The sequence below is a fragment of the Larus michahellis genome, chromosome 15, assembly GCF_964199755.1.
Source record: "Larus michahellis chromosome 15, bLarMic1.1, whole genome shotgun sequence".
Taxonomy (NCBI): domain Eukaryota; kingdom Metazoa; phylum Chordata; class Aves; order Charadriiformes; family Laridae; genus Larus; species Larus michahellis.
The window spans coordinates 1480454-1613880 of record NC_133910.1 but is presented as its reverse complement, the minus strand read 5'-3'; the positions used below and the strand labels follow the sequence as shown (position 1 = coordinate 1613880).

At 64.2% G+C, this 133427-nt stretch overlaps 8 protein-coding genes across 10 annotated transcripts; 6 read left to right on the top strand and 2 right to left on the bottom strand.

Moving 5' to 3' along the window:
- Window positions 1-7290: 7290 nt before the first annotated feature.
- On the top strand, window positions 7291-31854 carry NPDC1 (neural proliferation, differentiation and control 1). The gene is given in 9 exon segments (XM_074608819.1): window positions 7291-7463; window positions 21595-21738; window positions 27581-27688; window positions 27831-28010; window positions 28137-28203; window positions 28715-28853; window positions 28855-29018; window positions 29136-29232; window positions 30135-31854. Coding segments are annotated over 9 exon segments (1065 nt in total). The 5' UTR covers window positions 7291-7375; the 3' UTR covers window positions 30213-31854.
- A 4658-nt stretch (window positions 31855-36512) lies between these two features.
- Window positions 36513-41084, top strand: LOC141751598 (POU domain, class 5, transcription factor 3-like). Its single transcript, XM_074608686.1, has 5 exons — window positions 36513-37007; window positions 38748-38859; window positions 39254-39384; window positions 39831-39995; window positions 40247-41084. The coding sequence occupies exons 1-5, from the start codon at window positions 36513-36515 to the stop codon at window positions 40496-40498; spliced, it is 1155 nt and encodes a 384-aa protein (XP_074464787.1). The 3' UTR covers window positions 40499-41084.
- Window positions 41085-44118: 3034 nt separating this feature from the next.
- FUT7 (fucosyltransferase 7) lies at window positions 44119-46699 on the bottom strand. Its single transcript, XM_074608864.1, has 2 exons — window positions 46645-46699; window positions 44119-45202 (listed from the first exon to the last, which is right to left on the bottom strand). Exon 2 carries the CDS (start codon window positions 45160-45162, stop codon window positions 44119-44121), a length of 1044 nt encoding a protein of 347 aa, XP_074464965.1. The 5' UTR covers window positions 45163-45202; window positions 46645-46699.
- Window positions 46700-51686: 4987 nt separating this feature from the next.
- ABCA2 (ATP binding cassette subfamily A member 2) lies at window positions 51687-90866 on the top strand. 2 transcript variants are annotated; one of them, XM_074608391.1, is made up of 49 exons: window positions 51687-51945; window positions 59993-60086; window positions 62501-62612; window positions 62998-63164; window positions 63386-63513; window positions 63905-64006; window positions 64553-64738; window positions 64852-65070; window positions 65652-65983; window positions 66283-66442; window positions 66704-66832; window positions 67113-67280; window positions 67597-67693; window positions 68102-68275; window positions 68365-68467; window positions 69118-69232; window positions 69581-69771; window positions 70004-70154; window positions 70445-70649; window positions 71232-71396; window positions 71711-71891; window positions 72178-72390; window positions 72709-72905; window positions 72991-73173; window positions 73629-73813; window positions 73914-74034; window positions 74303-74512; window positions 75706-75924; window positions 76097-76199; window positions 76564-76892; window positions 77435-77648; window positions 77826-77931; window positions 78310-78421; window positions 78864-78924; window positions 79187-79361; window positions 79447-79562; window positions 79844-79991; window positions 80231-80354; window positions 81186-81318; window positions 81512-81629; window positions 81773-81951; window positions 82280-82421; window positions 82770-82904; window positions 83133-83236; window positions 83509-83601; window positions 83870-83972; window positions 84124-84261; window positions 87743-87949; window positions 88193-90866. In XM_074608391.1, the coding sequence occupies exons 1-49, from the start codon at window positions 51880-51882 to the stop codon at window positions 88226-88228; spliced, it is 7449 nt and encodes a 2482-aa protein (XP_074464492.1). In that variant the 5' UTR covers window positions 51687-51879; the 3' UTR covers window positions 88229-90866. The 2 variants fall into 2 exon arrangements, with proteins under 2 accessions (XP_074464492.1, XP_074464491.1); XM_074608390.1 differs by having other exon boundaries at window positions 74303-74593.
- On the top strand, window positions 60103-62538 carry LOC141751493 (uncharacterized). The gene is given in 2 exon segments (XM_074608392.1): window positions 60103-60957; window positions 60959-62538. Coding segments are annotated over 2 exon segments (1218 nt in total). The 5' UTR covers window positions 60103-60567; the 3' UTR covers window positions 61787-62538.
- A 156-nt stretch (window positions 90867-91022) lies between the features above and the next one.
- Window positions 91023-95260, top strand: CLIC3 (chloride intracellular channel 3). The gene is made up of 6 exons (XM_074608517.1): window positions 91023-91358; window positions 92182-92291; window positions 92676-92801; window positions 92939-93045; window positions 93398-93573; window positions 93949-95260. Exons 1-6 carry the CDS (start codon window positions 91323-91325, stop codon window positions 94108-94110), a joined length of 717 nt encoding a protein of 238 aa, XP_074464618.1. The 5' UTR covers window positions 91023-91322; the 3' UTR covers window positions 94111-95260.
- Window positions 95261-97079: 1819 nt separating this feature from the next.
- Window positions 97080-99573, top strand: TMEM141 (transmembrane protein 141). Of its 2 annotated transcripts, none has more exons than XR_012590017.1 (5): window positions 97080-97439; window positions 97960-98026; window positions 98146-98229; window positions 98501-98632; window positions 99269-99573. XR_012590017.1 is itself a non-coding variant. In XM_074608519.1 (5 exons), exons 1-5 carry the CDS (start codon window positions 97758-97760, stop codon window positions 99346-99348), a joined length of 417 nt encoding a protein of 138 aa, XP_074464620.1. In that variant the 5' UTR covers window positions 97715-97757; the 3' UTR covers window positions 99349-99573. The 2 variants fall into 2 exon arrangements, 1 of the variants encoding a protein (XP_074464620.1); XM_074608519.1 differs by lacking the exon at window positions 97080-97439 and adding an exon at window positions 97715-97811.
- A 1486-nt stretch (window positions 99574-101059) lies between these two features.
- ENTPD2 (ectonucleoside triphosphate diphosphohydrolase 2) lies at window positions 101060-112856 on the bottom strand. Its single transcript, XM_074608516.1, has 9 exons — window positions 112656-112856; window positions 106040-106157; window positions 105363-105513; window positions 104597-104756; window positions 104269-104496; window positions 103583-103849; window positions 103258-103377; window positions 102789-102923; window positions 101060-102214 (listed from the first exon to the last, which is right to left on the bottom strand). Exons 1-9 carry the CDS (start codon window positions 112764-112766, stop codon window positions 102014-102016), a joined length of 1491 nt encoding a protein of 496 aa, XP_074464617.1. The 5' UTR covers window positions 112767-112856; the 3' UTR covers window positions 101060-102013.
- Between the last annotated feature and the right edge of the window lie 20571 nt (window positions 112857-133427).

Genomic DNA, 133427 nt, shown 5'->3' with positions numbered 1-133427 from the left:
CTCTGTCTCAGACCGCGGCAGGAGCGCGCCGTTCGGCTGCAGGGAGAACCCAGGTAACCACGCCACCTCGGCACCAGCCGTCCCGCAGGCAGGGAAAGAGGAGGGTTTGCTCTGCTGCCCCCGAGGATCCAGGCGCGGGGACAAACGCTGGGAGGTGACTGCGAAGCTCGTCTTTCTTAGGTGTGCTGGAGGTGAAGGTCATTTTCTTGCTCCTGAAGTTGGCGCTTCCATTGGTGCCTCAGGCCCGGGCAAAAATCCTTCTGCGAGAACGTTTTGATGGAGAGCTGGTAATGCTGCTGGAGGGCGTTCCCGTGGTGGAGGATGGGGAAGATGCCTTGCTTGGACACGGTCTCCCTGAGGGACCAGAGGTCAGACGAAACCCACCTGCCTGTTTTTGCAAGGAGCTCAGTTCCTGCTGAAGTCAGAGTCCCTGAGGCCTCCCGGCATTGGATGGCACGACATTTGGGTGCGTGAACACTTTAGTGGCAGAGAAAGCAGGTCAGTGAGGGTCACAGACCTGGGTTTGGCCAAGTGGATCCTGCATCTGGTTAGCTCTGTCTTGCAGACGGCTGCTCCGCCTGGCAGAAGAGATGCTTGTCCACCCGTCAGCAGCATGGGCAGAGGAGCGAGCGGGGGTTCCTGCTCCTTGCTCTCCGCATTAACCAGTGCGGAGCCATTCTCTCTAGCTCACTGGGAAGTGGTGTACCATCACCACAGCTCCCCGCTCCAGCTGGATCAAAGACCTCAAGAAAAATGGGAAGATGTCTCCGAGAACTATATTTCACTGTGATGGTGAAATAATCATCAGAACTTTAATTCCTGGGTAAGTGTCAGTGCAAATCTAATTTGGTTCGGCTTCTACTGAGGGTTCCTCTCCTTCTCGCTCTTCGCCTCGGTTAGTTCTTGAGTTCTTCATAAAACAGAGAAAGGAAGAACTACGCAGGTCCTTGGGGGTGGCTGCTTCCCGACCTGGTAACACCCATGTGCTGATTGTGCGCACGGAGCAGAGCTGTCAAGAGCTGGTCTCTCACTTCCAACCTGGAATGGTGATCAACCCGCTGTAGAAACATACGGTGGACATGGGAACACCTTCCATGTGGCTGGAGACTTCAGGAGGGGAGACCAGAGGGGCCTCTGGGCCAGAGCTCTGCGCCCAGGCAGGAGGTGTCCAACGGCTGCTCCTGCTGCCGACGGGGACTTGAGGTACAGCCCAGTTTGGCAAAAATGGAGCAAAGGACTGTGCCAGGAACCCCCTGGCCCGTGGGGGAGGTTTGCTCCTTCGGGTTCCAGGTGGAGTCAGAGAATTAATTCATCCCTGGGTGTTTGTACGGCACCTTCAAGTGGGCAGCATCAGGGATTGGAGAAGCATCACCAAATCCCAGAATTAGACTCCTTTGTATTTAATCTACATTTACCTGTGCAGGACTCTCCTCAATCCCCATTCTAAGCACGTCTGAGAAGAGAGGCCAAAATCAACCGCGCTTCTTCTTAGTGGAGATGGCTGACGTGGTTTCACATCCTTTGAAGACCTGATGAGAAAATGAGCTGCTTTTGCCTAGCACTGGCCAGAGGATCCTCCCCCATCACCTATGCATTCTGCCCAATTAATTGGGTCATGACCCTGTTCCTCCAAGAAAGGGGTCCAGTCTTGGTTAGATGATGATGAGGGATGGAAATCTTAGCATTCCCTTGACACTTTGCTCCCAGCCACCCCTGCCATTGCTAATTATACCTTGTTTCTAATTGGAATTGCCTGAGCTCAAGCCCCAGATCCAGCTTCATGCCTCCCCCAGAAGCTGCTTGGGCAGGAGCAACCAAATGACCTCCTGAGCTGCTTTTTGAGGGGGCTCGCTGGGAAAGCTGAGAGCTTTGCATGCCATCAACTGGAGTCCAGTGGTCTTCATTTGCTCTCCGGACCTGCAGGATGTGAGCAGAGGATGATGGTCTTAAAAAAACCTGATCAACCCGGTCAATACACAAACTCCCATAAGTATCAGGGGAGGGCGAGGACACAGATGGGACCTGAGCCAGCAGCAGGGCTTCTCCCCCGCCCCCAGAACCACGGCACGAACATTGATGAAAGCTATTCCCCACTGTGTAGGTGGCAGTTTCAGGTGCTACCACAAACAGAATCATGGGAAGCTAGTGATTTCCATGCCGTGTTCCAACATGATCTCAACGTGAGCCGGCAATGCGCCCTTGCAGCCCAGAAAGCCAACCGTATCCTGGGCTGCATCAAAAGAAGCATGGGCAGGAGGGTGAGGGCGGGGATTCTGCCCCTCTGCTCCGCTTGGGGGAGACCCCACCTGGAGTGCTGTGTCCAGCTCTGGAGCCCTCAGCACAAGAAGGACATGGACCTGTTGGAGCGGGGCCAGAGGAGGCCACGAAGATGCTCAGAGGGCTGGAGCCCCTCTGCTGTGAGGACAGGCTGAGAGAGCTGGGGGGGTTCAGCCTGGAGAAGAGAAGGCTCCGGGGAGACCTCAGAGCCCCTTCCAGTCCCTAAAGGGGGCCTACAGGAAGGATGGGGAGGGACTCTGGATCAGGGAGGGGAGCCATGGGACGAGGGGGAAGAGATTTAAACTGAAAAAGGGGAGATTGAGATGAGATATCAGGCAGAAATTCTTGGCTGTGAGGGCGGTGAGCTCCTGGCCCAGGTTGCCCAGAGAAGCTGTGGCTGCCCCATCCCTGGAGGGGTTCAAGGCCAGGTTGGACGGGGCTTGGAGCAACCTGGGCTGGTGGGAGGTGTCCCTGCCCAGGGCAGGGGGTGGAACTAGATGACTTTTAAGGTCCCTTCCAACCCGAACCATTCTGTGATTCTATGATTCCCTGGGCTCCCCAGACCAGACCCTTCAGATAACTACTGCCCTGTGAACGTCTCCACCCAGGCCCAGGGAGCCCTGCCCAGGTCCCAGCCCAGCCCCACGCACCCTCCTGGCTCTCCGGCTCTCTCTGTGGAGCATGCTGGAGTCAGGATTTGTGGGTGATTCCATCTGGGGCAGAAAGGCGCCTTTGCTTGGAGGCGCGACGGGGACACGTCACAGTGTGTCCCAGGAGAGGCAGCGCGGGGGCTGTGAGCACCCTGGGCTACCTGTGTGCCCCGTCATCGGTGAGGGCCCGTGCTGGGTTATTTGAAGGAGAAGTTGTCCAGGAGCATCCTCAGAGAGCCCCAACCTCCAGCATGTGAGACGCGCTGCTGGGGGATCCCGGCCTCTCTCTTGGTGCAGTTTAGTCCCAGCAAGTCCCCCATGGAGGGAGGGACGTAAAACTTGCAGATTTGGGCTGTTAAAAACATACTTTGTTCCCAGGACTAAATAAATGACTTCCTTCAGGCTCTTCAGGGCTTAGGAGCCCTGATATGGTCTGGAGGAAAAAAGTGATGCTTCTCAGAAGCATGGTAAGAACCCATGGCTTTTAGGGGGCCGCAGCCCCGGGTGGTCCCAGGTCCACAGGATCCCCCTGAGAGGGAGGCATCCAGGCTGGGGGGGCTGGAAGTGACAGTGTCCCACGGCCAGGGGAGAAGCAGGGGCAGTCCCGGGGACAAGGCTGGCATGTGAGGAGGTCCCACGTTACACGAAGGTGGAGGCGGTGGGGACAGGTAGGGAGCAGGGGGGCAGAGAGAGGGACTTCAGGGACTCGGTCAGGGGTGCAGAGAGGCACTCGGGGGGTGTAGGGTGTACGGGGGGTGATGGAGGGGGGTAAGAGATGTGCAAGAGGCGCAGTGGAGGGGTGCTGGGTATGTGGGGTGCAGAGGAGGGGTGCGGGGGATGCTGGGTGTGAGGGGTGTTAAGGAGGGGGGCAGGGTGGGGAGGGTGGAGGGGTTGGATGTCGGGGGGCAGAGGAGGGGGGCAGGGGGTGTAGGGTGGAGGGGTTGGATGTCGGGGGACAGAGGAGGGGGGCAGGGGGTGTAGGGTGGAGGGGTTGGATGTCGGGGGGCAGAGGAGGGGGGCGGGGTGTGGAGGGTGGAGGGGTTGGATGTCGGGGGGCAGAGGAGGGGGGCGGGGTGTGGAGGGTGGAGGGGTTGGGTGTCGGGGGGCAGACGAGGGGGGCGGGGTGTGTAGGGTGGAGGGGTTGGATGTCGGGGGGCAGAGGAGGGGGGCAGGGGGTGTAGGGTGGAGGGGTTGGATGTCGGGGGGCAGAGGAGGGGGGCAGGGGGTGTAGGGTGGAGGGGTTGGGTGTTGGGGGGCAGAGGAGGGGGGCAGGGCGAGGAGGGTGGAGGGGTTGGGTGTCAGGGGGCAGAGGAGGGGCGCGGGGTGTGTAGGGTGGAGGGGTTGGATGTCGGGGGGCAGAGGAGGGGGGCAGGGTGGGGAGGGTGGAGGGGTTGGGTGTCGGGGGGCAGAGGAGGGGGGCAGGGTGAATCCCCCCAGGCGGGCAAGATGTGAGAAAGTACGTGACAGCCCAGTGGTGCCTGAGGCTCCGGGAGCTTCCGGAGCACCAGGAACCCCAAGCACGAGGAGGCTCAGCCTGCATCCCAGAGGGAGGTGATGCCCTGAGCTCATCCCCTCACCAAACCCCATCTAAAACATCCCACCGCTTTCTCCTGCAGGGAGAGGTTCCACCAGCTGTGGCCTGGTCGATACAGACGACTCCGGTCACACCATCGTCCGGCAGTGCCCGGGGCTGAGCATCTCAGTGCTGTTCCTCTGCAGGAAATGTCAGAGGAAGCACAAAAAGGCACAGAGATGTCTGGGGAGGTGAGGGATGCTGGGGGCAGGCTCTCCAAGGAGCCCAGCGGGACAGGAGCCGCTGTTTGTCCCACCGCTCCGGGGGCGTTGGGGGGCTGGGTGCTCTGGCAGGACCCCCAAAGTGCTCCCGGTGCCACCCCCATGGGAGGAGGAGGTTTGGGGACATTTGGCCAGGCTGCAGCCACAGCTCCGTCCCTGCAGGCAGAGACACTGAAGTGAAACCCAGCGCGAGAGAGAAATTCAGAGACAGCACGAGCCAGATGGGGCTTCCCAAGGAGCAGACGATTGTGCTGCCCAAAGCCAGCGCGAGCAACCAGCAGCCCCTGTCCCCGCGCCCTCCTTGCTCCGGGGTGCCTGCCCTCGGCTCTCACACGGAGCACAGATGTGGCCAGAGGCAAAGGGCGATTTTTGGCACCTTCCCGTGGTGCTGCACTGAGGACCACGGGGAGCACGGCCCAACAGCCAGGGTGGAGGTGCCCTGCGACACCCTGAGCAGGCTCAGCCCTTGCAGGCAGTGCCCGGGGTGTGAGGCAGAAAAGCTGCTGCCAGCTGGGCTCCACGGGGGGTTTTAGCCTGTGCATCCCTCCGGGTGGGTGCCATGAAGCTTTCCTCAGTGCCGCGATACTCCTCGGGCTCCTCTCTGGAGCAGGAGACGAGCCCCATCCCTCCTTGTCTTTGCAGAGGAGTGCACCTCGTCATTGGAACGGGTGAGCCAGAATTCCGCCTCTCCCATCCTGGGGCTGGGACAAGCCCCCAGCGTCTTCCCACCCTTCCAGCTGGAGCCACGGGCACAGGGACTCCCGGCACAACTGCCAAAAACAGCCAAAAAGTGACACCCCGCCTGAAACACCATTCTGGGCAGGGGCTGAGCCCAGAAAAGCCACTTTTTTTCAGTTGCTGGTCCCAGAGGTGCATCTTAAAATTGAGAAGCAATTAATGAGTGCAGAGCTCCAGCAAACTAGAGAGCAAAGGAAATGCAGGGCCTTTCCGTTTGAAGTAAAATCCCAGGCTTGCCCCGACAGCTGGCAGGAGGGAAAGGCCAAGGAAATTAAGGAAGAAAGAAAATTTCAAGAGACATCTATTCTGCTGGAGGCAGATGACAAGGCTGCAAAGAGCGTTGTCCCCACGGCTGGCCCCATGCCGTGCTGTCACCCATCCCTGCCTGCACCTTCCTACACGGCCTCGGTGGCAGCGAGAGCCACGGGCAGGCGGCAGCCCCTGCCAAAGCCCAGCCCGCCGTCCCCAGCATGCCGCACCCCCGGCCACCCGCGCTCGGCAAACCTTGGAAAGCCACGGAGCAAGCTGACAGCCTGCCAGGGCACCGCTGACGCTCTAATGGGGCTCCCGCCGCGAGCCCTGCCGGTTGGGGCTGAGCCCAGCCACGTGGCGGGGCGCCGGCCGTGGGAATCCCTCCACCCGGAATTGGGGACTGAAATGGCAGCACATGGCGGCCAGCGGGAGCCCAGACAGCGGGTCCCGTCGAGCATCGTGTCGTCTCTTGCTTGTTTGCCAAGGGCTCGGGTCTATGCCCGGAGCACGGGGCTGGACGTCGGATGCCTGGAGTCTGCAAAGCTGCCTGTCTCAGCATCCCCTGCCCCTGCGGGGGAAACCCTCGGACAGCCCCGAGCAGCTCTGCAGCGCACAGGGACACCGGGGATGCTAACCTGGCATCCCTGCCAGACACGGCGGTTGGCATGACTGGAGTGTCCGTGGGGCGTTCCCAGGGTGGGCGGCTGTGGAGGCACGTCTTCACCAAGACTCAACCTGCTGTCCTGCAGCCGGCTGGGAGTTTCGCGCTTCGAGGAGGGTTGGAAAACAAACCCTACAGATGTGAGACTGATCCAGCGTACGTGAAGAGGGTTCGGAAGGGAGCTCATGCCGTGGGGACACGGGTATGTGGCTGTGACTGGGAAAGGAGGGGGTGTTTCGGCCATGCACGGCTCTATCCAAGGCCGGTGGCTGCAGCTGAGGTCTGACAAACTCAGCGCTTGCAGTCAGGTGCCGCAGCTGCCCGGCAGGCAGGGACATGACATCTCCTGCCATCATCCCAGGCATTGCACCAGCATGACCGGACCCGCGTGGGGGATTCCACAGAATCACAGAATTGTCTAGGTTGGAAGGGACCTTTCGGATCATCGAGTCCAACCGTCAAACCCGGGTCACAAGATTGGGAATCTTGCGTGACACCGCTACACCAGCGGCGCATTTCCCAGCCCCGCGTCCCCGGTTCATGCCACTCCTGAGGGACCGGAGCACCCACCGCCTCCCCCCGGACCTCCGTTCCCGCAGTTGAGCGGAAACACCATCTCCGCTGCCGTGCCGGTTGCGTTTCTGCCGACGGCATTTCCCGGGAGCTGGGGGGGGGGGGGGGGAGCGGGATCCCCCTTGGTACAAAAAAAAAAAAAAAAAAAAAACAAAAAAAAACCCACCAAAAAAAGCTTAAAGAGCCTTAAAGTCATTTTTAAACAGGTCCATTTTATACCCGAGCCAACAAGGCGCGGGTTCCGCGATTTCCTTTCGGCGGCTCCTGCAGAAGGGGCGGGGCTCGGCGGGGCGGGGCCCCGGCGGTGGGGGCGTGGCCCACCCGCGGGGCTCCGCCCCGCGGGTGGGCCACGCCCCCATCGCCGGGCCCCCGCCCCGCCGCCACCGCCCGCAGCCGCCGCGGTCCCCACGCCCGCCCGTGTCCGTGGAGGATGGTGGCGGCCCGGGCCCCGCCGCTGCTGCTGCTGCTGCTGCTTCTCGCCGCCCTCGGGGCCTCCCGCCTGCGCCTCGCCCGCGCCGGTGAGTGCGTCTGCCATTGCACCCGCGACACCCCCCCCCGCGTCCCCCCCGTCCCCGTGGATGCTCGTCCCGAGGGACACGCCTGGCCCCAGCCGGGGCGGCTGTTGTCCCATCGCCACCCCCACCGGGTTCCTCCCTCCGCCTCCCTCCCCCCCCGCCAAACCCCCTCCACGGGGGTTTTTTCCCCCCCGCCCGCCCCCCCTCCCCGGCTCCCGGCCAGGCCCCGCAGCGCCGCGCCACGGCAGGGGCCCTGGCGGAGGGTGGCAGCGGCGCGGGGTTGGTCCCCGGCAGCGGTTTGGGGTGGCAGGAGGGATGCAGGGATGCGGGGGCCTGATCCTGGACTGGGGAGAGACCGCGGACTTGCGGGAGCGGCCCTGTGCTGTCGCCCTGGCGAAGCACTTTTATTGCGGGGGGGGAATTAGAGAAAGAAAAAAAAAAAAACCAACACCGAAACAAACAAACAAAAAACCTCAAACGATGCCGCTGTGGTGACCGAGGCATCTGAGGGAGCCGCCGGGGGGCTGTGCCAGGCCGGGAGCACCCCGGTTGCTCACCGGGCTGGAGCCGCTCCCTCGGGGGCAGCAGCAGCAGCATCGCGCCGGGGGCAGGATGGGTGACGGAGGCATTTCTTCTCTCTCCCGGGGCAGAAAAAACGCGTGGCTATCGGTTCCCTCCCAGCAGCACCCCCTTCGGCCTTCTCGCTGTTTTCTTTAGGGTTGTTTTAGGGATGGTAGGGTTTCATTTGGGGTTCTTTTACTTTGGGGGTCTAGGTTAGTGCCTTTGCCCTCCCGGCGGGTCTGGCACTGGACGTGTGCCGTGTCCCCTTGCTCTGTGCCCACTGCCAGGGTGCCACGGTGGGTGTAAACGCCACCCCTCCGAAAACCCCCACAGGCCCCGAGCGTTGCTGCCTGCCGGGAAACCTGGGGCTGCCCACCGCTTCCCGCGCCGTGGGGGCACGGGCAGGGAGGTGTGGGGGCCCTGCCAGCGGGACAGCCTGGCTCCGGGCAGGTGCTTTCCGCCTCGCTGGCCGCAGGCGCCAGGGAGTTCCTCCTCGCTCCCAGCATTGTTTGCGGATCCGATATTGTTCTCCCTGCTCCGGCTCGCCGGTGGGGCAGACGCCAGGCAGTCCTCCTGCTGTCAGCCAGGGACGGTGCGGCCTTGCCGTGCTCCTGCCTGCTCTATGGCAGGCCAAGCAGGTGCAATATTTTTTTTAAACCTCCCAGCGGTTCAAAACATCCGGGTCTTTCCATGCTGGGGGGCCGCAGGCGGAGGTGGGGATGCTCCTGCGCTCTCCCTCTTCCCGCGTGCCGAGGCCAGGGTGGCCTGGCCAGGGGTACCGGTGACGCAGGCTGCCATGGGAGGAAGGAGATCCTTGCGGCTCTGATGCGGCCACCGGCGATCCAGCATAATCTCCGCTGCCTCCAAATTTAAGGGGCTGGGCGGGGGGATAAGCTGGCCTGGCAGTGCTGCTGTGAGGGACCCCTGGAGGGGCTGCTGCGCCCGTGGGCTGTGGTGGGGGGCAGGTAGGAGAGTTTCCCCTTCCCCTCCCTTCCCAGTCCCAGGGGGCTGCCGGGGACAAGGCAAGCGTAGAGGGGCCTCGCTCCGCCGGCAGCAGCCTGTTCCGGCGCTGGATTATCACACGCTCTCAGCACAAGCCGGGTTGGGATGGACGGCTCAGCCTCTTTGCAAAGGCTGGGAAAGGTTTCTTTACGCTGTTTCCAATCACGTTGTCGTACCGCCTGGAAATGCCGATGGCAGCATCCCACTGCCGGGAGGTCGGGTTTGTGTGGCACGCGGCACCGGGGAGCTCTGGGCTGGGTTCTCCTGGCCACGGCTGGAGGAGCATCCCGGGCATGGCTGGGGTGCCTGGAGGAGCATCCCTGGGTTGGCTGGGCAGGGAAAGGAGTCACTGCCCTGTCCCCGCAGCCTTCCGAGTGTGGCAGGGCAGGGGAAACGTTGGTTGTTTCTTCCCGTTTTATAATTTTCCTTCCTGGGTGGATGGGGCAGAGCTCGGCTTTCTCTGGGGACGGCTGCGAGTTGGAGGTGGCAGAGCCAGGGGCGTCTCCCGCTGCGGGGCGTGCCGGTGAAGCTGGCTCCTGGTGAGGAGAGAGCTAGGGGAGAAGGTCCCGGACCACCATACCCGCGTCCTCCTGCCTCTGCGGCTTCAGCAAAGCTTCAAACAGGGGCTGCCATCGCCTCCTCCCCACCTTCATCTGCCAGCGCTGCAACCCGGGCGGCCCCTGCAATAGATGCCATCTCCCAGGACACAACAGCACATGGCACGGGGACATCCTCGTCTTGCCCAGGGCCTGATCTGAGCTGAAGAAGGGCAGCAGCCAGCTTTGGAGGCGATGCGGCCGGTGGTTTAGTTTTGCTTGGTTCTCCTTAGTTGTGTTTTTTCCCCATGTGTCTCTACCCAGTGCACCTGGCTTCGGGCAGAAACGCTTCCTCGCCTGTTTCCTGGCTGCGTTTCCTGGAGCATTAGCGAGAGTCAGACTTCTCACCCCTTCTCGAGTAATTCGTTTGCCAAATTTAATCTATTATTGTTATTATAAACAAAAAAAAAAAAAAAGATTTTCCAAATGGGATGATGGGCGAGAACCTCTGTTTTTAATAACCCTGAAAACCCCGGCCCTGCGGCGGCAGCCAGCGCGTTGCGTCAGGAACACCCAGAGAAGCCGTTCAGCAGAAAACGAGCGGTTCTTTCTGGTCCAAGTGACCCATTTGGCCACATGTGAACTGCCGGCTCCTCGCTGCTTTTCCTCCTCGTGCCGCTCCTCAGGGATGCGGGTGGGAGCACGGACGCTGGTGCTGTCGCTGGTTGCCCCAGCTCTGCAGCGTCCGTCACTGGGGACCATCGTCGGGAACGCTGAAGCTGGGGCAGCTCCCAGTCCCTCCTGGGAGCATGGCAGTGGTGGCCGGTGCTGCGTCGGTGGCACTTGCCAGGGCCTGGCTGCCCTGCGGCGCTCCCAGGGCTCTGCCCGGGGGCGAGCAGCGGGTGGTCTCCGAGCCCCCCCGAGGTTGCGTGGGTTGGTCTGCAGAAAGCAGATATTTCCAGCCCCAGCTTTTTCTTGAGGCACAGAGAAGGTCGTCTGAGTCCCCCTGGCAGCGCTGGGCGATGGCGGGCAATGGTCGCGCTCAGCGGCGTGCAGCCACCCCCTCCCTTCGAGCCCCCCGGGGGTGTCCTCTGCCATGCCGGCACAGACCGTGTTTCCCGCCCGGCAGCTGGGGTGCCGCCCCCCTGGGAGCCGCGCGTTGCTCCTGAGTTTAATATTCTGTGCGATTTTATTCTTGGGAGATGGCGTTCTCCCCGCGTTCTCTGGAGTGGCGTTTGCTCGGCTGGCTCCCGCCGGGAGAAAGGAGCCCTTGCGGGCAGGCGAGGGGTGGGGAGCTGGTGCGTGGGTGTCCCACGGGGCTCCACCGGTCGGTACCTGCGCCAGGGACCTGAACATCTGGGGAGGGGGAAAGGATGGGAAGAGGCCTCCGATCTCCGTCATCCCAGTTCCTGACGTGGTCAGCATCAAGGAAGAGTTTATGGTTTATGGGAGGGATGCGGTGAAACTCCCTCCTCTCCTTTCGCTGCAGCTTGCTGGGGACCCGCAAACCCGCGTGCGCTCAGCCGTGCCCTGTGGGTGCTGGTGTGGGGACAGCTGGGGCTCGGGGAGGGGACACCACAGTCCCGCAGCCTGGGAGACGCCGGGGTTGCGCTGTGCAGGATCAGGCCTTTCAGATCCGCAATTTCCCTGGCAGCCCCGGGCGCAGGTTTGGGATCCGCGGGTGGTCTCGAGGGTTGGGAGCGGGACACCCTGGGGGCTGCGCTGCCCACAGGGGACTCCCCGGGGCTGCCATGGCCCCGCAGAGCCCACCCCTCCCCGGGGGCGCCTGGGCCCTTCCCGCAGCGCCGAGGGGGAGATGAGTCCGGGACGTCTGCCTGAAATGGCTCTTCTGGGCCATGGGGGTATTAAGGGAGGTAATCGGCTTAGCTCTGCCGCGCGCTTACGGGGGGGTGCTGGGGACAGGAGGGGTGACAGTGTGATAGGGGCACTGGGGACAGAGAGGCTGATGGCGCTGGGGACTAGAGGGGTGATGGGGATGTTGGGGATAAGAGGGGTGCCAGGGACAGGAGGGGTGACAGTGTGGCAGGGACGATGGGGACAGGAGGGGTCATGGGGTGGCTGGTGTGGTGGGGACAGGAGGGATATGGGGACACTGGGGACAGGAGGGGTGATAGCATGCTGGGGGCACTGGGAACAGGAAGGTTGATGGGGTTGCTGGGGACAAGAGGGGTGATGGGGATGTTGTGGATAGGAGGGGTAACGGGGTGCGGGGGACGGGAAGGGTGATGGGGGTGCCGGGGACAGGAGGGGCGACAGGGTGGCCTCTCCCCAGGCGCAACACGCTGGGTCCCTGGGCACTGGGGACAGGAGCTGCCATCGGTCCCATCCCTGCATTAATCCCATAAACACAGTGCCCTGGTGCGTTGTCCCCAAGGGGGCTCTGGCTCTGGCCCCCGATGGGTGCCGGGGCTCCCCTCCCCCGGGCCGGCTGCCCCCCGGGCCATGGCCCCCGCGACGGGCATCTCCCGCCCGTGTCTGGGCTCTACTGAGCGCCGCTGCCGCGGGGGTGACCAAAGCACCGAATGGCGGCAGCAGGCCTGTAATTAGCCGCTTCATGAGCTAATGATAATTGCAATGGCAAGAAACTGGCCGTTAAGTGCCTGGAGTGCACTTTGAATTGAAGGAAGGAAGCGCAGCCGGAGCGGATCCCGGTCCATGCCTCTTCCCGTCCCGGAGCCCCGTGCTCTGGCAGCTGCCCGCCCTAACCCGGGCAGCCCGTGGCGTGTTGCTGGCGTCTCTCCCGCCCAGATGGAGGGGGCCAAAGTTTTTTGCGGGAGGGAGGTTTGCTCTTTGGTGGCGGGGGGACCCGTTGCTTCAGGCGGGTGACAGGAGAGGTGACATGTCAGCTGGCGTGCTGGCGGGGATGCTGGCGCATCGCAGCACAGGGGTTCCCCGGGCTCCTGGCGCTGGTCCCTGCCTGTAGGAAGGAGACGGCGGTAGAGGTGGAAGGCAAGAGGTGGGGAAGGCGCCGCTCTGGCTGTGCACCCATAGCACCCACAGGTGCTGCCCGGGCTCAGCGGAGGAGCGCTCCTGGGCACCCCGTGGCTCTGGCGTGCGGGAGGCGCAGCTCTGCCTCGGGGAGCTCGTCATCTCGCATCTGTCGGGGATTATTTCCCAGCCGCCCACTAAGCCGGGAGAGGGGGCGGCCCTGGTGAGCTGCCCATGGTGTGACCCATCCTGCAGCTGTAATTCTTGGCTCCCTGGCTGGAAAAGGAGAGGGTTTCCCTGAGCCAGCCACCTCCTGCGGGGGATAAAATCCAAAAGAGGTCTCCAGGTCCAGCTATTTCAGCACCATCGGCAGCCCTTTTCCAGGAGCCCCGGGATGCTGCATTCATGAGCATCCTTGGGATGCGGCTGCGCATCCCATGAGCTCCCCATTTTCTGGGCTCACACCCCTCCTCCCCCCCCCACCCCCAGGTTTCTGGGCTCTCTGCCCCTGTGGGACGCGATGTCCCGCAGGTCTCTGTCGCTGGTGGTGGCTGAGTCAGCGCGGGCGCAGCCGCGGGCGGGGTGGGGTGATGCAGCCCCTGCTCTTCCTCCTACCTCTCGCCTTGCGTGTCTGCCGGGACGTGGGCTGCCTGCCCAGGGCTCCGCATTCGCGAGCCGTTGGGAAGCCGTAAGGGTCGGCCCCTGTAGCCCCCAGGACCTGTCGATAAGTGGCCGTGTCCCCAGACCCCATCTCTAGGTGGGAGCGCTGAGCCCGGTGCCAGGCGTGGGGTGGAGGGTGGGGGCAGGACGGACGGACTCCCCACCCAGAGCGAAGCAGCCGGTGCCGCCGCCACCACCTCCCAGCTGCCCGAGGGTGTTTAATCAGTGAAATCGTGCTGGTGCCTCGTTACCCGAGGCTGCAAAATGTCTCCTGGTGGCGTGGGACGCAGCGAGGTGTGGGAGGACTCCGGCTTTGCCAAAGAGCATCATCTGGCCCCGCTGGGCACAACGGTGCTTCGCCGGGGAGCTGCTCCAGGCTTTTATTCCCAGCCCGGCAGTGGGAGCGTGCGGGAGCGTGCAGCTGCCTGCGGACGGCCGAGCTGTGCCCTTGGCCTGGCAGCTCCTCAGCTGGGGGAGGTGGGCTCGCGTCTCCCACCGCCCCACCGGCAGCGATGGCTCCGCAGGGGGAGCTGGCTGGCGGCCGTGGCTCTGCTGTGCCGTGGTCACCGGGCAGGAGGGCGCCCTGGCAGGCTGTGGGTGCCGCCCTGCTGATGGGTCAGTGCCAGGAGGAGGGAGCTGGACCCAAGCCTGTCCCTCGAGGCTGCTCAGGGCCTCGGGTGGGTCCGTGCTCGGAGCAGAGCAGTAAAACCCGCTGCACCGCAGGGCACAGCATGCTCCGGGGCGGCGGGCACAGCGGTGGTGCCAGGACTGCCCATCCGCTGCAATGCCGGCACAGCCAGGGTCCGGCACCGTGCCACGCTGCCCGTCGGGGTGTCTCAGAGCACCGTGGGGAGGCGAGGAGGGGTCCCCCCTTGCTGGTGGAGCCGCCGTGCCGCGCACCCGGCATTCGCACACCGTGCCTGCGCGGGGCCGGCCCCAGGAACCCGCTGGCGGTGGCACCCTGCACCTTGGCCCTGGCCGCCGCCTGTTTGGCCCGTCGGGCTGTGCCAAACCTCCGAGCGCAGCCAGTAAAAAAAGAATTTAATAAAAACCCAGCCCCTGCCCAGCCCCGGCGGGCTCTGGGCAGGTCTGAAGCCCGTCGGTATTTATGTGAGCAAAACCTGATAAACAAGACTGAAAGCGGGTGGTTTGAGCGGCGCAGAACAGCAAGGTGGCCTTTTGGCCGGGGGTGGCACTGGGGACAGCCTAGGGTCCCCAGCGCGGGTGAGCACACACACAGCGCCGGGGCCGGCGATGCAGAGCCAGTGCAGGTTTGGGTGGGCAGCACCAGGGAAATGGCGTTATGGCACCTGTTTCTCTTTTTTTCTTTTTTTTTTTCTTTTTTTTTTAAATTATTTCTTCTCTTCCTGACCGTCTGAGGCAAAGCCCTTGTGGCTGGAGACAGCCCTGGCACCGCCGGGGTGCGGCACAGCGGGGATGCAGCGTGTCACCCCCCCGGAGGCGGCACAGCCCTCAGCAGCTGGAAGGTGGCAGCGAGCCGGGGCCGGAGCTGGCAGTGCTCAGGGATGGCCGGGCTGGGGGACTGCGGGGGGGGTCTCGCTCGGTTTCGGTGCCCCCTCACCCGCCGCAGGGGAGGGGGTCATGTCCTCTGCCACCTCCCGGCGGGGGTGCCGTTTTCCGGAGCTGTTTCCATCCGTCCGGGTGCCATCTCCCCTTCCCACAGTGCCCATCAGTCCGGCTCTTCCCCTGCGGCGCCAGGCAAGCTGCCAGGGCGGAGAACGGGGGGGTTTGGGTAGCAATGACACAAAATCCCGCTCCCTCGGCCTGGCGCGGGGGGGCTGCCTGCTCTCCCCCTTCCACCAGCCCGGATCACAGCAGCAGCCTGAGATTTTGGGGTGCTTGTAGACAAGGTCTGCTCTGGAGCGGGGACGGGCTCTGGGGTGACGCTGGCAGTTGGGGGGGTGATGGGTTTGGTGTTGCCAAGGGTTTGGCGTCCCCCAGCCCTGGCTCAGCCCCTCCTGGCCCCCCTTGGCATTGGAGCTGGAGGGGGCTGTGGGAGCCCATTGTGGTGGCCTCAGGGCTGCAGCCGGCAGCTTTCCCAGGCACGGCTCCCATCTCCTCTGCCACGCAGCCCCTCTGTCCCTGTCTCCGCAGCCCCTTGCCCACCCCCGCGCTCGGTCAGTCTCTTCCAGCCCCAGGCACGCACCGCGCTGCCTGCGCTGCCGACATGCCGGGGCTCCAGCGGGCAGCGCCTGCCGGGGCTGGGGGCTCGGAAGCAGCCGGCAGTGGCATTTTACCCGGGTGACTGCCCATGTTAGCATTTTCCGGCATTCCTGGGTGGGGACGCTGCCAGCGAGACGGGTGGGAGCTGGGTGCAGCCGAGGGGTGTGCCGGGGGGCAGGGGGGATGCTGTGGGGGGGTCGCTGCGGGGACAGCCCTGTCCCTCAGCCTGCGGCACGGGGATGCTGGCACTGTCCCTTGGCCGTGACGTAAGCCCTGCTGGGGACCGTCTCTGCCGGCGTGCTTTATCGGCTAGGCCAGACCTCAGCGCCCGCCCGGCTGAACCAGAAAAGCTGGAAGCTGGGACACGAGCCCCGGTGGCCTTAGGGACGGGAAGCCCGGCGGCACGTGGCCTTTGCCTGGACAAACCTGCCGAAGCAAAAAGCAAACAAGCACTTTGGGCTGCGGAGCACTCTCGGGTGGGCCGGCACGCGCCGGTGGTGCCGCAGCAGGGGGTGGCATGGGGCGGGGGGGCTGTGCCGCGTCCTCCATCCCCATCAGCGGCCTTGACGTGGCCAGCATCCCCCCGCTCCCGCTGTGCCGGGGTCCGCGTTTGCGGAGAGCCCCCGCTCAGCCGCCTCCGTGTGCAGGAGGGGTGTCCGTCTGCTGCATTTTCGGGGGCAGGAGCACGCGGTGACGTGAGCGGCTGCAGGCAGCGACGGGACTCCCGCAGGGGCTGCCAGAGCGGTGGTAGGGCCGTGCTGGCCGGGGCCGTAGTGCCGGCAGCTGTGCCCGGAGAGGGGGATCACTCCCAGGGATACGGCCCTGCCCAGAGCCCCGCTCCCCTCCGTGCTTTCGGGTGCAAGAAGCAGCAGGGCAGGGGGGATGCAGCCGGGTTGGGGACTCCAGCGGGGCTCAGGGCCACCGGCATGGTGTCCCTCCTGTGGTCGGTGCGTGTCCCCCGTGGTCGGTGTCTGTCCCGTGGTCAGTGCGTGTCACCCGTGGTCGGTGCCAGGGCTGGAGCAACCCCAACCATCCAGCCCGGCTTGTCCCTGGGCACGGGGGGAGTGGGGTTGGGGCTTTCAGTGGGTCTCAGCCCCCCCAGCTCCTGCCTGCTGCTGGCCAGGGAGGCTGTGGGGCGGAGGGAAGCGACACCTGGGGGGCTGGGGTGTGATGTGGGGCGGCTGCCCACCCGCCCGGGGCTGGCTGCAAGCCCTTCGGGAGCCTGGGGGAGAGCCCCAGGGGGTGCCAGCTCCCAGGGGAAGCTGGGGGGGGCCGGCAGGCTGCAGGCAGGTCCCACACCACCTGGCAGGAGGAGAAGAGGAATGAATGACCTTGGAGTGGGGCCGGCGGACACCGCGCACGCCGCTGCAGGGCCAGGGCTGCCAGCGCTCCGCCGTGCCCTCCGCTGCGGCCACGCGCCAGCGCGCAGAGGCTCGACACGGGAGCGCAGACCTGCACCCCTGTTCCCCGGGCACCCCCACACCCCCCATGCCTGGCGGGGCCCTGTGCCCGAGCTCAGTGACCGTCCCCCTCCAGGAGACACGTCTTGCTGCCGTGCCGTGCCGTGCCGGACCCCGTGGCCCAGGGCAGGCTGCTCCGGCGGCAGCGTGAGCCCCGTGCCCGCGGCTCTGCTGCGGGTGATGCCCAGTGGGCTCTGCCAGCTCATGCCGCTGGCACCGCCGCCCCGTCAGCCGGCAGGCTGGGCGTTGGCAGTGCCAGCGCACGGAGCGTAAGCACTCGGACCAGTGCTCAGCGCTAATTAATTATCCTCTTACGTTAACTTTTATCCCTCCATCTGCAGCAGTGACGCAGTGGGGGCAGTTCTTGCCTTCCCAGCCACCCCGGGCCGTCCTCCTCGGTTTTATTTTTGTTTCTTTTTCACCTGTATGTTTTGGCACGAGCATTGAAAAACAGCTTCACCCAGGGCCGTGAGCGCCAGCAGCTCCGTGCCTTGCCCGGCCGTGGCGAGACGCTACTGGACCCTGCAGCGTTCGGAGGGGAGCAGCGGGCACCCCCTGCCACCGGCACCCCCTGCCACCGGCACCCCGCTCCCGTTGGGGCGCACCCCGCGTGCCCAGCACGGCTCTCCCCGGGTGGGTCCCCAGGGCTGGGGGTGCTGTGCTGAGCTGTCCCCCCCCGGGATAACCTGTCCGGGGGGGGGGTGGGGTATCTGTGTGTGTGCACACCTCAGAGCTTGCACACCAGCGTGTCCTCCTGTGCGCAGGGCCGTTCCTGTTCCTGCTCCCACGCGCCCCCAGCTTGGGCTCGCCCACTGTTTGTCTTTCCATGCCGGCCGCACACAGCGTCCCGCTTGCCCACTGGCCTTGGGCTCCTGCCTGCCTGGAGCCACCCTGCCTTCTCCAGCACCAGCAGCTTGTCCCAGCCCGAAGCCCGGTTCCCAGGGTGGTGGCGGTCAGGGTGAGACATGTCCCGTGGCTCCCGGGTGCCAGCACCCGCAGTGCTCAGGCCCTGGCACGGCACAGAGGTGCCCGCTCCCACCAGCCCAGCTGGCGAGACTCAAAAGACTCAGAGAGTGGCAAAACCCCCACAAGCACCCTCACTCTGCAGGGTGCCCACGCGCTGATATCTGCTCGCTAAACAACGATTGATTACACATGGGGAGCTTAATTAGATCAGTGCCCGCCTGTCTCGCTCCTAATCCCAGCCCGTGACAGCTGGGCAAGCACAGCCCGTTCCTCAAACAGAGATAACGACCTTTTATATATTCCAGGCTGGGGTTTATTTAAGTGGTTGCTGGGCACTGGCTCGGGGCTGCCTCCCCCTCACCCTCCCGCTGCCCGAGGTGGCTCCAAGGTGGCTCCGAGGGTTCCGCTGGGATCTCATGGTGCTGGGTGGCCACAAGTGCCGGGTGACCTGTACCGGGGTGGCCTCCTCCCGCCAGCGACCAGCTTTTGGCGGTGCCTGGTTTGGGGAGAAGTGTTTCCACGGGTGCGTTGCACAGGCAGGGGTCTCTGGTGTGTCCCCCTCCAGTGTCCCACAGGGATGTGGCACGTCCCCGCTCCTGGGGCTGTGCGGTGCCGACACCTCCTCCTGCCCCTGAGCGGCCGCGTGTTTTGGCTGGTTTGTGATTTTTAAACAAAGTGGCCTTGAGAGCGAGCCCGAGGCGGGCGGAGCGAGCAGCCGAGTCCGATTTCTGGACTAAAATGCCTGATTATTTTCCCGTTAAGCGTTAATTCTCCCCCAGCCGCCTGGCCAAGCCCCATGCTGTCCTCAGGGAGCAAACCCAGCTCCTACAGGCATGGGGGGCTCTGCCCCCCGCCCCGAGTGAATCCCCTCCAGGCTGCTGTAGCCCGGTGCAGGGTTTGGCCAACCCTAATTGCTGCCCTAATTGTAGCTGGAGAGAAAACCCTGCCCGCAAGAGAAACCACCGCAGCAAGGGCAGCTCTGCCCTTCTTTGGCACTGTCAAATGAATGGGGTGCCCTGTGGGGTGCAGTGGGGAGGGCTCCGGGCGCAGTCTGGGGGCTGTCAGTAGCGGTCGGACCCCCTGATGAGCAGTTTAGTGGTGAAATAGGACCATGCAAAGGGGGATTTGCCGTGGGTGGCATCCCGCGTGTGCTCCTTTGGGGTGGCATCCCGCTTTGCGCCCGTGCCCTGGCTGGGGGAGCAGAGCTGCCGCGGTGGCCCTGGAACGTCGCGTCCTGGCGGCTCCATCCTGTGCCGGGTCTCTCCGCCGTGTCACGCCTGGGCACGGCAGTGGCTGCCCCCCTCGCCTCCGGTGTGCTGCAGGGATGGGGATGCTTGGGAAAGCCCCCAGAGTTGGGGGTGCCCCTTCTCGTGGGGTGCTCAGTGCTATGCTGCGCCCGGGCTGTCCCTGCTGCTGCCATCCCCCAGGGAGTGGGGACGGGAGACGGCGGGCGTTTTGCCCACGGTGTCGGTGTGGGCGGGCGAGGGCTGGCGGGGATGGCTCAGGGACGGCTCAGGGACGTGGGACGGCGCCGGCAGCCGGCTCCTGCAGTGACTCACCGCTGGCCGGGGGCGGCCAGGGCTGGCCCTGCGCCCGCTGAGGGTCCGCATGGGCTCTCCTGCCCGCTGCTGCCTGTGGGAAAGGTGCAGGAGTGGCCAAAGGCAGCGGGGTGAAGAGCAGGGCTAGGGCAGCTGTGTACTGCACCCCATCCAGCTGTGTGCTGCATCCAGCTGTGTGCTCCATCCAACTGTGCACCCCATCCAGCTGTGTGCTGCATCCAGCTGTGCGCTGCATCCAGCTGTGCACCCCTATCCAGCTGTGCGCTCCATCCAGCTGTGCACCCCTATCCAGCTGTGTGCTGCATCCAGCTGTGCACCCCTATCCAGCTGTGCGCTCCATCCATCTGTGCACCCCTATCCAGCTGTGTGCTGCATCCAGCTGTGCATCCCCATCCAGCTGTGCACTCCATCCAACTGTGCACCCCCATCCAGCTGTGCACCCCTATCCAGCTGTGTGCTGCATCCAGCTGTGCATCACCATCCAGCTGTGCACTCCATCCAACTGTGCACCCCCATCCAGCTGTGTGCTCCATCCAGCTGTGCGCTGCATCCAGCTGTGCATCCCCACCCAGCTGTGCACTCCCACCCAGCTGTGCGCCCCATCCAGCTGTGCACCCCATCCAGCTGTGCACCCCATCCAGCTGTGCGCCCCACCCAGCTGTACACCCCATCCAGCTGTGCACTCCACCCAGCTGTACACCCCATCCAGCTGTGCACTCCATCCAGCTGTGCACCCCATCCAGCTGTGTGCTCCATCCAGCTGTGCACTCCCACCCAGCTGTGCATCCCCACCCAGCTGTGCACCCCATCCAGCTGTGCACCCCATCCAGCTGTGTGCTCCACCCAGCTGTACACCCCATCCAGCTGTGCACTCCATCCAGCTGTGCACCCCATCCAGCTGTGTGCTCCACCCAGCTGTGCACCCCGATCCAGCTGTGTGCTCCATCCGGTTGTGCACCCCTACCCAGCTGTGCACCCCATCCAGCTGTGCACCCCCACCCAGCTGTGACCCCCACCCAGCTGTGACCCCCATCCAGCTGTGACCCCCACCCAGCTGTGACCCCCATCCAGCTGTGACCCCCATCCAGCTGTGCACCCCATCCATCTGTGCACCCCCACCCAGCTGTGCATCTCCATCCATCCATCCATCCCCAGCAGTGGCTCCTGCTGCTGTCGCTGAAAGCCGGGACCCCAGCGTGTCCCCGTAGCCCCGCGTCGCAGGTGAGACCCGTGCGCTGGCCCTGCATGTCACCGTCCCAGCTGGTCACCGTTCCTCTCTCCATCTCCGCACATGGTTTGCCACCATCACCTGGTCTCGGGACTTGGCTTTGCGTAGGGCCCGAGGACTTTGTGTCCCCCAAGAAGGTCCCGCTGGCTTGAGCCAGGCTGGAGGAGGACCGGGGCTGCTCCTGGCCCTGGCAGGCTGCCACAGCGTCACCAGCATGTTGGATCCGGATGAGGTCGGAGCAGGGGGGGCTCATGCCTGTCCCCAGGTACGGGAGAGGTCCCTGGGTCTGACATGGAAATGAGATGCCCTGTAAAGCCACGAAGGAGGTTTGGGCCGTGGTGTGTTGCCGGTGGAGCACTGGGTCCCTCCGTTTTCCACTGTCGCTATGTCAAAAGGATGGAAACTGAAGCTGCCGCTGCCTGTGGTGACCTGTCACAGCCATGATGAGGCTTTGGGGGGGGTCATTTGGTGTTTTTTTTTTTTATTTGACAGCTACCACACGAGCATCAGTTTGTGTTGGTTGGATTTCAGCCGCCAGCCGCACGGTGCAGGCAGGGGCTGGAGACCCTCGTCACCGCCAGCTCTGCGGGACTCGGGGTGTCCTGCAGCATCCTGGGGCTTGGGGCATCCCACGGGACGGTGACACCCGGGGGCTCATGGTGTCCTGTGGGATGGCGGCTCCCTGGGACTTGGGGCATCCCAGGGGATGGATGGTGGCAGCCCGGGGCTTGGGTTGTCCCATGGGACAGTGGCATCCTGGGGTTTGGGGTCCCGTGCTGGGGACCCATAAAGATCACGGAGGCCAACTGTCAGGTCATTAAAGCCCACGCTTAATTGTAGTCAGTAATGGCTTTGCTTAGGCAGAGGGGGGCCGAGGGGCAGCTCTGGTGAAGCGCATCCGCACCCGTTAGCCGCAGGGGGACCTGCCCTCCGCGGGTGGGGCCGGGGCGGCTGCGTCCCACGCCGAGAGGCCACGGGGAGCGTTTGACCCCTCTCCTCATCCTGACCTGTTTTCTCCCGTCCCCGCAGCAGTGTCGTGTCCCCGGAGCCTGGACTGTGCCCTGCAGCGCCGGGAGTTCTGCCCGCCGGGGTCGGGCGCCTGCGGCCCCTGCCTGGCCCCCTTCCAGGAGGACGACCACGGGCGATGCGTCCAGAAGCAGCACTCACCCAGCGGTAGGTGCACCTCCCCTGCAGCACCCCCCCGCCCCCTTCTGTGACCCCCCGCCTGCCTGCAAACCTGCCCGCAACCTGCCTGCAAACCTGCCCCGCACCTGCGCAGCCGCAGTGGGTTCCTGTGCCTCAGGGCAGCCCCCTGCCCCCGCAGCCCCCTGCCTTCCCCCCATGTCTCCTTGGGGACGGCAGCCCTGCTGCCTCTCCCCCCGAGCCTCGGCTCGCCGCAGTTGGGGGGCGGTTTTGGGGCTGGCGGGGAGCGCGCAGGCCCACCCCACTCCCTGTGCATCCTGCAGCCGCGCCGGTGACCGCGTGTGCCATGGGCCCTGCCGGCACCCAAGGGTGCCCAGGAGCCCAGGGACAGGCGGGGACCCTGGTGGCTGCCAGGGTGCTGTGGGGTGGGGGCTTTTCGGAGTAGGGGACGTAGCCGCGCAGAGCCCCAGGCTTTGCAGGAGCAGGGTAGCGGCTTTTGGTGCACGGAGCTGTGGCTCGTGCAGACCCTATGGCCGAGGCAAATGTGCCGGTGGCCTCACCTGTCCCAGGGCTGAGCCGTGCCCATGGCGGGATCTCAACAGCTGGTTCGCGTTGGTTTGAGATGTTGGGCTGTGGTTTGGGTCTGCCGTCTCCTCCTCCAGTGGTGCCCAGCGCCCGTGCAGGAGGGCCGGAGTCAGCGGCGCGGGGTAGGAGCCCTGCCCTGCGGACGAGGGCACGGGGTGTTATTGCCCCGCTCCTTCCCCGAGGGAACCGGGGGGCTGCGCTGTGCCAGCGGGCAGAGGGGCGGCCAGGCCGTCCCCAGGGAGCAGCCGCCCGTGTCACCCCGCGCAGAGGTGTGTGAGGGTGCTCCCGGTGCCGCCGCGCCACCCGCCTCCTGGCTCGGCCGCACGGGTGGTGCTGGGGGCCGGGGGGCACGGGCATTTTTTAGGGTGACCCTCAATTCTTCACAGGGCTTGGAACGCTGTGGGCAGAGAGCCGTTTCTGTGCCCCCCACCTCAGGGGTTTTCTTGCAGATTTAACAAGCAGGTGAATTAAGACTGTAATTATGGATCCACCCAATTCTTTTTGCTCTAACTCACGTGGCGCAGCCTCTGTGCGTGGGGAAGGAGCCAGGACCTGGCCGTGCCCTTGCAGACCACTCCTGGGGGGGGGGGGGTTCTGTTGTGGAGCACCTGAGTGCGGGGTGGGGGCTCTCAAGCACCTCCGAACAACCCCTGTGCCTGCTGCAAAGTGCATCGGCATCTTTCCTTCAGCCCACACTTCTCCGCCTGCTTTTCGTTCCTGCTGCCCCCAAAACCTCCCTCTAAGGGGGGGTTGGTTTCTCCGTAGCAGGCAGAGCCCATGGTCCCTCCTGGAGCCCGGCTCCTGCCCGCGGTGGGCAGCCCCGCAGCGTTGCCCGGCCCTGGCATGGGGCTGAGCTGGTGCTCGCCAGGCAGCGTCCCCACCAGCACAGCCCCCCACCGCAGCCCCTCACCCCCGCTTCAGGCCCTGGGGGCTGAAAGCACAGAGGGGCTCATCCCCCTGCACCCGAGCTGCGTGGAGGGGTCCTCTGGGTTTCGGGTGGTGGGGGGGGTTTGCTTTGTGTTCCGGTTCCTGTGTCTGTAGCAGGTTTGGGGTCCCTCTGGGGTGCCGCCGGCACTGCCCTTTGCCCGTGGCTCAGCTCCAGCTTTGCAGCGGGTGGGCGCGTGGCAGGGGGGGGCGGCAGAGCCCACCGTGCCCTTCGTGCCGTCAGCCTCCCGGCAGGAGGATCGCCGCTTGAATCAGAGGGGAGATGCCCAGAGCGGGGCCCCGGCTCTGCGCGGCCCTTTGGCTCTCGGGCGGAGGGGCCGGGCTGCGCTGAAATGGGGGCGATGGCTGCAGGGGACGGGGTCCGGGAGAGGGGATGGGGGGCACAGGGATGGGATCCAGGAGAGGGGATGGGACACGGGGATGGGGTCCAGGCTTGGCGTTCAGCCATGAGCAGGGGTCCGACGGGCAGATGCCCCCGGCTACGGGCTCCACATCCGCGGGCACTGGATGGCTTTAACAGCTCTTTGCGGTTTATTTTTTAACGTGCAAGTCTTGGGAGCGAATTCCCCTCTCGGAAAGGCTGCACATGCGCCGGCATCTCCATAGCAACCCAGCTCCATCCCGGCTTCGGCAGGGAGATGCGGCCGCCGTAGCGTCTTTGCTCGGTTTGGCAGAGGGATGTGGGAGCATCCTCTCCCAGTTCCTCTGGGACCGCGGTAGCATCCTCTCCTGGCTTGGTCAGGGCGATGCGGGACCGCGGTAGCATCCTCTGAGAGGATGCTGGGAGGACGGACTGCGGTAGCATCCTCTGAGAGGATGCTGGGAGGACGGAAACCATCCCAGGGGGCTCTCCCAGCCCCGGCCCGTTGTCTCAAGCAATGCCACCACCTTCTGGTAGCGAAAGCGTGGGGCTTCCCTCCTGAATGCTCCGATTTTAGCGCGCGTCCTGAGGACGCCCGGCGCCTTTTGGCGCCCGATTATGTTTTTTTTTGGCCGCCGGTGCTTTTTCGCATCCTGCCTGTCCCTCGCTCCGGCAGCGGCATCCAGGTGCAACCGGGGAAGCCTGCGAGGATGCAGAAGGGCTGCGGTAGCCGCACTTTTTTTGGGGGATGCAACGCAAACGGGGGCGTGGGGAGAGCTGTTGCGGCTCAAGGATGCCTAACCCTTTAAAGGGGCTGCCCACGCAGCGGAGCTGCGTGGGCAGCCCCTTTAAAGGGTTAGGCATCCTTGAGCCGCTTGCGACTGCCGGTGACGCCGATCCCGGGATCCCAGCTGCCGCCGTGCTCGTCCCCGCAATTGGGAGAAGCGTGGGCAGCACTCAGGGCTCCTCTTCCCCGGCGTAGCCCCGCAGGCAGGCGCCGAGAGCAGCTTTTTCGGGGCGAAAAGCCGTCATCTCGGCTTGGTCTCGGGAAGGCCATGCACGTGCGCGGCGTGTTCCTGCCTTTGGTGACGGCGTGCGTGGGCGTCACGGCATACCCGGCGCGGCACGGGCGCGGAGGTGAGATGGGAAGCGCAGGAGACGGTGTTGCTGAGCCCCCCCCGAAACGCTGCCAGGAAACGCTTCGGGAAGAGGGTAGGGGTGGGGGAAAAGGAAGTCCCGGCTTGTGGGTCAGGGGGTTCCCCCCTCCCCGCTTGCTGTGCTACCAGCAGCCCCGGGGGGCCATCGGCCATCCTGGGGTAGGACTAGAGAAATAAGTGGGTTTGTAGGAATTTTGTGCCCTCCTGTGGAGAATGTCAGCATCGGGTTTCCTCCGCCCAGGACAGAAGCCGCACGCGTCCCTTCTTGTCCCCGCTGTCCCCAAACCGGTCATGGTGACGGGTGAGACCCCTGGGTGACGGGTGAGACCCCTGGGAGCGTCCGAGGGCCGAGCCCTGGAGCCCTTGGGGAGGGGTCGGGGAGAGCGGCCGGGCCGGGGTGCTGGGTGCCAGCCTGGCCGTGCCCTCCCTGCCGCGGGCGGGTGGGGGGGACCTGCCATGAGAGGGCACCCGTGCCCTGTGCCAGCCCAGTGCAAGCTCTGCGTGCCCTCTGCGCCAGCCCAGCATGCCCACCTTGCTGCAGCCGGGAGGGGGGCGCCTCCGGGAGCCCCCCCATCTCTGCTCCTCTGGCAGCAAGAGACAGGGCGCGGGACAGCCGGGCCGGAATGGGGGGCAGCCCCAGCCCCCTGTTCCCTGGGGAGCAGCCCCGGCCAGCGTGCCACCTGCCCGCCGTGCCCGGCAGGAGCCGGCCGTCGGTGCCAGGCTGCTTCTGCCCCGCACACGTTGCGGGGTGGCAGATGTCGTGTCGCTGGGGGCACGTCTCAGCTGCCAAACAAAACAGGGGCGCGGGAGCTTTCAGCCGCTGAGAGGGAACTCGGCGATACAGCCGACGAGCGCAGGCGAGCGGCACAGCCCAGGCACTGCCGGCAACACCAAACCCCACCAGACGGCACGGCTGCCTTGGTTTTCTTTGTGCCGCTTCGCACGGGGGGAGGTTCGGGGTGACCTGGGAGCTGCTCCTGGATAGTTTCCTGGCTTTTTTTTTTCTTTTTCCAGCCGCATCACGTTCATCCTCCTGAAGCGTTGGCTGTTGCAGCCACGTCTGCCCGAGGCCAAGGGGTGTTGGGGCAGGGCTGGGCTGTGCACCGTGGTGGCACCAACACAGTCCCGTTCCCCCAGGCCCAATAGTGACACACGTGGGCACGGGCAGGGCTGTCCCCGGGGTCCCATGGGAATGGGGGCAGGCCTTTCCCTGAGCGTAGTGGGGAACTAGAACCAGGCTGTCCCCATCCTGGGCACCACGATGTCCCCATACCGGGCTGTCCCCATGGGGCGAAGGGCTGTCATGCTCAGTCCCATGCCAGCTCCCCTGCCCATCAGAAGAGCCTGGCCCCGTACCGGCGCCTTGGCACCATTGCGCTCACCCATTGGGCGTCATGCCGCTGGCACGGCCCCAAACCTGGCACCGCGTGGCCGTGTCACTGCTGTGCAAATAACGGGGTGCAAAGAGCCGGGGAGACGGGAGGACAGGAGTCTGGGGGGGTCTGGGGAGACAGGGGACACGGGGGGCCAGGGACGGTGGCTCTTCATACACTTGTTTAAAGCAAGGGTGTGGAGTTAAATCGGTTTTTGGCTTGTGTGGCTCTGAGTCACAGAGTGCCCGAGTGGCCTTTGTGCCTGGCTCTGGGGGGAACCGGGGGTTTATTTCCAAACATTTGGAGCAAGGGCAGATTCAAGAGGAGCTGTGATTGTTTGTAACCTTGAATTATCTGGGAAGCAAGCTGCTGTACCACCCCGCCTTTGTGTGTCTTGATTTACCCTCCAGGGCTTCCCGCTGGGGACAGCCTGAATACAGCAGCGCCGGGGGCAGAGGGAGCCGGGATGGGGACAGGGACGTCTCCTGCCTTTGAAGTTGAGTTTAATCCTGTTAAAAGCGGAGGGGTGAGCAGCAGAGCCTGACTCTGCCCTACGAGCCTGGGGATGCTGGGTCCCCTCCTGCTCTGCACCGTCACCTCCCGGGTGGGCACCCCCGGCCTGTGGTGGTGGGGGGATCCTGCCTGTGCCCCCACGCCACAGGGCCCCCTGGCCCTTTGTGGGTCCCCGGCGTGCACTGTGCTGGGGCACGGGCTGGGGCAGCCACCTCTGAAACACCCAGCCAGCCCCTGGGGACACCTGGTCGTCCTCGCTGCATGGGGCACCCCGACCCCCAGAGGGGCAGCGTCCTGCCGGGTGTGGGGCAGAAACCGGCCTCCCAGCTGGAAGGAGGGCTCCCACCAGGCCCTGAACAGCCCCCAATGAGCCCTGCTCTAGGGCGGCTCCAGCCCCCCTGGGCCGTACAGGACAATTTGGGGTGACAGCCAGCATCCAGGTGTCCCCTGCCTGCTCTTGAAATGGCCGCGCTGCCCGCAGCAGGTCTGCGATTCGCCCTGCCAGCGCTGCCCCCTGCACCCTGCAGCAGCGCTGCGGGGTGTCCCTCCTGGGCCAGCTCACGTCCCCTCTCGCTCGGGGCCGTCGTATGGGGCAGCTCCTGGGCAGCGGGTGCTGGCAGCCTGCCTGCTCCCCGGGGGCTCTGCAGGACCCGCGGGCTCTGGCACAGGGGCAGCCGCGGCCGCTGTTGCTCCTTGCAGCCTCCAACGTTTGTGGGGCGAAAAGCAGCGAGGACACGTGCGGATCCCGGATCTGGGCTTTGGGACCGCTGCTGTGCTGGGGGGGCTGTGTCAGAGTGGGGCTGGACTCCCAACCACCTGCAGTTGCCCGTGCTGGGACGTAAGCCCCTTCTTGAGGGGGACACCGGGTCCGTCCCCGGGGCTGGGCACGCAGCCGCATCCCGGGGTGCCCGTCTGACACCCGCTCTCTCCCGGCGCAGGGCGGACGTCTGTTCCCAGCTTGGAGGCAGAAATCGATTTTCTGGCGGACGTGCTGGCCAGGCAGGAGGCTCCTCACCCCCAGCCACTGCGGGATGGCAAGCCCAGGAGTAAGTGCCTGCTCCCCTGCTCCCGCCGCTCTCTGCAGCGGTGCCGGGCACCCTGCGGCAGCCAGACCCTGCGCCCCAGGCTGGTTTGCCCTCCAGAGCTGCCCGGGTGCTGCTTTGCTCATGGCTCTACCTTCTCCTGCAGCCACCCCGGTCCCCACCGGTGGCAGACAGCGCGTGGCCAGCGGGCTGAGAGAGGGACTTCTGCAGCGGGATGCCGCCGGCAGAAAGGCAGCAGCCGCCCTCCCCACCTCCACCAGCGCCGCGGTCCCGAAGTACCCGGTGGAGGCGTCTCCCATCCCTTCAAATGACAACGTGGTGCTTGGTGAGACCCTGGGGACAGGCGGCTCGTGGGAGGCGGTTTCACGTCCTCCCCAGAGAAGCGTGGGCTGGTGGCACCGTGCCACCGGGCTCACCCGCTGTCCCTCTGTGTCCCCCTCCCCCTCTGCAGGGCTGATCGTGGTGTGCACGGTGGCTGGGATCTCAGCGCTGATCGTGGCCGCGGTCTGCTGGTGCAGGTGAGCCGGGTACTGCTGGTGCCAGCCAGTCCCTCAGCGTCCGTGTGCCCCCGGGACCTTGTTCCTGTGCTTCCCAGGCGTATGGCGGGGTTTGGAGGAGAGGCACTAGCTGCCCTTGCCAGTCCCCCGCAGACATGCCGTGGCCACCGGGGTACGGCCTTGGCCAGTCGGGGCTGGAGGACAGCGGTGGGACACCCCTGTGCCAGGCATAAGCCATGACTCCTGGGAGGGGGTGGCACCTGGGTCGGGCATCGCCGCAGCGCCAGCTGCTGACACCCCCGGTGTGTTGGTGCCTCGTGCCCAGGCCCAGTGGGATGGAGGTGGCCGTGGTGAGGTCCCTGCGCATGTGCAGGGCCACCTGGCCTGGGGATGCCACCCATCATGGGTGCCATCCATCGCAGGGAAGCGGGGTGTGGGTGGGAGGACTGAGCGCCCCCAGGGGCTCACTGGCTCCTGTATGGAGTCGTCTGCTCCGGTGGCTCCTGCCGACCGCTCTCCTCTCCCCTGGCAGGCTGCAGAAGGAGGTCAGGCTGGCACAGAAAGCAGACTACTCGGCACAGCGAGCGGCCAGCCCCCTGCCCTACGACAAGATCTCGGTAAGGTGCTCACATCCCTCCTTGCGGGGTGTTCGGCACTGGGGTCAGGCGTGGGCTCAGCTTGAGGGGCTTCCAACACAGCGGGGGGACACCCGCCTCCAGAGACCGGCCTCCATGCCTGTCCTTGCTCTCTCCGCAGCCTGGGGACAAGACGCTGGCTCAGAGCGCCCAGATGTACCACTACCAGCACCAAAAGCAGCAGATGCTCTCCATGGAGAAGTAAGCGGCCCCCGGGCGCAGGCAGCAGACCCGGTTGCTGGTCCATGCCCCTGCCACTAAGTGGGGTGCCATTAATCATCCCCTTGTACTTCACCTCTCTGCATCCTCTCCCCTCAGGCATAAAGAGGAGCCCAAGCTGCCGGACTCGGCGTCCTCCGATGAGGAGAATGAGGATGGAGACTTCACTGTGTACGAGTGCCCCGGGCTGGCTCCGGTACGGCGGGTGTGGGGTAGCCATGGGGACCCTGTGCATGCAGGGTGGGATCCAGCACTGCCTGGGATGTGCGGTTCCACGCGAGGAGCCTTTTAAACCCATCCTTCATCAAACCCCGAGGTGTCCCTGCCCTGGCCAGGTCTCACTGGAACTCTCCAGTCGGCAGGAGCGGGTGCCCTGCCATGGGTGCCCCGGCACGGGGCCATTCCCCAGGGAGCGCTGCCCCACGGCCCTGGGAGTGGAGAGCTGGAGCCCTTGGCAGACCCGACCCGCCGTCCCTGCGGTGCCAGGGACGTGGTCACCTCGGGCTCTTGGGCACTGGGACAGGGGAGCTCGTCCTGGTGCCTCCCCAGCGGCTGGACTGGTGACCTGCGACCCCTCAAAGCCAGGGGTCCCCTTTCCTGGCTGGCGGGGGACGCCGGGGAAGGGCAGCTCCTAACAGCCCTGGGTACAAAGAGCACAAAGAGACCCGAAAGGAGCCTTTCACATGGTAATGGCTGCGGAGCCCGGCCATCAGGGCCCAGATTAAGGGTCATCATTAGGTCTTTACAGGCCCATTAAAGGGCACTTGATGGCAAGCGGGCAGTCTGGGCAGGGAACCCCATTCCTGCCAGCCAGGCTGGGGGTCCTGTCCTGGGGTCCCCCGCCAGCCTGGGGGGGTCCCATCCCAGCCGGGGCCATGGGTTTTGCATGCCAGCATCCCATCCCAGCATCCCCAGCCGCTCCTGGCGAGGAGGCAGCACCTTTCCAGGGGTGATGGCAGGGTCCCGGTGTGTGTCACCCCATCCCAGCCCAAGAGGTCCCCCCCATCCTCCCTGCTGGGGCCGGGGTTCGGACGTGGGACCTGTTTTTGACCTCCTGCCTTTTCCTTCCCCCCCATCCCGCTCCCTCCGCCACCACAGACCGGAGAAATGGAAGTGAGGAACCCGCTGTTTGACGACTCCTCCTTACACCCCTCCAACCCCAAGTCGCACCAGTAACACCCCTCCTCTCCTCTGCCCGAGCTCGCTATGGACTGTACGCCCAACGCCGGAGCCCAGCGCGGCCGCCACGCCGGAGGGGCACCCGCAGCCGGGCGAAGGGGCGCGGGCCCCGCTCTGCCAGACTGTTCGACACCTGCCCAATAAACACCCACTAACAGCTATGGCAGGGGGGGATCGCCCCCGTTTCCAGCGTCCTTGTCCTCTTTGCTGCTGTGATCGCGTCCCTGCCTTGCCCTTCGCCCGCTGCTCTCAGCGACACGCCAGCCCCGGGGTGGGGGGGGGAGTGGCACAGAAACTGGGGGGTCCGCAGCGTTGTCTCTTTGCATTTGGCTTTGAGGAGGGGGCTGCCGCCCTGGCTCTGCGGCTGGGCTGATGCAACAGCAGCTGGGAAGAGGCCGGAGCGGGGTTTGGAGAGCAGGAGAAGGGCCAGAGGACTCCGGGCACGCTCGTGTCTGCAGGGGAAGTCGTCGGGGCTGCCGGCCTGCCCAGAGCCCCTCTGCCAGGGAGGGAGACTTTCCCTGGAGCGGGTGGCATCGCTAAAGGCTCTGGTGCCCGGTCTGCCCCTTCCTCCCCGGCTCGTGCAGCTCCTGGCAGCAGGGCCCTGCTCCGGGACCACAGGCAGGCGCTGGCATCGCTCCCCGGGATGCACCTTCAGTGCCGCCCTGTGCCGTGCGCGGCCGGGAGCGGCGGCTCTGCCCTGGCCCCTGCACCGGCTCCGTCCCCTTCTAGGGGTGCCGGTCCCCAGAGGACCCGGCGCACAGACAGTCCCGGTGCCGCTGTGGCCGGAGACCCCATGCCAGGCTGTGCCAGCGGAGGATTTCCTTGTGGCAGCCCTGGGCACCCGCTGGGCTCTCACCCCAGCCCTTCATGGGATGAATGCTCAGAAAAGGCTCGCGGTTTTGTTTTGAAGCCTGTGTGTCCATGGGGGAGGAAGGAGTGAGACCGGTGGGGGCTCAGGAGGGGTAGCCAAGGCACAGCGGCTTTGCTGCGCTGCTTCTCTGCCCCACGGAGCCCACGCCTTCTGCAGCATCCCTGCAGAGCCCAGCCGGCGCTCTCTTCGGGCATCCTTCTGTGGCAGGACACGGTCTCTGCTGCTCCATCCCGGCCACCTCCCGGGCTCCAGAGACCCCTGCACCCCTCCGCTGCCCATGTCTGTGTCCAGGCTCACCAGCCCCCACCGACACGTCTTTGCTCAGCGCCCAGTGCCGTTCCCCAAAGCCTCCCCGGTGCCATGGCTGTGACCCCTCCAGCGTAAGGCCCAGGATGAGCTTTGGGTTGCTTTTCACAGATGTGACTTCATGTCCAGTCCCTGGCGTGGACTGTCACGACCACAGGTGACCTGTTGCATGCTTGCACGGGGGTGGCCTCTTGCGCACAGGGGGGGGCCATTGCACGCTCAGAAGCCGTTGCATGTGCAGGCAGGGCAGGCAGAGCAGGCAGGGCCCTGTGCCATGAGCGGTGGTGGTGTGGGACCGTCCCCGGCGGAGCCGCTGGCAAAGGCCGTCACTGCACAGACCCTCTCCCCGCACTCCGCTCCCCCACCCGTGGGCTGCTGCCCTCCTCCCTGCACCCCTCGTTGTTGTATGGATTGTAGTTCTTTTAAAAGGAGATTTTATTAAACGATCATGTTTGAGACCCATGCGAGTGTGTGGTGTGGGGCCGGGCTCGCCTCGCGGGGCCCTGGGCTCAGAGTGCTCCTCTCAGGAGCCGGGGAAAGGGGGGGACAGGGTGGGGGACAGGGAGAGAGGGTGCCGTGGTGGGGGGGGTCTAGCTGCCAGACCTTTCCCAAGAGTTTTCCCAGTCCCGCAAAGAACCAGAGTTCATTTTCCGGCTTCTCCGGGTTTGCCAGGAGAGGTTCCCCACCCCCCCACCACACACACACCCCCCGCGAAGGGTTCGGTGGGAGCCCCCCCACCCCCCCCACCCCCCACCAACCCCGGGCTGCGCCCGCCCGCACCCGGCCCTGCAGCACCCAGCGCCCACCCGCCCCCCCTCGCCCCCGGGGCCGGGGGCCCTTCGCACCTCGGCGGGGCCGGCAGATAAGGGCTATCGTGTCCCCCCATTGTGTGGAGCCGGAGCTCCTCTCCCGGCCCTTTGATCCCGCCAGCCCCCCATCAGGCTGATACCATCTCGTCTCCTCCTGGTTTCGGCGCGGGAAGGTGGGTGGGTGGGTGGGTGGGTGCTGACTCACCGCCCAAGCGCCCGCCCGGGCACCCTCGGGGATGCTCCGCTCAGCCCCCGCTCCTGGACGGCCCCCGGGGTCTGCAGCATCGCACCCCGAATCCCCTGGGACCGCCCAAAGGCTCACCCCTGGGGGAACCCAGCCTTGCACACACACACACACACACCCCCCCCGAGGTCCCCACGTTCGTCCTTCCTTTGCTCTCAGAGCCCAGAGGCCTCTTGGAGCGCGCCCAGGATTTTTGGGAAGCTCTAGAGTTGGGTAAGACCCAGCAGCTCCTCCCGGGAAGACCCTCTCACACAGGGCCCCCAGGAAGCCGTGTGTCCCCACTGCGTGTCCGGGCACGGAAGCGTCATTTGTCCTGAGACACCATGTCTGTGCCGCAGACATCCCAGGACAGCCTGGGGCTTGGGGCAGGGTCTGTGCTCAGCCACAGCCTCTCCGTGCCTCAGTTTCTCCAGCTGTAAAACAGCAGGGAGGACCGGCCGGTGTGGCCAGGCATCGCGGTGATGTGGGCAATACCCAAATTCCCCCCCGGGCTCTGTAATGCAGAGGCCTTTTTTAATGAGATCTGGACCAAATCGTCCTCCAGGACTTTGGACATCTCAGCCGGGTTTGGAAGCACCATCCCTCCATCCCACCCACCCAGCAGCTGAGCAAACCCACGGTGCCATGGAGGAGCTTTGGTGTTCCTCTCCAGGGATGGGGCTCCTGAAGCTGAACCCGCTGCCCAGCCCTGGGGTGCAGACTGTGGCCGGCTCCTGACCCGGGGGGGCCCTGACCCTCTGTGTGCGGGGGCTGCAGCCCACCAGGCTGCGATTGCCTCAGGCACGAACCTCCGCGTGATCCGGCACAGCCCGATGGCGGCTCCTCCATCACCTGCCCCAGGACAGAGGGTGAGCTGAGGTGAACAAAACATCATCTGTGGTCATACGCTCTCTCAAACTCTTGTCTCCAAGCCAAACCCCTGCCAAAACAGCAGATTTCCATCTCTGCCCCCCGCCCCCAGCCTGCAGCCGTCTCAGCCAACTGGGGAGGACAAACGCATTTCTCTCTGCTCCCCTTTTCCTAGCAGGATCCCACCCATCCCCGGCAGGTTACAGACGGCGGAGCTGGGCCTGAGCCTGGAGCACGAGCAGGCTCCAGACACGGGGCTGATGGAGGAACGCACCCTTCCTCCTTCTGGAGCAGGCGAAGGCTCTGCCCCGAGGGACATGGATGGCCAAGCCCTGGCCATCGGCGCACAATGACCCCGCACAACGACTGGGCACCTCACGCAGCCCCCCCAAACTCGCCTCATTGAAATGTACGGGGGGGCACACACCGAGCAACCCCACTGACTCCCTCCACATCCCCCAAGTAAAACCATCACTGCCACAATGGGCCCCGCTCCTACAAAGGGGCCGGTTCAAAGTCAACGTCTCCCTTCCCCTCCGCCTGTATATGAAAGGGAGCAGGAATGCGTTTGAGGCCTTGGCGGGCTGGGGGGCTTCCTGGGGGGATGGAGAGAAAGAGCAGGTTGGCAGGAGGAGGGGGTCCTGCTGGGGAACAATAAATCAAAGGGAAAGGGAGTTACTGCCCGGCCAAGGATCTTCTGAAACCCTGGGCCGCAGCGGGAGCCCGGGAGGAGCAGGGCTGATGGCTGCGATTGGAGTCCCGCAGCGAGACTTCCTCTGCCCGCCGGCAGCGGGCAGGCAGCAGAGCAGGCAGCGGGGCAGGCAGTGGGACAGGCAGTGAGCAGGCAGCAGGGCAGACAGGGGGGCAGACAGCAGGGCAGGCAGCATGGTAGGCAGTGGGGCAGGCAGTGGGGCAGGCAGTGAGCAGGCAGTGGGTAGGCAGTGGGGCAGGCAGTGGGGCAGGCAGTGGGTAGGCAGCATGACGGGCAGTGGGGCAGGCAGTGGGGCAGGCAGTGGGTAGGCAGCAGGACGGGCAGTGGGGCAGGCAGTGGGGCAGGCAGTGGGGCAGGCAGTGGGTAGGCAGCAGGACAGGCAGTGGGTAGGCAGTGGGGCAGGCAGCGGGCAGGTAGTGGGGCAGGCAGTGGGCAGGCAGTGGGTAGGCAGTGGGGCAGGCAGCGGGCAGGTAGTGGGGCAGGCAGTGGGGCAGGCAGTGGGTAGGCAGCAGGACAGGCAGTGGGCAGGCAGTGGTGCAGGCAGCGGGCAGGCAGTGGGTAGGCAGTGGGTAGGCAGTGGGGCAGGCAGCGGGGCAGGCAGCGGGTAGGCAGTGGGGCAGCCCTGCCTGCATGCCACCGGGGTGCCAGCATCCCTGGCAGCACGGCCTGGGGCCTGGCTCTCCCCTCGGCATGGCAGAACCCAGCGCCGCAGCACAAGGTGCCTCCCCAAGCCCGGGCAGCGGTTCCCCCCAGGCAGGTCCCAGGGCTGGGGGCTCATTCGGGGTTGCCCCAGTCGCCACTGACGAGCTTTTTGCCTCCTCAGGTCATTTTCCTGGGGCTGCTCTCCCTCCCCAGAGCAGCCTGGCACAGCCGGCACAGGCAGCCCGGCACATGCCCAGCCAGGCGCCAGGAAGGGGCTTTAATTCCAGCTCATCCTCTTGGTCATTTTTTTTTTTTTTAATTTAAAGAAATTTCACTACTAGGGAGGAAATGTTCCACTGCCCTCAACGCGCGGCAGTGCCATGTGCTGGGCTGGGGGCTGCTGCTGGCACTGGGTGCCAGTCCCTGCACAGGAGTCCTTGGGTGCCAGCCCCTGGGTACGAGTCCCGGGGTGCCAGCTGCTGGGTGCCAGTCCCTGCATAGGAGTCCCGGGGTGCCAGTCCCTGGGTGCCAGCCCTCTCGGGAGCCAAAGCAAGTGCTTCGTAACCAGCATCAGGCGCTTCCCCGCGGTCCCACCAGCAGCCCCGTCCCCATCCCACCCCGTGGGGGAGGCTCCTCCATCCTATCTCTTCGGCATATCTCCAGTGCGAGACGGCCGCAGGCTCCCAGTAATCCGGGTTAATAAACAGGGAGCAGCGCTGGCAGCGGGATCGCCCCTCGCCCTGCTCCAGCCGGAGCCAGGGGTGCCCGCGATGCCGCTGCCGGGCCCGTACCCGGGAGCCGGCATCGGGCAGGCAGATCCCGGCAGAGCCCAAGCTCGGGGAAGCTCCCGGTGCCGGGGCAGGAGGGAGGGAAGGGGGCAAATACCTGGAGCCGGCCCCGATAGCGCCATTGTGCAGGGCGGTGGGAGAGGAAAGCCCTGCAGATAGAGAAAATATCAAGCGCGCTCCATTGTGGAGCAGATGGGGCTGATAGCCAGGGCTGCAATCAGCCCTCCCGCGGCACACCCAGAGCTCCGGGGGCCTCCACCGGCTCCGGGAAGGACACGATCCCCCCGAGGCACGGCCTTCCTCTCCGGGGCGAGGAAGAGGAGAGGGGCAGTGGGAGCGTGAGGGAGCCGGGGAGCCCCAGCTTTGTCCACGGGGCGCTCTGCGGGGCTCCCCGCGGAGCCGTGAGGCTCTGCCGCCGGGACCAGGCGGAGCGGAGGGGCGAGAGGCGATGGCCGAGCCCTTGTCCAGCCCTCCCGCTGCACCGTGGCACTCGCGTCCCCGGGCCTTGTCCAAGCGGCGGCTCCGGGCAGGCTGCCATTCCCGCCTGCACCCCCCCGGCCTTGGCTGCCCCCATTTCCCCGAGCAATCCCAGTTCCCTGCCCTTGCCCAGACCCTGCGGCACTGGGGAAGTTCCCAGGTGGGGGAGACCCTGGGGCTGATGCTGCCCCGACATGTGGAGACGTGGGCCCCACCGAGCACCCCCGAGCTGTGCGGGGGGGGGGGTGCGACACCCCGCAGCCGGGTCCCTCGCCCGGCCCCGGGCCTCTCCTCCCGCCGCCCGAAGGGACGGGTGGGGGGGGGGGGGACGCACCCCCACCCCCCCCCTCGTCGCACTTTCCCCCTCGGGCGTCCCCCCCACACCACCTCCCTCCCCCCCTCGGGGATCAAGTTCACGCCCGACCCACCGGTGCGGGGCCAATGGGGGCCGGGGTCCATTTCCATACGGCCCGGCCCGGCCCGGCCCGGCCCCGCCGCCCTCAGAGACCCCAGCGGCGCCGCAGCAGGGAGGCAGCGGCCGGCGGGCGGCCGGGCCGAGCCCCGCAGCCCCCGCATGGAGCCCTAGGGCGGCGGGCAGCATGTTCAGCCCGGACGGGGGGCTGCCGGCCGCCCCCTTCGGCCTCCTGCCCGACGCCGGGCCGCCTTTTCCCCGCGGCGGCTTCGACGGGGCGGCCGCCCAGCCGCTCTTCTTCCCCTTCGCCGCCGAGCCCGAGGCCGCCCGCGACCCGCCGCCGCCCCGCGCCTGGCTGCCCCCCCCCGCCGGGCCGCCCGCCAAGGCGGAGGCGCGCCCGGGCCGGCCCTGCCGCCAGCCCTCGCCCGAGCCCCGCGCCGCCGGCTGCTGCGGGCCCGCTTGGCCCGCACCGCCCTGGGCCGGGCCCGCCGCCCCCAGCGCCGCCAACGCCGCCCTGCCCGGCCCGCCCTTCCCCGGCCCCGCCGCCGCCGCCTTCCCCGGCCCCCAGCTCTGCCCCGCCGCCCTGCAGCCGGGCTCCGGCGGCCTCTCCGGGCTGGGCAGCAGCGGCAGCTCCAGCGGCGCCGCCAGCGAGGGGGGACACTCCAGCGACAGCGGCGACGAGGTGAGACTCGACGGGACGGGGACGGGCTGCCCTGCCCCCGCCGCCCTCCGCTCCCGGAGGCACCGCGCTGCCCTCCCTGCCCCGGCGCCCTGCGGAGGCGGGGAGCGCAGCCGGGGCTCGCTGCCGGCCGCCCCGTCGGGGCGGGGAGCTGCCTGGCCACCCCCGGGCATCGTCGGGCAGGCAGGGACCCCGCCGGTGCCGTTCTGCCTGTGTCCGGCGCCGGACTCGGCCCAGCTGGGTCGGGGGAGCGCTTCGGGGAGGCTGCTTTAGGGTGAAAGAGGTGGTTTGGGGGACTGGGAGAGCAGCTTTCGGTCGTGCTGGCCGTCGTCCCTCTTACACGACGCCGCAGCCCGGCTCGGGGGGATGCCCGGGGCAGGCAGCGCGGCCCCCCCGGCTCCTGGCAGCCCCCTCGGCCGGGCGGGGACGGCCGCCGCGGGCACCGAGGGTTGTCGGGGCGCGGGCAGAGCCAGCCCGGAGGCGAAAGGGGTGGCAAGGGTAGTTACCAGCATTTGTGGCAGCTGTATTTTGGGTTTGGTTTGAGTATTTTTAAGTCGTGCTATAGCATAAGCCCGTCCCTCCCAGGCAAGCACGCCTCGGGGGTACCAGCGGCAGATGATGCCGGGGTTTGGTGCGAGGTTCCTGCGAGCTGTTGCGGGTGTGTTGGGGTGGGTTTGTGCGGCGCCGTGCCGGGTGTGTGCCGTGGGGATTCAGGAGCTCCCACGCACGTCACGGTGGGAGCGTGGGGATGCGGGACCGGGGGCGGCAGCTGCGGCGCCGGGCAGGGGGCAGGAGGAATGGCTTTTCCCGGCTGAGGGCGGGGTAAGGGTTCCCCGTGGCAGGGATGCTCCGGGCTTCTTGCTGCCGCTGTACGCCAGGGATTAAAAACCGAGATTTGTTGGCAGGAGGGACGCCTGTAAAATCCGACATTGCGCTGCAAATGTGGAAATCGGGGAAAAGATGCAAAATGCTCCCGCAGCAGTTGTCTGCGCTGCAGGGAGGAAGAGAAGCCCCTGGGGAAGCAGCTTTCCAGAAGGGAAAGGGCTTTTTTTTATTTTTGTCTGTGGCAAAGAAGCGTTTGAATCCCGAAATCCACTCGAATCACGGGCGCTTTCACCGTTGACTCATCTGAGCCATTTCACCTGCCCCGGGCACAGGCGGGAGCGGGGCTGGCGAGGGGCTGCCCCATGCCCGAGATCCGTGGGGAGGTGGGCGCCCACGCCCCGGGATAGCGGAGCCCGTGGGGACGTGTCGTGGGAGTGGGGTGATGCTGGGACCATCGGCAAATACGCCCGTCAATGCTGCCTCTGGTCAGGCCACGAGGGTCTGAGCCTGGGGGCACAGGGGACGCTCCCAGGGCACGTTCGGGCAGATCAGAAGCTCAGGGTGCTCCCGGGACCTGCTTTCTGTCCCCTGGGCCTCTGCCACACCAGCGTGGTGTGAGCTGGGCGATGTGCCGTGGTCGGGGGGGTGTCTAGGGAGCCCTGCGTTGGGCAGGGTGAGGTGGAGGCCCTTTGGGGTCCCTGAGCAGAGCCCCTTGTTCAGGGGCTGGGGAAAACCCTTCTGGCACCCACCCCGTCACCCAAGGACCGCATCGCTCGGAGGTGGCGGCGGCTGGTGGGTGTCAGGGCTGGGCCCTCTCCTGCCCCCATCTCACGCTGACCACGACACACCGACAGGCTCCGCTCTTGGCAGCCCCTGGGCGCCAGTTGTCCCCTCTCAGTTTGTCTCTGCCCCTGCCAGGATGCGCCAACCTCGGAAGAGCTGGAGCAGTTCGCCAAGGACCTCAAGCACAAGCGCATCATGCTGGGCTTCACCCAGGCTGATGTGGGGCTGGCTCTGGGCACCCTCTATGGTAAGGGTCCGGTGGGGGGTCCTCGCCTCCCCCTCACACCCGGGGGGAAGGGAGGGGCCTGGGAGGGGGATGGAGCACCTGGGAATAGGGATTTGTGCTCCTTAACGACCTGCAAAGGAGGCGGTGAGCACCGGCCCCGGGGCTCCTGGGGCTCCCAGCCCTGTTAAGTGCTCACTCAAGCTGGAAAGGTTTGATAACAAGAAACTGCTTTAAAATACCTACAGCTTCTTATTCGTTTCAGTGCTTTAAATCCTTGCTGAAACAGCCGGGAGAATGCCTTTTGTGGTCCCCTGTCCCCAGGGACGGGGGGGATGCTGGAGGGGGGGGATCCTGGGGGGCTGGTGGCCGGGGGGCAGGAGCGATGCGGGACCTGACCCCTTCCCCGCCCGCGCAGGGAAGATGTTCAGCCAGACGACCATCTGCCGCTTCGAAGCGCTTCAGCTCAGCTTCAAGAACATGTGCAAGCTGAAGCCGCTGCTGCAGCGTTGGCTCAACGAGGCGGAGAACACGGACAACATGCAAGAGGTAGGGGTAGGGGGCTGGGGAGGGCCGGGACGCGGGGGCAGCGCACCCACCCCGCCGAGCCAGCCCTTTGACACCTGCCTTTTGGGAGAGGAGAGAGGAGCAGCCATGCACAAATCCGCCCCCCCCCCCGACACTTTGTGACAACTGTGGCAGCTCCCGTCTCAGGGCAGCCAGGTCCTGCATGGGTAGGAGGCGCAGCTTGCTGCTCCCTGGGGAGCCCGAAGCGATGCAGGAAGACATGCCCAACCCTCCCGCACCAGCTACAGGCACTGCTGGGAGGCTGGGAACGGCCCCAGTTGCAGTGGGGTGACAGTCAGTGGACAGTCACAGGGACAAAGCCTGGCCCCATCCCTTCTAGACCTCTGTTGCCAGCCACACGTAAGCCCAGAGCCTGGTGGGAACATTGCCGGTCCTGTGACCAAGTCTGTGGCCTCTCTCATTTCCAGATGTGCAATGCAGAGCAAGTGTTGGCCCAAGCCCGGAAGAGAAAACGCAGAACCAGCATTGAGACCAACGTGAAGGGCACGCTGGAGAGCTTCTTCCGCAAGTGCGTGAAGCCCAGTCCTCAGGAGATCTCCCAGATCGCCGAGGACCTCAACCTGGACAAAGATGTAGGTTGGGAAGGTTTGCGGGGTGGGTGCCCAAAGCCACCTGCAAGAGGCCAGTTTGATAGCGGAAGCTGCGGGAGAGTCGCTGGGGCTGGTAGCCACCATCGGCCCGTGTGAGCCCAGCCCTAGGAGGAGCTGTGGCAGGGAGGGTGCTGTGCCGGCGGGTCAGGGTGCTGTGGAGATGCCGTCTGCTTGTCACCCGCGCAGTGCCTGGGTTCGCCTCCTCACCCTTCCCCATCTCCCCTCCCTCGCAGGTGGTCCGGGTCTGGTTCTGCAACCGGCGTCAGAAAGGCAAACGGCTGCTGCTGCCCTTTGGCAACGAGGCGGAGGGAGTGATGTACGACATGAACCAGTCCCTGGTGACCCCCGGCCTGCCCATCCCGGTGACGTCCCAGGGCTACAGCCTGGCGCCCTCTCCGCCCGTCTACATGCCACCCTTCCACAAAGCCGAGATGTTCCCTCAAGCGCTGCAGCCCGGGCTCTCCATGAGCAACAGCAACCACTGAACCGGGGGCTGCGGGGGCTGGCGGCGGGGCTGGGCTGGCTCTCTGGGGGCAGCTCCCCCCTGCTTTGCCCCAAGAAGGCACGGGCACGGCCCCGCTCCCGCCCCCAGGGCTGCCTCAGGGCTTTCGGGGTGCGAGGGGCAGGGGAAGGGCTGGGAGCCTGGCACGGGGATGGTGCCTGATCTCTGCGGCAGCTCCCAGCGCTTCCCAGTTATGCGGGTTTACTGGTCCCAGCAGCATCGGCCCCACTCCGACCTCTTGAGGGGCAGCCTCTCCTCCCCACTGCACCCCACTGAAGCCTCGTGTCCCCGGGGCGCTGAGCCTGCCCCAGCCCAGCCAAGCTGCTCTCCCGCAAGACCCAGAAAAAAAACATTTTTTAGTTCTTTGGAGGGGGGGGGAGGGAGGGGAGGGGGGAGGGGGTGGTTTTATTATTTTTTTTATATGGTTTTTGGTTGTAGTTTTTAAAAAGTAAAACTCTTGGTAGTGATTACTAGTTTCCCAGGTGCCCCCTCCCCGTCACGTGGAGCGGGGCAGGGGCGCTGTGCCCAGGGCCGGGGTCCCTGGCGGCTCTGCCCACCCTCCTGGGCAGCCGGGGCAGGGGGGAGCTGAGGGGCGGTGCGTGGGGCTGGAGCTGAGCCCCCCCGGCGCCCCTCTCCCTCACCCGCCCCTGGGCAGGCTGGCGGGGCTTGTTTTTTTGGGGGGGGGGGGGGGGTGCGTGCGTCTGCCCTCCCTGGCCCTTGTGTCCAGCGTCACCCCGTGTCCCCTGTGCCCTCCCCGCTCTCCAGCCGTTGTCCCTCTGCCCCAGCCCGGCTGCCCAGGGACCATCTTTCCTCAGGGGGTTCCCAGCCCAGGGGGGCCGACACCATCCTGTCCATGCTGCCAGCACCCCCGTGCCTTTGAGCCTGCTGTAGTTGATTTTTATATTTTTTTTCCCCCCCTTAATCACATTCCTTCTGGCAATTTAATAAATCTCGGTTCTTTGGGGCATGAGCATGAGTTTAACCCTTTCCTTGCCTCCCTTGCCCGGTGCCAGGCAGCCCAGCAGTGGGGGTTTGGCTGCGTGTGGGGGCACGGTGGGGCTGGACCGGTGCACCCAAATAGGGCTCGCCTGTCCCCGTCATGCCACCAACACCCGGCTCTCGCTGCCTGCAGCCTGGCCCGCTACCAGGAATGGTGGCAGCTCGGCCCTGGAGGGACACCAGCTTGTTGGGACTGTCCCCACCCCGGAGCAGAGGTGCTCAGGAGCGGGTGGATGTCGCCTTCCACCCGGCTTGAGCTGGTTTTCCCGTAGCTGCTTTTGGGAAGGGTGGAAGCCTTGCGGGATCTCGCTTGCAGGCTGCTCGCGCCCCGGGGTGAGCAGGGGAGAGGGACGGGAAGCCTGGGCTGTCCTTGCCATGGGGCTGCCAGCGGGGCACGGCCAGGTGAGGGATGTTCCCGTGTGCGTGGTGCGCCTGAGGCAGCCCGGCAGTGGCCGTGGGGCCGGTGCCAGCCCAGCTGGGAGAAGCGAGTGTCTGGGGGGTGACACCTCTCTGCACGCTGTCGCTGCTGCAGCCCGGTTTGCCACCAGCCTGCGCCCCAGCGGGATTTTTCCCCTGAGCAGAAGCGATGAAATGACCAAACCCGCAGGGAAACTTGCTGAAAATCCCCCTTTTCAGCTCGGCTGCCAGTAAAAGAGGGGTTTGCTCTTGGGCCGGCCTGCGGCCGTGCTCCCGCGGGCCAGGCAGGAGCGGGGGTGACTGCGGGCAGCTGCTCGCAGGGCACCTCGGAGCCTGCGCGGCGTCGGGGCGCGTGCTGGGCTGGGTGCCAGCCCCGTGGGTGGGATGGGATCCCCTTGGCTCGCCCTGCGTCCCCACCTGCTCCCCGGTGCCTGGGTACACAGGCCCACGTCCCTGCCTGCCCACAGGGTGGGCGCGCAGCCGGGCACAGCACCCGCTGGCAACTGTCCCCCTTTGGCTGCCTGGCACTTTGGGGGGTGCCGGGGGCTGGCGATCGGCAGGGTCAGCAGCAGAAAGCTTGGGAAGGATGTCGCCTTGAGGTTTGCTTCTCCACGTTTCCACTGCCTCATTTCCCGCTCCAGCAAAAGGCCAGCCGGGCAGGAGCCCCAGGACCCCCAGATCCCCCTGCCCCAGCACCCTGCCTGCGGGTGCTCAGCGCCCCTCCTGCTCCATTTTCTGTTGACCCAGAAGACAAAACGGGACGGAAATCGGAAGCCACAGAAATGAGAAGAGCGCGCCGTGCCTGTCAAACTGCGACCCAGCCGAGGGCTGAGCTGGGGACTGAGCTGGGGACGAGGTGAAGCGCCAGCTGGGGTCAGGAATGTCCCCTCTGCTGAGGGGGTGTTGCCACATGGCTGCACCCCGGGCACGGGGAGCACGTCCCGGAGGGCAGCAGGCAGCTCGCAGGGTGGCAAGGGTGAGGTTGGGCGACTTTGGGGCTGCAGTGAGGGAAACCAGGGGAGACATGGGACAAAACCAGAGGAAGGCACGGATGGAGCTGTTGTGTCCCACCCCCTGGTCCTGTCACCCAAAGCCAACATCTGCCACCAGATGGGTGCTTCCCCTTCGGGTGTCTGGGCATTGCCCGAGCCCAGGGCGCAGGGTGCCCACACCGCAGGTGTCTCTGTGCAAGGTCCCGTGGTGCAGGGTGTGTGCCTGGTGCGGGGTGCCCACAGTGCGGTGTGTGCATGGCACAGGGTCCGGCACTGCAGGGTGCTGGCAGCGCGGGTGCTCACGGTGCGTGCGCAGTGCAGGGTGCGCAGGGGCTCGGCAGTGCCCAGGGCACACGGAGGTGGCCGCTGGTGCTGCGGGGAGCCCATGGGACAGGCTTTGCTCCGGCCTCGCAGCGAAGCTCCGGACGCGGCTCCGGACGCCTGCACCTCGCTGGCTTCCTGCGGCAGCAGGGCAGGCGTGCCGGCAGAGGAGCGAGAAACCGCAGCATCCCTCCGCCTCGGCCTGGCACTGAGCAGGCTGAGATTGCTCTCGAGAGCATCCGCTGTCCTGCCCGTCCTCGCCGGCACGGTGACACCCACAGCCCGGGGGGGGTGGGGTGGGGGGGGGAAATGGGTGCCGCCGGGCTGTGCCGGGAAGCGGCGGAGCGCAGGCTGTGCTCTCTGTCCCTGTCACGGGCACCAGGCCCCCCCGGCTGCCCGAGCTCGGCTCCTCCACCCCAGCCACCATGGGGCCTCCGCCACCGGGGCTTCGCCACTCAGCAGAAGGTGCTGGGGGGATGCACAGAGCAATGGCAGGGAAGGTTGGGGAAGCCCCGAGCCCCTCAGCATCCCCCTTGCCCAGCCCAGCCCCTGTGGCACAGGCGAAGCCTCTGCAGCACTGTGTCATTTATTTCCAAAGCACCTTCTCGTCCTGCCAGCACCCTGGCGAGGTAGGTCAGTGTCGGACCTGGGGGTGGGGAGGGGGGGGTTAGTCCTGTTTTGCAAGAAATTAAGTGACACAGGGTTGCTCAAGGTCCCGGTGTGGCAACAGCTGGGCTGGGAGGAGCGGTCGGGGCTCCCACATCCCTCCCTGCCCCACATCCCGGGCTGTAGGAGGGTGCCCCACGCTCCCCCCGCCCCCAGTATCCTCTGCCCAGATGCGTCCCTGGTGGTCCCAGCACGCCCCAGCCCCGCGCTAGGTGTTGAACCAGCTCGCCAGGTTGGGATAGACACGGCCGCGGGGCAGGCTGGGGTAGACGGTGCAGATGGTGCAGATGCGCTCCCTCCAGTCGGCGTAGAGCTTCACGCTGTACCTCTTCTGCCAGGCAAAGAACTGCCGGTAGCGGCTGGAGTTCATCGTCTTCAGGAAGGTGGCCAGCTCTGCCAGGGAACCGAAGTCGTCGACGTGAATGAAGGAGTCTGCAGGGATGAACTGCTCGTAGTTGGCCCGGGGAGGCCCCAGCACCACGGGCACGGTGCCGGCCATCAGCGAGTTCCTCCAGAGCTTCTCGGTGATGTAGTCCTGGTGGATGGAGTTCTCGAAGGCCAGGTAGAACTTGGACTTGGACGTAGTTGGCAAGAGACAGTCCTTGCAAAGAGGCTTTTTGTTCGCTTTCCCGTATATGTTCACGTGGAGGTACCTGGAGAGGTTTTTGTAGACTTCAGCTCTTTTCTGAGTCCTGTGGTAGTTGCTGATAACCCAGGACACCAAGTTGGTCTTTCTGGGGATGTTCACGGTGGCTGACTGGTTTGGCACAAGCTTGCCGTAGGGGATGAAGATGTCCGAGTCCTGTCTGTAGGTCATCACCCAGTTGAAGGTCTGGTTCCATCCCGCTAGAGCTTTAGTGTTGGAGGGGGACTCCAGGGAGACCCACACCCAGTTCTGCCCCGGCGGCCTTTCCGTGGGCAGCCTGTCCCTGCCGGGCTGGAGCCTGGCGTGGGGGAACACCACCACGTTTGCCTGGCCCAGGAGCCGCTGCTCCGTGGTGAGCCAGCAGCCCACGATGCCGTAGAGCTCATGGCAAACATCCCCGCTGATGTTGGGGACCTGCTTTGAGGGCCATTTCCACACCAGGACCAGCAGTGGCTCAGTGTGCTTGGGGGCTTCTCCGGAGACCTCGGAGGGGTTGAGGAAGAACTTCAGTTTCCAGAGGGTGGTTATAAACACCCCGGCGGTGACCACTGCCTTCGTGCTGGGCCGGCCCCACAGTGGCCGTGGCAGCGGCAATGCCCGGGGCATGCTGCTGGGCTGGCTGTCACCTCCAGTGGCAGAGCTGATGCTTGGGGGAGAGGAGAGGCCACCAGGGGCCGTTAGCTCAGCTTGCCAGGGGCGAGGAGTGGTGGGGAGGCACTGGGGCCGGTGGAAATGGAGAAAGGGCTTCTCCACAAAACCTGAGCCCCAGTGTCACCCCTGGCCCATCTGCGGGCCCCTGCCTCCCCTCAGGGTCCCCCATGCACCTAGTGTCACCTCATGGTGGCTTTGTGTCACCCTCCCACGGTCCCCAATGTCCCCATCGCCGGGGCGAGCAGGGATGCTGCTGAAGGGGGGCAGAGCCGATGGGCAGCAGCCACCCGTCCCCCCCCGCCCCAACTGCCTGGCGCCGCTCCCCATTACATGCACGAGGGACACGGCCCTTGGTACTTGCTCCGTGCCTCAGTTTCCCCACCTGACAAACAGCCATGGCCCCACTCCACCCTTCTCGCTTTGCCCGGGGCAGGTCAAGCCTGAAATGCAGGCAGCCTTGCCGCCACCAGGCTCCAAAGAACGGTGCCTGGGGGTCTGCAGGGTAGGGCCACGCACCGAAGGGCAGGGGGGAACGCCCGAAGTCCTGCCTGAATAACCCCACGGTGAGGCCCCAGCTGCAAACCCGGGTGCCCCTGGGAGTGACTGGAAAGTCTGAAACCCTGCTCGGGGCCAGACTGGAGTGTCCTGCCCAGGAAGTGCCCCCCCCGCTCCAGCACCCTCCTATGGCGATGGCAGGGCTCTCCCCAGACTCAGGGGGCTCTCCGCAGGCTTCGGGGGGCTCTCCCCAGCCACCAAGGGCACGGGGAGCCCCAGCAGGCTGGGAGCTTGCAGCCTCGGTGCCCCAAACACTATTTTATTTTCAGGGTGTCCCAGTGGGCCAGTGGCCCGTGGGCAGGGTGGGCAGAGCGGCGCAGGCAGGGAGCCGTTTGGGGCTCAGCCCACAGGCGTGCGGGAACCCCAGCCACGAGATGCTCTGATGGGAAGGGAGCAGTGGCGGGGGTGGCGAGGGGGACACTTGGGGGACCCACAGGCCCTTCGTGGCATTTGGCGCCAAAGGCAGTTTCCCTTTTGAGGTAACCTCTGAACACGCGTCGGCTGCCCGAGCCCCGCTGCTGGTCAGGGCTGGGAGGGTTCCTCTGCAGCTTTGGAGCCTCCTGGAGAGCAGCGCCCCGCTTCCCCACCCCAGCCACCGCAGCTTTGCTGTGAAAAATCCCTTCTCTGCCTTGGCCCGCTCCGTCTGTCCTGCTAAAATACGCAAGCTAAGTTTAGGCTCCGGAAAAACCTGGCATCCGAAGAGGGGAGTGTTGGGAAAGCTTTGCCAGCTCCCTGCGCTGCACGCCGGTGTTTGGGGTCCCCCTGCACACCGCTCCCGGCAGTGGGGATGCTCCCCCGGCTTTGAGGGGACACCGCACTCCGGCAGTGCCGGGAGCCAACCCGTTTCTCAGCCCCTCTCCCCGCAGCCCAGCTCAGACTTACCGGGGAAGGGCCGGCGCGGCGGCGTGCGAGGTGCCTGCGTGCGTCTGCCCGGGCAGCTGCCAGCGCTGGGCTGGGGCACTCGAGGGCTTCCTCTTTTTCGCGGTTTCGCCTCGTCCCGGCCCCTCGGCGGGTCCTTCCTGCTGCGTGTGGCAGCTGGCACGGCACTTCCCCTGTGCCGCGCAGGCAGCGATGTGACCCACGGCTGGGTATGTGCCCCAGGGGCAGGTGCATGCCCATGGCCCACCGCAGCTGCGTGGGCGCCCTGTGACTGGGTGGTTGTCCCGTGGCTGGGTGGGTGCCCCACGGCTGGGTGGGTGCCCCAAGGCTCGTGCGTGTCCCGTATGCGAGAGGGTGCCCCATGGCTGGGTGCGTGCCCCACAGCAAGGTGGGTGCACTGTGGCTGAGCGGGTGCCCCGTGGCTGTGTGAGCGACCCATGGATGGGTGGGTGCTACATGGCTGAGCACGAGCCCCATAGATATGTGGGTGCCTCATGGCTGGGTGCCATTGGCCCATGGCTAGTGCATACCCTGTGACTGCCCCACAGCCAGGTGCTGCACACAGCTGGGTGTCTGCCCCCCAGCTGGTTGCGTGCCCCCATGCCAGGGTGGGACGTTGTTACGCAGTGCACACCCCATGGCAGGTGCTGCCCCACAGCAATGCCCTGGCACCCCTGGGAGAGGCTCCCAGCGCCAGTACTGCTCCCAGCTCCACTCCCACGCATCCCCGTGTGCTTCCCCCCCCAGTCTCTGGCCGGGCTGCGGTTCCTTGGAGTAGGTGCGTGTGGCCCCACGTGGGATCTCAGTTCCCCAGAGGGGTTTCCCAGGTGCCAGATTTGAAACCGAGCCCAAATGCCGGCTCCTTTCTGCCAAGCGCCTCTCCCATCCCAGCTGCCAGCCAGAGCCCCGGAGCCCCGGCCGGGCTGCAGTTTGCCAAGGTGCCCGTCCCCGCTTTGCCTGACAGAGCCATGGCCATGCACGGGGTAACGCTGCCCGGGGGGGCTGTGCCGAGCCCATGGGGCAGCTCTGCTAGCTGGCGACTTTGTGCCAAAGAATAGCCACAAATACTCTTTTGCTGAGACCGCTATTATTATTATTATTATTATATTATTATTATTCTCAAAAGCAGGATTGTCAGGCCCGGCTGCACGCCCCCGGCACACGCAGCTCCCTCTGAAATCACCCAGGGGCAGTCAAACAGCGAGATGCTCGTTCGGCTCGGACGGGAACTCGGCGCTTCCTCAGCATTTGCCGCCACCCACGGAGGAGCTGGTGGGGATGGAGCCCTGGAGCCCCAGCCTGGCACTGCCACCCGCCAGCGGTGGGCAAGTCCCTCTCGGCGGGGGCTGGGAAGGAGCCGGTGCCGTGCCTGGGTGCGTGTGCCAGGGGTCCAAATGCCCTGCCTGCGCTGGGACCGGTGCAGACAGGGCCCTGCCCTCAGCCTCGCCAAGGTGCTTCCCGTCTGCCACCCGCAGAATGGTTGAAAACAGGATGCCAGCCTGACTTTGGCTCCCACTGACTCATCTTGCAACCGTCAGCTGAGGTGGCACCGGCAGCACCCAGGAGCTGCCGAGCTCCGGGCACCTGCCCTGGCTGAGGTGCTTTTTGCCAAAATGGGAAGCGGGCTGCGGACCTGCCCCCGTCCCGCTCTGCCCACGCGCCCGGTTGTTTCCCTCGCTGGCACTGCTGTCTGGGCACCAAGTCTCTCACAAAGCCCTGGCAGGGGAATAGAGATGGGGAAACTGAGGCAGCATCAGGGACGGGAGCTCCGCAGCGTGCAGCACTGTCCCTGGGGCTGGCAGGGGCACACACGGAGCTGGGAGTGGGACCCCAAACTGCTCCCTGGGGGTTCCTCAGGCTGCTCGAGCAGCTCTGGGGACTGCATCCCCCCTGCACCCTTGCTCCTGCCGGCTGCCCGGATGCAGGGAACAAGGATGGCCGGAGCGTTGGCGGCGAGGTGAGGAGCTGGACAGTGGCTTGGCACAGCGCCATGCCACCGCCGGGGTATAGCAGGGCTCTGTGGTTTCAGTGTCACCGCAGGAGCCCTCGGAGGCCAACTGCAGCTCTGGGCTGGGTTGTTTTTCCCGCTCGGCCATGTCCCCTGTTTCCTGTTATCTTCTCTCAGCCCTTTTCTGCATGTCTTCCCCTGCGTGACTGAGAGCCCGGATACCGGGTGCTGCACAGCCTGCAGGGTGCTGTTCCCAGCCTGGCCTGCCCCAGCCCCGCCAGCCGAAGGCGGCGCTCCCTGCCCGGCTGGAGCTGTCAGCATTGTCCCCGCTGCCGTCCCTGTCCCCCCCTGCACAGCCCTGGGGACCGGGTCCACAGAGGAAGGGGCCGTTCCCCTCTGCAGAGGACAGCACTGGGGACAGCAGTGACCACAAGGTTTCCCCAGGGGATGCAGGATGGATGGCGGAGTATGAGGGAGCTTTTCCCTGGCACTTGTTGCTGTCGCTCCCGGGTGCTGCCCCAGGACGCCCTGGCAGCTCGGGGGGTACTTGTAGCTGGTGCATCCAGGGATGCCCCTGGGAGGGGGCAGCGCAGTGCCACAGGCTCGGAGCCGGGCTGGGAGCTGGGGCCAGCTCTGCCCAGGTGCGCTGGGCAGGAGCCCCCACTGCCCCGGGGCCAGGCAATGGGACCATCCGGTAATGCCAGCACCGGGCAGGGAGCTTTGTGTGGGTGGGTGCTGCCATCTGCAGATGACCCCACACAGATGGAGGAGCTTGGCCATCCCGCAAGGATGTCTCCTGAGAAGTGCTCAGGGCCTCAGGTCCACGGAGGAGATGGGCCACCGGGTCCTCGGGGCTGTGCTGCCCCATGGCACATTGCTGGGTCTGTCTCTCGCTGGCCCCTCACGGGGTTTCGTGGTCGTGCCAAGCAGAAGAGGAGCTGCAAAGTTCACCAAGACCCACCCAAGGGCAACAGGAGGGAGGGAGGCAGGAGACCCAGGCCCAGGGCTTTGAGCCCACGGCCCCAGCCATGACCCTCTCCTCTGCACCCCTCTGCACTGGGGACCCTCTCTGCGGCAGGGTAGGGGTTTGAGGTGTTTCTAGTGTGGGCTGGGGACAACCCACATGCAGTCCTCCAGGAGGAACCAAGGGTGCATGCATCCCTCCTTCCCCAGGGACCAACTAAAAGCCCCTGCAGGAGCCAAGTCCAGGGTTGGCTGAACCCCCGTGGCCCGGCTTACCTTGACGCCAGATCTCTCCGGTATTTCAAAGCTGGAGAAATGCCAGCAAACCCTGGTGTCATCCTGGCGCAGCGGCCCCGCATTACTTGTGCCAGTGGGGCACAGGTGGAAAGGGGCTCAGCCAGCCCTGGCCACCCCCTGCCCAGCTTCTCTTGCCCCCGGGAAGACCCCACAGCCCTTCCCAAACGGCCGCCCACCCTGGGGCACCTCCACCACCGTCTCCCCCTGGGCATCCCTTGTCCTCCCTCACCTTGGCACAACGTTTCACCCAGAAGTTTTTTGAATAATGGCGCTTTGTGACAGGACAAGGGGAGCTTTTGTTAGTGCCCAGGCAGCTGTCGCAGAGCCTGCCCAAAACGTAGTCACCCTTAGCAACACCACTTGGGGCTGGGGCAGCCAAAGGAGCTATTCACAGCTCCTGGCTGCACTTGGCCCTGAAAGCAGCCTGGGGACAGAGATGGTTAAAGATAGGTGCAGGAGAGGAGGCAAAGGAGAGAGGGGGCTACTGACAGCCAGGAGGGAGGGAGGGGCAGGTCGAGAAATGAAGAGAACCTGAGGAATGGAAAGAGGGAGGGAGAGAGGGACAAAGTGAGGGATGGAGGGAGGGAGGGAGGGAGGGATGGAAGGAGAGGAGGAAGGATGGCAAGATGGAAACTGCATCCAGCTCTGGGGCCACCAACAGCAGAAGGACACGGAGCTGTTGGGGTGGGGCCAGAGGAGGCCACAAAGATGATCCGAGGGCCAGAGCCCCTCTGCTGTGAGGACAGGCTGAGAGAGCTGGGGGGGTTCAGCCTGGAGAAGAGAAGGCTCCGGGGAGACCTTAGAGCCCCTTCCAGTCCCTAAAGGGGCTCCAGGAAAGCTGGGGAGGGACTCTGGATCACGGAGGGGAGCCATGGGACAAGGGGGAACGGTTTTAAACTGAAAGAGGGGAGATTGAGATGAGATGAGATATCAGGCAGAAATTCTTGGCTGTGAGGGCGGTGAGTCCCTGGCCCAGGTTGCCCAGGGAAGCTGTGGCTGCCCCATCCCTGGAGGGGTTCAAGGCCAGGTTGGACGGGGCTTGGAGCAACCTGGGCTGGTGGGAGGTGTCCCTGCCCAGGGCAGGGGGTGGCACTGGGTGGGCTTCCAACCCATTCTGTGATTCAAAGTGTTCAAGGAAGGATGGAAAGAAGGAAGGATGGAAAGAAGGAAGGATGGAAAGAAGGAAGGATGGAAAGATGAACGGAGAGCTGGCCTGGCTCAGTGCTTACTGCAGCTGAGGGCATCCTTCCCAGCCCTGGGGTCACAGCTGGGATGGGGGTACAGCTTGTCAGGTTGGTCATCTCCAAGAACACCTGTGGACACCCCACCAATTGTCCGTGGGATCGGTTGGGCAGGAGCCGCGGGCAGCTGGGCCCGAGGAAGGCAGGCAGCAGCCAGCACGTGGGGACAGCAATGCCCCCCTCGCACGCAGGCTGCCACAGCCACGGGCCCCCCGACGCACGTCTGTCCTGGAGGGGCAACGATGGGGGAGAGGCTCAGCTGGGGGCACCCCTCCGTGTCTCCGGCTTGGGGAGGAGCAGGGGCAGCTCCAGGCGACGTCGGGTTTCCCCGACCCGGCAGCTCCCCGGGCAGCAGCCCCGCTCCCGGACAGGCCGTACCGAGGAGAGGCGGGGGCCGGGGCCGCCGCTTTCCCTGGGAGGGGCGGGATCCACCACCGAGCGCCCGCCCGGCGGCAGGTCCCCTGTGGGAGGACGGTGCCCTCTGGGCTGGGGCCGGGCCGCTGGGCTCCAGGCTGAGCTGCGCGGCCTCCCCGAGGCCCGGCCCGGCGGTGCCTTTAAGGGGCGGCGGCGGGGGGGCGGCCCTGGGCCGGGGGCGGTGCTGCGCAAGGCCGGGCCGGGCCGGGCCGGGCGCGGCGGGGCCGGAGCCGGAGGCCGGCCCGTTCCCTCACAGCCTGCTGCGGACAAAGGCGGCGGCGGCGGCACCGCGGCGGGGCATGGCGGTGGGCGGCGGGTGATCGGCGGAGCCGAGCAGGGCGGGGGGAAAGCCCTGCGGCAGGGCCGGGCCCGGCCATGGGGTTCCTGCACCAGCTCCATCTTCTGCTCTGGAAGAACGTGACGCTGAAGCGGCGCAGCCCGGTGAGCGGGGAGGGGGGGGGCGCCGGGGGGGCCGGAGCTGCTCTGAGCGGCCGCAGCGCCGGGGGCCGCGGCGAGACCCGGGGCCGGGCGGGGCGCTGGGGGGCGGTGCGGGCTCGGCCGTGTCTGCGCCGCGGGGAGCGAGGGGCGTGGGGCCGGCCGGGTGCGAGCCCCCGGGGCGGCCGGGGACACCCCCCCGCGCCATGCCCGGCTGCCGGCAGGTCGGGTCCCCTGCCCCGCCGTGGGCCCGGCCCGGTGGCTTCCCCAGCCCCGGGGCAGCAACAGTTGGGTCTCTCCTGCCCCGCTCTCACACCGTGCCCGTATCCGTGCGGGCCGCCCGGGCCCTGCGGCCGCGGGGGATGGGGGCCGGGGCCGTGGGCTGGGCGCCCACCCAATCCTCCGCCCTCTGCAGCGTTTCCCTCGCCGCCACGGCCCGTTCTCGGGGCCCGAACGCGCCGGGCACTTGCCAGCCCCTGTCCCCAGGCCCGCCCCCCTCCGCGCTGGGAGCCCTTTCCCCGACCCCTCGGTATCCGCAGGCTATAAATAGGTTTCCAAATCCTATGTGGGTCAGAGCAGCCTCTGCCCCGTGGGCTGCGGCGAACCTGCTCCCGCTCTCCGGCGTGGGGCTGAGGAGGGGTCCCGGGGGGCCGGTCCCCTCCCGGGGGTGGCAGGGTGCGCCGGGGGCGCGGATGCGGCGTAAGCCCGTGCCGGGCAGCCCTGCCTGCCGCCGGCCGGGCGAGGGGGACCCGGGGGGCCGCCCGGAGGGACCCCGTCCCGCAGCGCCCCGGCGGGCAGGGGGAGGGTGCGCTGGGCGCCGGTATTTTTAGAGGGTGGGGGAGGGTAGCGAACTGCTGCTCCCGAGCTGGTGATGCTCTCTCTGCTTCCCCCTCCCAAATATCCTGCAGGCCTGATCCTGCCTGCTTTCCCTCGCCAGCACCGGGCCCTGCACTGTGCCGGCGGCCGCTGCACCGGGGGGAATGCCTGGGCCGGCTGTGGGCCGGGCTGGGCTAAGGCCGTCGTGCAGGCAGGTGCCCGCTGCGTGGGCAGCCCCAGCGCCCCCAAAACGGGCGAGGGGGATGATGCTCTTCGGCTGAGTCATCCCTGCTCCTTACCCCGAGTACAGCTGTGTGGTCACGGCGAGGGGCTGCCCGGTGGCGGTGTGCCACGGACCCCCGCTTGCAAGGGCAAGCCGCTGGCACAGTTACGCCCTGGCATCCACTAGCTCTTGGCAACCAACCTGGAGCTGGCCACTGTGGCTGGTGGGGTTACAGACTGGGGGTGCGCATGTCTTTTGGGGCCCCATTTCTGCATGACCCTCCCCAGCCCTATGGGCAGTGTGGGGGTGCAGTGTGCTGTAGGAGGATGAGGAACCCAGGCCCAGTCACCCCCATGTGTGGGGACTGCCACTGGCGTGCCCTGCTTGCTGCAGGCAGGGTGGCAGGGGAAGGAACAGCACCTCCTCGCCCACCCAGTGATGCCATGTGTGGATGGGGCGTGCAGAGGACCATCTGTGTGCCAGGGAGCAAGTTGCCCCCTGTGCCGTGGGCGCTCATGGATGCATTCAGCGCAGCCCCCAGGGCAGCCGTGGCCTGAGGACGTGCGTGCCCTGTGTGTGTCATCTACTTCCTTGTGCTCCTGCTGTGTGCAAGTCCCACAGTCACCTCGTGCTCTCTGTCTGCGCAGGGGACATCGTGCTGCCCTCTCCCAGCAGCCCAGGAGCAGCCCTGCCAGCGCTGGCCGGCCAGGGCAGGGTCAGGCCCCGTGCCAGCCTCATCAGCCCGTGCCCTGCTCTGTGTGGGTGCGTCCCCCTGCGCAGCTCTGCCCTGGCCACCGAGTGAAACCAGCACCCTATCCCACTGGGCTGATCCTGCTGGGGCAGGCAGAGACTGTGGGGATTGGAGCAGGGAGGGGGGTAAGCACGAGACCCCCTCCCCTGCTGGGGGTCCAATCCGGGGGTTGCTGGCCTTCTTCCAGCCTCACAGGGAGTGTGGTGTGTGCCATGCCCTTGCCCTGCCAGCAGCTGCCCACTGGCACAGCACCGTGCCGCGGGGTGCTGCCCTGGAGTAGATGCCACACCACGGTGTGCTTTACTCGCAGCAAGGAGCAGAGGAGCGGCCCCAGTGCTGTGGAATGGGATGGGGAGCAAACGCCTCATGTCCACCTGGGAGTGCTGGGCTGGGACTCGGGAGAGCTGAGGCCAGTCCCCCGCACTGCCCCTGCATGCCCATCGTCCCTGGCCCCAGGGCTGTTCGGGGAGCGGTGTTGCGGAGAGGTGCAGCAGTGGTTTCGGGACAGAGTTTGTCCGCAGGCACTTGGTGAGGGCTTGGCTGGTCCACTTGAGGATGCGGCAGTGGTGGGTACAGGGGGGGCTGTGTGACACGATGGCCTTTGAGAGAGGTGTGCTCCTGACCTATGGCGCCACATGTCACCCACTCCTGTAGCCCCCTCTGTCACCAGAGGAGCTCACCTGCAGCCTGGCGAGGGTGATGGCTGGGCATTGTCCTGTGGCACCTCTGTGAGGTCTCATGCCCAGTCAGGCTGAGCTGTTCTGGGGGCTGCTCTGGGATTTAGTCGTGGTTTTATTCTTCCCAGGGCAGAAGTTCAGGCAGGAGCCCTGGTGCAATGGGGTCTGAGCAGAACGGCGTCAGCATCTCCCGGTGGAGGGCAGCCGGGGCTGTGGGTGCCCAAGGGTGGGCAGTCCCTGGGGTGCTGCTGGCAGCCCTGGGCAGCACAGGCTGTGCCATCGTCTGTGTTCCCTTGGCTCTGCTGGGGTGGGGGCAAGCTCAGTGGTGTGTATCTTAAGGGATGGGATCCCCGATGACTTTTGGTAGCTGGTTTAAACCTACATTGGATGAAAAATGAACAGGTGCTCTCTCAAAAGTTACCACAGACACAGTTCAGGGTGTTTGGCCACCTTCCCTGCGGCTCTCTGTGCCCATGCGTTTGGGACAGGAAGGCGGCCACAGCTCTGAAGCGCCAGTGATGGAAGCATGCTGCTGAGTTTTGTTTGGCCCTGGGGGACTGTTAGCGGTTTGGGGCTCTTCCAGAGGAATGCCGTGCAGGAGTTGAGGCTCCGGGTGCTACTTTGGTGTCACAGCGTGTCAGTGGGGCTCCCATGGCATGGGCCCTGGCGTGGGGGGAGGATGAACATGGGGCAGGGGAGAGACAGGCAGTGGTGTGGTCGCTTCACCCTGTGCACGGTTTGTGCCTTCTGCTCCTTGGCCAAGAGCTGGGAAGCTCCCACCACACAGAGGAGTTGTCCTGGCAGCTCTGCCCTTCCTCCCCGGCCACCAGGAGCGGAGGTGAGGGACCCTGATGCCTGCCAAATAAGAACGTCTGAAATTTGGGATATTGGGGAGGAAGGGACTCACCCAGGTGGTGGGTCCCTGCTGCAGCAGTGCCTGTAGCGGGGCGCAGTGTCCCTGGGGGACAGGGCACCCCGGGCTGGCGGGGGCACTGCCAGGCCCTGCTGGGTGGGGCTGGTGCCAGACCGGAGGCAGGAATCGATCAGGCGGGCGCTGCCCCAGCTCAGGGTGCTCTTTGCCCCCTTGATGTTTGCAGCTGGCGCGGGGGAGGCGGGGGGGTAAACACCCAGGCTGGCGTGGCAAGTGCCAGGCAGCACCCCTGTCCCCGTGAGCGCCTGCTCGCTGCGGGGGCATCTGTTGCAGAGTGATTGGTGGCCTCGGTGGCTTGGAGGGTGGGTGGCCGTGAGCTGGCAGGCCTGCAGGGCTCTGCCTCGCTCCCTGCCCGCGGGGAGAGGCTGCGGGGCGGCCGGCGCCTTTCTCCACGCTACAGCTGCCAGCACCATCCCGCCCGTGCTGAGGCCGGGCATCTTGTGCCGGCGGGATGGTGGCCATGTCCCAGTGCCGTGTGCCGGTCAGGAGCACTGCTGCATGGCCCTGGCACATGGTGCTGCCAATGGCGTGGCCCCCTCGAGCCTGGCACGCTGGTGCCCAGCTGCCACAGTACTGTGGGACCGGCACAGGGGAGAACCGCGCTTGGCCCTCCCTGGGCCCCTGGCTCCAGGACGGCAGGACTGGGCTCGGGAGAGGTGTTGGCAAACCCCAGTGGGGATTTCCTCCCCTTCCAGCTTCCCCGAGGCACGCCACTGGGCTGGGTGAGAGGGGTGGGGATGTGCCCTCACTGGGGGCAGGTGGCAGTAGGACAAGAGGTGAGGGGCACAACTTGCACTGAGCAAAAGTGCTGGGGGGTCAGTGGCCCTTGGGCCAGGCCTCGGCTGTCCCCGTGGGTGAGGGCGCAGGCGGTGACCTCGGTGGGTGTCTGCGGACTGGCCGGGGGTGAGGGCTCAGCTTGGTCCCGGGGTCTGCCCGGCCGTGGGGCCTCGCTCACCCACTGGCTCTGTCTTTGCCCAGCAACCAACAGCTTCACCCGCCTGCGCTTCCCAGCTGTGGGCAAATAAGTGGGTATTGAGTGACAATTAAAAGTCTGGAACCATCAAAAAGTTTAAGATTTCCACCAGCCGTAAAATGCTGTTGGAAAAGCTGGGGTGTTGATTCTTCAGCAGCTGAGCCCTGTCCCTTGGGGCTCCTGCAGGCCGGCACCCGCTGCTGCCGGCTCGGTGGGCAGTGCCGGCACCTGCAGGAGAGGCCAGCAGGGAGCGGGCAGCTGCTCCTGTCTCCCCTGGGAGCGCGGGGAGACCCTGCCCTGTCCTCCGGTGGCTGCAGGATGGGGGATTTGGGAGGCCAGGCTTGCCCCGGGCTGTGCATGGCGCTGCTTCACCTGCGCGGGGGCCGGTAAATCCCCACATGGGGAGAGGGGGGCTGACGCGGCAGATTTGGGGTGCGGGGACAGCACTGGGGTTGCCAGATTAGGGGTCTCTGGGTGAGGGCCCCCAGCCCATGGTTGTCCCTCTGCCAGGCTGTGCTGGCCAAAGGCGGTGGCTGCAGCTTTGGGGCGCTCCTGGGAACGATCAGGAGGGATGGCGCAGACTTTTAGGTGGTGGCGATGGACACAGCTGCCTCCGCCTGGCCTGGCTGCACCCGTGGAGGGTGCCCAAACGTGGGTGTCGGGGCATGAATGCTGCCATGTCCTGGGGACTCCAGTTGGAGTTGTCCTGCCAAAGTCCGCAGCCCAGCGCCTGCAGCCATGCTAACCCTGGCTTCCGCGCGTCTCCTGGCTGCCCCTGGTGCTGGCTGGAAGGTGGGCACGGCGGCACCGCCGTGTCAGGCCAGTTGTTTGCTCTCACTGTGTTCCATGGGGCTCGTCAGTGCTTTTGGCCTGGCAGCGTGGGAGTCGTGCGTCCCTGGCTGGCACTGCTGCCTCGTGCTTGGGCTGTGCGATGCCCGACCCGACTTGTCCTTCCTGCAGCTCCCCGCAGCGTGGCAGAGGGCGGATGCAGGCGTCGAGTTGCTGGCCTGGTGCTCCGGGGAGCTGAGCATCCCCCTGCCAGGGAGCTGCCTGCCTGGGGCCAGCACCCTGCCGTCAGCGCTCGCCGTGCTCTGCCTGCCTTGCTGGGGGAGTGGGGCAGGACCCTGCTGCCCCTGCGTCCAGCCCACGGCAGGGCTCCGCGTGAGATCCCGGCGGGCTCATGTGTGCCCCACCGTCCGTGGCGGTGGCAGGCAGACCATGCGAACCTGAACAGCACCGGTGGGCTCATTCTGCTCGCCTGTCCGGCAGGCGGAGGTGAACTGGTGCTGTGAGGTGGGTCCCTCTGGCAGTCCAGCTCTGCCGCTGCCCAGGAGCTGCCCGTGGCTCCCCAGACACTGTCACCTTGGCACAAGGGCCCTGAGACCAGTGTCCCACCCTGGGTGCTGCACCTGCGCCCCCCTCCAGGCATATGTGTGAGAGCCCTCGCTGGGTGAGGAAGAGGATGAGTGAGAGGACAGGACAGACCACGCTGGCCAGTGCAGGCCATGGCCAGCTGCTGGCAGGCACAGGCCCTTCTCCCCTCCTTGTCCCATCGTTTCCTTCCTAGCCACCTGGATCCTGGCCTTTCCCCCCCTCGCTCCCTCACGCAGTGTCCCCCAGTGTCCTGCACCCGCAGGCTGTGCCAGTGTTGGGTGCCCTTGCTGGGTGCCCCCCCGGGGGGCTGAGGCTCCCTTAGGATGACATCCCTCCCTGCTGCGTGCCAGTGCCTCTGCCCCACTGTGGGTGTGGGACAGACCTGGCCTCCCCATGCCTGGAAAGCCCCACAGGGGCAGCCCTGGGGACCAAAGGGGCAGGATTAGTCCCAGAGGTGTGGGCTGGTGAGCCCTGCTCTGCCATCACCTCTGCCCATCGCCGTGTCACCCCAGGTGCCGGTGGTGGGGGACAGCCTGCCCTGGCACTGGGGTGTGCGGCAGTGCAGGAGGGGTCGGGGGCAGAGGACATCTCTGGGGAAGAAGAGGAGCAAAAGGTCAATGACCCACTTTAAAAAAAAAAAAAAAAAAAAAAAAAAAAAAGAATAACAACAAGCGGGTCTCTCCTGTTGCCACCAAGGACCCGAGAGTCCCCAAGGGAGCCTGGTACAGCCCGGCGTGGGTGTTGTGGGACAGTCCCCCAGGCGCCGAGGCACAGAGGCCCAATTGTGCACTTGATAAACAGGCGGGGGGGTGTGAGCAGCAGGGCGGGAGCCACGGGGCGGGCAGAGCGGGTTGGGGTGTCCCTTGCCACCCCACCGATGGTGACACCCGGGACCGTGCCTGGGACTGGTGGTGCCAGGCAGATGGGGATTCCCCTGGCGCTGCTCCTGGGGTGTTTGCCATCCCCGCCAGCCCCTTTTGCTCTGGTCTCTGTCTCCCCAAAAACAGCAGCTCTGGGGTTGGGGAGGGCAGCACTGGGGGCACCCATGGGTGCAGCCATGCTCGTCCCACAGCTCTACCAACCGGAGTGCTGCAGCCACGCGCTGGTAGGGGTTTGGGTGTGGGGTCCCTCTGCTCGCCGCCTTTTGTTGGGCTGCTGTGACGTTTTGGCAGAGCGTTTGCAGCCCCTGGATGAGGCCAGCGTGAAGATGACACTGTTAGGGACAGGAAGGCCTGACCCTGTCATCTGCTGCCAGCTGTGTCCTTCCAGGCAGCCCCTGTCATTTTAAAGCCCTCTCTTCCCACCCCGCTGGCATGCTTCTCCGGCGCCTGGTCACCGTGGGTGGCTGGGCTGGTGCAGGAGCGCAGTCGGAGGTGCCAGCGCCATAGCGGGCACCTTCCCGGCAGTGGAGCTGAGGCGTCCCAGGGTCTGATGTGGCCCTGAAGCGAGCTGAGGTTGGCTCACCTCACCCTCTGCCTCAGTTTCCCCACCTACAGTAGTTCCCCTCCACGTGGCTTCAGGGGCGATGGGGCCATGATGTGGCGTGGTGCAAACCTGCAACGGCTGCGCTGGCTGCGCGCCGTGTGCCCATCCTCAGGGCCTCTGGGCATGGAGCCCAGCCTGGGCTGCCTGCGCGATTGGGGTCAGGGATTCCTGGGGATTTGCTGTGAATTGCCATATGCCGCTGGTGGAAATCCTGCGCAGCCGTAGCCTTCTGGGAGGGCACAGAGCGGGTGGTGGGACACCCCCCCCGCCCCGTGCTGCCCCCAGGTGCACCCAGTGCCAGGGCCTGGCCAAACCAAACCTTGCCCTGACGGTGTTGGGGTCTGCCCCTGCGTGGCCCCCACTGGTGGCACCCAGCAGTGGCACAGGTGGTGGGGGACATCATGCCAGGCAGCTGCCAGCTGCGAGGACACTGCCAGGACAGGGGCCCGCAGCTCTTTGCTGGCCATAAGGACTTGGGGTCATCTCCCCTGGGCAGCCCCAGCTGCGGTGGCCCATTGGGGCTGGGCTCAAGCCCTGACGCCCTGTTTACATTGCTGGAGTAGGGGTCCATCCCCTCGGTGGTACCCTCTCTTGTCCTGAGGTGCCGCAAGCAGGATGGAGCGGGCAGGGTGCGAGCAGGAGATCCTGGGGGTGCCCAGGGACCCGTGTGCCTCTGGCTGAGCTGTGACACTGCCACCGGACAGCCTGCAAGGCGCAGGCACAGTGCCACACTGCGCTGGGGCCCCGGGGACCCCGGTCCTGCCCTCGGTAGCTGGCTCCTGTCCCCAAACATCACGATCCCCCTGTTCTGTTTCATCCCCAGTGGGTGCTGGCCTTTGAGATCTTCATCCCCCTGGTGCTCTTCTTCATCCTTCTGGGGCTGCGGCAGAAGAAGCCAACCATCCCTGTGAAGGAAGGTGAGTGCCAGCAGGGTGGTGTCCAGGGCACCCACACCTGAGGACGCCCTGAGGCTCTGGGGAGCTGCCCCAGCACCCTGGGGCCAGCCTGGTGGTGGCTGGGGGGCTGCAACAGCTGGCGGGGACCCAGAGGTCCTTTCTGGGCGGGACAGCGCTGGGCAGGGGCTGCAGCCGAGGGCTGGTGGGGCAGACGTGGTGGGGTTGGAGATGCAGAGTCAGTCCCAGCCTGGGGGTGCTCCCCTAGGGGTGGCAGCACCAACCAGCCTGTGGCTGCCATCGACAGGGACGTTCTGAGGGGGGAAAGAGGAGCTGGAGCTGGGTGGTGCTGGGACAGCCACAGTCCCCCCCGAGCGCCTGAGGAGCAGCTCTGGGAAGGGCTGCCCAGCTCCTTGTGGTACTGCGGGGGGGGGGAAATGCACCATGTGGAGCCCCACATCTGTCTTTTGGGGGGGCTCTGGGGCCTCGGCAACGTGACAAATTGATGGGACCAGAGCTGGGGGTGCCTGGAGATACGCAGCTGGGGCTCTGGCCGGGGCTGCAGGTGCCAGTGCCCCAGCAGAGGTGGCGGAGCGGAGGTGCCGGCTCGCCAGGGCTCTGTGTGGCATCAAGACGCCCCGTGAGACACCCACCCCGGCAGGTGCCCTTGTGCGGGTGGCGCAGTGGGGCCAGGGGGAAGCGCTGGGAGCCGGTGGCGGTGACCCGGTGTAACGATGGTCTGAGCCTGTGTTTCAGTGCGTGCCGGCGAGGGAGAGCCCAGCGGCGAGCACGGGTCTGGCTGCGGGCGGTGGCCGGCACTGCCCTGGTTCCTGCCTCGGCGCTGACGTGCGCTCTGTGTTGTGTGGTTTTTTTGGTTTGTTTTTCTGATTTGATTTTTTTTTTTCCTGTTTGCTCACGTTTTCTTTTTCTTTCCCACCATCTCCCCTGCCCGCCCGTCCTCCATGCCTCTACTGCATGCGCCAGTCTGTAAGTTGGTGGGGCGGGTGGGCACCTCCCCCCCTTCCCCTGCCTGTGCCGGCTACGTATTTTGGGGAGAAAGAGCCCAGTTTGGATCAACTCACTCTGGCCTAATCCACACCTCTGTAACCCCGTCGCCTTCCTCCGTGGCTGGTGAAGATGAGCTTGGGCAGCACAGTGTGGCCCCTGCCTGCTCCTCCCCTGGGCCTGCCCAGCAGGACCAGCCCGTGGTGGCATCCCCACTGAGCTGGTGGTGTCCCCACCAGGTTCCCCAGGTTCTGGGGCTGCTGGCAGTGGTGTCCCCAGCACCCCGGGCTGCAGGTGGAGGCTTGTCCTACCCCTTCTTCTTGCCTCCCTCCTGGAGGAGACCCTGCTGGCTGCTGGCACCCATGTGGTGGCCTGTGGTCACCCAGTCTTGCCCGTGCTCCCCACTAGCTGGTCCCCAAGGGGCCGGAGATGGCTCCCACACCTGCATCATCACTGGGTCCCCCTCCTGGCCCCTTGCAGCTGGGACGAGCCGGGACATGGCACTGCTAGGAGCCTGGAGGCCAGTGAGATGCCATCCATGCACTGGCTTTGTCACCAAAGCATGGCCACCACCATCTGTCCCACCACGCCAGCAGGCTGCTGGCCTGTCTCCTGCCTGTGCCCATCCCTGCCCTGGCCTGTCCCTTGTCCCTGCCAGAAGCTCATCTTCACCAGCCCCTCCCGTCACGGCCATGCTAACAGCACTGACCTGCTTCTAACCACGGGGCCACCAGCCGCGGTGGCAAGAGCAGGGTCCCTGCCCGGCGCTGCCCAGTCACAACTTCTGGTCCCCTTTGGGCAGGGCCCCCTTGCCCTGGGAAAGGACATGGAAAGAATCCGGAGGGACAGTGGCTCAGTGCCAGCGGAGGGGGGGAAGGTTTGCCGTCCCCTTGCTGCTCCTCATTTCTTCCATCTCCCCCCTACTGTGTCTCCATTTCCACCCACCTCCAGCAGCCGCACGTCGGGGCAGCCGGGCAGGGGGGAGGCCAGGGGTTCAGGGAGCTGCGGGTGACAACTCTACTTTCCCTGTCATATTCTTCCTCCTTCTCCTCTTCCTCTGGAGATCCAGCGGTGCCTCTGAAATTACTAACAGGAGCCAAGAGGCCGGGGGAGGTTGGCAGCCATCCTGGGGGCAAATGACAGAAGTTGTCGTTGTACTGGGCTGGGAGGGACTGTCACCCAGAGGGGAGCGGGCGAGGGCAAGATGGCAGGAGCCCACGGCCCCAAGGGGTCACCAGCTGGGGACAGCCTCGGTGGGAAAACTGCAGACTTCTGACCTTGGCCGCCAGCCTCCTGCGGGGCTCGCAGGGCCCGGCGCGCTCTTCTCTGAACTGAGTGTCTGTCTCTCCGGTGGCCCCCTGCCTCCCCCTGCCTCTCCTCCCTCCCTGTCCACACCTTCTCCGGCCTCTTCTGCTCTCTATTGCTGGCTCCAGCTTTCTACACGGCGGCCCCGCTCACCTCGGCCGGGATCCTGCCCGTCATGCAGTCCCTGTGCCCTGATGGCCAGCGTGATGAGTTCGGCTTCCTGCAGTACTCCAATTCCACGTGAGTCGCGCGCTCGCCACGCGCATCCTTGTCCTGCCTCGCACGCTCCCACACACAGCCTGCCCCCTCCCACGCTGGCACTGCCCCGCCGGGGACAAGGCACAAGCCCCTGTCCCCCAAAGTGCTTGGGTGCAGAGCACCGTGTCCCTGGGGTTCAGGGGACATCTCAACCCATTCTCCTGCGGGCTCCTGAGCGCCCGGTGCTGAGAGGAGGATGGAGGTGGCCCTCAGGGACACCTCGAGGCTCTGGGGCTCTCCTCTGTGCCCCAGGCACGGTGGGTTCGGTGCGCAGGTGAGGGCAGCTGCCCCATGCACCCCTTTGTGGAGGGTGTCCTCGTCCCTCTGTCCCTGTCCCTGAAGCTGCGGTGGTGCTGGACTCTCGCAGGGTGACGCAGCTCCTGGAGCACCTCAGTGAAGCAGTGGAGCAGAGCAGCCTCTTCGACCCCCAGCACCCGGGGCTGGAGGAGGAGCTGGAGTCGCTGCGCCGGCGCCTGGAGGCACTCAGCAGCAGCGAGCCCAGCTCCATGGAGACCCACTTCAGCAACCGAGCGGGTAGGCTGTGTGCTGCCTGCCCCCCGCTGCCTGCGCGGGCAGGGCTGGAGATGTCCACCCGCCGGGCACCCAGCGGTGTGGTGGTGTGTGGCAGCGCGCCGCCACTGTCCCACATAGCTGTGTGCCTGGCAGGGCCAGCTGTGATACGTCCCTGCGTGGGGCCGTGCCATGTCGCCGACACTGGCGGGCTGCTCTGACCCCTCTGCCTTGCTCCTTGCCAGGATCTGGATTCACATTGGCGTGGGCAGCCAAGGACCAGGGCGAGCTGCACCGCTTCCTGACGCAGAACCTGTCCCTCCCCAACAGCACGGCCGAGCTGCTCCTGGGCTCCAGCGTTGACCTGCGGGAGGTGGGTGACAGCCTTTGGGAAGCGGGTGATGGCCTTCAGAAGATGGGTGATGACCCACAGGAGGTGGATGAGAACCCATGGGAGAAGGGCGTAACAGCCTTTGGGATGTGGGTGACAGCCTGCAGGAGGTGGGTGACGGTCCGTGGGAGTTGGGTGGCAGCACAGTGCTGCAGGGCCAGCTTTGCAGGGGTCCCCATCGCCCCAGCGAATGGGCACGTCCCAACCCAGACTGAGCCCTGACCACTAGACCTGCAGGGGTGGAGGTCAGTGGGCGCCCGGCCGGGAGTCGTCCTGGCCTGCCACCCCTCCACCCTGTGCCAGGGTGTTGCTGGGCAAACGGGTGCCTCCGCTCCTGGCCCGCTTGGCAGCCCCGCTTCCGTCCCCGGTGCAGGTATACCGCCTGTTTTTTGGTTCGTTTCCTTTGGTACCCGATGAGACCCACGAGCAAGACCTGTGGGATGGATTTGGTCCCAGTGAGATGACACAGCTGGAGGTGAGGAGCAGTGCCGTGTTGGGGGGGAACATGGTGTCCCATCCATGTCCCACCACAGGGCAATCTGGGGCTGTCCATCCAGGTGGAGGGGATGTGATGGGATACTGTCAGGCGGGAACATGGTGTCCCATCCATGTCCCACCACAGGGCAATCTGGGGCTGTCCATCCAGGTGGAGGGGATGTGATGGGATACTGTCAGGCGGCCAGAGCAGCAGCACGGATGGCTGGGTCCCATCCCGGTGCTACCACCAGTTCCCCCGGTGCTCTGAGGCACACCAGTGCTCGTGCTCAGTTTCCCATTGCGGTGGGTGATGGCACCGCCTGGATGGTGGCTGTGGAGGGAGGGGGGGGAGATTTGTTCTCTCCTGTGGCTGGGGTGCAGGGGACCCATGCTCTCCCCATCTGCATATCCCCTTTTCTTCCCCTCCCCGTGGAGACTGTGGATGTGGATCCTGTGGGACTATTCACGTATCCTTGGGGGGGGCCCATGGAAAGGGACCCGGGGGAGCCCCCTGCACCCCCCCAACAAGTTGGTCCTCTTGCAGAAGAGCCTCCCGAGCGGCTGGAGGAGCCTGCGGGAAGGGCTGGTCCACAGGGCGCTGCGGGACCCGGCAACAGCCCCGCACCGGCCGGCGCTGCTCCGCCTGCTCTCCCAGGCCCTGGGCCTCACCAGCGCCGCCCTGGCACCCGCCACCTCCGACAGCCCCCAGGCCTTTGTCACCGAGATGGAGGTGAGCTCCTCGCAGGCGGAACCGGGGCGCGTGGCCAGCTGCCCTGCCAGGGCGGGCACTGCTGCCGTGCCCCTGTGCCCAGGGCTGCGTCCCCACGGCTCCCTGCCCCCTAGGGTGTCCTCTTCACCGGGCCGGTGCTGGAGCAGCTGACGTGCGAGCAGAGCCCGGGGGGGCTGCTCCGCCTCCTGCGCGTGGCCCCAGGGCAGCAGCCGCTGCTGCAGGCGTACCGGGTGCTGGCCTGCAACGGCAGCCGGGCCGCCCGCCGGGAGCGCTTCGCCCAGCTGGCCACCGAGCTGCGGGAGCAGCTGGACACCGCCAAGATTGTCAGCAGGGTGAGAGCGGGGCTGCGGGACGGGCCTGCCACCGGCTGTGGGGCAGGGAGAAGTGCTGGGCGGGATTTACCTACTCAGTGGGGAATGTGTGGGGATGGGGGGCTTTGTTGCATGGCCCAGTCCCTCCTGGTCACCCCTTCACCCTACATGGACACCCTCTGCCCAGCCCCGTGGTGGGACCCCAGATGATTCCCCCTCTTGGCACCCGCTTGGACACTGCCCATTGGATGGGGCTGGGTGTCCCCAGCATCTTCCAGGTGTGTCCCCACAGGCTCCTCTCCCTGGCACTGTCAGTGTCCTCAAGGCTGGCTCTGAGGTCCCCCTCTTCATCCCACCCCTCCAGCCTGAGGCACATCTCGTGTCCCCTAACAAGACCATGCCCGTATTTGCCTGCACTTCTGCTGCCTGATAGCCATGGATGCATGGCAGTGAGTCCGGCGTGCCAGCTGGGCACAGCTCCAACCTTTTAACCATGAAAGTGGACATGCCACTGCTTGGGGTCCCCCTTGGTCCCCTCCCACGGGTGAGCAGGCCCCTGTTGCCCCAGCCACAGGTAACCCCTTGTGTGCTTGTCCTTGCAGCTGAAACTGGATGAGGTGAACAGCACGGCCGCCCAGCACCGCCTCCGTGCCCTCCTGGAGGACCTGGTGGAGATGGAGAAGGTTCTCCGCGATGTGGATATCCTCTCGGCGCTGGCCAAGCTGCTGCCCAGGGGAGCCTGTGCCAGCAAGGCTCCGGCACCCACTGCCAACAGCACCGGCTGGGCCGGCGCCAATGCCACAGCTGGCAATGCCACGGCGGAGGAGGAGGGCGCTGGGGTGGACCCGGCCAGCGGTGACAACCCCCAGGGGCAGTTCTCGGCATTCGTGCAGCTCTGGGCTGGGCTGCAGCCCATCCTCTGCGGCAACAACCGGTAGGAGCCCTGGGGGGCAGAAGGGGCTGGATCCAGGTGCTCTCTGTTCGGAACAGGGCTGTGGGAGAGCCCACCCGGCCTCTGCCAGCGGCCGAGGGCCCTGGTCATCCCGTGATGAGTACATGGGAGATGGATGCTGCACCGCATCCTTGTGCCACGGCCAGGGAAGCTGCCCATGCTGTGCAGCACCGTGCTGGCGTGGGAGTTGGTGTGAAATTCCTCCTGGGCAGGGTGGGGGCTGCCTGCAGCAAGGGGTGCTGGGGCTGGGGCGGAGTTGGCAGCCTGAGCCCCCTTTGCAGGACAATCGAGCCCGAGGCGCTGAAGCAGGGCAACATGAGCTCCCTGGGCTTCACCAGCAAGGAGCAGCGAAACCTGGGCCTCCTCGTGCATCTGATGACCAGCAACCCCAAAATCCTGTATGCACCAGTGGGCACCGAAGTGGACAAAGTCATCCTGAAGGTGAGGGTGCAGAGACCAGGACCCCCTGTCCTTCCTCTCCCACCAGCCCCGCTTGGCAGGGACCTCCTTGCCCAGATGGGCTGAGCGGGGAGGAAGGGGCCAGCTGCCAGCCAACGCTGCCAGAAGCAGGCAGCTGCCCTGGCCCTTGTTGGGGTAGCGATGCCTGCTGGGAGGTGGGCAGATACCTCCATGGCTGCTAGCCATCCTAGAGGGCAGGGGGGGCCCTACCTCTTCCCCCAGTGTGACCTTCCTCCCCCCCAGGCCAACGAGACCTTCGCTTTTGTGGGCAACGTCACCCACTATGCCAAGGCATGGCTGAACATCTCCCCCGAGATCCGTGCCTACCTGGAGGAGGGCAGGCTGCAGAGGCGCATCCGCTGGCTCCAGCAGGTAGGACAGTGTGGTGGGGACCGAGCCTGCCTGGGCCTTACTGCCCTGGAGGTGGGAAGGTGGGGTCCTGCGGCCGGGCACCTCATAGCTTCTTCATGTGAAGCTCTCAGGTGCCCACCCTGCTCTTGCGAGGACCAGGCTGGTTCCCTGTGCAGGGCAGATGCTGTCCCTCCATCCCTAGGAGGAGCGTTGGGTCCTGTCTGTGTCCATGGGGTGGACAGGGGCTGAGAGACAGGGCGTACCCCAACTTCTCCCTCCTGTGTTTCCCTCTGTGACTCAGTTCACCACTGACCTCCACAAGCACCCAGAGATCCTGAATGTCTCCGACAGCGATGTTCTCCACAACTTCCTCAGTGGCAACTTCTCCCTGCCCAATGCCAGTGTCTTGCTCCAGCAGCTGGACACTATTGACAATGCTGCCTGCGGCTGGGTCCACTTCATGGCCAAGGTGAGGTTGTGCCTGCCTGTGGCAACATGGGTGCTGGAGTGGCATCCGCTGCCTGCAGCTGTGCTCTGTGGGGCTCAAGAAGGGTCGGGTCCGCTCAGACCCCCATAAGGCCATGGAATGGGAGCCCTGGAGGAGATAGTGGCTTCTGCAGTGTCAGGAGCTTTCGGGTAGATGTCAACAGTGGAGGTGCCCATCCACTGTTGGGTTCAGGGGCTTGCAGGGTGGCTGTGGGTGGCACATGCTGCACCGTGTACAGGGTCCACGTGCCAGACCCATCGGGGGCAGTGGAGTCTTACTGGTCTTCCCCTCCCACTAGGTCAGTGTGGACATCTTCAAAGGCTTCCCGGATGAGGAGAGCATTGTCAACTACACGCTGAACCAGGCCTATCAGGACAACGTCACGGTCTTTGCCAGTATGTCCCTGTGAACCAGCCCCTTTCCAGGGGTCCCTGAAGCCATGTCCTTCTCCAGCTTTGCCCTGGGCTGGGGCCGCTGGCCTTGGGATGTGGCTCCCTTGGTGCATGTGTTGGGTGGATGAGCAGACCGAGCATCTTGCGGTACCCATCCTCTGCCCCTGGCCAAGCCCTGCTGGGCACAGCACCCTGCCGCTCTCCTGGCCCTCCCACCACTGCTGCGTGCTGTCCACATGCCCTCACGTCCCTTGCCAGGGTCACGCCCACCCTCCTCATCCGTGGCAGCCTCACGGTGCCCTTGGCTGGACGTGCTGAACCTCTCCATGTCCCTGCCTGTCGCTGCGGGCCGGCCAGTGTGGCCATCTCCCGTGGTGCCAGTGGGCTATCTGCCTCTCCTGCTGCCCACAGGCGTCATCTTCCAGACCAACAGGGACGGCTCACTGCCCCCCCACGTCATGTACAAGATCCGGCAGAACTCCAGCTTCACGGAGAAGACCAATGAGATCCGGCGGGCGTACTGGCGGCCTGGCCCTAACACTGGCGGCCGCTTCTACTTTCTCTATGGCTTCGTCTGGATCCAGGGTGAGTGCCAGCTCCCTGCCATAGCTGCCCACTTCCCTGCCCCCTGCCTGCACTGCCTGCTCAGCTTGGCCTCTCCTTCTCCTCCCCAGACATGATGGAGCGTGCCCTCATCAACACGTTTGTTGGCCACGATGTGGTGGAGCCTGGCAACTATGTGCAGATGTTCCCGTACCCGTGTTATACCCGGGATGAGTAAGTAACACCCATGTGGGCAGGATGGGCAGGGGCAGGACCTTCCCTCTTCCCCTTTGCAGGCCAGGACACTTCAGCTGGGAAAAGGGAGTAATTCCGGGGGCCCGAGAGAGGCTGGTGATACTGGGAGTGATGAGCAACCAGTAAAGCCCTGTTCCTTGGACCACCAGGCTAGGCAAGCAGGGAACGGATTTTGTGCCCAGTTTGCAGCTGAAGTGGGGAACTCATGGCTGCGGGGTGTCTTGGAGGCCAAAAGACCAGGGGAGAACAAGAGGAGTGTGGTAAATGGATGGCACATGGACCTGTCGGTGGTTATGGAACACAGTGGTCTGGAGAAGTCCCAGAGCCACCAGCCTTCCAGGGCAGGAGGGTGGATAGGGCTCTGTCCCCACCAGGGTAGGCAGGGCACTGGGGCTGATCCTGTGGCTGTTGCCCACCTGCCTGCCAGGACCTGACAGCCAGGACACTAGATTGTCCTGTGGGCTCATTGGAGAAGCTCTTTCAGAGCACTAAGGAGCTGCTGGACCAGCAGGCTGGTTGTCCCCAGGCAGCGGGAGGGCCCTTCCACTGCCTTAGTGCCCCAGGGCTTCCCTGGGTCTTTGTGGTGGTGCCACCATCCAGCTCTCCCCTCTCTTCCTCTGCCCGACCAGCTTCCTCTTCGTCATCGAGCACATGATGCCCCTGTGCATGGTGATCTCCTGGGTCTACTCGGTGGCCATGATGATCCAGCACATTGTGACGGAGAAGGAGCATCGCCTGAAAGAGGTGGGATGGTAGGAGAGATCCCTGGGGAGGAGCTGGCATCTCTGAGCTCTAAATTTTGCGCTGCGTGCACCCAGGTGCTCCCTGGGCACCTTCCCCGTGTCTCCGGGGCGCAGATCCCACATCCCTGGGCTGAGCTGGTCCTTCCGAATGTTCCCCACACGAGCCCTGCCCAGTGCCGGGGGGAGCTGAGCCCATTGGCAGCCTGGCACAGGGTGCTGTGGCCTGCCCGCTCCCAGCAGCCCACGGGGACCCCTCGGGGCTGCCTGTTTCTCTCCTAGCCCCAGCAAGTGAGGCAGCAGGGATGGGCAGGGTGGGGGACAGCCCCGCTGAGCAGTGTTGGCCTCACAGGTGATGAAGATGATGGGCTTGAACAACGCGGTGCATTGGGTGGCTTGGTTCATCACTGGCTTCGTCCAGCTCTCCATCTCGGTCACAGCGCTCACCGCCATCCTGAAGTACGGCAAGGTCCTGATGCACAGCGACGTCCTCATCATCTGGCTCTTTCTCGCCATCTACGCAGTGGCCACCATCATGTTCTGGTGAGCTGCCTGGTCCACTCCGTGGGGTGAGGGGGCACGAGCAGCGCCGGGGTCCGTGTGCCATGGGGCAAGGGTGCTTGGAGCTGGGTGGGCAAGGGCTGGTGGAAGGGCACAGGTCCCCCCAGCCAGCTGATCTGAGGGGGCAATTTATCACCTCTACACCACCAAAATCAGGTGGTGTGGGGAAAGCCCTGGTGGGGTAGGATCCAAGGTGACACTGTCCTCCTTGCAGCTTCCTGGTGTCGGTGCTCTACTCCAAGGCCAAGCTGGCCTCCGCCTGTGGCGGCATCATCTATTTCCTCAGCTATGTGCCCTACATGTATGTGGCCATCCGGGAGGAGGTGGCGCATGACAAGATCACGGCCTTTGAGAAGTGCATCGCGGTGAGTTGGCTGTGGCTGCTAGGGAGGTGTTTGGCTCCAGGTTTGCCCCAGGCACACCCAGTACACAGGCCACCAAGCTGTCATCAAGCCCTGGGCAAACCTCTGCCTGTATGAACCAGCTCCCCATGGGGCTTTGGAGGCATCTCTAGAAGGTTTGGCGCCTCCCAGGGCAGGGAGTATGTCCACGGGGCAGGGTGGGGGCAGCACTGGGTAGGAAGTCGCCCCAACCTGTTCATCTAGAGCTGGCCTGTGGTTCCTGCTGATGTCCCTGTCCCTCTGCCTCTCTGCAGTCCCTCATGTCTACCACAGCCTTCGGGCTGGGCTCCAAGTACTTTGCACTGTACGAGGTGGCCGGTGTTGGCATCCAGTGGCACACCTTCAGCCAGTCACCTGTGGAAGGAGACGACTTCAACCTCCTGCTGTCCATGATGATGCTGGTTGTGGATGCCGTGGTGTACGGGGTGCTGACGTGGTACATTGAGGCTGTGCACCCAGGTACGTGTGGGCACTGGGCCATGAGGGCACCTCGGATCTTACGGGAGCCTCTGATGTTTCGGTGCTAATCCCTGATGGTGCTCAGCCCTGGCATGGTGGGATTTGGCACAATGTGCCTTCAGGGTCCCCTGCCTGTATCCTCTTGGGGACACCTGCCCGCACACCCTGAACCACTGGTGACACCAGCAGATTCCTTGGAGATCTTTAGTCACGTGTCTCAGTTCACTGGCCAGCTGTAGCGAAGCAAGGTGTCCATGGCTGGAGCACTGTTCCCCTTTATCGCCCACTTGGGAAGGAGTCTCACCTGCTTCCTTTGCTTTCCTGGTAAAACTGAAGCGTGAGCCAGGCCCAACCCAAAGCCCAAAGGACTTTGCTTCCTTGCACAGCCCCGCGGTGTTACCCTCAGCCCAGTTGGCCAGGGCATTGCAGCTCCCACCCCACAGGGATGTCCCTGAGCTGGGGAAGCCTCCAGGCCCATGCCCGTGCCCATACGTGTGCCAAGCTCTGCCCCAGCCCTCGACTGGCTTCTGCAGGGACGTGGGTGTAGGGTTGGCCCTGACTCCGCAGGGGTTGTGCTTGCAGGCATGTTCGGCTTGCCACGGCCCTGGTACTTCCCCTTCCAGAAGTCCTACTGGCTGGGCAACGGGCGAGTGGAGACCTGGGAGTGGACCTGGCCCTGGTCCCGCACCACTCGCCTCAGCATCATGGAGGAGGATCAGGCCTGCGCCATGGAGAGCCGGAGGCTGGGTGAGGGCAGACAGGGGCGGTGTGGTTTGGCCCGGGGATGGCCCTGGCTCTCCTGTAGGGTCCTGCATGGACCGCCGTGTGTCCCTTGTGCCCTTGTTGGGGCAGGATCCTGGGGACAGGCGCTCCTGCCTGTCTGGGACCTGCTGCCCATGGTGTGGGAGCGGGGAAGGTGGCAAGAAGCAGAGGGGAAGGGGCCATGAGCCCTGACAGCCACTATGGCACGGAGGCGGGGAGGTTCATCCCCCGGGGAGCCCTGCTGCAAGCCCAGCCTCCCTGCCACCCCTCGGCTCCTCACCGTCCCACTCTCGCGGCAGAGGAGACACGGGGCATCGAGGAGGAGCCGACCCACCTCCCCTTGGTCGTCTGCATTGACAAGCTCACCAAGGTCTACAAGACAGACAAGAAGCTGGCGCTGAACAAGCTGAGCCTCAACCTCTATGAGAACCAGGTGGTGTCCTTCTTGGGGCACAACGGCGCGGGCAAAACCACCACCATGTGAGTGCCTGTCGGGGCAGACATGGGCTGTGTCCTTCTGACCAGCTGCAGTGGGTGGGGAAGGTGCTGCGTGATGTCCTTGCAGGGCCCTGTGGCAGCTGGTGCCATGCCCAGAGGGCAGCAGTGTGGATGTGGGGGTGACACAAAAGGAGGATGGGCAGCAGGCCTTGCCCCGACATTGCTCTGCCTGAGGCCCAGCAGATGCTCCTGGAGGTGGTGGTTGGGACTGGGACCAGATGGAGGAATGTGAGGTCCCTCACATTGTTCCCTTTCTCCATCCATCCAGGTCCATCCTCACCGGCTTGTTCCCTCCAACCTCGGGCTCTGCTACCATCTACGGCCACGATATTCGGACAGAGATGGATGAGATCCGGAAGAACCTGGGCATGTGTCCCCAGCACAACGTGCTCTTCGACAGGCTGACAGTGGAGGAGCACCTCTGGTTCTACTCGCAGCTCAAGAGCATGGCGGAGGAGGAGATCCGCAAGGAGATGGACAAGTAGGCCCCCCCGGCTCCTTTTGCTCCATCCATGACTTTTTCTCCATCCATGCCTTTTGCATGATTGGGTCCTTTTTCTGCTGGCTGTGCTGTGGTGGGTGATCTGGGAGCAGAGATGTTCCCCAAGTTCTTTCCAAAACCTTGGGGTATCAGGCTGTGATATCAGCAGAAGATGCTTCTGTAGCCTGGCTGCAGCTGGGCTGTTCCAGCGGCTGAGGGCCATGGGACACACGGGGAAGAGGTCTCGCATGCTCCCCATAGGCACTGGGTGCCAGTGTGGCCCCCACAACATCCCTGGTGCTTCTCCCCTGTCCCCAGGATGATTGAGGACCTGGAGCTCTCCAACAAGCGCCATTCCCTGGTGCAGACCCTCTCAGGGGGCATGAAGAGGAAGCTGTCGGTGGCCATTGCGTTCGTGGGCGGGTCACGGGCCGTGATCTTGGATGAGCCCACGGCTGGCGTAGACCCCTACGCACGCAGGGCCATCTGGGACCTGATCCTCAAGTACAAGCCAGGTGAGCGGAGGTGGGCAGAGCCCAACATTGCTCCTCTGGCTGCGGTGGCCCTGGCCTCTCTGATGAGGCTCTGTGCCACTCTCAGGGAGGACCATCCTGCTCTCCACGCACCACATGGACGAGGCTGACCTACTGGGTGACCGTATCGCCATCATTTCCCATGGCAAGCTCAAGTGCTGTGGCTCTCCACTTTTCCTCAAGAGCACCTATGGCGACGGCTACAAGCTGACGGTGGTGAAGAAGCAGTCGGACACCAGGAATGGCACAGGTCTGGGGGGCAGTGGGACCCTGTGTTTCAAGGAGTGAATAGGACTCCTTGAAACTAGGACTTCTTCAGCTCAGGAAATGAATGAGAGGTCAACACCCAAGTGCTCCCACCCCGAGTCTCCTTAGGCCACATGGAGGGCGGAGGGGGATGGGGTGGGGGTGTGGGAAGTGACATTGCTCAGCCTTGATTTCTCCCATCTGGGTCCCGGGTTAGACCCTGTGTGGTGGCATTTGCCTCCAGCTGCGTGGTGGCCCATGGGCTGCCCACCGAGATCCAGCATGGGCCACGGTGCAGAGCACCATCCCCAGGGCCGGGCAGGGCAGCTGGGAAGCCTCCAGCACCCGGCGATGGAGGCTGGAGGAGGCTCCGCAGTGCTGGGGTGGAGCGTGGACATGGTGGGTCCTGGTGGGAGGCTGGGTGAGAAGTGACCAACCGGTGCTGCTCCTCCGCTGCAGAGTCGGGCCAGCCACACAGCCCCCTGGCCCACTCCTCCGTCAGCCCCTGCTCCGAGCCCCGCGTCTCCCAGTTCATCAAGAAATATGTGGCCTCCTGCCTCCTCATCTCGGACACCAACACTGAGCTCTCCTACATCCTTCCCAGCGAGGCTGTCAAGAAGGGCTGCTTCGAGAGGCTCTTCCAGGTACCCACAGGGGCTGGTGGGGTGGGCAGCAGGCGGTCGCGGGGGGCCACGGCGCTGCGGGTGCCTCCTGCCCTCCTCACACAGCGCTTTGCTCCCACAGCACTTGGAGCAGAGCCTGGAGGAGCTGGACCTCACCAGTTTTGGACTGATGGACACCACGCTGGAGGAAGTCTTCCTGAAGGTGTCCGAGGAGGACCAGTCTCTGGAGAACAGCGACGCGGGTACGGGTGGCGGGGGGGGCACAGGGTGCTGCTGGGACTGGCGAGGGGCTGTGTGCCTTTGCGTGGGCTTGGTGGCTCCTCTCCCCTTGCGTGTGGCCACAGGAGTCTCCTTTCCCAAGGGAAGGAGTCATCTCCAGTGGAGCCCATCCCAGCCAAGGGCTGCTGGCCTCTGCTCTGCTCCGGGTTTGCAGAGCAGATCCGTCCCCACTCTGTGCCACACCAAGGTGAAGGGTGGCATGGCCAGTGGCAACCCTCCTTCTCCTTCCAGACATGAAGGAGTCCAAGAAGGATGCCTTGCGACCACCTGTCCCTGAGCTGGGCCTGAAGCCCGAGGCCAATGGGGAGCCCCTTGCCGAAGCAGCCGTGCCGGAGAAGCCAGAGGTGGAGCTCAGCAACCTGGTGACCTGCTCCAAGCTGGCGCAGTCGCAGGCATCCCTGCACTCAGCCTCCTCGGTGGGCTCCGTGCGGGGCGACGAAGGTGGGGCTTATTCCGAATTCTTTGGGGATTACGCGCCCCTGTTCGATAACCGGCAGGACCCCGATAACATCAGTCTGCAAGGTTCGTGCCGCCGGTGCCCGGCCAGCGGCAGGGGCCAGGGGAGGCGCTCGGCTGGGAGGCGGGGGGCGGCCGGGGCAGTGACAGCACCCGTCCCTGCGCCCAACAGGGCAGAGCTGGCCCTGGCCGGGGCGGGTGGGTGTGCCGGGGGTGGGAGGCCGTGCCTGCCATGGTGAGACCCTGTGGCGGGTCTGATGATGCCTCCGCTGATGCTGCACCCAGAGAGCCGCAGCCTGGGTGGGAGGGCTGGGAGCAGATGCTTTCACCAGTTTGCACCCCAAAACTGGTTGCATGTACAGGGGGGAAGTCCCGTGCTGAGACACAGAAACAGCAGGCGCGGGCGCAGCTCTGCCCTTTGCCTCCCCCGGCTTCCATGCGTGCCCCCTTGCAGACCCACCCCACTAACGTGCTCACACCTCCTGCTGGGGCCCGGTCGCCTTGGCTCCTCTTGGCCCTTGGGCACAGAGTCGTCTTCCAGCTGGTGGCTTCGCCCTCATTACCCTGAGCTGGGCTCGGGGCGCTCCCTGCCCAGCTGCTGGGATTGCCAGAGGACGGAGGATGCAAGCAGGCGCCCGGAGGCTGCCGTTTTATTCACAAATCCTTTTCTGGGTTATCCCAGCCGCTCTTGTCGTGTTTAATTCAGGGATGCGGCACCCTGCCTCCCCAGCCAGGGCTGCTCCGAGCGTTGTGATTTGGGGTGCAGGAGGCAGAGCCAAGATGGTGCTGCAGCAGAGCTCCCCGAGCCCCAGCCCTGCACCCGCTGCTTCGCTGGGTCCCGCCACCCGTGTCCCGTCCTCCCCTTCTGTCTACGCTGACCCCTCACCAGCTGGGAGAACTGATGGGAAAATGGGGCGGTTCTGCCAAAAAGCACCAATATAGATTGTTTTTTAAAAACTATTGTCTGAATTTCCCGTTTTGGGCCAAGAGGAACCCGCCAGCCAGCTGCCTCGCTTCACACCGCCGTGCTGCCGTGGCTCGGTGGTTGTCAGGGTTGGGTGCTGCCCTGTCCCTCGGGGTGGCTGTGCCCGGCTCAGTGCCTGGCTCAGCTCCCTGGGGGCCAAGGCGGGCACAGGAGCGGCTGTACCGGGGGGGGTGACGTCCTTCTCCCCTCCTAGAGCAAGAGGCGGAGGTGGAGGCAGAGGACCACGACCTGGCTGGGCAGGGGAGCTTCAAGCTGGAGGGCTCGTGGCTGAAGCTGCGCCAGTTCCACGGGCTGATCGTCAAACGCTTCCACTGCGCCAAGCGCAACACCAAGGCCCTCTTCTCGCAGATCCTCCTGCCCGCCTTCTTCGTCTGTGTGGCCATGACGGTGGCACTCTCTGTGCCCGAAATAGGTGCGTGCGAGCCACCCACCTGCACACTGGGGGCTACTGGTGGCCCTTTCTGCCTGCCCCAGTGTGACTGGTGGGGATGCTGGCTGGGGGGAGGACAAGGACAAGGCTTGGCCAGTCTGCCTGTGCACGGCGGTGCTGCGGGTCTGAACAGGTTCTGTCCTTGTCCCCACAGGTGACCTGCCGCCCCTCATCCTCTCGCCATCGCAGTACCACAACTACACCCAGCCTAAGGGCAACTTCATTCCTTACGCCAACGAGGAGCGGCGTGAGTACCGGTGAGAGCTGCCACTCGCTGGTGACCAGCGACCCGTGCCCCATCCCTGTCTTCATCCCTGGGACTGTGATGCGGGGCAGCAGCGAGGGCAGCCCACAGCGGGGCTGGACCCAGGGCTGGCTCAGGCTTGGAGCAGAGCCCGGCCAGTGCCACGTCCCCTGGCAGAAAGCAGCCTCCATCCTCCCCAGGGTGTCTCTGGGAGGGGCGTCAGCCCTGGCGCTGGCTGCGATGGGTAGCTTGGCTGTGTATGCCCTTTGGTGCCGTAAGTGCCAAGGCCTTGGGGAGGTCCCAGCAGAAGATGGCCAAGGTGGTGAGACCCGTGTCTCGGGCTCCTTGCTCCTCGTCACCTGCTCCTCTCCCCGCAGCATCAGGCTGTCTCCCGATGCCAGCCCCCAGCAGCTGGTGAACACCTTCCATCTGCCCTCTGGCGTGGGGGCCACCTGCGTGCTCAAGACGGCCTTCAACAACACATTGGACCAGCCCATGCAGACCCTCAACCTCAACAGCAATGAGTCAAAGATGCTGGCGGCCAAGTACTTCGATGCCATGTGCATCGATTCCTTCACCCAGGGCCTGCCACTCTCCAACTTTGTGCCGCCACCTCCATCCCCAGCTCCCTCCGACTACCCCATCTCAGTGGATGAGGACCTGCTCCGTGCCTGGAACTCCACGACCTTTTCCTCCACTGTCAAAGGTATCACTTGCGTGTGGTGTTCGAGTGTGTCCAGCCCTGGGATTGCTCTCCAGCCGGGAGATGATATATCTCCCCCGCAGAAGCAGCTCCAGGAAGTGCCTCTCAGTTTGGCCTGGCCACAGCAGAGCATTGCATCACAGGGCTGAACTTCGGCTCAGCGCTGGTGCTGGCCCTGGAGCACCGCTGCCCATTCAACCCGGGCAGTGCCAGTGGAGCTGCCCAGGATGGTGACACCATTGAGAGCCCTGTGGCCAGCCCCTGTATGTCACCCTCGATGGGCCATGCTCCCTAGCCAATGCCTTTTCCAGCCACACTCCATGCCCCCTCGCTGAACCATTTCTGTCCTCACAAAGGACAGATGTGTCCCCACATCCATCTCTTGGTCCCTCTCAGTCACCAGGGCACAAAAGCCTTCTTGCAGTCCGGGCTCTGCTGCCTCCCTGCCTGGCTGAGATCCCTGGGCTCAGCCTCTTGCCCCACATCGTCCCAGGCAGCCGGGGTGGGCAGGAGCCTGGCTGTGAGCTGCCCTCTCTGCTCCTCAGAGACCGTCACCTCAGCCCCTGCCCTGCCCCGCATCGTCCATGAGCCCATCAGATGCACGTGCTCCATGCAGGGCACCGGCTTCTCCTGCCCCAGTGGCGTGGGGGGCCACCCCCCACAGATGAAGGTGGTGACGGGGGACATCCTGGCAGACATCACAGGGCGCAACGTCTCCGAGTATCTGCTCTACACCTCGGACCGCTTCCGGCTGCACAGGCAAGAGGGGAGGCTGGGAGGGTCTGCCCTGTGCCATGGAGCACAAAGTGGGGGACTGGGGACTTGGGGACACATGCCCAGAGTGCTGATGGGAGCCAGGAGCATGCTCGAGCATGGCCGTGCTCCTGGAGGCAGGGGACAGCAGTCACAGCTTCTCAGTGGTGCCTTGTCCCGCAGGTACGGGGCGCTCACCTTTGGCAACGTCCAGAAATCCATCCCGGCTTCCTTCGGGGCCAGGGCCCCTGCCACAGTGCGCAAGATCGCCGTCCGGAGAACGGCCCAGGTGGGACCACGCTGCGTCCCGCGGGAGCTGGGTGGGCAACAGCAGCCATGGCACGGGTGGGCAGGAGAAGGGGGCAGGCAGCGCTGCCTGCACGGCAGGGACCCCTCGCCCTCAGCTCTGCAGTAGTGCTTTCACCCGAGGAATCCGGTGGGGCTCTCGCCACCGTGGGGCTCTCAACCCATGGGGTGCTTAGCAGCTCCCACCCCAGCGGGCCTGGCCCAGCAGGGTCAGCAGTGGCCTGCCCTCCCCACCGCCATGGGCGCAGGAAGCCTGACCTGTGGCTGTCCCATCCCATCCCGCTCCATCCCTCCCTTCCAGTACGTCTGCCGTGGGCCTGGCTCTCTTGCCTCCTCCTCTCACTCTTCTCTGCTCTTCCAGGTCTTCTACAACAACAAGGGCTACCACAGCATGCCCACCTACCTCAATGCTCTCAACAACGCCATCCTGCGAGCCAACTTGCCCAAGAGCAAAGGCAACCCCGCTGCCTATGGTGAGCATCTGGAGGCGTTTAAGGGCAGAAGCATGTCAGGAACAGCTTTAGGGCATGGTCCAACCAGGCTCTAAAGGGAAATGTGCCCCCTTGCACCAAGCAGGAATGGGCCCAGTTGGGGTGGGGTGGGGGTCATGCACCTTGGCTATCAGATCTGGGCTAGGCAGATCTCTCTGAGGGCTGGGGGGGGCAGAATGTCCCAAAGTGCTATCTGAAGGCACCTGGGCTTGTGACGTGTCCGAGGATGCTCTCTGCCAGCTGGTGAAGGAGGACTTGGCTTCAAGGTGCTCGATTGCTGCAGACAGCTCAGCTCCCGCTGAGCTGCAGGGAAGAAACCAGTCCTCCCCCCTCCTCAGAGCCAGGACCAGGCAGGATGGGGGCAAGATTTTCTGTCCTGAGCCATCTTTCACACTCCCATGTTTCTTCTTGGGCCTTCTTGCAGGCATTACAGTCACCAACCACCCCATGAACAAGACGAGTGCCAGCCTGTCCCTGGATTACCTGTAGGTCCCGGGAATGTGTTTGAGGGAGGGTGGCCGTGGCCTGGGAGGGAGGAGGGAGCTCCTCGCCATGATTTGCAGGGGAGCGCGGAGGCTTCTGCCCTGCAGGCTGCGTGGGGGGGACTGGGTGGCTGTGACGTGGGGGTCCCTGTGCTGTGCCCTGCCCTGTGCACAGCAACTGTCCCGCGGGTGCCAGGATGGGTGGCCCTTCCCTGGGCAGCTGAGGGTGACTGGGTTCCTGCTCTCCTTCTTGCTCTCCGTGCAGCCTGCAAGGCACAGACGTGGTGATTGCCATCTTCATCATCGTGGCCATGTCCTTCGTGCCAGCCAGCTTTGTGGTGTTCCTGGTCGCCGAAAAGGCCACCAAGGCCAAACACCTGCAGTTTGTGAGCGGCTGCGACCCTGTCATCTACTGGTTGGCCAACTACGTGTGGGACATGGTGAGCAGGGCGCACGGCCCCACCGGCTGAGCCCCCAGGGCTGGGTGCGTGGGTGGACGGTCACAGAAGTTTCTGTCTTTTCCAGCTGAACTACCTGGTGCCGGCCACCTGCTGCATCATCATCCTGTTTGTGTTCGACCTCCCGGCGTACACCTCTCCCACTAACTTCCCTGCCGTCCTCTCCCTCTTCCTGCTCTACGGGTACGTTGCTCAGAGGGGTGGTCAGGCCGTGCTGGTGGGTCCCTCCAGTGCCCCGTCTGCACCGTGGCTATGCCAACAGGGTCTGACCTTGCCTTTGGCCTTGCCCTTGCCCATCTGGCTGACATTCTGCAGCTCCAGTAGCTGGTGGGCTGCAAGGGCTGGGGTGGGAGAGCCCAGGGAGGACGGGGCTGGGAGATGGGCAATCCCAAAGCTCAACAGTTGGCGCTGCCCGGTCACTCTCCTGCCACGCTGATGTGCACTCCTGCCACTTGCCTTCCCAGCTGGTCCATCACCCCCATCATGTACCCGGCCTCCTTCTGGTTCGAGGTGCCCAGCTCCGCCTACGTCTTCCTCATCGTCATCAACCTCTTCATTGGCATCACAGCCACTGTTGCCACGTTCCTGCTGCAGCTCTTTGAGCATGACAAGGTATGGGATTCACAGCTCTGCCTGGGGCCACCAGGAAGGGAGGAGCTGCCACTGGGTGGTGGGACAGCTTCAGGCTGGGAGGGACCTCAGGAGGTCTCTGCTCCAAACTCCTGCCTCCAGCAGGGTCAGCTATGAGACCTAACCGGGCTGTATCTTGGTGGGGATCCTGATCCTACCATGCGCTCACGGTTCTCAGGGGTGTTTCTGATGGTCGTGTCCTCTCTGCCCGTCCCCCCCAGGATCTGAAGGTGGTCAACAGCTACCTGAAGAGCTGCTTCCTTGTATTCCCTAACTACAACCTGGGCCATGGCTTGATGGAGATGGCCTACAACGAGTACATCAACGAGTACTATGCCAAGATCGGTATGGCCTCTTGTTCCCTCCCTCTCTTGCTTCAGGGCATGTGGGGCTGGGGGGGAACCATGGTGCTGGCACATCCCCTCCGCCTGCCCTGTGGGGCTTCCTGAGGCCCAGAGCAACCTGGAGCAAAAAGCCAGGGGACGTGAACTAGACTGGGGCGCAGGAAGAGGTTGAGGGTCATCTGTGACGTGGTGCTGGTGACGCTGAAAATGGTTCCTTGGGCCATCCCAAATAGCAGCCCTACAGGGAGAGGAGATGTGAGCCCTGGCAGAATCGTGCATTTCTGCTGCTGTTGCCCACTCCCCGGGGCAGGGCGCCATGGTGGAGCCATGGTGGGACTGTGGTGGGCCGTGGTGGGGCCGTGCCGTGATATGGGGGATGGGGACTGCAAGGGCTCTTTTCCTTCAGACGTGGTCTCTTGCTTGCAGGGCCGCGCTGCCCAGCCAAAATGAGCTTTTTGCTACCTGCGGCTTCAGCTTGGCCTCAAAAAGCTCTTGCTGCTCTCTGCTTCTCTAGCAGCTCCCGTGTGTAACCTGGGTGCTGCTGACATCACGAGGGGCAATTTTGGGGCGGGATCTGACAAATCCATGCGATACCCGCTCTCGGTTGGATTGAGTCATCCTAGTGAGGTTGAAAAGGGCAAGACGATTTTAACAGCACACGAATGGAAAGCCTTGTTGTGACCAGCCCTGGTGCCAGCAGCACTGACCAGTCCCGGCAGCTGCGGCAGGGTGGCAGGGCAATGTCATTGTCACGGGGCAGCTCAAGACATACGACCAGCTTGTCCCCACAGGAAGGTGTCCCCAGCTTCTCTCTCCTCTTCCTCCCACTCAGGGCAGTTCGATAAAATGAAATCGCCTTTCGAATGGGACATCGTGACGCGGGGGCTCGTTGCCATGACAATTGAAGGCTTTGTCGGCTTCTTCATCACCATCATGTGCCAGTACAACTTCTTCCGGAAGCCCCAGTGAGTGTGGCTGGGGAGCGGGGGGCAGGCTAGGGGGAACTGGCCGTGGGGAAAAGCTTTGCCATCAGGAGCCCTTAGCTCAGGGCCGCCCCTCTGGTGGGTACGAGCTGGGGGAGCTGCCCGTCCCTGGCAGGGATGCAGACGGGCGGCTCCCGTGCTGCATCCCCACCCTGCCTCACGTACCCTCCTGCAGGCGACTGCCCGTCTCCACCAAACCCATCGAGGACGACATCGATGTGGCCAACGAGCGGCACCGTGTCCTGCGCGGCGATGCCGACAATGACATGCTGAAGATTGAAAACCTCACCAAGGTGCAGCAGCAGGACGGCGGCAGCGGGGGATGCGCAGGGGCTGCAAGGAGACACCTTGGAGCTGCCCCATCCGAGGGACGTGGGTTGGGGCTGGGGTCCAGGCACCTTGCAGCAGGCTGAGCCCCCATCCCCTGCCCCACCAGGTATACAAGTCCCGCAAGATCGGGCGCATCCTGGCCGTGGACCGGCTGTGCGTGGGCGTGCGGCCCGGGGAGTGCTTCGGGCTGCTGGGCGTCAACGGCGCGGGCAAGACAACCACCTTCAAGATGCTGACAGGGGATGAGAGCACCACGGGTGGAGAGGCCTTCGTTAACGGGCACAGGTTGGGGAGCACGGGCTGGGCGGGAGGTGGGGACTGCCCACTGTCCTGGGGACGGGACGGGGCCTGCTTGGTGGCCGGGGGGGTCTCCCAGGATGAAGCAGCCTGAGTCTGCCCATGTGGCTCCGTGGGACTCTGCAGCCCTGTGTCCTGCTGGGCTGACCATCATCTGGGGGGGGGCAAGTGACATCGGCTCTTAGCCAAGGCTGCCCATGGGGGGTTATCCGGTAGAAGATGCTCCAGTATAAAGGCGTGTGAAAGCGGGGTGAGCAATGGGGTGCTCCTGAAAAGCAATTCCTTCTCCCCCCGGCCCCTCCATCCTCTCCCACAGCATCCTGAAGGAGCTCCTGCAGGTCCAGCAGAGCTTAGGCTACTGCCCCCAGTTTGATGCGCTCTTTGACGAGCTGACGGCCCAGGAGCACCTGGAGCTCTACACCCGTCTGCGTGGCATCCCCTGGAAGGACGAGGAGCGGGTAGGGCTCCGGGCAGGCGATTGCCAGCACCCGAGGGCTGGCAGTGTGCCTCGGGAACAGCATATCCCTGGGCACCAGTGGGGACTGAGCTGGTGCCACTGCCCCCACAGCAGTGCCGCCCCAGTGGCGCACCCACATGGGATGCTGGGACTGGGCACGTGGTGCTCACAGGCCCCCGCTGACGCTCATGGCCGTGCCAGGGACTGCTGCGGGGCTCCCCTGACTGGCACATTGCTTGTGGGCCCCTCGGCAGCTGGCCCACACCACAGAGCCCAACCGCTTGCCCGCTGCCAGCTCTGCCAGCCCCGTGGTCTTGGCAGGATGACAGTAGCCCCCCACACCTTGCAGGTGGTCAAGTGGGCACTGAAGAAGCTGGAGCTGACCAAGTACGCCGACAAGCCCGCCAGCACCTACAGCGGAGGCAACAAGAGGAAGCTGTCCACAGCCATTGCGCTCATCGGATACCCGGCCTTCATCTTCCTGGTGCGTCCCGCGCTCCAGCACCCTGCCCACAGCATCCTCCTCCCACCCGCCGCATCCCTGGGGCTGGTGCCGGGATAGGGTGGAGAAATGGCCCTGGGTGGGAGCTGCCTGCCCCCAGCTCCTCCACAAGTGTCCTGGGGTGTGGGATGGTGGGAAGGGGGTGGTGGGAAGGGGGCGGTGGGGTCCCCCCGGGGGCTGACATGCCTGAGGGTGCTGTCTGTCCCGCAGGATGAGCCCACCACGGGGATGGACCCCAAGGCACGGCGCTTCCTCTGGAACCTCATCCTGGACGTCATCAAAACGGGTCGCTCTGTGGTGCTCACGTCCCACAGGTCCGGGGGGGAGGTTCTGGCTGCACCCGCGATGCCTCTGGGGTGCTGTGTGGGTGGGAGGGGGCTCTTCGGTCCCTGGAGGATGGCATTCAGCAGGGGCACGGGGAGCAGAGGGAATCCGGGACGCGCTCTGTTGCCTTCTCCCATCCCTGGTGGCGGGGCCACAGCACCCAGGGGATGGCCTGGGGAGCTCGGCTCCCCGCCTGCCCCAGCTGTGGCCCCTGGCACTGTCCCTCTGTGCCACCCTGCTGAAGTCTGCCCTGTCTCCCCAGCATGGAGGAGTGCGAGGCGCTCTGCACCCGCCTGGCCATCATGGTGAACGGGCGGCTCAAGTGTCTCGGCAGCATCCAACACCTGAAGAACCGGTAAGAGCCTGGGGGGGTCCAGCGCCCCGGGTGTGCTGCAGGGCGGGAGGGGGTCGGGCCCCCCCACGTCAAGGTGATGGCACGGCACCCACAGCGAGACGTCAGCACTTCGTGTGGGTGCTGCTTTGGAGGGTGGGCAGGGGATGGGCTCGCTCGGGTGGGTGCAGCGGCTGCTGAAGAGCATCGTCCCCTTCCCTGGGGTCAGTCCTTCCCCCCAGAGGTGCAGGCAGGGGGCCGGGTCCTCACGGGGTCCTTTGTCCCCTTGCAGGTTCGGAGATGGCTACATGATCACGGTGCGCACCAAGTCCAGCCTCAACGTCAAGGAGGTGGTGAGGTTCTTCAACCGCAACTTCCCCGAGGCCATCCTCAAGGTGAGCTCCCTGTGGTGATGGTGGCATCCCCTGCCAGCCCCTGCCTCGGAGTCCAAACAGCCTCAAGGGACACCTCTGTGGGACCCCCTTCAGGGTGATGGGAGGGGGTCTGGCAGTGAGGGCTTGGGTGTCACCTCCATGTCCCCTGCAGGAGCGGCACCACACCAAGGCCCAGTACCAGCTGAAGTCGGACCAGATCTCACTGGCACAGGTCTTCAGCAAGATGGAGCAGGTGGTGGATGTGCTGGGCATTGAAGACTACTCCGTCAGCCAGACCACACTGGACAACGTGAGAGCAGGGATGGCACGGGCGGCTGAGTGCTTGTCCCCAGGGAGGGTGGCTGTGCCTGGAGGGGTGGCTGTGACAAAGTGCCTGGCAGAAACCACCTTTGGGACGGGAGCTGGAGCTAGGTGGGGGGCATGGTGGCAGCCACAGCCTGGTGGGATGCACTGGGGCCTGTCTCCCATGGTATGGATGACAGGTGAGGGGTGGCCAGGGGGTGGAGGTGCTTGTGGGGGTCATAGAATCACAGAATGGTTCAGGTTGGAAGGGACCTTAAAGATCATCTAGTTCCACCCCCTGCCCTGGGCAGGGACACCTCCCACCAGCCCAGGTTGCTCCAAGCCCCGTCCAACCTGGCCTTGAACCCCTCCACGGATGGGGCAGCCACAGCTTCTCTGGGCAGCCTGGGCCAGGGGCTCACCACCCTCACAGTAAAGAATTTCTTCCTAATATCTAATCTAAATCTCCCCTCTTGCAGTTTGAAACCATTCCCTCTTGTCCCATGGCTCCCCTCCCTGCTCCAGGGTCCCTCACCATCCTTCCTGTAGGCCCCCTTCAGGGACTGGAAGGGGCTCTAAGGTCTCCCCGGAGCCTTCTCTTCTCCAGGCTGAACCCCCCCAGCTCTCTCAGCCTGTCCTCCCAGCAGAGGGGCTCCAGCCCTCCCAGCATCTCTGGGGCCTCCTCTGGCCCCGCTCCAACAGGTCCATGTCCTTCTTGTGCTGAGGGCTCCAGAGCTGGACACAGCACTCCAGGTGGGGTCTCTCAGAGCGGAGCAGAGGGGCAGAATCCCCCCCCCTCGCCCTGCTGCCCACGCTTCTTTTGATGCAGCCTGGGTGTGGTTGGCTTTCTGGGCTGCACGCGTGCATTGCCTGCTTGTGTTGAGCTTCTTGTCCACCAGCACCCCAAAGTCCGCCTCCTCAGGGCTGCTCTCAAGCTGTTCTCCGCCCAGCCTGTGTTTGTGCCTGGGATTGCCCTGACCCACGTGCAGGACCTTGCACTTGGCCTGGTTGAACTTCATGAGGCTCACACAGACCCACCTCTCCAGCCTGCCCAGGTCCCTCTGGATGGCATCCCTCCCCTCCAGCGTGTTGACCACACCACACAGCTTGGTGTCGTCGGCAAACTTGCTGAGGGTGCGCTCAATTCCACTGTCCATGTTGCCGACAAAGATGTTAAACAGCACCGGTCCCAGTACTGACCCCTGAGGAACACCACTCGTCACTGGTTTCCACTTGGACATTGAGCCATTGACCGCAACCCTTTGAGTGCAGCCATCTGGCCAGTTCCTTATGCACCAAGTGGTCCATCCATCAATTCCATGCCTTTCCAATTTAGAGACCAGGATGTCGTGCGGGACAGTGTCAAAAGCTTTGCATAAGTCCAGGTAGATGACGTTGGTTGCTCTCCCGTTATCTACCAGCGCTGTGGCAACATTGTAGAAGGCCACCAAATTTGTCAGACGCGACTTGCCTTTGGTGAAGCCATGTTGGCTGTCACCAATCACCTCCTTACTTTCCATGTGCCTCAGCAGAGATTCCAGAAGAATCTGCTCCATGACCTTGCTGGGCACAGAGGTGAGACTGACCGGCCTGTAGTTCCCTGGGTCTTCCTTTTTTTCCCTTTTTGAAAATGGGGGTTCTGTTCCCCTTTTCCAGCCAGCGAGAGCTTCGCCAGACTGCCACAATTCTTCAAATATAACGGAAAGCGGCTCGGCGACTTCATCCGCCAGTTCCCTCAGGACCCGTGGATGGATTTCATCAGGTCCCATGGACTTATGTACCTTCGGGTTCCTCAGGTGGTCCCAAACCTGATCTTCTACAATGGGCGGTTCTTCATTCTCACAGGCCCTGCCTTTGCGTTCTGCAACTTGGGCGGTGTAGTTAGAAGCCTTGGCATTGAAGACCGAGGTGAAAAAGTCATTCAGCACCTCAGCCTTCTCCAGATCCTGGGTGACCAGGTCTCCTGTTTCCTTCCGGAGAGGGCCCACGTCTTCTCTAGTCTTGTCTTTACCCCTGATGTACTTACAGAAGTTTTCCTTGTTATCCTTGGTGCCCCTAGCCGGATTTAATTCTGTCTGGGCTTTAGCTTGCCTAATCTGGTTCCTGGACACTCGGACAGTTTCTCTGTATTCCACCCAGTCAACCCGTCCTTGCTTCCATCCTCTGTAGGCCTCCTTTTTGCTTTTGAGCTTGTCCAGGAGCTCCTTATTCATCCATGCAGGCCTCCTGGCATTTTTACCTGACTTTTTTCTTGGGATGCACTGCTCCTGGGCTTGGAGGAGGTGATCCTTGAATACTAACCAGCTCTCTTGGGTCCCTCTCCCCTCCAGTGCTTTTTCCCATGTTACCCTGCCAAGCAGGTCCCTCAGGAGGCCAAAGTCTGCTCTCCTGAAGTCCAGGGTAGTGAGCTTGCTGCGTGCTCTCCTGAAGTCCAGGGCAGTGAGCTTGCTGCTTGCTCTCCTCGCTGCCTGAAGGATCTTGAATTCCACCACTTCATGATCACTGCAGCTGAAGCTGCCCTTGAGCTTGACACTTGCCACCAGCCCCTCCTTGTTGGTAAGGAGAAGCTCCAGCGTAGTTCCTCTCCTTGTTGGCTCCTCTACCATTTGAAGAAGAACGTTGTCATCGACACGTTCCAAGAACTTCCTGGATTTCTTGTGCCCTGCTGTGTTGTCCTTCCAACAGATATCGGGGTGGTTGAAGTCCCCCATGAGGACCAGGGTCTGGGAACGTGATGCCGCTCCTATCTGTCTATGGAGGGCCTCATGCACTCTGTTGTACTGGTCAGGTGGCCTCTAGCAGATCCCTACTGTAATGTCCCCTGCCCCTCTGTTCCCCTTAATCTTGACCCGTAAGCTCTCTGTTGGGTCTTCATCCATGCCCAGGTGGAGCTCCATGCATTCCAGGTGTTCATTGACGTAGAGGGTGACACCCCCTCCTCCTTTCTGTCCCTCCTGAAGAGTCTGTGTCCCTCCATTCCAACACTCCAATTGTAAGAGCCGTCCCACCACATCTCTGGGACGCCAGTAAGATGGCCCTGGAGGCGTGCGCACATCTCCAACTCTTCTTGCTTGTTCCCCACGCTGCGAGCGTTTGTGTAATGGCACCTCGGCTGGGCGCCCCATGAAGCTGATGCTGGCTGGAGCAGCTGCATTTCCTTCCTGCTGCTCTTCTCGTGGTCTTCCTCTGGGGTGTTTTATCGGTGACCCCCCCGGTTCCCGTTGCCTCAGGAGCCGCTGCCTCGTCCCCATGAGACTCTGAGTGTGCTGCAGCGTACCCAGCGCATCTCGGAGCAACAGGCTCAGGGCCTTCGCTAGTGACCCATCCCTCAGACCTTGGAGCATCATCCCTCGGCTTGTCACGAGCAAGCCGGGTAATAGCCCCCTAGTTTAAAGCTCGGTCAAAGAGCCCCCCTGGCTCGTGAGCAAACACCTTCTTCCCCCTTTCGCAAAGGGGTCCCTCGCAGCCTCCTCCCCCTTTCTCCCCAGGTGTTTGTGAATTTTGCCAAGAAGCAGAGCGACAACCTGGAGCAGCAGGAGACCAGCCCCAGCTGCGCCCTGCAGTCGCCCCTGGAGCGCGTGCTGAGCCTGCTGCGCCCCCGCACCGCCCCCACGGAGCTGCGAGCCCTCGTGGTGGAGGAGCAGGAGGACCTGGAGACCGATGACGAAGGCCTCATCAGCTTTGAGGAGGAGAGGGTGAGAGGTTGTCCCCGGATCTGTGGCGTCCCTGGTCCCAGCTGTGTCCCTGCCCAGGGCGCTGGGGCTGGGTGCCACGGCACCGGGTCTCATCCAATGGAGGGGACGCGGGAGGGCTCTCTGGGAGGGGGGCCGCTCTCCCCCCCAGGCCAGACCCCGGCCCCAGCAGCGCTGGGTGTGCTGGGCAGAGCGGACAGCCCCTGCCCGGCCCAGCCCCTCAGCCCTGCCCGTCTCTGCCCGCAGGCTCAGCTCTCCTTCAACACGGACACGCTGTGCTGAGACCCCGGGGGCAGCCACCGTCCCCGGCTGTGAAGCCACCGAACCCTCTTGGCCTCTCCCCTCCCTTGGCCCCGTCGAGCGGAGCTGCCGCGGCTGGAGGCGCGTGCCAGGGAGGACAGGGCAGGGGCAGCGCTGGCCTGGACAGCCACTGCCTGCCGGATGGCCTTCAGCTCCGGGACAGTCTCACTGCCTGGTACCGGGGGCCACCATCCCGGGCCAGCTTGTCCAGCCAGCACGTGCCAACGGACAGAGACTGCAAAGAGAAGGACACGGCTTGGTGCCAGCGCCACTGCCCCCGCACACTCTGTGGTGGGGACGAGGCCTGTGAGTGGTGCCTTTGGTTGGACACCCATGTTGCACCCAGCTGGGGAACCCTCAGCCGTGGGGACCCCCCCCTCCCTGAGCACCGGCACCCCCCAGGCCCAGCCCTGGCAGGGACAGAGGAAGGACGGCTGCTTTCGCCTTGTTCCCATACCCCTGGCTTGGCGCTTGCCCCTGGCACGGTGGAGGGCTCGGGGGCCAGCGCCGTGGGGGCAGGAGCTCTGGTGCTTCACCCACGATTGATTTCCGTCACTGACGGGATGTCACCGGCCACCTCCAGCCTGCCTGAGACGGGGCCCACGGCTGCGTCCTGCCTGCCCCACTGCTGCCAGCCGAGGGGTCCGGCCTCCCCAGCCCTGCCACGCCAGGCACTCTCCACCATCCCCGGGGCCGGGCAGCGGTGCCCCTGTAGAGGGGCACGTGGTGGGGCAGAGGGGTATTTCACAGGGTATTTCACATGCTGGCACCAGCTGTTTCTCCCCTCTGCCCCCAACCACGTCCCTCCTCCCAGAGCCCCTCACCCTGCCTCCTGCCTGCCCTCGCCGCCCGCTTCCCCCACGGCTGGGCAACGCTGCGGCTGTGCCACCTTTCTGCTGTGTCCCCCTGCTTTTCCCCCTTGCCCTGTCACTCCGTTGCTCTGCATCTGGCCCCACACAGGAGCCACCTGCACTGGTTTCTTATTGTTGGTCACTGGTGCTACTGGGAGAGGCCCAGGATGGCTTTTGAAGCTGGGAGTGCGGTGGCTTTGAGGTACGAGGACAAGGCAGCCCAGCTGGGCGCTGGCACAACCTGTCAGTGGGGCCCGGCGTGGTGGGAAGGGCAGGATGGACCGCGGTGGTGGGGCTGGCAGCGTCACCAGGGCCGGCAATGTCACCAGGGCTGGCAGCGGGCACCCCCTCAGCCAGCAGTGCCCCTCCTTTCTGCAGAGGGTCCTGCCACCTTGTCACCCGCGGGGGCTGTGCCCAGCACCCGCAGCCCAGCAGCACCCCCCCAGCCCGCAGCTGTGCCCAGAGGAGGGTGACAGCGCGGCATGTGATGCTGTCCCCCCTCAGCCATCCCGTGGGTGTCCCAGGCTTTGGCAGGCCCCTGAGGTGGACGTGCACAGCCCCCCTGTCCTTCCCAGGAGCGCCCAGGGCTGGGCTGCTCCCGTTGCATCCCTGCTGCCCTTTCTGCCGCCCTGGCACAGGCTCGGCTGGAGGCCTCGGGCCGGCTCCTGCCCGCTGGCAAGTGGGCAGCCCCAGGCACCCCGGCTCGCTGCCACGGGGCAGCACGGTGCAGAAGGAGGCGGGTTTGGGCCAGCCCTGGCCCCATTCGAGGGCACAGGAGCAGGGAGAGTCCCAGGTGGCAGCTGACCCTCCACTGTCCCCGTGCCTCCTGGTCTCACCGGTCTGGTATGCCACCTGCTATAGATTGTGATACAATATACGGTATTTTCAATAGGGGAAAAATTGGGGGGAGATAAGCTCTATTTTCAGATTTTTCAGACCATATTTTTTTTAACGGCATACTGGAAACTGGGTGGTCCTGGGGTGGAGGGCATGGGTGGGCACCCACCACCCGGGCTGGCCCCCTGCTCCCTTGCTGGGCACGCTCTGCCTTCCCAGGTGGGTGCTGGGGGACGAGCCAGCTCAGGGTTAGCCATTTGCCACCAGGGAGGGGACAGTGTCACCTTTGGGTTCTCAGTTGTGACCCTGGTGGTGGCACCCTCGGTGCACCCCAGTGTGGGCACGGTGCAATGCTCTGTGCTCCGGCCAGGGCTTCGTCCTCACCCCGCGTCCATCCCGCTGCCCTGGGCTCCGGGGAGGGCACCCGCACCCCGGGCACAGAGCCCCCAGCCTCCCATCCGCAGAGCTGTCCCCACCCGCTGCCGTGCCCCCATCCCCGTGCCCAGTGGCTTTCGATGGTCAATGGAGATGCGTGTCCCCAGCGCGGTGTGCCTGCACAGCCTGGGTGGCCGCGGTGGCCTCCCTGCCCCGGGCTCGGGGCTGCCCAGGCACAGACTCCACTGAGGGCATGGAGTGCCCGAGGGTGGCAGCGAGGTGGGAGCGGGAGGGTGTCATCCCGGGGCGGGGGTGGGGGTGGCCGCTGCCTTAACACTATTCGCTTCGTTGAGTTGGGCCCCGCTTCTCGCCTCACCTCCCTCTGCACGTCCTTGGCCACCAGCCACGGGCACAGCGCCGATGCCACACACAGCCTCGGGCACAGGGCACCCCGAGGGGTGGGGACGCCTTGGAGGAGCCTGTACATTGCTAGCAAAAGAAACAAAAAAAAGATGAAATGTGAAAATAATGATCGTTTTAAATAAAAAATAACTGGAGCCAGCGAGGCTGCGTGCTGGCTGGCGGGCAGGAGCACCAGGACTGGGCGCTCTGGGGGGGACTGGGCTGGGCAAGGGCTGGGCGGGGGGGGGGGGGGGTTGTTTCACAGTGCCCCGGGGTGGGGGCGCATGGGCAAAGGGAGCTGGGCACAACACAGGGCGGTACCCAGCGCTTGGCATCTTCCAGGGTGGGTGGTGGGACCGGCTGGGGGGGCGTGAGGCCCCGCAGGGCGCAGGCAGGAGCTGGCGCTGCTGCGGGCCGCCCTTGCTGGACGCGGGCTGGCGGCAGCAGCGGTGGCCGGGGCCCCACGGCAGGGCGTCCCCAGCCGCACCGTGGGGCCAGGCGTGGGTGGGAGCGGGTGCACCCCGGGGAGGAATGTGGGCTGGGAGGGGCCGCGGCTCCCGGCACCAGCACCTGCGCCACAGCCACCGCTCCGCCAGCAGCCGCCACCCAGCATGGCCGAGAAACCCCAAATCCAGCTCTTCGTCAAGGTGAGGGGGGGTGATGGGGGCCGGGGGGGAACCTCTGGCTGCTGCCCCGCCATTGCTGGGCTGGGGTAACCCCTGCCCGCCACAGTGCCCAGCTGCGGGGCCCTGGGCAGGCGGAGGGCAGGCGGAGGGCAGCTCGGGGCTCTTCTGCAGGGCACAGCGCGCTGCTGCCTGCCCCGTGGCATGGAGGGGCTGTGGGTGCTCACCCTGGGGTGCCCCCCGCTTCACGCCAGGACCCCCTGCCTAGCAGCCTGGCCATGGCAGCATCGGCCGGGCCCGTCCGAGGCGCTGCCCGGCCAGGGCAGTTTGTCCGGCTGCACAGGGCAGGACAGGGCCCGCCTGGGATCACGCCTGGGGGGGGTGACAGAGCCATCAGCATTGCCACCACGTTCCACCGGCACAATCCTTGCCATGCTGGGCTGTCCCCTGCCACAGCCACCCCCGGTGCCCAGTGCCACGCTGCCCCCGGTGCCACTGCCATTGCTGCCCCTAAGCCCCAGCCCCCCTCGGTGCTGCAGGGCTGGGGCAGCCTGGGGCTCCGCAGTCCCCTGGGGGTTGCCGGGGCCAGCACCCACCGTGCCACGCAGGCTGCTGGGGTGGAGCACGGAGGCCCCAGGAGCAGGCGGGGGCCGGCACCCTGCCCGGCGCAGCAGGTGCCATGGATCACCAGCGCTGTTCGCCAGCCCGGGCTTGGCCAGGGAGGGGTGACATGTGCCCTGCCACCCTTGCCCTGCACCCACTGGGTGGGGGGGGCCTGGCCAGCGCTGCCCCCTCTGTGGCCATGGTGGGGCGAAGGGGCAGCTGAGCTCTCCCTCTCTGCCCGCAGGCAAGCGAGGATGGGGAGAGCGTGGGCCACTGCCCCTTCTGCCAGCGGCTCTTCATGGTGCTGCTGCTCAAAGGGGTGCCCTTCACCCTCACCACCGTGGATGTGAAGAGGTGAGTGGTCGTCATCCCGCCACCCAAGGGGCTACCAGCCCTGGGGCCAGGGCAACAGGCCGGGGGTGGGGGGAACAGCCTTGCCCTGGCACACTGATGGGGGGGGGTTGAGGGGGGTGGGTCCCCAAAGCCTTGGGAAGGGGCCGTGAAGGGTGGGCGCTGTGGGATGCACAGAGCCTGTTGTACCGCCCCAGCTGCCCGCCGCTGCCTGAGGGAGGTTGGCGGGCATTTTCCAGGGCAGAGCTGCCATGGGCACACACTGAGGCAGGAGCAGCCTGGGAGGCGGTGAGGGGTGGTGGGGGGGTACCCCCTCGTACACACAGACGGTGCCGGGCAGAGCCCTGGGCACTGCCGGCCATCAGTGTCTGTCCCCGTCTCCTGCAGGGCGCTGGACGTGCTGAAGGGCTTCGCGCCAGGTGCCCAGCTGCCTGTTCTGCTCTACAATGACGAGCCCAAGACCGACACCGTCACCATCGAGGACTTCCTGGAGGACAAGCTGGGCCCCCCCATGTCAGTGGCTGGCACTGACCCAAGAGGGGGCAAGGGGCCAAAGAGGGGCAGGACAGGCCGGGGGGTGGGGGTGGGCAGGCAGCACATGAGCCCGCCGGCGCTTGCCCCCTTCCTCAGCCGTGCCCGTGTCCCTTCAGGTTCCCCAGCCTGGTCCCACGGTACAGGGAGTCGAGCCTGGCCGGGAACGACATCTTCCACAAGTTCTCCACTTTCATCAAGAACCCGGTGCCTGCCCAGGATGAGGGTGAGGAGCTGGGGGCTGGGGAGGGAGGGGGAGGCACCCCATGCAACCCCTCGGGTGTCACCACCCCGAAGCCAGGCCCAGGTCACCCTGAGCCCTTCCAGCCCTCCCCTGCTCCAGGCCACAGCCGGGGCTCTGCAGGCACTGAGGCTCCTCGCGCAGTCCAGCGTGGCAGCGCCAGGGCTCCCTTGGGAGGGCCCCGGGGCAGGTGCCAGCCTGGGCAGGGCGGGGGGAGCATGGGCAGGCGCTGCCTGGGCACGGGGACAGGCTGGCAGGAGGCCACGGCGGAGCTGCAGGGCCCCGTGCCCGCCGTGGGGCCGTGCCCTGACCCAGGGGCGCTGCCCCGCTCCCGCAGCGCTGCAGCGGAGCCTGCTGCGGGCCCTGCTGAAGCTGGACGAGTACCTGAGCGCCCCGCTGGAGTACGAGCTGGCCCATGACCCCCACCTTCGGGCTTCCCGGCGCCGCTTCCTCGACGGGGACCAGCTCACGTTAGCCGACTGCAACCTGCTGCCCAAGCTCAACATCGTTCAGGTGAGCGGGGGCATCCCAGTGCCTGCCCTTCCCCTTGCCCTCGCTTCTCAATGCCGCCGGCCCCATGCTCTCACCTCCCCCTGGGTGACTGCAGCAACGCCCCCCCTGCTCCTTTGCCAACCCCCCTGTCACCTCGGTGTCCCCCTCCCCATGTCCCCTGCCCAGCTCGGTGCCTTCCCACAGATCTCACTCCCCTCGGTGTCCGCTGCCGGGCGCCAGCCCTCATGTCATGCAGCGCCAGGGATGTCCCCTGCCCCCTGCCACCCTTCATAGCTGGCTCCTGCCCATGAATGCCACCGCCCAGCCACAGGGCCCTTCTTGGCACACCACGGGCACACAGGGCTGGGCAAGGGCTCACCCTGTTTCTGCCTGAAGGTCGTGTGCCAGCATTACCGCCGCTTCGGGATCCCCAAGGACCTGCGGGGCGTGTGGCGCTACCTCAACAGCGCCAACGAAACCAAGGAGTTCAAATACACCTGCCCCAACAGCGAGGAGATCATACACGCCTATCGCTCCGTGGTCCGGTCGCCGCAGTGAGCCGGGCACACGCCCAGGTGGGCGCAGGGCCAGTGTCGGGCAGCAGGCCAGCGCCCACCCCGGTCCTGCTGCGACCGCCGCAGTCCTGCCTGCATGCGCTCGGGAGAGCAGAGACTATGAGCTGTGCCCCTGGCACCCAAATTCCCCCAGCTGGCACCCCTGCCCGAGGTGCCGGCAGCAATCTGTGTCGCGATGAGCTCGTAAACGCGTTCTCACCTCTTGTGCCACCCTTCCTGCCTGGCCAGGACCCTTTCAACCTGCCCTGCGGTCCCTCAAGCATCAGGACGGACGCAAGGGCACCCTCTGTACCAACGGTGCGTGATGCTGAGGGCAAGGGCAGGGGCTGGGGAGGAAAAGCTGCCCAGAGCAGGGGGCTGCAGGGCACAGAGAGGGCAGCGCACTGCAGTGGGCATCGCTGCACACCATGCCAACCTGCCAGGTGAGCACCCCCAGGCAGGGCTGTGCCAGGCACCGCGGGATGCCCCCGAGGAGCTGCGCCAGTGAGGGGAACCAGCACAGCCCCACAGAGCCCTGGAAATGGAGCCGGGGGGGGTGGCACGGGTGGTGGAGACAGCCTGGCCCCCAGCACCCTGGGTGAGGGGAGCGGACGGCACCGCGCTCCCCCCCCCCCCCCGAACCCACCCTTAGGAAGCTCTCAGGAGCAGATTTGGGAGAGGGATGGGGGTGAAGCCGGGCAAGCCCAAGCCATGTATCAGAGCTCACGGAAAGCAATAAAAAGCTTCGCAAGCAAGACAAGCCTGAGTCTGGAGTGACCAGCCCCCCCAGCAGCCCTCCTCCCTCCCAGGACTGAGCACCAGCCTCACAGTCCTCTCCCAGCGCCTAGCAAGGACCCGGCCCATTCTCCCAGCTCTCCAGGGGGCTGGGGAGGCTTTAACCACTCACCCACCAGCTCCCTGGCACAAAGGCGGCAAGAAAGAGAACTCCTCTGAGCTCCTGCCCCTCCGGGTTCAGCTGGAATTAGCCACAGGGCTCCTGAGCAAGAGAAGGGCACAATGGACCGACACACCTGCGCTGTCCCAGACCCCAGAGACCGACTGGCTAAAACCATCTTTATTGGCAACAAGTTAAGCACAGGCAAACTTTTTGTTACATGGTGATACAAAATTCTTAAATAAAACCCCACCAATTCATGGCAAGTGAGGTAGAGAGGTGGCCCCTGCCAGCAGGGAAAAAAGCCACCACTTCTGTCACCCCTGCCCCGTCTGTCCCCCTCCAAGGCCCCGCCACTGCACCAGCTGAGGATCTGCTGCCCGCTGAGGCCTGCCAGGCGCTGGCTCCAGCCCTCTGGGTCCTGCTTGCCCCATCCGCCTCCCTGGGCGCAAGGGGCTCAGAAGGCCCAGGGTGCAGGGAATCCTCCTCCACACACGCGGCTGACAAGGCTCCGGTCGGGCTGTCACCAGAGGATGGGACAGCACAGGTCAGGAGTCCTCGAAGGCCACTCCAGATGGCGCCTTCTTGCTAGAAGGAGATGGAGGGAGCATCACAGCCCAAAGCCCCACACGCTACTCCCACACAGCTTCAGAGCAGAGGCCACTGGATCTCCACGCAGCACAGCCCCAGCACTGAGCCTGGGGGCAGCACTTGCCTTTTGAAGCCAGGGTTAATGAGAGACTCTCCCGGGATCTTCCTCTTGGCCGGCAAAGCTGAGCCAGCCCCCCTGTTCTTCCTGGGGCTGGGGTCTGCCTCGGTCAGGGTCAGGCAGGACGGGGATTGCAAAAGGTCAGCCAGTTGCTTTGGCAGCCCTGCAAACCCCTCCAGGCCCAGGGTCAGCCTCCAGCAGCCCAGCCAGGCTGGCCCAGCACCTGTGGCGGGTGAGGAAGGGCCAAGCCCCGTCTCCTCTCCCAAAGGAGCAGGGAACCACGGACCTGCCAAGGCCCCCGGTCTGGAAGGGCAGTGAAGCCTGATCGCCTCCTAGAGGCTGGCGAGCAACCTGCCTGGCAATGCCCAGCGTCCCACCTGAGCACAGAGCACCCCAGACACCCCAAAAGCCCTGGTCCCTTCTGTGCCAGGAAGGGCGCCGGAGTAGCGGGGTGACTGACAGCAGCCACAGCCAAGGAGACTCCGAGTGTCCTGGAGAGCACATGGACACAGGACCGGCAGCCTCCTAGGGAAGAGAAGGCAAACAAGCAGCGGGACCAGGGGAGGTTGCCCCCTGGCAATTGCTTACCTGGCAGGAAGAGCTGCTGGCTCCGGGCCGCGTTCTTCTCAGGGCTGTAGGAAGACGTCAGCATCTCCACTGCTGCTGAGACAGAAGCCAGAGCTTGTGACAACACATCCCAATGTGGCACGCAGCGCCCCTGGCCTCCCCAGCAAGCTCCCTCCCCTCCACAGCCAAGCTGAGCCACATTCTCCTCCCAGCACTCCCACCCTGGCTGCCGCTGCCCCAGCATCTTCCTAGGCCCCTAAAATCATAAAATGTGTAGGGTTGGAAGGGACCTCTAAAGGGCATCTAGTCCAACCCCCCGGCAGTGAGCTGGGACATCTTCAACTAGATCAGGTCGCTCAGAGCCTCATCCAGCCTGGCCTTGAATGTCTCAGAGAGTCCTCTGTAAGACTCCCACACGCAGAAGTGATGGCGTGGCTGGCCATGGGGACAAGGTTGTTTTTCTGGGCAGAGACACAATACTGTGTCCTCTGGTCCCCCGCAGGATCTCTTCTGCCCGCGGCGGCCAGGTGCAGACCCTGGCCAGCTCTGGGAACTGGCCATCCCGCATAAGAAAAAGGCGGCCGCACCTCTGCCGCCCAGCCCTGGGGGCCAGCCCGCTGGGCCATGGGGGAGAAGCCACCGGGACAAGACCAGGGAGGCACAGCCTCCTCCTTTGCTGGCTGAGCCGGGTCACTCGGGGCACCTTTGGGTGGGTGGGGGGGTGACACCGCCAAGGTGGCAGGGAGCTGCCCACCCTCCCCCTGCCGTTACCCCCTCCCAAAGCCCCCCGCTGACCTTCCAGGCGTCTCTCCAGGCTCTCAACACGCCCCGCCATGCCGAACACCAGCGCCTGGACCTGGCTCCTTGCCTCGGCGATGGGCAGCTTGAAGAGCTCCAGGGCCGAGCACCGGGCCTCCTCCCGCAGCTGCAGCGTGGCCTTCCCCTCGCCCAGGCTCAGCGCGGCGGCCCCGCGGCCCAGCGCCTCCCTGCGCGGGCGAGGAGAGGGTGAGGGGGGCCCCGAGGCCGAGACCCGGCTCCCGGCAGCCGCGGCACCCACCTCAGCTTCGCGCCGTGCTCCTCCGGCGGGCACCGCTGGGGAGGAGAAGGAGAACGTCCCGAAACGGCCTGGCCGGCCCCGGCCCCGGCCCCGACCCCAGCCCCGGTACGTACGCAGTCCAGCGGCGGGCCGCCGCCGAGCTCCCCGGCCCAGACCTCCAGCGCGTCGGTCACACTGTGGGAGGCAGCGGCTCAGGCTGCGCCGGGGCCGCTCGGCCCCAGCCCGGCCCCGGCCCCGCTTCCCGCCCCGCACTCACTAGACGGTGCCGCCGGAGCCGGGGCCGGGCCGGCAGTAGCAGAGGTACCGGCCCGGCCCGGCCTGCAGCAGGTGGAAGGGCCCAGCCGGCTCCGCCATGGCGGCAGCGCCGGAAGGGGCGGGCGAGGGTTGCGGGCCCTCCCCGGTGCCGGAGCCGCCAGCACCGCCATGGTCAACCTGGGGCTGCGGCGGGTGGAGGACAGCGTGGCTGCCAAGCACCCGGTGCGCTCGGCCGGCGGGGCCGGGGGCCGGTGCCGGGGGGACTGGGGGCTGGGGTGGGACCGGGGCTGGGGGGACCGTGACCGGTGCCGGGAGGACCGGGGCTGGGGGGACCGGGGGCCGGTGCCCCGCGCTGAGTGTGTCCCTGCAGGCGCTGCAGCAGTACGCGGCCTGCCAGTCCCACGCCTTCATGAAGGGCATCGGTGCCTTCCTGGCAGGTAGGGCCTGGTCCGGCTCCCCCCGGCCGCTCCCCGGAGCCAGCGCCGGGGGCGGGGGTGGGGGGTGGCGCGGGTGGGGGCCGTGCCGGTAACAGCCCCCGGTGGCCGGGTTTGGGCAGGCAGCGGAGCCGCCTTCGCCGTGCAGAAGCTGGTGAACAAGAAGCTGCCGTACAGCCTGCAGTGGAGCCTGCTGCTGGCCGGGGGTGAGCGAGGGGCCCAGCCCCTGCCCAGACATCCCGCTCCGCGCAGGGCAGGACGAGTTGCAGGCAGAAGGGCTGTTTGTCCTTGTCCTGGGGGGGGTTTCTCCCCTGGCTCCTGTCGCATCCCTGCTCCCCATGGCCCTTAGGGGCTCAGGGACAGCTCGCAGGCTGCTGCAGCAGCTCAGAAGCTGGCAGTGGCTTTCCCCACCACTGCCCTTAGCAAATGCCGGCTAAATTGCTGCCGGCGCTCTTGGGAGCATCTTGGTCTCTTTAGCCACAGGGTCCCTCGCCAGCTACGTGGTAACCAGAGCTGAGACGCAGAAATGCTCCGACTTCTGGATTTACCTGGAGACGGGCAAGTCCCCACAGGAGCTTGCCATGGCTGGTAGGGTGTCTCAGCCTGCAGGTACGTTCACATCTCTCCCTGCTGCTTTCCCTGGGCTTGTCGCGCCTGATTCTTCCTGCTGCAACAATTTGCCGTTTCTGCCTCGTAATTAAGCTGGTGACTCTTTGCGTCATTGCCAAAATCCCCATATAAGTCCCACACTGTCACCCCGCAGCTGAGGGGTGAGAGCAGGGGCTGGGGTGGCAGCAGTGCCAGGGCGGCCGGAGCTCCCTGCCTTGGTCTCATGGCTCCTGTGTCTCCCCGTGCAGAGCACGGTCCACCACCGGCGCTGCAGGTACCTGCGCAGGGCTGGTGGCATTGGGTTTGAGCGCTCACTTCTGCCTGCTGCCCTGCCTGCTTTGTGGATTCATAAGAGCTAGCATGAAGGGCTTGTTTGCTGGAAGAGGAAGAAGAGGGTAGGGGATAGGGGGAGGCAGTAAACCACTTCACGCCCCAGTTGCTCCATCCAGTGGGCAGAACTGGAGTGGGTGGTTTCCACGGCTGCTTCTTTCTGCCACTGGTACCATGAGCTCCCAAAGCTGGGTCTAGCTGAAGAGGCTTTAAACACTTCACCAGGGCTCTGTGGTTCTCTGCGCGGCCCTGGCAAACATGCCGGGATAGTCGGGGGGTCCAGGGAGCATGTTCTTTCTGTTGCAGAAAATCTGCCCAGCCCAGAAGACGGAGAGAGCGTGGCACCGCCGGTGAGGAGGAACAAGTACGGGGACGTTGTGGAATAGCTAACAGAGCACAGCGCGCCATGCCTGTGTCCTGCTTCGCCCGTTCCTGCCTGCCCAGGCTGCCTGCGCTGCCGGTGAGCCTGGTGGGCTCTGCAGCGCTGCCTGGGAGCTCGGATGAGTCAATCCTGCAGTGGGAGTGTGGTGGAGGCACCGTAGGGATTGCTGCTTCCCAGGTGGCCTCTAAACTTCGCACGTGGGGGGCACAATAAAAGTCACGAGCTGAAAGCGCTCGTTGTGGACAAAGCAAAGGCTGATGGTGGGACAGGAAGAGCTGGGGTGCAGGTGGTAAATGTCACCCTGAGCCAACCTCTGCAGTAAATGTTGGAGCAGAGCGCTCTTGTCCTTCTGAGGCCATGGCACCCACAGTCTGACTGGGTGTGAAGTGACTGCAGGCGTGGACGGGTCTGGGCTAAGCTGTGAGAGGGCAGAGCTGCTGCTGTGTGCTCTCTTTCTTGAGCCTAACCAGACACAGTGTCCCTGCCCCTGCAGCAGCAAGGCTTTTCTCACCCGCCGGAACGGGTCTGAGCCGAGTCCTGCAGCTGCACGGCCTCTGGGGATGTCCTCTCTGCCCCCCAAAGGGGTGCACGTGTGCCCAGAGCCCCTCTGTGCAGTGCCCACCTTGCTCTCGGGGCGCGTCACCCGCCCAGTCCCAGACTCTCCGTCTGGGTCCGTAACCAGGCGACAAGGGAATGGTACTGTCTCAAATCCCACACATCGAGAGGGGCACATGTGAAGATTAAAAGGCCTCTTTTACTTCATTTTTTCCTAATGGCTGACTCCAAATCATGCTTAGGGCAAACCGGCTGCACTTGGTGGATGGCCAGCTCTGATTCACGGGCAGCTGAATTTCTTAGGAGGGGAAACCCAGCCTGGGTTCTGGAAGCTAGCTGGTTTCTTGGAGCAGAGCAGCAGCGTTTCGGCTTCAGAGACCAGAAACGCCTCCTTCCGCGTGAGAGCTGGAGACCGTCCCGGAGCCTCGCCACGGGAGGGAGTCCCTGTGCTGGGGAGATGAGAGGCCTGGGGAGGAAACTGGGTTTGGGGCCTCAGGACATCATCTGAACTGGAATTGCACTCGAGCTGTGCAGAGAGATGGGGAGCAGCCACCAGGCCAGATAAAAGCAAAGAGGCTGTGGGGAACGGGCGGGTTAAGCCAAGCACAGCGCAGCGGGAGCTCGGCCGGAGCGGGGAGCAGAGCTCGTGCCGCCGGTGAGAACAAGGAGGGTGGCGAGAAACTGCAGCTCCCGCTGGAGCCGCTCCTCTCCTGGGGCGTGCGGGGGGATGCGGCGGGGCGAGAGGCTCTTTCCAGGTGGGGCTGATGAGTGGGGACTGGCCCCGTGCGGCTGGCTGCGTGCCACGGTGGTTCTGAGCTGCCGGCGACTGCACGAACAAATTGCCAACCCTGCGGGCTGCTCTCCTGCCCTGCGTGGCTACCAGACCCGGTCTCTGGGGAGCAGAGCCTCCCCACACGTGTTCCTTGCACGGAGGCTGTGGCCGTGAGCACAGCGGTGAATGCACGGGGCAGAGTCGGCCTGAGCGCTGCCTGCTTACGCTTTTGGGCTGACTGCCTCTTGCGCTTGGGAAACCTCAACTGCGCAACCACGGCTGGTTGAAACTCCTCCACCTCCAAGTGGGCCTGAGTCTGGAGTGAGGTTTCAAGCCCGTCTTGGGGGATTCTCCAGGCTAGCAGAGCGTACGAGCTCAGAGCCGTAGAAGAGGTTACAAAGATTTATTTCTGGTTATAAAAAAACCCCAACCAAACAAACCCAAACCTTCTGCATGTTTGCGTGTCTCCGTTCTTGCTCAATCAGGAGTGAAGGCACATCCTCCCAGCTGCCTGGCGTGGGGCAATGCAGGGCTCAAATCCCACTCCCACAGCGAGCCCATCGCCTCTGGGCTGGTACAGCCACTCACCAGGGAGCCACGGGGGCTTTGGGTGCCATTGCTGGGGGATGGAGGAGGCTCTGGCTGTGGCAAAGGCGAGACTGGCTTAGGAACCACGGGAATGGGGAAGGCAACGTGTTTGGCTGCTGAAGCGGGACCTGGAAGCTGCCTGCTCCCCACGTCTGGTTGTTGCTAAGCCTCTACCCAAAGCCCCTGTGCCATGGCTGGTGGATGTCCAGGCCAAGGTCAGGCCCTCAGGAAGGTCGCTGGGGTCTGTACATGGGCCAGAAAGCCAGCCTGGGCTCTGGGTGGTGACCAGAGCTCCCCCGGAGGCTGGGCTGGTGCTCCAGGGACAGGCTGGAGAGGCCAGCTATAAGGACTAGCGTAATATTCCCCCCCCACCCCCCCACGCACATCAGCATAAATCCTGCTGTTGTCTGGACTTACTGGCCCAGTCCAGCCCAGGTCTGGTGGCAGAAAGATGCCTCAGGTCTGAATGTCTAAATCCCAAGCCTGCTCAGGGGTCCATCCCTGAGAAGCACTGGGAAACCTTTAGGCCATTCTCCTGCAGGGTTAGGGTCCTCTTCTACCCCCACCCCCTTTCTGCAGCTTGAAAGCAAGGGGAGGGCAAAAAGGGAAAGCTTTCCTTCTGGGACAGGCAGCATCATGTAATGGAGGAGGACATCTCTGAGCACTTGCTGCATCCCAAGTGTTCAGGCCATGGAGACTCCAGCAGGAAGGATGGTGCTGGGTCCTGCAGACAAGGCCCATCCTGTCCCTGCCGTTAGATTGTGCTGGACTTGCTGCGCCGGAGCAGGCAGACGGCAGTCCCCAGAGACGTCAGGGTGGTGACCACAAAGAGCAGGATGAGGATGACCCAGTAGTTGTACAGCATGCTCTTGTGGGAAGAGGGCTTCTCCGCTGGGATCATGTTGGTGAGGTTCAACATGTAGCCCAGGGCCCAGCCGATGGAGGTTTCTCCTGCCTGTGGAAAGAGCATGGCATGGTCACCACCCTGATCAACCCAGCTCCACGGGCCTCAAGGGACTTCCCAGGGACCACCTCAGTGTCAACCCAGTGAAGGAGAGGGATCTGGGGGAGTCCACAGCACCCTGAGCCCTTGCTTGCCCATGGGTCCAGCTGGCCCAGAGACGAAGAAATGACCGTCCTGTGCTGAGCTGGGCTCATCCGATGGGAGCTGGATCTTGTCTGCTCTGGCCAGTCCTGATCTCACTGCCCATGTCACGGCTTGTGGGATCCTGCCCTGAGCTAACTTCCCAACAAGCCTGAGCAAAGAGTTGTTTGGGATGGCTGGTGTCTCAAGGGCCAAGGAAAGACCGGAGGACCTGACTCCATGACCATCCTACAGCCAGCTCAGGTCTTTTTTTTTTTTTTTGCATCACCCAGAAGGAAGGGAGTCCCATCCTGCCCCTGTTCCCCGAGATCTTCCCTCATATTGCTTGGCGCTTTCTCGGTGTGGGATCATCTCTCCTGCAGGGCTTTTGGGCCTAACTCCAAGCAGACATCATGGCATGAGGACATGCTCTGGTGTTACCCACCTTCTTCTGGAAGGCAATGTTGGGGAAGGAATGGTTGTTGAAGTTGTAGCCTTTGGTGGTCAGCAAATAAACGAACATGCTGACAGCGCAGTAATCCGCCAGTCTCTTCTCCAGTTTAGGGGCTTTCTGGAGCAGCTGGGTGGGATGCATGGGGAGACAGAGAAAAGGGGTCAAGCCAGCAGGGGAAAAGGGGTCAAGCAGCCAGAGGAAAGGGGTCCATGGCCCCCAGGGTCTTCTTATGGGGCTGGATCCATTCCCCGAGCTTTGTTTCTGTGACCTGAAACTCTGCATGGTTGCCTCAGGCTGGCCAAGGTGCTGCCCATACCCACCTGAGACTCTCCTTGTCCCAGGTGGGAGCTGTCACCCACCCTCCCAGGACACTCAGCCGCCTCCAAGGGCTGCTCTCAGAGCCCGGGTGATGCCCCACACAAAGCAGCCCTCTCCTCCCCACCATGCCCGAGGAGCCCACCTCGCTCCAGCTCGTGGCACAGATGGTCTTGGCAGCATCCTTCAGGTCATTGGGCAAGTGCACGGGTCTTCCCATCACTGTCCGGATGAAGTCCACTGTGTAGAAGAAGGCAGAGAAGGCCTGACAGAGGAAAGGAGGCAGCTGTGGGACAGGCTGGGAGCAAAACCTTCTCACCACGAACAGCCATCCTGACGGGCGTTGCGGGCACAAGGAACCGCCCTTGGAGAGCCAAGGGTCTGGCTCTGCTGCCGCACGATGCCGGGGGGCTGGGGACACCTGCCCACCCAGCAGCCAGGAGATCACCCCACTCCCTGCCAGGACTTACGATGAAGTTTCCCGAAACCTCTGGCTGGAAAATGCCATCGAAGGAGCAGTGGGAGAAGGAGCAGGTGGTGAAGTCGAAGAGCTTGCTGACGTGCAGAGCACAGAGGCTGCCATTCCCGGTGCCGACCACAGTGACGGTGGTGTTGAGGGCAAGGCTGGGCCTCTCCTTCTCCGTGCAGGGGCTGTCGTAGACACTGCTCAGCGACAGGCTCTTGTCGTAGCCCGTGGGCCAGCAGGGATAGTGGACGGTTGGTTGGTAGCGCTCAGCCTGCCAGAGAAGTGACACGTGGGACGCGTGAGCCATGGCACAGGCCTGGCTTCCCCAGTGCCATGTGGCAGCCCCAGCACCGCTGCCTGCCTGCCTCCATTTCCCTGCCGGAGAGATGCGGAGGAGCCTGGACAGAGGGATGCAGAGCTGGCAGTTGCCACAAGCATCTCAAGATGACTTGGGACATCTTGGCTCTGGCCGAGGGGTGCAACACCTTATGGAGGGGGTGGGAGGAAGCCTTGAGACCATGGGAGAGGGTCAGGGGGCAAAATCCAAAAGTTGGCTTGGAAAGGTGTGCAGCTGGCCCCGCAGGGGTCTCCTAGAGCCAGGGCTGGGGGACACCCCTGTATAAACACCAGGGGAAGGGGGCAACTGCGGGGTGATGACAGCTGGCATCCCCGTTGAGCACATGCTGGTACCTGGAGGAGCTTTGAGAGCAGCCTCTTGAGGACCTGGTCCCTTCCGTAGCAGAGGAAGCTGTGGGTGTACACTTTGTACGCCTGGCCGTACAGCTTCAGCATCACCTCATTTTTGGGGTCTTCGATGGTGTCCCTGGTTTCAAATGTGATCTGTGTGGAAGCTCCCCCAAAGTCCATGGCCCCCAGGGTCTTCTTCTGGGGCTGGATCCATTCCCCGAGCCAGCCACGCTGAGCAAGGAAGACAGGAGCGGGCGTAAGGACGCGATGAGCCGTGGGACAGCCTGGCCACCACAGCCGTCCCAGCTGGGTGCCACGCTCCCCTGCCCACCTTGATGAAGTTCTCCAGGAGGTAGTTTGCGGTGACCCAGCCGAAGACCCCTTCCTCTTCACCCGACAGGATCTTTGCCCCCCGGAAATCAAAGGGGTAAGACTTCAGCGTGGCGGCCACGGCACCGAGGACGGCATCCGAAGCCTGCAGGTTTGCAATGCTGCGGGGCAGGCAAGAGGACAGTGTGGCAGGGTGGCAGGGTGCCACCAGCGGAGACTCCACTGCCTGCCTGGCCCTCGGAGCCCAGCCCCACCGTGGCACATGGGGCAGGAGGTAGGTGGGTCCTCGCCCGGGTACCTGTAGGGATGTGTCCCCAAAACCCCCAGCTAATTCCCCTTGTCTCTCCCGGAGGAGGTGGCAGGCGGCAAGGATGGAGGTGTGCTCACTCCCGAGCGAGAAGGGGCACGACTCCCGACTCTGTGTGGCTTTCGGGGGGGAATTATTCTCACTGCATCCCATCAGGCTGGCAATGGGTACAGGGGGGACTTTCTTCCTGGCTAGCCAAAAAGCCTGGGTGTGTTAGCCCGGTGCCGGCCCCATGCTGGCCTCTTTTCAGGCAGGGTTGTGCAGTTGCACCTCTGCAAGGGACATGGAGCCAGGCAGCTGGGAGGGTTCGGAGCTTTGCCTGGCAAAGGGGAGACATCATAGTTGTCCTTCACCGTCTCCACCCCTGCCATGGCTGGCGAGATGGCAGGGTGACATGGCAGGGCCCCCCCCCAGCAGCGTCTGAGACCAGGCAGCTGGCCCGGCCAGAACAGGCACTCACTTGAGCAGGCGCATGCCGGCCGTGGCGCCCAGGTAGAGCGGGGTGCCGGCGTGCTTCTCCTTGGGCACATCTCTCAGAGCCTGGTTCAGGCAGTGCACCAGGCTCGTCCCGGCAGCTGGAGGGTTGGAGCTGTAGCTGGAGATGCCGGGACCTGCGGAGAGGAAACAGTGTTGCTCCCTGCGAGTGGTAAGAAGGTGCTCGGTGGGAGGGTGTTTGGTGGGATGATGCTCAGTGGGCAGCTTTGCCCTTCCCAGGCCATTCAAAAGGCAGGTGCCGCAGGTTTCTGTGGGCATGGAGCCATCCAGAGTCCAGCCACATCTCCCTGCCCATGACACATCCCCCACCGGCTGCCAGCCGGGCAAAGGTTGCTTATATGGAGAGTGGAAAACCATCGCACGCTGGGATAGGCAGGGAGCTGGATTGTTTCCTGGTGGTTCGATGCATGCCAGGAAAAGATAAACCAGAGGCGTGCACAGCTTCAAGCCTTGGGGGGAATGAGGGAGGTTTTGGGAACGGAGCTGGACCCCTTACAACACCACCTCACCTGCGCCGGGGAATACGCAGGGAGGCAGCTGGGCATGGCGGGGGGGTTCTCACCATCACGGTGACCTACCCACGGGGGACCCGACAGACCCTGCCACCAGCCACCGGCTCCCATGTTCTGGGACGGCCCTTACCCTCCACATCACACATGCTGTGCTCGCTGACCACCCCGGTGTCGTTCTCCTTGTCTGCAGGCCACTTGTAGATGAACATGGCCGTGTGGGAGGACCCGGCGTCCAGCACGATGCCATACTGCGGGGGGAGGCAGCGGGTCAGGCTGGAGGCAGGAGACTCCCCCCCAGCTGCCCCAGCCCGTCCCGAGGGAAGATGCTGGGGCTCAACGACACTGTGCCCAGCCGGTCCTGCCCTGGCAGTGCCCTCCCCGGCGGCTTCGGGAGCATCGTGCGGCAGAGGCGCGCGCGCTGCTCAGCCCAGCCCTTGCCCACCTCTGCCCGCACAGGCTCTGCGCAGGCTGCGGCTGGGAGCGGGTGCTCTGCCCCACCAGGGACACCAGCCACCACGGGACACCGCTGGCCACAGCACAGGGACTCCGGCTTCCTGGGCGCGGGGACCCCCTTGCCTCCTTGAGCACAGACCGGCAGGCTCTCCCCCCACCACGCACACCCCTTCGCTTGCTCCCATCTCCCCGCAGCATCACTCCTGGCCAGTGGGCTCCTGTGCTCAGCCACGCCAATGGGTCCCTGAGGCCAGCGGGGGGACGACGGGGGACACCTGGGAGTGGCCCCTCAGGGATGCAGCTTGCCAAAGAAGGGCAGCCAGGCACCCCGTCCCTCCTGCCCTTGTATGGCTCGGCCATTCTCCAGCTATAAATAACCCCGCTCCCTCCTGCCAAACAAGGTTACCCAGCTCCCAGGGAGGGGCTGCCCCGTGCTGCCTTCAGCCCCCCCCCAGTCAGACCCTTCTGCCTCCCCTCCCGTCCCCCGTGGGCTCAGGGTGCCTGCGCTGGCCCCCTCTGTGCCCCGCTGGAGCTGCTTCGCTGCCGGAGAGGCTGCAATTTCGGGGAGGTGGCGGGGGGGAGAGGAGCAGTTGAGCATCTCTGGGGTGAAACCGCTCGAGGCTTAAACCTGGCGTGTACCAAGGCTCTGCCTGCTGCCTGCCCTGCCCGCGCCCGCCTGCGGCTCCTCTCCCGGCCCAGCACCCGGGGGGCCACCCCAGCCTTGCCTGGCGGGTGCCCTGGTCCTGTCCCTGTCCCCATCCCCATCCCCGCCAGCCACAGAGCGCGCTCCACAGTCTGGGTGGCTGCAGGGTGGGGTTTTGGCCAGCTCGGGCAGCAGAAATGAAACGTCAGGGCCCAGGCAGGGACCTCTTGGGTCTGCACTTAGAGGCAGCCCCCATTCCCACATGAACCCGTGGCCCCACAATGGCAGTACCCCCCTGTTCCCCCAGGGGACCATTTCCAATGGGTGACACCACCTCGTGCCCCAGCCTCCCCTGGCTCCCCTTCACTGTCAGCGGCTTGCCACATGCTCTGTGCCAAAAGCTATGAGCCAGTGGAGAATCCCTGTCTGTGGACAGACTGGGGCTGCTGTGCCACGGCACTGGTGTGGGGGAGCAGCTGCCGGTGATGCTGAACGCTGCAGAGAGGAGAAGGAGGGCTCTGACTGCCTCCCCCCCTCAGCTGATGCTCCAAAGCACAAAGCTGGGGAGCAGAATCCCGAGTTTGGGCCATTTCTGGGCTGGGTGCTGGGGTCAGTGCCCCGGGCAGCCTTGAGGGGCTCTCAGTCCCCTCCTCTGCCCAGTGTGCCATGGGCCATGCACCCTGTGGCTCTGTGTGTCCCCCCAGTCCCTCCTTGCCACAGCACCCTCTGCCTCGCCCACTTGCCCCGGGGCCCTGCGGACACCCCCTGCACCCCCAGACGGATGCGCAACCACCCTGCGGGCACAAGCCATAAGGGATGCTGAGCCTGCCCCAGCGAAGCTGCCTGTCTCAGGGAACGGCCGCTGGCATGTCACCGCCAGCTCCCACCCCATGGTCCTCTTGGCATGTCCTCTTCGCTGTCCCAGCCCTCACGAGTGGGTGCTGGCATCCCCGCGAGGGGTCCCCAGGGAGGGTGCAGCAGACCCCCTGCCCACCTCTGCCACGCATGTGCCCTCGCATCCTGCGCACACCACGGAGACGTCCCCGGTGTCCTCGCAGGGCACCACACCCGCTCCATGCCACCCCAGGTACCACGTGGCGTGACATTAACACTAGCAGGGTGACAACGCTGTCCCCAAATGGACAAGTCATCCCCCAACCCGAGGCTGAGCACAGCTGGGACCCCGGCAGCGGTTTCCAGCCCCGGGGTGACATGGGGGGGGCTGCAGCCCAGGGAGGGGGATGAGGCTGGAGACAGGGGTCCCTGCGGGGTGGCAGGGGCTAAGAAATGCCGGAGCAGGAGGGAACGAGGGTGACCTGTAGCACCAGGGACACCCGGTGCGACGCTGCAGGGTTGGGGACGGCCCAAGGGGAGCAGAGCTGGGGGTGACAGACCGACCCCGAGGCAGGAGCAGAGGTGGCCACACGGCTGGATCCGGGGTGGGCAGGGGAAGCCCCATGTAGGCTGCAGTGGTGGGGGGAGACCTGGTTCGGGGGGGTTTGATCCTGCCTGCGCCAGGGCTGGCTCGGCTGGACCCCGCTCCCAGCCCCACGGAGAGCTGGCACGGGGGGGGTGGCACTGCGGAGGGTGCACACCTGTAGGTGCACACGTGCACGGCTGTGCACACGTGTGTGTGTGTGTGTGCACGTGGCGTGTGTGCCCGCAGGTGTGCATGTGTGCATGGACACGGGCACTCGTGTGCAGACCCCGGCGTGGGGGTGCGCGGGGAGGGACATGCCCCACACGCGCGGGGGGCACGCGCGCACGGGTGCGCTGACCCGTTTGCGTGCACACGGGTGCACGCGTGTCTGCGCAGACGTGCACTCCGGCGGGTGTGCGCGCGTGGGTGTGCATGGGAACGTGCGCCCGCGCGGGTGCCTGCCTGGAGCAGCAGCGCTGCCTGCTCGGGCCCAGGGAAGCGCAGCAGCTCCGCGCCCAGAGCGAGCCCCACAGGGAGGTGTCATGTGTGGGGTGACAGTGACACCGTCGTGACAGGTTGCAGAACCATCTGCCCCACGCAGGTGCCCTTTGCTGCCAGTGCCTGCAGGTTGGGGTGGGGGTCTCTCCTCTCAGACCCTGGCATCGGGGCGGGCAGAGCCCATCCCTGCCAGGCGCGAGGTGGCAAAGATGGGCAGCAGCCCCAGGACTCGTGAGCGAGGGACGGTCTGTGGGACTCCCTGAGCAGCGGAGGCCTGGCCCCGGCGATGGAGGCGGCAGCGCTTGGGCCCGGGCAAGGTAACAACATGTGGCAACACGGACCGCAGCAGTGCAGCGGGCGCTGCCAGGCACAGGGAGTGCCGGCGCCCGGCCAGCTGCTGCCGCGGCTTGGTCCCTGGCTGCCAGCGTGAGAGGAGCCACCACAGCCTCACGCCAGCCCCCTCTGCCCCTTTGCCGGGGGGCACAGGGTTTTGCACCCAGGCCTGTCCCCGCGGAGGAACTCCTCCCCGGCAGCGCTGGTGGCAGTGGGCAGGGGTGGAAGCCACGTGCACAGGCATGCGTGCACCCAGGGGCCGAGGCAGACCTGGAGAGCCAAGAGGGTCCCCAGGGATGAAGGAGAGGTCCCGTTCCCTCCTCCAGACCCGGGGGTACACGTACACCTCCAGCACCCGCGTAGGAATCAGGGATGGGGTCACCCACAGCGGGGCTGCGATGGTGCCAGCCCCTGTCCCGGCTCCTGCCCCAGCCCCTGTCCCTGTCCCAGCCCCTCTGCCTGGGCATCGGAGCCACCGCATCACCCACCGCAGAGCAAGCCGCCATGAGGGCTCGAGCCGTGGCCGAGCCGGGGGCTCGCAGCTGCACGGGGTCACAGGCAGCTCATCTGCAGGGGCCCTGCAGACAAGAAGCCCGGGGAGGGAGAAAAGCGGCTGAAAGCCCATCTCGTTAGTGATTTGCAGTGTAAGCGCTGCCCTCAGCTCTTCCAGCCGGTGTGTCCCATGCCTGCCAACGAGCTGGCTGGAAATGAGGACTGGAGGGACACAGGGATGCCCTGGCACGCTCCCGCGCCAGCAGCTGCCTGCCATCATCCCTCTCATCTGCCCTGGCACACTCGACTGCCGGCGCCCCACGGCTTGGTGGGGCCTCGCACACGTGTTTGTCACCCTGGCCCCAGCCCGTAGGACAGTCCCCAAACGCAGCATCTCCTGGTGGCACAGGAATGATGGATTTTTCTAAAAACAGAACCTCCCGAGCGGACCCTGGTGATGCCGCTGGGCCAGGGGACATGGGGGTCCTCGGTGTGGCCCCACACCGGGATGGTGTCCCCGTGCTGCCCCCGGACCCGCTGCCTCCTGGGTCACCCATGGCCCTGCTGGCTCTGCACCACCGCAGCATCGCTCAGCCCAGCCCAAGCCAGGGCTGCTCCGTCCCACGGCCCCTGCAGAGGGGACACAGGGGGCAGCGATGTCCCCAAAGGCCCCAGGGCAACAAAGACACAAGTAGTGCTCAGGTCTCCTGGCTCTACCCAGAAACTTCCCGCACCCCAGGGGGGGAGGCGGAGGGGAATGCTGAGAACTGCCCAACTCACTGCAGCCCGGCACCACGCCTCCGCGGCCATGCCTGAGCCTCCGGCCCCCCACCCCACGGGCTTTCTGGGTGGCCCCACAGTGCAGCAGGGGCTCAGTCTGGTCCCACAACCTCCCACCTCCCACAAGGGCAATGAGACCCGGGGGCTCCGTGGTGGGTTACGATGAGTTTCCTTCCCGCCATGGGAGCCGCAGCTCCACTGGGATGGCTGGCAGGGGAAGAGCCCAGCAGGCTTTGTAACGGCCTGTGAAGAGATTTGCCAAAAGAAATAAAAAAAAGGGTTGTCAGGAGAAGGCAACAGCCCCGAGCCATCAGGCGGCGGGGCCGTAAGCCCCGCTGCAGACCCATGGGGGAAGGGGAATAACCGGGCTCCCAGGATCAGTCTCTCTGGCAGCAAGATAACTAATGCAGGGTATTTTTAGGGCAATATTCCAAGCAAAGAAGCTGGAAAGGGAAGACATGGAGCTGCAGCTCAGCAGTGCAGCCCAGCAGCTGCTGCTATCATCGGCTGAACCAGCAAGGACCATGTCTTGCCCAGGCGGGTGGGGAGGACATGCCTGGCATCCCCCGCAGCAGGACCAGCCTCCTCTAAATCCCGCTGGCGTATTTTGGGCTGAGTTAGACTAAGACAAAGCTTTGCATCCCCAGAACAGCCCTGAGCTTCGTGCAAAAGCAAACCCCTTGGTGCCTTCCTGGCGTCAGCCCCACGGGAACGGGCACCGCCGTGGCAGCGGTGCCGAGCTCGGGTGGGCAGTGTACCACCACACACACACCGCGCTGGACCTCGCGTGCACTTGGCACATCCAGGGACAACGCAAGACCTCAAGTCTCCGGGCCAAGTGGCACAGCCTCGGGCAGAGTAGGGCCAGGACCCACATCATTGTTCAGGGATTATCAGCCCCAAACTGCAGCACTGCCCGCAGACTGGAAGGTGCTACCACCTGGGGAGGGAAAAAGCACAAAAAAGCTCAAAAATTAAATGTCTGCGAATGCACCTGGCTTCAAAGCAAAACTCCGGCGTGGAACCGGGAGGAGAAAAGGCTTCCCAGGCTGACCCAAGTGCTGCACACAGGGGTCTCAGCACCAATCTGTCGAATTCCCTGTGTCCAAAGAGACAAAATCCATTTTGAAACCAGCTATGGATACTGCTCAATATGCCTCAGCATGTGGCAACGCACGGTAAAGAAAGGTGTCACAGGGAAAGAGTTAATCATTGCTAGTTATACTAACAGCAGCGAGTACCATCTTGGCTAAGCCAGCTCGTTCTCTCAACCTAATCTTCATTACATCTGACAAACCCGGAGAGAAGGCAGCACATCTGGCATCCAGGCTGGCTCAGAAAGTTTCCAAGACAATTCCTTGGGAGGAGAAAAAGGGGGTTTTGGATGAACCATTTTCCAGGACAAAGAGCCTGCTCCCCGCAGAATAGCTCGGTCTGTCACCAAAAAAAAAAAAAAAAAGAAAAAACCCTAACAAAAACCCAAAGACTTTTTTAAAACAAAAGACTTAGGCTGCAAAAGAGTCAACTGGGGGACTCGGCCAACAAGAAATTGGTTGGGAACTTCTTTCAGCATCTGAATTTACAAAAGAGAAAAAAAAAAAAAAAAAGAAAAGCAGCTCATTTTCCTAGGGCAGCGCATTTCTCCTCCGGCAGCGCTGGCCCGGGCGATGCGGACAGAGCCCAGGAACGGCGGGCGATGCCGGGCTGCGCGGGGTGCCCGGCACCCAGCCGGCGCCGCGGGCGCAGATGCTGCCAGGGCTGCTCTCGCCTGGGGGGGCACATCCAGACGCGCCGCCCCTGTGTTTCGGTGTGTCCGAAAGATTCCTCTCGCCAAGCGCAGGTCCGAGGCGCCGGGGCTGGGCGGCAGGGTGTCCCCGCAGCCGGGGGCGGGGGCTCGCTGCTGGGCCCTGCCACCCCCACCCCGCAGCCCCGGGGACCCACCGGCCCCGGCGGCCTCCCGTGCCGCTGGGGATCCCCTGGGTGCCCGAGGCCCTCCCGCGCCTCGCATCCCGCAGACGGGGCTGCCGGGCGCGGCTCCCCCCCGTCCCCGGTGCCGCCCAGCCCAGGGTGCTCCCGGTGCCCGCTGCCCCCGTCCCCCTCCGCGCCCCCGGTGCCGACCCCGCTCACCTTGAAGCCCGGCGGGCCCCGCGTGTCCCCGGAGCCGAGGCAGAGCAGGAGGATGCCCAGGAGGCAGCCGAGGGCGAGGAGCAGGAGGACGGCGGCGACCCGGCGGGCCATGGCGGGGCCGGAGCCGGGGCAGGTGAGCGGCTCGGCGGCGGCTGCGGCGGTTGCTGCTCCTCCTCCCCCGCCTCCTCCTCCTCCTCCTCCTCCTCCTCCTCGCCCGCCTCTCCCGGCTGAGTCACCGCCACCCCGGCCCACCCGGGCGGGACACCGGGCTCCGGCGGGCTGCGGGGGGCCGGCCCCGGGCGGCGGGACCCGCGGCTGCCCCTCACCCGGGCTCGGATCCGTCCTGCCCCCCCGCCCCGGGCGTCGCCCTGTCCCGGGATCAGCCCCATGTACACCCCCCCCGCCCGGGCACGGTCCTGGACCCAGGACTCAGTGCCATCCCTGCCCCCCCGGGCATCACCCTCACTCAGGGTCAGCCTTGTCCTGCTGCTGCCCCCCCCGTCAGGCACCGACGTTACCTCGGGGCTCAGCCCAAACCTGTCCCTCCTCCCCGGGCATAGCCTCTGTCCCCGGGCTCAGTCCCACCTTCTTCCGCCACCAGACGTTTTCCTTGACCCAGGACTCGGACCCATCCTGTGCCCCTCTCCCCCCCGCCGACCCCCCCAGGCATTGCCCCTGCCCCGGGGCTCAGCCCAGGGATGGGTTTGGTGGGAGGTGAGTACACCCAGCGTGACAGAAAAGCTCTGAGAAAGTATCTCACCTACCATGATTAACAGCTACAAATACATTATTGCTTTTAATCATTACAAGGAGTTTGTGACAGCCCTGAGGAGCCCAGATGTATATTGAGATTGTTTTTAGTATGGTCACAAGTGAAAAATGTAATGCGTTTCCACACGGAGCAATGAGCCAAGAAAGGTTGGGCCCCTGGCTCTGAGAAGGACGTTTTGAGCTTGCTTACACAGAGGGATAAAGCAGTGAACAAAATAATAAACAAAGAGATATCACCAAGGAGAGGAGGCTGATGGAGGATATGGCTTCCAGCCCAGCTGGGTTGCAGGCTGAGGGTCACACTTCAGCTCCTTAGTTCTTAATTTTTTTCGAAGCAAGCCACATTCCCTGCTGCTCTCGGCTGCCCTTCGCGGAACACACGTTAACCCAGCGCTGGCGTTTCCGCAGAGCTTCCTGCCCCCATGGGCTTATGGGCCGGGGGTCCCTTGGCCCCGATGTGCCGCTGTGTCGCGGAGAGTCTGCCGCTGGCGGTCTCGCTGGGGGCGAGCTCCAGTTTCGTCCCCCAAAGCAGTGACCGAAGCAGAGTCTGGGGAAGAAAATGGCTAAAGAGGGGAGAGAGAGTGACCCTCGCCCAGCCGGTGCCCAGGGCAGGGCTTCTCTGCGGGCCCCCTGTGTCCAGCTTCTGAGCGTTTGCGGGTGCGTCTGCCTCCTCGCTTCAACCCATTAAGTGTTTAACATCTGGAAAACCTGTATCAATCGACTCCAAGACATTAATACGCTGATTTATGTGAAAAAATTATTCCCCTTCGCTGCTGCTGCTAATACCACAGGAGACCACAGTCTTGTCTCTGAGGATCAGCAGATCATCGTTTCCGCTGCCTTCCTGCATCGCCGCTGACTATAAGGCTCCTCTCAAGTTTCCACGGCGAAATACCCGCCTGTTCCTGACTCTTCTTGCCACCCTCCTCACCCATTCGGTGTTTCTGAGGCACGCATCTGCAACCTCACCGGTGCAGCCACAACAGGGATTAACACAGAAGCAGGAAGATCTTCTCTGGATTGCACTTAATCCCTTTCTCAATAGCTGCCAAGCCTCCTGATTGCCTTTTTGCCCAGGCAAGCAGTAAGAGGTCTTCAGGCCATGATGAAAAGGAACCACAAATCTCTTTTCTGAATGGCAGTGAGTGGAGACGGGGCTGGGAGAGCCCTGTGGGGGGAGGGATGGTCCCTTTTTTGCTCCTCACCCTTATTTTGCTTTGGGGGACTTTGGAGCAAGTCCTTTTCTGGCAGGCGGTTACTCTGCGTGGTGGGACCCTCCTGGGAGCTGAGTGGAGATGTGAGCGTCTTCTTGGTCTTGGGCAGACTTGGCCACCCTGTTCCCAGGGCTGCCCGTAGGGGGTTTGCATCCCTTCCCACTGCAAGAGGGGCTGTTCCTCCTGTGCGCAGGGTCACGTTTGCCACCCTCTGCCCGGCCCCAAGGGGCAGGGGGGTGAGCTGAGGTCCGAGGGAGCCTGTGCCCAGCCCTGGCTGATCTCTAGGGTCCCAGGAGACTCAATCTCCAGCGCAAACTGCGGGGCACCAAGAGCTGGGACATACTGGGCTGGAAATGCTCCCAGCCGTGCAAGGGGAATGACCGCCACATGGACCCGTGTATAGCCAGAGAAATATCCCGGCAACGGTGCGTTCAGGAGGGGAGAGCCCCAGCCCCGCTGGCCTGGGCTCGGCCCGGCCAGGGTGAGGTGGCCCCAGCCAGGGAAGGCTCCCACGAGCAGACGTGCCTCACCGTGTCCCGTTTCCAGGAGGCACCACCGGGGAGGAGAGCGGGGCAAGGCAGGGTGGTAGCGCCTCTCCCCGCGCCGTGCAGGCAGCCCCGGCTGCTGACAGGGAGAGCCCAGCCATGTCCCTGGGGAGGAGCAGGCGCCCGCACTGAAGTGGCCACCCCGGGTGGGCAATGCCCGGCAAGGAGCATGAAATGAGCCCCAGGCATGAACAAATTCAGTGGGAAAAAGAAAGCGAGGGGCAGGGAGGGCTTTCTCCACGACAGAAGACGGAGTGAGGGATCTCCCGACACCATGGGAAGGAGAGCGTAGCTTTGTGTGGGAAACCGGGGACATGTGGATTTTGGATGCCAGGAGTGCAAGGCTGGCACAGATGTGACCTCTGTGGGAGTCCGGGTTGTGAAGCAAGATCTACCTGAACGAGCAGGTTCGGTGCACAGGCAGCTGCGTGGGGAGCCAGCCTGGTGCAGCCTGGCTGTCCTGCTGCCCTGCCACCTCTGCCACCCTGCCGCCTCTGCCACCCTGCCGCCTCTGCCTCCCTGCACCCTGACACGCTCCTTCTTGTTGTCATGTTGCACAACAAGGCAGGGGGAGAGGAAGAGCAACTCCAGGTCTCCGGGTCGTGCGCTCCAAGGGCTATCCAGTGCGTCTGGCATCCCACCGTCCTCATGCCCCCAGTGCCATATCTGCTCTTCGCCTGCTCCTGTTCAGTTTTTCATCCACCGGTACCCCCGAGTCCTTCTCAGCATGGCTTCCCTCCACCCATCCATCCTGCCTTGGGCTTCCCCAGGGACAGAGGCATGAGATGAGGTTTTAGAGGGCCTGCTTTGATAGCAGGAGGGACAGAGACCCTCGGCATGACCAGACACTTACAGTAACCTGAAATAACCATATAATCAAGCAGATGCAGGGCCATGATTTGCTGTGAGCCAGCAATAAGATCCCCACAATTTAACGCCAATGTTGCATGCTTACCACCTGTGTATGGGGTGTCACCTCCACTACAGGGCCAAGGCAGCCAAGGCAGCACCAGGTGTCCCTGCGAGATGTGGCATGGTAACGGGGCCCAGAGGAGCGGGTGGATGTCACAGGCAAAGGGGGTCCTGACTGGGAGCCCCAACTCCCAACAGTGCTGGTGCCTTGACTCCCCCCACGCCTAGATAAGCACTGAGAGTTTGCTCCCGGGTAAAGCTGAACGAGGATGTGCCACCAGCACGCCCGAGGCATCTTCAGGCTTATAGAATCACAGAATGGTTTGAGTTGGAAGGGACCTTGAAGATCATCTAGTTCCACCCCCTGCCCTGGGCAGGGACACCTCCCACCAGTCCAGGTTGCTCCAAGCCCCGTCCAACCTGGCCTTGAACCCCTCCAGGGATGGGGCAGCCACAGCTTCTCTGGGCAACCTGGGCCAGGGGCTCACCACCAAGGATTTCTTCCTGAGATCTCATCTAAATCTAGCCCCTTTCCGTTTAAAACCATTCCCCCTTGTCCTGTGGCTCCCCTCCCTGCTCCAGAGTCCCTCCCCAGCTTTCCTGGAGCCCCTTTAGGGACTGGAGGGGGCTCTAAGGTCTCCCCGGAGCCTTCTCTTCTCCAGGCTGAACTCCCCCAGCTCTCTCAGCCTGTCCTCACAGCAGAGGGGCTCCGGCCCTCGGATCATCTTCGTGGCCTCCTCTGGCCCCGCTCCAACAGCTCCGTGTCTCTCCTTTGCCCCAGAGCTGGAGGCAGCACTGCACGTATTTCTACATCCCTCGTCGCTGATGTGGACACTGACTTCAGCTCAGCGGCACAGGGGAGACAGGGCTTTCCTCCCCCAGCTCTGAGGAGAGGATCCCCAGGAAAGACGGGTGCTGGTGGCAGCTATGTCCCACCTGGGCAACAAAGCCGGTTCCCACCCCAGGGCACGTGCAGGCAAAATATTCACTGGGGACAAAGTGGCAGGTGGGGAACAAAACCGGGAAGGCGGGAAGTGCGTTACTCGCCCAGCAGTGCGGGATAGCTGCTTTCCCAGACAAAGGAGAGAGGTTTTTCTAATCCACCTCTTCCAACAAAAGCATCCGAGGTGAGGCCACCTGGGCAAGGGCTGCCTGGGTTGGAGGAGTGATTAGTGGAGAAACTGGAGCAAGAGCAGGGACGCGCTGGCTGGCCCTGGGAGGTGGTGCCTGGGGCTGGCAGGGTTTGCTGGTGCTCAGAGCTTCTCAATGTCTTCATTCAACAGGGACGAGCACATCTGGGAGTACTGGTGGACGGCACATCTGGGACCACGGGTGGGCGGCACTGCAGCTTCACATGTGTTTGGGAAATAACAGGAAGAACAGAATGAGCCTGGAGGCGCTGCAACGGGCCAGGGTCCAAAGGGAGGGATTAGGGACAGGGTTTTCTGCTCCCATCTGCAAGCTCCTCGGCCGACAGCAAGTGCAGGGGAGATGCATCCAGGAGCATTCAATAATCTGGGGATTGGGATGAACCACCCATGTGGGCCAGCCATGAGCAATGCACGAGCAGTCCCACGATGCGCTCAAGAGCTGCTAGAGCAGAACACTGATCTCAGCCCTGATGGGAGCTCCAGAGCGGTCCCTGCCTGCTCCGGAGGGAGCACGGGAGAGCAGCGGGTGCTGTGGTTCCTCTGCAGAGACACTCAGGGCAAGGAACAGCAGGTAGAGAAGGGGCTGCTTAGAGAACAGCATGGTCTCTGTGGCAGCCAGCAGCACATTCGGGGTGGCGGGAGGCTGCAGAGGTGTCCCCAGGAGGAGCACAGCCCCTGTCTGTCCCACGGGCAGCTCTTCAGCAGTGCCTGAACGAGGGACGAGCGCAGGGATGCCCTCCCCAGCCCCGGCCTGGGCTGAGACGGCTCTCAGGGCCACGTGCTGCCATCCATGGGAGGGGGAGTCCCCCAGTCCTGCTCTCAATCCCAACCCTAACCCTAATCCCAATCCCAATCCCAATCCCAGTCCTACCTGGGAGCAGCACTGGACCCACAGCTGGGTGCTGGGGCTGTGACCTGCTCCCCAGGGCCACGTGCAGCGCGGCTGAGCTCTGCAGCTCTCGCTGGAGTCAGGACCTGGCTGACACAACCCTGGGGACTCAGCTGAGAAATCAAGTGTTAGTTTTTGGAGATCTCAGGCCAGCACAGGTCAGCCACCCCAGGAGCCCAGAGGCGTCTCTTCTCCAGGGACCTCCAGGCAGGCTGAGTCCTGCACCAACCAAAGGACTTGGGCGTCTGGGCTTCCCAAAATGCTGGTGCCAACTCTCAGTGTCCCGTTGCCTTGCATGGAGGAGTCCCGGAATTGCACAGGGTACTGGAAAAACCTCCCAGCAGCCTGTCCTGCCGGGGGGTTGCGTTCCTCAGCCCAGCAGAGATGTGTCCGGCGGGACCAGAAGGATGCTTTTGGCCGGGGTGCACCCACCCACACCTCCACCTGCAGAGTGCCGCTGACACGGTGAGAGCTGGGCCAGCGCTGGCCGGGGAGCAAGTGCCTGTTGGGAACGGCTGGGTGTGCCCGCTCCGGTCTCCAACATCAAGCAAGTCCACAGCACACACACACACACACAAGGTATTTTGGGGTTTGGTTTTTTTTTTTGAGTCTGTGGGCAATGAGGCTGCAAATCCAACCCGTGTTTCCATTGGTAGAGGAGAAAAATAAGGAGATGCAGCAAACCAAAGTGTGCCTGAGGGCAGTTCCCACTGAGCCAGTGGCCAGCAGCCCTGCGGGTGGGAGCTCCTCGATGCACTCGAGCCTCGGCTTTAAGCCCAGAGCTTTTCCTCTTACAGGCACTGAAGCTCTCCAGGACTGGAAGGATCCCAATGTATCCAAGGCTATAATCCCCGTCCTGGCAAGGATGCTTGCCTGGAAGGAAGATCAAACCCAAGCACCAGTCTCCGTTCTTGCCTTACTTTCTAAAACCTTTTCACTCTCCTTTTTCCCAGGGCAGCATCTGTGCGATGCCAGCCCGGGGCGGGGGGAACCTGCTCCCTGTTGCCCCGGCACCCAGGCAGCCAGGAAATAGGCAGCTTCTTTGGAAAAGCCCCACCGGTTTCTCCCGGCTGCCTCGCCAGGAGTCCTCTCGTGACGGGGCAGAGGGCAGGGAGACGTCCGGCCACAGGGTGCTCGCACCTAGCAGGGCAGGCGTCGCAGCGAGGAGCCACCGCGGGCTGGCAGACACCCCGTGCCATCGGCCCCATGGCTGTGGGGCCACAGCACCCGGTGAGCTGCTTCCCCAAGCTCCTGGTATGAGGCTGCAGATCCCAGCACGAGATCCTTCTCCCCGCGCCATGGCCCCGGGGCAGAGGTGTGCTGGCATGCGGAACCCTGGGGCCACCGTCGCATCCTCCTGGCTCCGTGCAGCCGCCACAGGCTCACCTTTCCTTAGGGACAGGGTGTGTGGGCAGAAGGGAAGCACACGCCATGGAGGAAGGGCGACCACGCGCAGCCCATGGGGCTGATCCCCGTCCTCAGCAGGACGGAGGGGAGGGGGGTGGGGGGCGGAGGGAGCTGGCAGGACGGAGGGGGAAGTTATACTCTGCTTGGAACAAAGCAGGCACCTGTTTGTCGCTCTTCTTACAACTGGCCAATGCTAGCCAGGGCTTTCGATCTTAAGCGAGAAACAGCGTTTTGAACAACCTGGGCTCCCCACGAGCACCACCCCGGTGTCGGTGAGCAGCTGCGTGACGCGGAGGCTGAGCCCTGGCCCTGGCTCCCGGGGCGGTAGGCTCGCTGCACCGGCTAGCCCATGGCCACCGTCACATCCCCACGCAGAGATGCAGCAAGGATGGGCTGTCCTGCGGGATGCTGAAACACCCGGGCTATCCCCGCTGAGCGCCCGCCAGAGCACCAGAGGGGGTCTGGACGAGCAGGGGGCTGTTGGGGGCAGCTGTGTGGGACCCCCTGCCAAGGCTGTGGCTCAGCTTCCGGAGGCCCGGAGGTGAGCAGGACCATGGGCTGCTGCAAACATCCCCCGTGAGGACATGGGGGGACATGGGGGTGCCCGCGGCCATGCCTCCTCCTCCTGGAGTGGGTGCACACACCGCAATCCACTTTCCCCCCAAACCCGCACCACTTTCTGAAGTGAAGTGGTCCCCTGTTCCCCAATGATCTACATTTAACCGAGTTGCATGAGGGATTTTGCCCCTTGAAGATCCAAACAGGACCTGTTTCTCCATTATTGCGTTGATCCACAAGGAGAATTCAAGTAGCCCGGAGGGACGTGGTTTGTGTAGCGTCTCTCCATTAGCTCTCCTGTGCAGTGAATTTCTTTTTTTCCCCAAACTCTCTGCAGTCGGTTTTGAGGCCCAGCACCCCCTGGAGGGCTCCCGCCTGCAGAGGCGTAGTCCCGTCTCTCGATGCTGTTGCCCAGTGCTGCGGCTGGAGACGCTGTCCTGTCCCGGGGCGACTGCTCCTTCAAATCTTTGGCCTCAAACTACGCTTTCTGGATCCAAGACCTTGCACTGGAAACTCAACCCGAGGGAAAGGAGGGATCTCTCCTCTTCTTTGGCAGGACTTTAAAAAAAGCTAGGTTCCCAGCGCAGGCTGGGGCTCCCTGGTGGCCTCCCCCGAGGCTGGGGATGGCCAGCAGAGCTGTCCCACAGCATCCCATTCCCTCCCCAGGCCACAGTCCTTCAGGTGAAATCTCTGCACCAGGGAGGCATCTCATCCGGACTCCTGGCTCTGCCAGGCCTTTTTCCCACTGTTTTCCAGTAGGAGCCATGGCAGCAGCCCCAGCACAGCAGCTCAGAGCCCCACACCTGCAGGTTCCCCCGGCCTGAGGCAGCCCCCTGTCCAGCCCAGCCATCTCTAAATTTAAGTGTATCAGTAGCGTTGTTTCTCACCCCGATAACGGAGTTTCCTCTTGGTAGACGGTTACTGTCTCTGTGTAAATGTGCACGGCCCTGAGGATCACCCTCCAGCCAGCGGGCGTGTTTCCAGTCCTTTCCACATCCCAAAATGCAACAAGAAATCTCTGGAGAGCCGTTTCCTCGGTTGGAGCACCAGGGCTTGCTCCAGCCCCAGCTGAGCGTGACGTGCTTTTTCTTCCCAGCCTTAGTCCAAATGGCATTTTCCCGTCCTCTCCCCACCAAACCGGTGCATGGGTAGCCAGATCCTTCCCTGCCTGGTGGGCTTCCAGCACACAGCCCCAGACCACCGACTGCTAGAGGGCAAAAGGTGACTCGAAGCCACCGATGCTGGTCCCAAGACTGGGAGTGCATCCTTTGTTCCAGGACAAGGACTTCCCGCTGTCACACTGCTGACTTAGCTGAAAACTCACTGCGCTGCCCAGTGCCACCGGGCTCAGCTCTGAGTGACCTCGGCAAGTCGTTTCTCACGTGCTCCCAGGGCTCTGAGTCCTCGGTGGTGAAGGGAGGAGCATGGACCCTCTCTGAAGGGAGGAGCATGGACCCTCTCTGAAGGGAGATACGTCATGGGCTGTCGTCACTCCTGCCTCAAACTGTCACAGTTCCTGGCAGCAGGACCCCTTGTGTCCAGCAGAGCAATGCCAGCGTGATGGCACGGGCGTGACAGATGATGGCAGGAGAGATGATGGCACTCGCAGGACAGGTGATGGCATACACAGGACAGACTCCATTTCCCACCGCCGAGGCAGGGCGGGCAGCGCAAGGAGCAGCCTGGGACGTTCCCGGCTGGCGGCAGGTTCTTGTTTGCAGGGATGGCAGCAAGGGGACCTGCTGCGGCACAAGGGCAGGGGAGCTGGTGCTGTGGTCCTTCGGCCAAGGCTCGGCCCAGTGTTCCCTCCTCTCCTGTATCGCCCCCAGGCCTCGGCGGCCGCCCCGAGCTGCTCCAGCCCTGCCTGCCCCCACCGCCCAGGCCCTGCAGGATCCCACCCCAAACCCGCCGACATCTGGGCACCGGGTAGAAGACCTCTCCCAGCTGCTGACGGCTCCCACTTTGGGGAAACACCGCTGGGAGTCTGTTTTCCTAGAGACACTCCCTCAGCATCCGCCTCCTGGCAGCCCTCCCGCGTCCGGGCTCGTCTCTTTCCGGCAAACCCAGCGCTCCCCAGGGCTGCCGGGGAGCAGGGGCGAGCTGTGCGGAGCCACCGTTAAATCAATCGGTTATTGTGATCAGGCGGTTCAACTGATCCATGCCCAGGCCAGGGAATTAATCAGCCTTCATCAATTTATTAAATCCACTCGTTTCCATCCTTAACCCCCCTGCTTCACGCCCGTTGCCCACCCTGGGGCCTTCCGTATGATCCCTCCTGAGGAATTCCCAGTGCACCTCCAGCTCCCCCATCTCTCTTTAGGGTTTTTTTCTCAAATGATTCAAAACTCAAAAATGGGAGTCAGACAACCCAAATCCTGACATTTAAAAAAAAAGGAAGTTTGTGAGCTGCTGAGATTTTCACAGTCACACTTTTCAGTTTTTGAACGTAACTGCAAAACTGGACGTTTATTTGTCTTTCAGGAAGAACTGGAGCTTCCGAGCTCATCATGGGATGCCACCAGCTGCAATTTGAGTCATGTGCTGTGAAGCTCTCAAAAAGCCCTTGAGAGCCTCGTTCATTTCCTGTTCCCCCACACGCTACAAAACAGTGGGATTCATGAGCAGCCGGATGCGTCCGAGGATGCACAGGGATCTCTCCAGCTGCAGACGGACACCCTCAAATGCACCCCAGTGCTGCAGGTTCCTGCCCCCAAACCAGAGCCATCTCTGTGGGTCTTCTCCAGGCCACTTCACGAAGGTCAGATGCAAAACTCTGAAAAACGGAGAGACTCAGTCAGCGTGAAGGAGGTGAGGGACTGCTCCGCGTCCCCTGCCTGGCCTCCACGGCGCAGCTTCTCCCCCGGCTCCGGGCGCATCCCGGCCGGTGGCAGGGTCTCAGCCTCAGCGCAGGCTCCGTTCTCCCTCCTTCACTAATGTGTGCAACGTATTTCGAACGAACATGGTCCCGTGAAGAACGCTTTGTGCCGCAGGACAGAAGCGCAAGCAGGACCCACCCTGGGGTGGCACCAGTTAAACACACGTCCTTGAGGCTGAAGCGGGTTGCAGAGGTGACGGAGTCAGGAGAAAGGAGATGGAGAACTGCTGTGTCCTGGGATGATCTCCCAGGCCTTCAGGGCTGCTAATGCTTCACTCAAAGCCACCACCCTGCCCTTTTAAGATAGGTTTGTGCTTTGTAACTGGGACAAAAGGAAAACAAAACACCATTTCATTTGTGGGAAGATGGCGGTGCGACCTCCAGGTGTTCCTCTGTGCCCTCAGGGTTGGGGCCGTGCCTGGGAAGGGCATGGGAAGGATGCTCTTCCCACCTTCAGGTTCACTCCTGCTCTCAGGTTTCAGCAGGTGACTTGGATGAAACCACTGAGTGCAATTTATCCAGCTTCAGCTGGATTTTGCTTTTTTTTGTGGGGTGGAAGAGCAACCATAGCTTCACGTGCTGCCGACGGGAGCTGCAGGAAGCCACTGCCCTGCCGCGGGGAAAACCTTTCTTTGCTGAGATGATTTCTTCAGCCTGAAGTCCCCAGGCGGGGCTCAAGTTAAACTCTTAGAGCAGAAAAATAACGTTTTGCTTGAGTGTGAAGTTTGGCAGAGCCCGGGGGTGTGCACGGCTTGCCAGAGGCGCGCTCGGCAGCCAGCGGCCGCTCCTCTCCTTTCCGCGGAGCAGCTGGTGAGGTTCCGCTCCTGAAACACACCCTGCGCCGGGTGTCAGAGGAGCTGCCCGGGCTGCTGAGTCCTCAGGAGAGCAGAAACCAGCCCGGGCATGTGGGAAGCTGCTGTTGGGGCAAAAATGATCCTGCCCGGTGTGCGTCAACCAGATGGGAACTGGGCAGAGGCTGGTGTGGATGAGCGTCCGCGTCCCATTCCCAGCACATCCCTGCTCCGCTCCAACCTGGTTGCCCCTCCTGCCAGGGGGACGTCATGTCCTTGGGACTGTATTGGGTTTACAGGGCGAGATTTCGGTAGTGGGGAGCTGTAGGGGTGGCTTCTGTGAGAAGATACCAGGAGCTGGCCCCATGTGGGACCCAGCCAGCTCCAAGGTGGATCCACCACTGCCCAAAGCCGAGCCCATCAACAAAGATGGTGGTTCCTCTGTGAAGATGTATTTAAGAAACTGTAAAAAATTCTGCATAGCAGCTGGGAGAGAGGAGTGGGAATACGTGAGAGGAATGACTCTGCAGATCCCCCCAGGTCAGTGGAGAAGGAGAGCAGGAGGTGCTCCGGACACCAGAGCAGATATCCCCCTGCGGCCCATGGAGGTCCGCGGTGGAGCAGATATCCGTCTGTGGCCCATGCAGGTCCATGGTGGAGCAGATATCCCCCTGCGGCCCACGGAGGACCCCACACCTCTGCCTTCCTGCGGCAGGAGACTGCTCAGCCTCGAGGGCTGGTTTGAGAACCAAACCACTGCCAGGAGCCTGCCCGGCTGCCCCCACGTCCTGCCCCCACCTCGTCGGACAGCAAGGCTTGCATGTGCCTTGCTAAATGGTTCAGCTTCCCTTTCCGACATCTCACACGTGCCCCTCTTTGGAAGCAAGCCCCGGGATCGGCACTTTCAGTTCTCCTGTGGTTACGTGGGTGCCTGACCGCAGCGAGACTTCCACAAACCGGGGCCAAGCACAGCTGCCAAGCGGCTGCTGTGTCCCGGCCGGTGCCAGCCGGAGGTAAGTGGGTCCGAGACGGAGACCCTGAGCCCTGTCCCAGGCTGCGGATGCAGCTCAGGTTCCTCTTGCCGCCCCGCCAGGATGGTCGCTGCTGCCGGGCGGGAGGGCAGCTGGGAGGGCGGAGGATGGACGCTGGGTCCCCCATGGCTCCAGCAGCGGGTGTCGGTGCGAGGAGCCGTGTTTCCAGTGTCTGGAATAACAGGGGTGCCCTGGGAGTCACCAGGCAGCTCGTGGTGAGGAGCTCGCTGGGGAACCAGGCGCTCACTTGGACCCTTGGCAGTGGCTTTAGCTTCCAGGTGAGAGCTTTACAGGTACAAGTTTCACTAGTTTAAAAAAAAAACAAACCCAAACTTTTCAGAGCCGAGCTAGAGCCTGGGCCGGCTGCATTCATGGCCGGCACACGCCTCTCCGAGCAAATAAGCCTGGGAGCGGTAGCACAGCCGTGATGTCCCCACCGTCCCTTCCTGCCACCCAGCGTGTCCAGGGATGAGGAAGGTGCCAACAAGCGTACATGATACTTCCTTGAGCCTTCTCCCAGTCTCCAGCTATTTTCAGCTCAGAGGATTTCCTGATCCAGATGCGATTTCCTGATTTCTCTGTATTTACACCCTTCAGTAGATCCCTCCTCTTTGGACGTGTCAAAAAACCTCCCTTTGGGTGCAGGCAAACCTTCAGCATCAGCACCGTCCCTCAACAAGGAGCTCCTGCCACTCCAGCATGGAGAACCGCCTGCCGCAGGTTGGGCTGAATCTGGCTCCCGCCTCCTTCATCTCCTTCAGGCGCTGGAGGAGCTGGTGGCTCCGTCCCTCTCCAGCCTCTCCAGCCCTGAGTTTCCAGACCCCCAGTTGTAACTTCTCTGGCTGGAGGGTCCCATCCTGCTCAGATTAGGCACGTTCCTTCCCATCGGAGTTTCTCGGGGACCCTATGGCCACCTGCAGGCAGGGCTCATCCACGCCTGCTGCCCCCACTGCTCCTCCCGCACCACCCTGGGTGCGTCCCAGGGGCAGGATCAGCCCCTCACCGTCCCTGCTGCCGCACCCACGGCACCCCGCAGCCAGCTCCCCCACTGCATCCCGCCCGGGGGTGAGGGGGACATTCACCATGGGGACACGGGTACGCTTTTATCCCGCAGGCTGGCCCAGGCCTCTTGGATTTTCCCTCCAGCGACGTATTTTCCATTGCATTTAAAAATAAAATCCCGGCAATAAAAGCTCCAGCTAATTTTATACCCGGCCTGTTTTTCCCAGGCTCTGCAGGATGTTCCCAGCCTTGCCGTGCAGGTTCGCCCGTAGCGCGGACGATGCTCACGCAGCGGGGTGGTGTCACAGGTGGACAGGGACGCGCGGGGGGATGGGGGGTGCGCGAGTGGGCCGGAGTGGGGGATGTCAAGCCCCGACAGAGTTTGTTACCCCCAGAGGGGCTCCTTCCTCTGTGCCTTGCTGGGGAGCTGGGAACCGAGTGGGGAAAGCACAGGCTCGGCTGGGGAGCCGGGAGCACAGGCTGCTGCGGCGTGAGCATGGTCAGAGGGTGAGCATGGACATGGTGTGAGCGTGGTCAGAGGGTGAGCATGGGCATGGTGTGAGCATGGACGCGGTGTGAGCACGGACGTGGTGTGAGTGTGGACACCGTGAGCACGGACACGGTGTAAGCATGGATATGGTGTGAGCACACTCATGATATGACCACGGACACGTGTGAGCACAGACATGGTGTGACCACAGACACGTGTGAGCACGGCCCCTGGACCGCCTGGCACGGCACGAGCGTGTGCGCCCGCGGTGTGCTGCTGCGCCCACGCCTGTCCCCGTGTGCACGCTAATGCAGGGGTCTCTCCAGCGGTGCCTGAATCTCTGAGCATCTGCCCGGAGCAGAGCTGTGACCGCTGGCACGCTGGTGTCTGTGCTGGCGTCTCCCCCCGGCAGCCCCCCACCTGCCTGTCGTTTGGGGGTGTTCATTAGCGCGCTCAAGGCGGTGCTGGAGCATCCCAGCAGTGGTCTGCGGCGCTGTGTAGGTGGCCGGGCCGGGGTGGCCATCACAGCCTGACATTGGCACATGGGGAGAGGGAAAGCCACCTCCTGGCCCCGTGGCTGGGCTGGCAGCTGGAGGGCTGGCAAAATCCGCCCTGGCCCTGCAGGGATCACCATGCAAGCGGGTGCCTCTGGCCAGTGCGGCCTCTGTGGTGGCAGCCACGGAAGCCGGGCGCCAGCCCCCTTTGTGGGTGGCAGGAGGGAGCCGGGGGCTTGGAGATCTGGGCAGGGGACCTGGGAGGCCAGATCCTGTCCTGCAGACCCACACCCCAAGGGTTTGCCATGCAAGCGCCCCGTGAGTTGGGAGAGCCACTTATCCTGCTGGGAGGCAGGAGGAGGAAAGGCACCTCACAGCCCTGGCAAAATGGTGGAAATTCCCTGGAAAAGCCACAGGGACCAGAGATGGGCCCTGGGGCAGCACGGGCGGGTGGGCAACCGGGACATGGTGCAGCCACAGTGGGAGCCATACCCTGTCCAGACCCCACGGGCACGGCCACCCCGCAGGACACGAAGCGACCGGAGCGTTTCTGCTGGTGCCGGTTCCTGCTGGTTGAGCTGCTCCCGGCCTCACAGCCCGAATGGCACCAATGGTTTTGCCTTTTTTTCTTAACCAAATAAAGTTTTGCAATACTTAGGTTTTCGCAGCTCCTTTGGTTTCGTAAGAATGGGCTCCCACCAAAGGCGGGTGTTGTAGGGTTGAGCCGAGTGATGGGAGTGATGAAGGCTGAGGACCCAGGAGAGGAATAAACGCCCTCTCCTAAAAGTATTGTTTACAAAAATGTTTTTGTTTTTTGTCTCCCCACCACCACCACCCCCCCAGTTTCATGATTTTAGGAGGGCCAGGGAGATTTATGGCTTTCTGGGAGTTGGCAGCAGTGCAACAGCCTAGTCATCAGAGGAAAATGTGAAAAATGGCTGGGCCAGAAAAACCCCCTCAGGATTTCGGATGGAGAAGCAAAATGAGAGCTGAGCCGTCCCGGTGGTGCAGGGATGCTGCGGGGAAGAAGCCCCTGCAGACCCCACCAAGAGCCCCTCTGGAATCAGCCGAGTGCCGCCGGCTGCCCTGGATGCGGGAATGCCAGGGATGCTAGGGGGGTGCAGGGCTCGTCCGTCCCTGTGGGACAAGCCCGGCGGCAGGACACGGAGCAGCGGCTGCCGGCACTGACGAGCCGCATGGCCACCGGTGGGAAGGCGTTTGCATCTGCGCAGGAACATCAGCACCAGGGTGTCTCTCACAAACCCAAAGTGTTCTCTTCCTAAGCCATAAATATTAAATATTTAATGATGAAATCATTAGATTATTTGGTTATTATCTTCCTTGGCCACCCAGCTGGGCTCTCTCCAAGCTGGCCAGGGCACATCCCTGGCGGGGGACGGGACACTGAACCCCCTCTTGGCCCGGCACGGAAGGACGTCCGATCTGCCTGTGCGACCTGGTGTCCCCCACAAAGTCTTTCATCCTGAGGACTAATGGAAGTTTTGGAAGATTTTTAAGATCTAATGAAGGTTTTGGAAGCATCCCAAAGAAGTGGATGCTTTCTGCATGGCAGAGCTCATGCCAAGAGTACCAGGATGGGGCCATTTCTCCGTGTGCTACTTAGAAATGGCTTTTCTATTACAACTGGCCCTAAATACAGCAGAAGGAAAAGGAAAGTGTATTCAAAAAGCCCGAACTGAACTCAAAACAATACAAAATATTTTCATTTCGGGCTAAACAAAACCTTGGGGGCTGAGGCGATATCTGGGTTTCTTTATCTAGTTAATAGGACAAAAAAGCCTATTTCTTTCCCAGTTTAACCAGCACCACATGGGAGCCCTTCAGCTTCAGCAGGGGTGGAAAAAGCCATTGTGGCTCAAGAGCCGCTCGGTGCCTCTGTGGATATGAAGCAACACAAAACCCCAGCCAGCCCCGGCGGACAGGAGCGTTGGGACCGCAGCAGAGCCCGCCCGCGGCCCTGGCCCCCGCCGTCACCGGCCCTTCCCACCGAGCGCGGTGCCGCTCGTGGCACAACTCATCCCGAGCTTCCCTTTTCCCCCAGCTCCACACAGAGTCCCAGAACGGTTTGGGCTGGAAGGGCCCTTGCCACGTCCCACTCCCAGGAAAGAGGGAGGGTGAGTGACTTCAGATTCATAAACTCTCAGCCGTGCAGACTAAGGTGAGATAAATCTCAAGGCCCACATGGAAACATTTATTAGCTTACCAAAATGGTTAGTGTCGGTCTTCACAAGTCCACGATAAGTGGTCAGGTACATAACAAATGATGGCAAGTGGTGAGGTGTGCATCGCGTCACTGAGCAACAGCTGTAGGACAACTTACGGTGAGCGGTATTTGAGGTCGTACTTAAGGTCGTTACTTCACAACTCTAACCGTTACTTAACAATTCTAAGAGAAAAGAGAAACTGAGGGATAGAGAAAGGAAAAGACGGAGAAAAAGACACAGATAAAGAGATCACCAGCCCTGGTTCCAGCCTCTTTCTCAGGGAATCTTCCCAGGCATAAACTTCTTCTTTCTTGGAAAAATCTTCCCAGGCACAATCTTCTTTCTTGGGAAGAATCTTCCCAGGCAGTATCTTCTCCTTCGTTTCTTCTTTGTTCCCTAGGGGCACTTATTTTCCCCTTTTCTGTTTGCTGAATCAGCACGGCCCACCCCCCTTGCCCAGGACAGCCTCCTCTGGGCTTTCTCCCTTCTCCCAGGTGATGTGTGGCACGATGTGGGTGGAGAGACGAGTGCCATGGTCATACATGTTTAGCATGATCTCTATAATTGTCATTGGCATATGCAGGGTGTGCGCTTCCATATGCATTTCGCAGATAATGAAGCAAAGGTCACTCATCGGACACAATGGCCTTGAGAACTGAGAACTAGCGAGCTCACCACACGAGTGGCAGAACTATCCTGGCTTCACCAGACAGGTCTCCCACACTTTCAGGCGCCAGAAGCGTGAGCCTTATCGGTTCTTTGAAGGCCAGGCCTGCGTTATTTACTTCCTTGCGAGTGTTCGAGGCGTTCCACTGAAGGCTTGGAGGGGCTCCTGCCCCTCGGCAGGGAATTTACACTCCGTCTCTTATGGACGTCTCCAAAGGCCACCTCGTCCAAACCCCTGGGAGGAGCAGGGACGTCTTCAGCCAGATGAGGTTGCTCAGAGCCTATGGCATCACTCCGGGGCACCCTGAGTGCTAAATACGGATAAATATTTTGCGTATGTGTGTGACAGCATGAGGGGGAAAGCCGGCCCACGGCGGTGCACGCTCTCGGCGTGGTGTGGCTGGGTTTCTGCTTCCCTCGGGCCCCTCCATTGCCCCAGTTGCCCACCCGTGGTGCTGCTGGAGGCCGTACCCAGGGACATGGCCCTGGGGAGCTCGTGCTGGGATGTCCTGCTCGCGTTGGGCTGTCGCCGTTGTGCCCGAGCTCTGCCCCGTGGGTCCCTGCTGTGGAACGCAGCGCCGTGGCCGTGGCCGTGGCCCATGCCCGGCGGTGGCTGCAGGATGCCTGGTGCAGGCAGCGCAGGCAGCCCTGCCTGCCGTCACGTTCTTGACAGAAAGATTTGATAACGATTTCTCTTTTTTTTTCTGCCCAGGGTAAAGGGCTGGGGGCCATCCCATCCCTACGGCCACCATGCCCCTACCCGGTGTCTTCTTAGACTTGTAGACACCCCCCAGACCTCCACCATGGGCAGGAGAGCGCTCTCAGCAGCCAAAAGAAACCAAGCCTGGACCTGTCTGAGGATGGGGTGTCCCTGGCTGCCTGTGGCGGGGGATGGAAGATTTGGGGGGGGCTCCCTCAGACCCTTGCAGGGATGCCCTGGGGGGTGAATGGGGGGGCATGTGCCCAGGAGAGCTCCCCTGGGGCAGCAGAACTCACGGGTCCCAGCGCTGGCCCCTGAATACGGCCGCAGGGCAAGTGGGAGCCATGTGTCCTCTCTGCCCTGTCTCTGCTGGGCCAGGACGCAGCGGGATGTGGGAACGAATGAAGGAAAAATGCTCGGTTTTTAAAATTGCGCAGGCACGGAGCTGCCCAGGCTTTCTGCCGCGGGGATGTGCTGCTCCATGTGCCCAGACCCTGCCTACAGCTGGGGAAACTGAGGCAGAGCAGTTAAGCGGTGTCATCGCACGGGTGGGTTTTGCTCGCTCCCTGGGACGTGGCTGCAGCCCGACGTCCAGCGCGGGCTCTCTCTGCCCATGCAGCCGTTTCTGCCCCTTCAGCCTCCGGTCCCTGCCCGCGGCATGGCCCCGCTCGGCCCCATCTCTTTGGGAAGGTGACTAGAGGTGTCCCGATGGCGGGGCAGGAGGAGTGGGCCACCTCCACTGTGTCTGCACCCTCCGCCACAGCGGGGTCCTGCAAGGGGACACTTTGGGTCTAAGGGCACCCGCACAGCGAGCGTGTCCCCCCCCCGCCAGGGTGCTGTACAGGACCCCAGCCCCTGCTCTGATCCCCAGCGGCTGCTTCTCTGGAGCGAGGGAACAGGGTGGCTGTCTGCCCCAGGCAGCTGCCTCTTGATGCGATGTGGGGAGTACAGTCACGGTCCCCGTGGCACGCAGCTGCAGAGCAAGCAGGAATTTGGTGAGCCGCACCCCTCCCCGTCACACCGGGTCTCCCCGCGGAGGGAGCATCTGCCTTCAATCAGCCGTACCGTGGCGGAGGCTGCGCGGGCGGCGGTGAGCGCCGGGCCAGGCTGGGGTCACGGCCGCAAGGAGCCATCAGACGCGGCAGGGCCCTGGCAGGACACTGGAGCAGAGCCGGGATGCTCTGCCCCATTCCCCCTGGGATGGAGATGTTGGGGGCACCTGGCACTGCCGTGGCCCCAGCGTTCCCCCGGGAAGGAGCCGGACGGTGGGGCAGAGGCTCACCCACCGCTGCCGTCCCCTGCAGGGGGGAGGGCGGACCCGGCCCCTTGCCACCCAGGAGCCGATTTTTGTTCCACCATCCCTCAAGTACCAGCGGAAAATGAAACTCTCCGATGGGCGCAGGCAGGAAGGAGGAACGGGGACTGTTCACACCCCTGCACACGCCGGGTAACGCTGCTAAGGCAGGAGGCGGTTTTGTCTCTGCCAAGAGGAGAAAAGGGCTGGCGAGCTGGAGCCTGGGATGCAGACAGGGCTGTGGCAACAAGGCGCAGGGAGGGTCTGGGGCAGGAGAAGACCCACAACAAGGGGCCAAGGGGATGAGCAAGAGGTACCAGGTGCCAGTTCTCAGGTCTGAGATGCACTAGGCGCCCCCTTAGGCAAGACAGCCCCGGCTCCCTGGCCCCGTGAGGACCAGCCCCAGGACCCGGGGGCTTCTCCAGGTCATCGCATCCTCAGTTCACCTCCCAGGGATTCGCACTGGCAAGAGCAGGACAGTGGGCGCAGTGTGCGTGGGCTGATAGCGTGGTGGGTGCTGGAGCTGCTGCAAACGACCCAGGGCAGTTTCTGACCATGCAGCAGGGGAGAAAAGCAAACAGCACAAAACGGACAGGCTGGGGGCCCAAGATGTGGCTGTTCCTGCTGGCATTTGGGATAATTGCTCTGCTGGGACAGCAGCCCTTTTCTAAAGGGGGTAGCTGGGCATGCAGCCCAGCCTCCAAGGGCATGAGAAGGGCATGGAGCTGGGCAGGAGAAGAGAGAGAAACTACAAATAGACCTGGGTGACTGGATCCTTCCCAAACTGCGTGGCCGAGCACGCAGAGGATGAGATCCTGTGCCCCCCAGGGCAGCTTGGGGGCCGTACACATCTCCAGATTGAGCTCAGGCAAGAGCCAAGTGCACCCTGCAGCTGATAACAGCCCCCCATCACCAGGCTGCGGCAGTAGGCCCCCCCCCACGGTCTCACCTGTGATCAATGCCCGGTGACATGAGTGTTGCCTACGGTATCAGCACAGGCTGGGGATGGAGGGATGGAGAGCAGCCCTGCAGAGAAGGGCTCGGGGGTGCGGGGGGGGGTGAAAAGCTGGCCGTGAGCCAGCAACGTGCGCTGGCAGCCCAGAAACGCCCCCCAGCCTGGGCTCATCCCCAGCAGCGTGGGCAGCAGGGCGAGGGGGGGATTCTGCCCCTCTGCTCCGCTCTGGGAGACCCCCCTGCAGTGCTGCCTCCAGCGCTGGGGCACCGACAGCAGAAGGACACGGAGCTGTTGGAGTGGGGCCAGAGGAGGCCCCAGAGATGCTGGGAGGGCTGGAGCCCCTCTGCTGTGGGGACAGGCTGAGAGAGCTGGGGGGGTTCAGCCTGGAGAAGAGAAGGCTCCGGGGAGACCCTATTGCAGCCTTTCGGTCCCTAAAGGGGGCTTGTGAGAAAGATGGGGACAAAGTTTTTAGCAGGGCCTGTTGCGAGAGGACAAGGAGTAATGGTTTTAAACTAAAAGAGGGAAGATTTAGACTAGATATAAGGAGGAAACATTTTGCAATGAGGGGGTGAAACACCCAGGTTGCCCAGAGAAGTGGTGGCTGCTCCATCCCTGGAAACGTTTGTGGCCAGGTTGGACGGGGCTTTGAGCGACCTGATCTAGTTGAAGATGTCCCCGCTCACAGCAGGGGGGGTGCGGTACTAGATGGCCTTTAAGTGTCCCTTACAACCCAAACCACTCCATTCCTCTTCCTAATTCTCATTCTACATGGTGTTGCACCCAGGTTTGACGACGTCAAGCG

Coding starts and splice junctions, on each gene's coding strand:
- LOC141751598 (XM_074608686.1), top strand. CDS start 36,513: ATGTTCAGCCCGGACGGGGGGCTGCCGGCCGCCCCCTTCGGCCTCCTG. Junction 37,008..38,747: donor CCAGCGACAGCGGCGACGAG/GTGAGACTCGAC, acceptor TGCCCCTGCCAG/GATGCGCCAACCTCGGAAGA. Junction 39,385..39,830: donor ACACGGACAACATGCAAGAG/GTAGGGGTAGGG, acceptor TCTCATTTCCAG/ATGTGCAATGCAGAGCAAGT.
- FUT7 (XM_074608864.1), bottom strand. CDS start 45,162: ATGCCCCGGGCATTGCCGCTGCCACGGCCACTGTGGGGCCGGCCCAGC.
- ABCA2 (XM_074608390.1), top strand. CDS start 51,880: ATGGGGTTCCTGCACCAGCTCCATCTTCTGCTCTGGAAGAACGTGACG. Junction 66,833..67,112: donor GCATCCGCTGGCTCCAGCAG/GTAGGACAGTGT, acceptor TCTGTGACTCAG/TTCACCACTGACCTCCACAA. Junction 83,602..83,869: donor ATCCAACACCTGAAGAACCG/GTAAGAGCCTGG, acceptor GTCCCCTTGCAG/GTTCGGAGATGGCTACATGA.
- CLIC3 (XM_074608517.1), top strand. CDS start 91,323: ATGGCCGAGAAACCCCAAATCCAGCTCTTCGTCAAG. Junction 92,292..92,675: donor ACCACCGTGGATGTGAAGAG/GTGAGTGGTCGT, acceptor CGTCTCCTGCAG/GGCGCTGGACGTGCTGAAGG. Junction 93,046..93,397: donor GGTGCCTGCCCAGGATGAGG/GTGAGGAGCTGG, acceptor CCGCTCCCGCAG/CGCTGCAGCGGAGCCTGCTG.
- TMEM141 (XM_074608519.1), top strand. CDS start 97,758: ATGGTCAACCTGGGGCTGCGGCGGGTGGAGGACAGCGTGGCTGCCAAG. Junction 97,812..97,959: donor GCGTGGCTGCCAAGCACCCG/GTGCGCTCGGCC, acceptor GTGTCCCTGCAG/GCGCTGCAGCAGTACGCGGC. Junction 98,230..98,500: donor GAGCCTGCTGCTGGCCGGGG/GTGAGCGAGGGG, acceptor TGGTCTCTTTAG/CCACAGGGTCCCTCGCCAGC.
- ENTPD2 (XM_074608516.1), bottom strand. CDS start 112,766: ATGGCCCGCCGGGTCGCCGCCGTCCTCCTGCTCCTCGCCCTCGGCTGC. Junction 105,514..106,039: donor CAGCATGTGTGATGTGGAGG/GTAAGGGCCGTC, acceptor TCCTCTCCGCAG/GTCCCGGCATCTCCAGCTAC. Junction 103,378..103,582: donor AGGTTTCGGGAAACTTCATC/GTAAGTCCTGGC, acceptor TTCCTCTGTCAG/GCCTTCTCTGCCTTCTTCTA.